At 37.3% G+C, this 143,737-nt stretch overlaps 10 protein-coding genes, 1 long non-coding RNA gene and 1 pseudogene across 13 annotated transcripts; 5 read left to right on the top strand and 7 right to left on the bottom strand.

The window, feature by feature from the left end:
* The first annotated feature begins 805 nt into the window (after nt 1-805).
* Nucleotides 806-2,023, top strand: LOC145908640 (E3 ubiquitin-protein ligase RNF181-like). The gene has a single exon (XM_082995957.1). It carries the CDS (start codon nt 824-826, stop codon nt 1,274-1,276), a length of 453 nt encoding a protein of 150 aa, XP_082852083.1. The 5' UTR covers nt 806-823; the 3' UTR covers nt 1,277-2,023.
* A 252-nt stretch (nt 2,024-2,275) lies between these two features.
* Nucleotides 2,276-11,495, bottom strand: LOC145907909 (growth factor receptor-bound protein 14-like). Of its 3 annotated transcripts, none has more exons than XM_082995017.1 (18): nt 11,364-11,495; nt 10,876-10,972; nt 10,107-10,205; nt 8,688-8,814; nt 8,067-8,178; nt 7,774-7,821; nt 6,863-7,028; nt 6,308-6,429; nt 6,061-6,150; nt 5,506-5,640; nt 5,269-5,382; nt 4,975-5,070; nt 4,386-4,475; nt 3,859-4,006; nt 3,565-3,630; nt 3,211-3,298; nt 2,916-3,009; nt 2,276-2,690 (listed from the first exon to the last, which is right to left on the bottom strand). In XM_082995017.1, the coding sequence occupies exons 2-18, from the start codon at nt 10,928-10,930 to the stop codon at nt 2,544-2,546; spliced, it is 1,797 nt and encodes a 598-aa protein (XP_082851143.1). In that variant the 5' UTR covers nt 10,931-10,972; nt 11,364-11,495; the 3' UTR covers nt 2,276-2,543. The 3 variants fall into 3 exon arrangements, with proteins under 3 accessions (XP_082851143.1, XP_082851144.1, XP_082851145.1); XM_082995018.1 differs by having other exon boundaries at nt 10,107-10,202; XM_082995019.1 differs by lacking the exons at nt 10,107-10,205; nt 10,876-10,972; nt 11,364-11,495 and adding an exon at nt 8,982-10,060.
* Nucleotides 11,496-27,054: 15,559 nt separating this feature from the next.
* On the bottom strand, nt 27,055-67,727 carry LOC145909719 (uncharacterized). Its single transcript, XM_082997073.1, has 25 exons — nt 67,612-67,727; nt 54,003-54,075; nt 51,740-53,071; nt 51,578-51,670; nt 50,820-50,888; nt 50,127-50,362; nt 37,650-37,811; nt 37,047-37,208; nt 36,719-36,892; nt 36,478-36,633; nt 32,328-32,438; nt 32,032-32,129; nt 31,749-31,943; nt 31,493-31,686; nt 30,978-31,186; nt 30,241-30,402; nt 29,519-29,680; nt 29,012-29,185; nt 28,597-28,752; nt 28,422-28,532; nt 28,190-28,284; nt 27,953-28,132; nt 27,632-27,887; nt 27,532-27,572; nt 27,055-27,275 (listed from the first exon to the last, which is right to left on the bottom strand). The coding sequence occupies exons 1-24, from the start codon at nt 67,660-67,662 to the stop codon at nt 27,543-27,545; spliced, it is 4,641 nt and encodes a 1,546-aa protein (XP_082853199.1). The 5' UTR covers nt 67,663-67,727; the 3' UTR covers nt 27,055-27,275; nt 27,532-27,542.
* Nucleotides 43,549-44,200, top strand: LOC145908627 (uncharacterized; annotated as a pseudogene).
* Nucleotides 67,728-74,547: 6,820 nt separating the features above from the next.
* On the top strand, nt 74,548-76,601 carry LOC145908271 (folylpolyglutamate synthase, mitochondrial-like). Its single transcript, XM_082995515.1, has one exon. The coding sequence runs from the start codon at nt 74,631-74,633 to the stop codon at nt 76,131-76,133; it is 1,503 nt and encodes a 500-aa protein (XP_082851641.1). The 5' UTR covers nt 74,548-74,630; the 3' UTR covers nt 76,134-76,601.
* A 1,135-nt stretch (nt 76,602-77,736) lies between these two features.
* LOC145909217 (uncharacterized) lies at nt 77,737-78,300 on the bottom strand. Its single transcript, XR_014403121.1, has 3 exons — nt 78,213-78,300; nt 77,984-78,035; nt 77,737-77,886 (listed from the first exon to the last, which is right to left on the bottom strand). It is a non-coding gene; the product is annotated as an uncharacterized LOC145909217 (long non-coding RNA).
* An 860-nt stretch (nt 78,301-79,160) lies between these two features.
* Nucleotides 79,161-82,062, bottom strand: LOC145909718 (ryncolin-4-like). The gene is made up of 7 exons (XM_082997072.1): nt 81,840-82,062; nt 81,652-81,696; nt 81,089-81,219; nt 80,075-80,171; nt 79,833-79,932; nt 79,405-79,527; nt 79,161-79,344 (listed from the first exon to the last, which is right to left on the bottom strand). Exons 1-7 carry the CDS (start codon nt 82,060-82,062, stop codon nt 79,161-79,163), a joined length of 903 nt encoding a protein of 300 aa, XP_082853198.1.
* A 734-nt stretch (nt 82,063-82,796) lies between these two features.
* LOC145909024 (serine/threonine-protein kinase DCLK3-like) lies at nt 82,797-109,020 on the bottom strand. Its single transcript, XM_082996345.1, has 21 exons — nt 108,835-109,020; nt 108,154-108,207; nt 107,585-107,709; nt 106,392-106,508; nt 92,849-92,991; nt 92,193-92,348; nt 91,655-91,734; nt 91,020-91,128; nt 90,099-90,265; nt 89,309-89,473; nt 89,063-89,251; nt 88,665-88,691; nt 87,805-88,018; nt 87,364-87,504; nt 86,798-86,917; nt 86,410-86,587; nt 85,866-85,972; nt 85,382-85,528; nt 84,689-84,821; nt 84,071-84,238; nt 82,797-83,913 (listed from the first exon to the last, which is right to left on the bottom strand). The coding sequence occupies exons 1-21, from the start codon at nt 108,924-108,926 to the stop codon at nt 83,708-83,710; spliced, it is 2,838 nt and encodes a 945-aa protein (XP_082852471.1). The 5' UTR covers nt 108,927-109,020; the 3' UTR covers nt 82,797-83,707.
* Nucleotides 109,021-115,011: 5,991 nt separating this feature from the next.
* On the top strand, nt 115,012-117,853 carry LOC145909025 (transforming protein RhoA). The gene is made up of 4 exons (XM_082996346.1): nt 115,012-115,242; nt 115,619-115,768; nt 116,158-116,315; nt 117,116-117,853. Exons 1-4 carry the CDS (start codon nt 115,087-115,089, stop codon nt 117,231-117,233), a joined length of 582 nt encoding a protein of 193 aa, XP_082852472.1. The 5' UTR covers nt 115,012-115,086; the 3' UTR covers nt 117,234-117,853.
* A 484-nt stretch (nt 117,854-118,337) lies between these two features.
* Nucleotides 118,338-119,570, bottom strand: LOC145908559 (large ribosomal subunit protein uL4m-like). Its single transcript, XM_082995859.1, has one exon. It carries the CDS (start codon nt 119,513-119,515, stop codon nt 118,484-118,486), a length of 1,032 nt encoding a protein of 343 aa, XP_082851985.1. The 5' UTR covers nt 119,516-119,570; the 3' UTR covers nt 118,338-118,483.
* Nucleotides 119,571-120,606: 1,036 nt separating this feature from the next.
* LOC145908372 (uncharacterized) lies at nt 120,607-126,318 on the top strand. The gene is made up of 11 exons (XM_082995635.1): nt 120,607-120,724; nt 120,853-120,916; nt 121,060-121,228; nt 121,738-121,852; nt 122,198-122,382; nt 122,919-123,074; nt 123,456-123,533; nt 123,826-123,963; nt 124,478-124,582; nt 124,763-124,930; nt 125,434-126,318. Exons 1-11 carry the CDS (start codon nt 120,718-120,720, stop codon nt 125,596-125,598), a joined length of 1,350 nt encoding a protein of 449 aa, XP_082851761.1. The 5' UTR covers nt 120,607-120,717; the 3' UTR covers nt 125,599-126,318.
* Nucleotides 126,319-126,772: 454 nt separating this feature from the next.
* LOC145909052 (unconventional myosin-Id-like) lies at nt 126,773-142,856 on the bottom strand. Its single transcript, XM_082996374.1, has 24 exons — nt 142,673-142,856; nt 142,252-142,358; nt 141,987-142,088; nt 140,313-140,398; nt 138,895-139,068; nt 138,279-138,408; nt 137,690-137,826; nt 136,974-137,061; nt 136,758-136,873; nt 136,514-136,590; nt 136,133-136,271; nt 135,108-135,320; nt 134,652-134,797; nt 134,191-134,323; nt 132,986-133,152; nt 132,555-132,641; nt 131,236-131,356; nt 130,831-130,943; nt 130,405-130,515; nt 129,535-129,679; nt 129,074-129,178; nt 128,880-128,996; nt 128,638-128,792; nt 126,773-128,088 (listed from the first exon to the last, which is right to left on the bottom strand). The coding sequence occupies exons 1-24, from the start codon at nt 142,768-142,770 to the stop codon at nt 127,929-127,931; spliced, it is 3,027 nt and encodes a 1,008-aa protein (XP_082852500.1). The 5' UTR covers nt 142,771-142,856; the 3' UTR covers nt 126,773-127,928.
* Between the last annotated feature and the right edge of the window lie 881 nt (nt 142,857-143,737).

Genomic DNA, 143,737 nt, shown 5'->3' with positions numbered 1-143,737 from the left:
AAGAGAATATGAAACCATAGAATACTAAAAGTTTAGCATTCTTTCATTAAACCAGAGACTGAATGTTTAAAAGTTACTGAGGCGTAAAATCAGGTGCTTTCCCGCAACAGATTTTGTCAAATCATGTTTTGTTGGAAGTTAAAGCGACGAAATATCTGGAAAAATACACCAGAATCTTTGAATGGAAAAGCCAAAGCTAGTGTGTTGTACATTATCTAGCAGACGTTTCGAACGCGGCTGTGGCCAACATTAGTGTTGTAACAGTGTAACTAAGTGATTAAATTGGCTGCGTGCACAACAGCAGGACAGGTGTAATGACCATTGAAACAACTTGAAAACATTTACAGCTTTCATGCGTAAAAAATATTGCAGACTTCGTTGCAAAGCAAAGTGATTGACATCATCATTATTTGAATAATATAAAGCAGAAAACCAGGCTACTCTGACTAAAAATCTGCTCAAAATAAACTAAACAACTAAAATTTGAACAAAATACTAACATCAGAAAAGAAGCCTTACCAACACTGTGAAGTGTTTTATATTTTCTATCAATTCCACTGCACCCGGCTTTGTTTGTTATTATTACGTTTTAGTTGTGTTCCACATAAGATCAGAATTCAGAATAATGACTTTATGCGATAATTCAATTCATGCAAAAACTTAACTGGAAAGCACCACATATCTGTGCAATCAACAAAATGATTTTGATTTACATCAGGGTTTTTGTAATGTATATTTGTATCTACATTATTTACAAGTTTACTGGATAATTTTGGACAAACTGTGCGTTTTTGTGTCAGGTCTATAATATCCTACCTAGATAATGAGTTCCTACTTTGACGAACATGATTGCTTGCCGACAGAATCCACACCTTCTACTCAAGGACAAGATTTAATGGAGTTGCTAAGGAACCTGCTTAGCAACAATCCTTTCAATGATTTTATTCCCATGAGCGAAAAACTCGCCCCTCCAGCTTCCAAACAAGTTGTTCATGATTTGCCAAGAAAAAAAGCAGATGAATTAGAAAATACAGAACAAAACAAATGCCCTGTCTGTCTTCTACCATATGATGATGTCATAATTGAAATGCCATGCTCCCATTGTTTCCACAAAGACTGCTTACTTCCATGGTTGGAGAAAACTAACTCATGTCCATTATGTCGCCATGAACTTTTGACAGACGACCCGGAGTACGAAGAATACAAAAAACAACAAGAAGAAGAAAAGGAACGACAATATCGTGTTGATCAACTCCATGATTCAATGTTTGGATGATTTTTTTTGATTATTTTACGAAGTGGAAGAATTTTAAATTATATTATTTGAGAATATTATTGTTCCATAACCTTTTTCCTGTTTCTTACAATCACATTATCTGTATTTTAAACCCAAAATGAAAAATGCATTCCTCTGCGACTTTTACTTTATTCAATAATTGCTAAACAGCATAAATACCCTTGTGCAAGTCTTGGCTTGAATTTTCCTTCCTGGTAAATGTTGGGCTGGTTTGCTTTCTGCACACCTTATTGTCCCACAATCACATGTAGGTTTTATCAAACCACATGAGGTTTTGGTTTCTGTGTCAATTTTGGCCTAAGGAGCTGCTTTAGATCAAAGGCAGTTTAACGATAAACAGCTTGAACTAAAGTTTAAGACGGCATATCAGTATTCTTATTAAATAAGTTTCGCCCATCTTGTTCCTCTGTCACAGAGAAACTGAGTTACTTCGCAGGGCAACCGGTGATGCATTGGGGTTAAATTTATGGTTGAAAGAGCAGGGAGTCACATGCTGTTGCCAGAGCGATTTTCAGCGTGTTTGGTGCATTTTTGTTGCATTTTGCCCTTCTTATTCAGCTGGTCATTTGGTGCTGGGAAAAATTTAGTTGAAAAAGCATCAAAATGTTCAAGTGTTGATAGCTCAAAATTGAATCACAAAAGTATACCTAAATTTGTGATTTTATGTTAGGCCCCCCTCTTGTCTTCGCATTCAGGTCATTAGTTGCAGGATAGTTGCTTAAAGCTCCCCCCAGGCCTGGTCGGACAATATTTTTGCTGAATAGGCTGCAAAATTTTAAGTTGGTTTTGTGGAAACCTGAATCACAAAAAATCCAATTTGCGATTTAATGTTGGCCCCCAGTAGATCTTCATGGGTCACCGACCACAGAAATTGTTGATTTAGTATAGGTGTTAATGCAAACTTGATTTTGTAGATTGAATACTAAAATGGGTCCTAAAGTGTTGAGCCAGCTCTTGGACAAGACACAGAAATTGTTTTGTGAAAACGTTTATTTGGGCAATTGCTGTTTGCCTGCCACGGCCGCGAAGAGAAATAAAACAATGGATGGGGATCGTCTACATTTTTACACTGCGACCTCAAATATAAAAACACAAAGAGCCTCTTTTTCACTTTGCCGGCAAGAGACAGTGAACGTTACAAGACGAAAGATGGGCACCTTTGATTTGGGGGGAGGGCACTACAGTGGGCCGGAAAAAAGGTTGGGAAATAAATATCGCTCGCGGGTCGGATGAGCGGACGGTCAGGTTACGAATAACTCCTTGAGCAATCGTGGATGAGTTGACAGGGGAGCGAGCCGCGATTCAATCGATAGAAATCAACAAACTGGATGAGATCTATGAAGCGGGTGTCGCCGTTGTCGATTGTGTAGAAACAACTTCCGTTCTTTTCAACCTGGGACAGTAGTAGGTTTATTGTTTCAACCCAGAAGTTTAACGAACAACAACATAAATCTTAAAAACGTGAAGTTTGAATCAAGAAAACCATTGTTTTCACTCCAACCATCACAAACTTGTTAAATCGAAGACTCTGGGTCACAGTTATTCAAACTTCTCTGGTTGGGTCAACTTAATAATCTTTTATCAATTCTGCACCGTTTGATTTCATGTATTTTCTCACCCTAGTGATGGGGATATGACGTGGCTTCTGGTTGTGACATAGGGTAACCACCGTTCCTCCTGGTATCGAGTGACTTTCGCGGATCAGGAAAGTTCTGCACGAACAAAATAAAAACTACATTCTTGAAACGCTTGAATGATCTGCGTTTCCCATACGTTTTAAATGTTTGGAAACAATCCCATTTTCACATGAAAAAGTGGACAGATGAATTGTGACTGACGTCACAACTTCACAATAACATGACGTCATGCAATAACAAGCATGGAATTATTTCAAGTGACGTCACAGTACGAACCCGTCAATGTTTCCGTTCCGTTGGATTTCTTCGTTCGCTTCTTCCCGTGATATCTTGCCATAATACCAGGGTTGGGTTTGATGGATTGCTGCACAAATATCCATTATATTCACATGACCCCGGTCAAAATTTACGTTATGGGACAAACATGACAACGTGTGCATCAAACCGTATCCCTTTTTTCGAAAAATCCAGTACTGGTGGAATTTATGCACAAAATGTTTTTTGAGATTATTAACACCGGAAATTGTGCCGGCATTAACATAAGATTTGTAACGAAATAAACTGAAAATTTGTTAACTTTGCTGCTCAACAATAAAAGATCACATTATCCCAGATATGCTCTCTACTGACCTCTAGTAAACCAAGCCGCTTCCCGGGGAGGGGCAGAATTCCCAACGTAACCGGTACGGTCCATTCCTGTCAAACAAACGGTTACGTTAAATTCTGTTTACGATTTATAAATTTCAACTGGTTAAGAATGTTAGGATAAACCAAATGTTAGTAAACACTTTATTGCGCGACTTGGAAGGAAGTTATTTCTTCCACGAACATTCGCCGCAATATTTCGTATTACGTCACATCTCACAAACAAGTTCTCAAATCAAAGACGTGTCAATACTAAGAAAGGAATTAAACGTAACCAACCGGAGCACGCTAAAGTGCGGTTAATCAGTTTCCTCCTCCACGAAGTTTGTTGTTCCAACTCGACCATAGCGACCTCCCGCGGATCTTTTATAACGCGTCCGGTCGCACCGCGGAAATCCATGGGAACGAGATAACCCCCGTCCTGTCTCTGTGGAACGTCAACGCAGACACATAAACTCAAAGCAGACTTAGTTCAATTGTTTGTTCAATTGTTAAATCGTTTTCAGGCCGTTTGAGGAAAGATTTTTTAGATTGCCAACTTCTTTCAAATAGGAAAAGTGTAGTCAAGTATCGGTAAATTCCAGGGAAACGCTTTATTCGTTTTGTGGGAAGAATGCCCAGTGATTGTTTCGTGAAATTTGGAAAAAAAAACGTTTTACTCAACCGTGAAAACGATATTTTTTTTAAATGACAAAAATGCATCATCACATGCAACTCGGCAACGAACAACAATAACTTTCGAAAATATGCAAGAAAAAGTCTCCACTAATAAGTTGATAAGTTGGAGTTATGGAATTATATCTTACACTGATTGTGCGATCACTTGAAGACCTCACGAGGTTGGATGGAATCTGGCGTCTCGCGCTTACGTAAGACTCGTAGAATCGACTCCCATTCTAAATAATACGAAGGTGTTTAATTGCTTGCTTTACGATCACGAGGTGTGTTTTTGCTTGGATACAGATTTTGTTACAACTCGCAAACATTTGTGAATGCAATGGAAAGGTAGAAGTTTGTGAACTAATGAGTTTCGCCACCTCGTGCAACCCCGCTCGCCTCATGGCGTGAGTAGAAAGTTTGGGTGGACTTGATGTTTTAATGACGTAGTTAAACCACATCGTCATGTTTAGGTTGAAGGAAGTGACGTGCCACAAATTGATACGCGGTTGCCCTGATCTTCTGTTGGTTACAACATTATATCCAATGAGATGAACGACAATTTTACACAAAAGCAAAAAGTGGATTTAAAACCCTCAAAAGAACACCTAAGGTTGAATGAACTTAACCACGTTCTTATATATCGGGATGTTGTGGATTTGAACCTTGCGGCAAAACTTGGATTCAACAAAAATCCTGCTCCATACATTTCTGATATACTTGATAGCAAGCGGTTACCATGGTGAGGCGTAAACCGGCGATCCATGCTGCCCTCAAGTGGCTCGTGTCGGCGCAGAACCATCGGATGAGCGCACCGCTCGTCAACGACCGTGGCTGTAGGAATATAAAAAAGCTGAAAATATCGTCGGGTTATTTTATCTTGAAAACTAAAAGTGGGAACATGAGCGTTTTTTTGATATTTTTTGTTTGCTGCCAACCTCCCCTAAGCAGTATGTAGATATATTTTGTAGCCATTTGGTAGATGAGCGTATATACGGTTCATTTAAAAAGTTTATGACGTTGTTGGTTTACTTTGAGGCAGAATGCGAAGTTGGTCGGGGAGTTGCTGCACATTTTCTTGTTGCCGATCGGAAACCAAACATGAGCCGAATGTACTTCCGCGAGACAAACCAGGTTGTGCGGTTCCTGGTGAACAAACCAAAGTTGAAGAAAAAAACTTTGGAAATTAATCCAAACAAATTGCGTTTCCCTCATGGGATGAATCTTTCAATAAAACAAACGCAGTTGAAAGCGTGCTTCTATCGTCACCTTATTTGTGTCTTTGTTGCTGTGGTAAAGTCCTGAGTTACGTAGAACGCAATACACCTTCTTCCATTTGCTTTTACCAACATCTCGAACGTGAAGCCAACCACACATTTCCGGGGCTGTCTTCGTCAGAATATGCTGCGGAAAAACTTTCAATTCACGCAAACTGTCTGGGGTTTGACTTAAACATTTTCTTAAAAGCGGAAACCGAATTTAAGAATATATCGGAAGCTGATCAGGCCGATATATTGCGTAACTAAACAAGTTACAAAAAATAATGACGTTGCGATGACGTTATCAATGACGAACATTTAACAAGTTACAAAAAACAACGACGTTGAAGTGACGTCATCAGTGACCGACATATTACGAAACCAAACTAATTACAAAAAAATAATGACGTTTACGTTGAACAATTATGTCCAAGTGGCGACCCCTCCCCTTGAAGAAATAACACACAATTGACCTTGTGGTTAGTTGCTAGTGTTTGTGGTGCAGTAAGGAGCTGTTTTGTTTAAAAAACATTTAACTTTACTGTTGATATGACGTCATCAGTACCTGCATCTGTAGTCTCCGAACACTGTCTGCAGTCTCATGGGCAGGGCAAGAATTGGCGGGAAATGTTAACATATCAGCGGGTAAGCACAGCTGTAATACAAACATCATCATTCAGTGTAAGTTGTGAAAGGAAGGAACACAACCCCATCCCCAATAAATACGTAGGCGATTACAAAGTTATTTATAAGCAGAACTTGATTATCCACAACATCCGATGTAACTTGCTGATAAGGAAATTGAAACCAACCTCGGGGTTTTGAAGAATGCTATATTTTGATGGGGTTTTGTTCAGACACAATCGACATATTGTATCTTCCTCCTGGTTGATCGATATATCGTCCATTATTTCATAATCCTCGATAAATCGTTCTAAACCAAAGCGAAATTACATCAAATGTAAAGCAAGCAAGTTGGTATATGGGATTAGACGTAAGGTTGGTAGATCATGGATGTGATTAATGAAGGCTCGCACCAAACCCACAACCAATAACACTGATATTTACAATCCACCAATTTACAAATGTTAGTATTATCCATATATATACACAGATCATACACTGGGGAATGGTGGTTTACAAGTTTGGAGGAGAATTACAATTGGATTTTAACCTTTACAAGAGTTCTCCAAATCTAGTCAGGGCACAGAAAGACACTCCTTAAAAAGTTAGAAACCACCCTGGCAATTAACATGTTAGTACGTCCAGAAAATAAAACTATGCTTTCTTAATTTAACCAAATTTGACAAAATGTTCGTCAAGAAATGTGTAATTGTGAAATAAAACAGGGAAAAGTCTGAGGTTACCGAGCATTGCGTCTGTGTTTTGTTCGATGACCGACCACGTCGTTGTGTCAGGTGATCTTTCCAGTTTGCGCAAAATGCTGAACAACAACAGGGCACACGTAGACGAATGAGGAAGCTCTAATTCCTTCCAAATTCCCAAGTCGGTGATCCAGATATTCCAGAACACCTAACGATGATGAAAGGAAGTTGTTGAATTCTTGTTCAGGTCACAGTGTCCGATTGTCAGGTCATTGTTACATCACAAATTATTCAATCAAATTTATGTCAGGATGAGTCACTTTCTCCATACTTTACTCATATTCTTTCTACAGCTTGGACTGATTTTCATAAACCTTTTTTTTAAAAACTTTTAAAGCTCAAGTTAAATAAATGTTTTATAAGGACAAGCAAGGACATTTTGTACCAAACTTTAATTAAAACAAATGAAAGTTTAAGCTCCACGGCCAAAAACATTGACAGAAATATTTAATAAGAACATGATGAGGGCTCACTCCACCTCCATCTTGTGATTTTGTATTAACTTGGGAACTTCATAACGGTGATTCTGGGCAACATTTCAGTTATTATCCAACAATATTAACGGTTTCTAAGTCTAAAGATATTCTGAACTCCTTATGATCTTTCAAATAATCTCAAAACGAATAAAATATCTTCATAACCTCTTTGTGTTCTTGTTGCTGAGTACTTTTTTCTGCCAGAGTAAAATTTTTCGGTTACAGATGGTCATTGTGTAGCTACACTGTTACTTAACTCTGATTCTGAGAATCTGAAACGTTTTTCGCTCAACAGTTTTTAACCGCCACAAACTTACTCCTCTCTGCTAGAAATATTTCCCACTCCTTACTAACATTTTACAACCAGACAAGAACATCATTCTGACCGAATTAAAACAAATCACATATTCTTCCTACCAGTTTGGTTCCATTTCGTTGCATTTTGCACGACAAAGTTCGCTCATTCTGTAACACATATAAAATGGTGGGATTTTAGCTTGAATTCAACACAAATTTAACCCCGAAATAACCAATAACTATACTGAACAATTGCTATGGAAATCTTTGTAATTTTGCAATTAGTACAACAAATTATTTTATATTTTACTGCAAAAACTGCAAAGCTTACATTCTATTCTATGCAAGCCCGGGCAAATGCAACAAAGTATACAAAGTTTTAAATAAAAATCTACACTAACAATAAGTACTACCTTTCTCTTGGATAAGGCAGGGTCGTTTGGATGGGCGGTGGAAGGCATAGATAACGGTGATGAGGCTTGGGGGGCGGATGACGCAAGATCAGAGTGGGAACCAAAAAGTTTTCTGCAAATAATAATCAACTATTATCATCACTCGATGATCATTTTGGTTTTATCAGTGCCCATGCCATTTTACTTTTTGTTCATTCGTGAAGTTGTTAATTGTCAAAATATAAATTGTTTGGCTTGATTCTTAACCTGGACACCTGTGGGTATTTGCACACACAAATTTGAGCAATAAAATAACAATGGTCTTTATATCTGTTGTTTCTCAACAAAGCTGCATGTAATATAATTATTATGCACCCTTTACACAAACACACAACTTATATATTATACTATCAAAGGTTATTTGAAACCACTCTCTCTGCTAATACCACACTCCATAAACACAAAATGGGAGTTTAATAAAAAACTTTCCAGATAAGATCCAACATGGCCAGACATATTTTTACAACACACAAGAACCAAACCATAAGAAATGTGGAGTGTCAGGGTACGTTTTAATAACATGTCACAGCAACAATTCACAAAAAAGGTTTTGTTGAATCTAATAAATCTGTCAACACTCACCGCTTTGTGAGGATCGCAACTGGGAGGGATTTCAGAAAATGTTTCTCAAAGAAATTTGCTTTACTCGACGTGTGGGTCTCCTCTTCGCTGGTGATGGATTCGTTACTCGTGTGGAAAATGTTGGTTTCTGAACAAACAAACCTCTGCTACATTTGTTGCTGATCATATAACAACAAAATACAACTGAATTGTAATAATTATAACCGTGCATACGTTGTTTTGTAGCAAAGTTAAGACAAAACACTCCTTTTTACTGCAAACAAGTGTTAGTAGATTGTAACAAATTAAACTTACACAACTTGTGCTTTAAAGTAACACAACAATTAACAACTTCCAAAGTTCACATTTATTCCACATTTAAATTCAAATAATAAAAAACAAAGGAAGCTTTGCAAAAAAAATTAATTCATTGTTAAATCAGGAGACATCATAATATTTACAGACAAATAATTACTCAAGCAAAGAGAGATCGGGTAAGTTTAACGAACAAACAAAGATACAAATATATGGCTTTCATTTAATAAAACCAAGCTCCTCATTTAATAATTTCATTACCCAACGCCCAATTTAAGCGTAATATAAAAAATTTAATAACACCGTTGATTAAGGATTACTGAGAAGTGCTTTAAAACCACCATGAAAGTCTTAAACTCGCACATGGACAAAAGCACGCACACAACACAAACCATTAAACCACCAGCAAACAAGCAGACCTGAGTTTTTGTCAATTAAGTGAATGATTCAGTGATGAGTCAGAAAGGAGAAAATCTCAGCAGCGTCAATCACAACATTAAAGATTAGGAAGTATTTTGATACTTCCTTACTACCTGTGTGGTATTCACCAACTACTTGTGCGGTTATGTTTCAACATTTCAAATGTTTTTTGATGTTCTTATGTTAATTTTATACACAGGTTTAAAAGGTTCATCAAAGTTGATGCAACACTTTGATAAAGTGTCAGAATCACCAATAATTTTATGGGCAATAAAGACTAATTGTCTGGTGTTTTAAGGTAGAATGTCATTTTATCAAACGCAACCAAACCTGAAAAACTAGCAGAAGAGTTTTTAAACTTGGCAAAAGGGTGCAAAAGACTTCAGATTTACACGTCTAGCGACGAATCAGTGACCTATCCAAGTTCAGTATTTGTGTGTAAAAAAATCTTTGTCATATATTGGTTCAATGCGACTATGAGAGCATTTATTAAATTTAGCTACAATGGCAATTGTGAACAAATAATGGTCATTATGTTAACAAAAGTAATCTTGGCATACTGAATAATGTCAGAGGGAAGTGACCAAAAAAGAACCACTGACCTAACCAAAAAAAGTCAGAATGAAGAGTTGTGAGGAGCAAATAAATAGAATTTAAATGGAATTAGAACCCCTGGCATTCTGGCAAATAACACTGGTCACCAACCTCCTCCCCCAGATGAGCTGCTAACGTCTGTTGTCGAAGACTCGTCATTTCCACTGTCTATTTGTTGTATTAACGACTCCAAATCAACATCATCATCTGCTGTGAATAAAAATAAACACATAAAAATTGAGATGCAGTAAAGATTTTCTGTGATATGAAATATATAATTTTATAAATATAATACAGTCTTAGATTTAATTAAAATCCCAAAGAATAATAGAGTGGTCAAAAAATTAGGAGTATACATGACCAGTTGATTTCATTGTTTACAGTAATTTGCACAACTGTTACAAATTATATTGAAAAAAAATTAAAGTTTCATGGCGTTTTACATTTAAAAGTCTCTGTAAAAAAGAGACATGTCCAAATTCTTTGACATTAACAAAAAGTAAACACGAATCTAGATATATTGGTTGTTAACAAGGTTGGAACGATTACACATGAAGTTGTAAAACGTGTTCACTTTGTTAGCTAAAAGGCAGCAGACCAGTTATTAGGTGAAAGGTCAAAAACCACGCACACAACTTCAGACACGGATGGCTTTCATGGTAAGTGATTGTTTACGTAAGAAGTGATGCTTGAACGACCACTGCAAAAACCCTAATCCTGTTCCACGCACAATCACACAGATTGGTGCAGCAACGAACAGAGTTGGGAGTGAATAGTTGTGAGAATAAGTGTGACTTTTGTTTAGCATACACAGTGTTGAGTAACTCGAGTGCTGTCGTGGCAAGTGTTTTACGTCAATGGAGACAAGAAGTTTCCAAACCTTTTGTGCCTAAACCATTGATGTCGTCTTTTCGAACAACAAGGCAAGGTTCCATTTTCTGGGAAGTGATTCTAGCAGCGGTTGTGTTTCACTTGACCTACACGACAAAGTGGCTGCGTTTAATAGTCAGCCGGCAACGACAAGCGTAATTATGGACGCTTTGGTTTCAAAACGTGACGGTATCTGATAAAGCCGGTGCTTTTCAACTGGCAGTAGTGCATGGATGGATTATATATATTTGAACCTAAATTTTTTGCAAAAACACATTCATGGTTGCGTGCTTATTATGACACAAAATAATTTGGGTCAAAAAGTTTTATTGTAAAATATTTTTAAGAAAAGATATATACTTTCAATGACAATTGAAAGCACTGTTTTAGAATTCTCTCAATAAAATAGAAAAAAGGATTTTAATTGTAATTCATTTACCACCCTTGAATAAACTTCCTATTTCATAGAGTTAAAAACAAGGAGTGAAATTTACCTACCTCACGACAATAGGAAGTTTGTTGAATTGCAGGACTTGAAAGAGGTGACTGCCCACGCACTGCTCCAAACCTTTAATTAAATCCTCAACGAAGCAAGCCTCAGGGCTTGTCACATGTATTTTGCCTACCTCTGCACACAGCAAAATAAAATCAATTAAAAAGATGCATGGTAGAAAAAACCCAGCAATGAAGTTTGCTGCAAATGTCAGTTCGGCAATCCACGAGTTGACAGATATTGGAGTGGAGCCGATAAGCAGACAGTCAAAACAAACAAAACTGGTGACATGCCTTTTTCTTCCCCACAGAGATGTGTAGTCTCACAACCCTGAAGTGATAACGGTCTGTGTTCCATTCATGACTTTGTTTACACAGATTAACACCAACCAGTCATCTTGAGAAAGTCAATATAACCTGACACAACCAATCTCTATTCAGCCAATTATGAAAACTTCAAGCAATTTACTTCACAGATAACCAACCAACATTTAACTCAAATGCACAAAATTGCCTCAAATTACAGAATGTATGAATGCTAACTGTGGTTTTATAATATCCACAGTTTCACCATAATGTACACAAGACTTAATTTCATTGCCCAAATATTTTTAAGTTAGATGAAAAGGGTAAATTGATTTGTTACTTATAGAAACAAACAAAAGTAAATTAACCTAGCCCAAACAGGGTAGGTTAATTACATGATTTAATATGGAATAATATGATCCAAAATAAACAACTGAATACTTATTGCCTGACAATACCAGACTGATGGAAGGCAACCGCCGCAAGGTTTTACAAAAATTTCCAGGGCAAGCAAACACTTGTATCAATTTCAAATATACTTAAAGCAACTTTAAGTGGAATTATTAAACACCCGTCAATCACAACTGCACCGAAGAGCCATATATAGCTCAACACACAAGAATCTGTGGGACATATTAACCAGTTTGCGAGGGCTGCACATAAGGAGCCATTGTATAATGTTGACTTAGTACACAGCTGAATGTGGCAACGCGTGTGGTTTTTCAGTGTTTACATTCATGTTAAAGCTCAGCCACACTCAAATCTTTGTTCTCCCATGCAGCAATGAGGGAGGTTTCACAAACTTCACTCAGAGAATAATTTCGCGGAATCGCCAATTTCTATTCTTTGCAAACACTTAGCAGCAATTCCACTGCATGGAAGCAACAACACGGGCACTTTTAGCATCTAAATGGAAACAGACTCTGTCACCACTAACATATTTAATTGGTATTAGCAACACTGTAAAAATCTTTAGACATTTCTTGAACATTGTTACAAATATTTATTCATGTTTCTAGTGGTTTATTAAATCTGAAATTTATTTTGCTCCCACTTATTTGTTTACAATATAAACTTTTGAGTCTAATTTTGATCGACTAAGAACTTGGTAAATGCATAACTATACCCTTGATTGTTGAACGTGCAAATGGGATACTGTATATTAATTAGTCCATAAATAATCAATGCAGATTAACTGAATTCAGTAAACGAGAGAGAAAAAACACCACAACAGTTCCTTGAAATACTTTTAAGAGTTTTTTGAAAACATTTCTGACAACTTTGAGACGAACCATTCTGGCAGAATTCTGCCGCAAACTTCTGATTTTACAAGAACAAACACACTAAGAGCCAACAAACATACGGTGTTCATTAAGTACATGTGCTCAACATATTGCAACATTCACTGTCTTTCACTAAGCAACGTTTGGACTCAAACAACTTACAGACCCACATGCTACTGACAAACACACGAAAAGTAAACACCTTTTACATCGCGCTACAATTATGAAATCATTACATCATCAATTAAACATTACGCAACTAATCCGTACCACTGTGATATCGGTCTTGAGGAACGTAGGTCTACGTCATACTCATAAACCTTGCGCAACTCGCATTGGACAAGTGTGTAAATAACTGTGCGAATTTTAAGGTTTGCTTTGCGTTATGACGTACACGTAACACCACAAATTCCGGAAGATACTTTTACACCGGGTCACAAAGTTTTCACCAAACTTGATCCATGTTTAAGCCCATGTAACATAGAAATAAGTACGAATATTGACGATAAGATTTCGTGTAGTAATTCAACTCAAATGTATAAAAAATATAATTATAATATACCAGGCGGTTGCCCTGTTCACACCTAATCATTAAAATTCGCCCAGATTTCCATTATGCACAGACTTATGTTTGGATCAAGTTTAGCGAAAACTTTGTGACTCGGTGTAGTAGTATTTTCCACAAATTCCGGAATTATTCGTTTACAACACCAAATATATGCAGACTACCAAATTACTATATCTCGACAATGAAATTGTGCACCAACGTACAAACTTTTTACCAGACTAATACTATAAAATATTTGTTACCAAACCATAACAGTTTATTGATTTACTGAATGTTTTCAAGCACACCGGAAAATGACGGTCTAACATGTGACGTAGATCAACGTACTCTGCACCAGGTTGTTTCGTTGACCGGAAAAGTGCGAAAGGCAACACCTGTTCTGTTCGATCACTTTACACAATAAGAACAAAGAACGCGTCAGACAATCCATAAAGCGTCGTCCAATTGTTACGTCGACAATCGTGTCGTTTATAGTGGTTTGTTGTTTTATATTGTCCCCGAAATAAACGTTCGTTTCGGCGCACTTTGATTGGTGTGGCGTCATCATCAGGCTTGCAATCCATAGCAAATTGTTGAATCGTAAATTATTACTACACGAAATCGTCGGATTGATGTTTTTTTCTGACCGAAATCATTTTGACATTCTCGCATGTAGTCATAAAATACTACCGATAAAGTGTATCAAGCACAACTTCGTGTTGTTGTGCAACCTAAAAAAAAATTAACGTCATAATTATTAGAACAGCCACCGAGAAATTTCGGGGCGGTTTAAGGTGGGTTTGAATACCCCGGAAATTTGTTACAACAGTGGTAAAACAAACGATTTTCACCACAATGCGTGTCTTATGACGCATGAATCTCCACTCTTATTGCGACAGAAATCCTCATCATTACGTCACAATGAAATTTTTCCCACAGGTTTTTCAATTGTAACAATGATGTAAAATCAGCAGTGGGTGTTAAAAAAAAAGATGGAATTTAAAAAATTCTATGAAAAAAACGAGGAGCAATGTTCGCTTGAGCATGTCAAGACAGTACACTGCCAGGCTGGAGGCGTGAACTTGAAATGAACGGAAAGAGAGAGGCTGTCTCTGCGTGGCTTTGTTATCTTTTGTTAATTTTAACTCCCGTCAAACGATATCACAGAGGATTTGTCATTCTTTTTCAAAACATATAACCGACACCTGTTAGCTCGCCATACAACACATGCAGTACATGCTTTAACAGGATAGATTGCAAAGAGGATGAAAAAAATACAATTTTAGCAACAAGGGTAGGGAGTGTTTGGACACTTAACCATTCAAGCTTACATGGAATGTGAGCCCCGAAAACCAACGCTGGAATCGCCACAATCTTAAAGCGCCCAAACCTGGTCAGTTTCTTATCGTGGACCCCCAAATCACAATGGCAACATGGAAGTTTGAAACACATGCAGTAATGACCTGTCTTCCACAACCATCACCTCCCGCGGTCAAAATGTTTGAATTCCTAACAAGCTGAAAGGATCGAAGTCGTTTCGCCTGCATGTTTACAAGTAAAAAAAAGAAAGTTTTGATATTTGAACAACTTGCTTTATGGCATTTGCTGGCAATGATGGAAATGGAATTTCGCAACTTAATGTAACTCAGTGGTTCTCAAAGTGAACAATATCGCCTCCTTGAGGGCGAAAGAGAAACATTTGGAGACGAAAACCTTGGCGGGGGCGACAAGGGGGGGGGGGGGGGCGATGACGAAGTTACAATCATCGCGAAACTTGTTTTGTTGCTCTGCTAATACAAAGCCTATGTTCATGGTTCAATTGTGACGTAATAGGAACGAATGTTTTCGAACAACTTACTGGAATCCTCTGCGTCATTGCAAGAAAATGCAACTATACCAACTTGAATATTTTGCCTGGCGATTTTTTAACGCAAAAACTTGCAAGTAACAACTTTCGGCAACATAAATGGTATCCGACCACGCAGAAGTTATATCATGCTTTCGCATAGCAAGACAGGATCGCCCCACTGCGCAGGCCCTTTATATTTGGCGATCACAGCTCTAATATTCTGGTCATAAGGTTCTCCGACTTCTCGGGAAAAGCGGCTGATCCAGCTTGGCTGCGAAGCCTGTGAACCTTAAGGTATCCGACCATATTTGTTTTGCATTTTTATGCAAAAAATGCGTTTTTTTTTAAGGGGCAGCTGTTATTCGAAACCTTCATCTAGTTGGCTCCCGGGACTTTTGTTTTGAGACCTGCCTTGCACTGGGACTTTCAAAAGTCCCGATAAAAGTCTCGGTACCTTGACTCAATTTCCGTCCTTTCCTGTCTGGAGTCCCGTTTGCTGAAAGTCTCGATGTTGTCGATGCAGTACACTTAGTGTAGCGATTGTAGCGGTTATTCTGTAAATATTCATATACATACGAAACAAAGAAACTTGTGACGTCACAACATAACAGTATTCAAGAGGTTCACGCTTTCGATTAAAAACCAGGACTTTTCCAGCCCGCAGCTATCGTGGTTCAACAACCAACATTTCCAAGACAAATGCAATGTTGTGATCGTCTTGCTTACTCCCTTGTTCAAATAAAATACATAGAAAGGTTGACCAGTTAATACACAGAGCTGCAGTTTAACAATATTAATATCACCTCACAAAATATGTTGTCCTGAAGGAAAGCACTTGCGCGGATGAATATTCGAAACATTTACGTTAACCTACCCCACCATGTATGATTTTAAGTTTATCAATAACCTCCGCATGTAGGCTATGCTTGCTAATTCTACCTCGTATAAGAATTCAATCACACTTTTACCCTCTCAACACAATGTTTGTTGACAACCACAAAAATTGGAACAAAACCAACCAATTGATAGGAGTTCGCAATGTAAGTTTACAATTTGTTTTACATTTTCTGCAGGGACAAAATATATATCTGTGTTTACGTTAAACTGTGATAATTAGCAACGTAGGTTACACTCAGAAATAAACATCTTATCTATTTCATCAGTGAATTAAAGTTTAACTGTTATTGTTTTATGTAAAGAAAGCATGAAAAGGTCAAGTTGTTCGCCATTTCACTGAAAACATGACAATACAGACAGATTTATAACCAAACACAAGTTGTCATTACAATACATTTGTAATTTCTTATTTATAATATAACATGCAATACTGGTTGAAACAAAACTAAATTTTCCAGCAACCAACACTTGTGGAAGTATTAACAACAGGGGTATTATCAAAACATATTAATCATTAAACAGCAGAGTTGTGACATTGAAAGGCGTTTGTAACACGTGTGTACGATAAAGCACAAAAACGCAGGGTGACTGTTATGTACAAGGCGTGTGAGAGGGGGTTTTGAGGGGGTGTTTTTAAATTTTTTTGGGGTGCATAAGAGACAGGATAATATTTTCCTCTTTCAATAGTTTGTATTCCATGAGTTGGTTACATGGAATGTTTCCAACATCATAACATCGTATTTACAAGTAAACGATCATCCAGCGATACGATAAGTTTATTTTCGTCATTAAAATGCGCTAAACTGATCAGCATTATGTTCCAACTTCATCATATTTTATCTCATACGATGCCTGGTTCATTTGAAGATGCATCTCAAAATGTTTGCTCCGTAACAAAGTTCAACAGAAACCAAAATAATGTGGGAAGATGAATGGAAGGATATCAGCGTAAAAACTCAGCATTATCACGAACAGCTAAAATATCATGCGAATTTAAAATTGGAGTGAGATGGCGCTATTGCAGCATAGAAGTAATATTGGGTTATAAAGTCAGGGTGTGCAACCAGAGGTACCTGAGGCGTCGTGTAATTGAAAAAATCTGTGGGAAGAAAAAGTGAAGATTTTTATATTTTTTTCTATAGGGCGGCGAATTCCAGCGGAGAAAAAACATGGATTCAATTTAAATAGATTCACATGTAGCAAGTTAGTCCATTCCTGCGTAATAATGACCATTATTTTCATTGTCCTCGCAGTGGAAACCACTGATTTCAAATCTACATTTCACAGTTGAAATTACTCAGAGTAAAGTTCACATACCAATGGAAACATATTTTTACCATATGTTATGAAAAGTTGGAAAATTGCTCGTGGTCTATGCAAGTTGTGTGTATTTGGCATGCTGTGGTAAAGGTTGCCCACGCCTCAGTCAGGCAACTAAAAGTTGCCTAAATGTAAATGAACAGACAATTTTTCTTTATAAAGATTAGAGTTTATGTTTCCCGTTTTGGCGCTTCAAAGATAGCGGTGATCCCAATGTATAAAATAAATGTAATGTTTCTTTACAGAACGGTTTCTGCTTCATCTACGCGTAATTTTTTTGGTTGGCGACCACAACCACATTTTCCTGTTGCTCTTCCTGTGGTTAACGTCTGAAAACGGCACGTAGGCCATCCTGGACTCTATCATAAAGCAGTTTCGGTGCGTTGAAGTAGATGAGGGGATTTAGAGAGCTGTTGATGGGGAGTAGGATGATTGCTGACACAGCGTACATCACTGGAGGCATAGGGAATCCACCGAAGTTCACAAATGCCATGATGGAAATTGGAACCCAGCAGAGAAAATCGGTAATTATCAGTCGGAGGATTTTCTTTTGCATTTCTGCCAAAACAATCACCATTACAAAATCTTACTAGAGAAGTCGACTGCAACATTGTCAAAAAACGGATTCTCATTCATCCAAGCTTTGGTTTCGAACAAATGTTGAAGTTGAGTTGTGAGTGGAATAAAAGCAATTGTAAACGAGAATGCCCAGGAGAGGATAATGGATAGGGTGACTGTTGTTAATTTCGGTTTCAAAGATGCATCAAAAGGCTGAAACATAGAACACATTAACATTTCTATCCACAAATGCAATAAGTTTGTACATTTGTTGGCCAGGGAAAGTTCAGTCACGTGTTTGATCGGATATAATGGATATTTTCTCTTTACACACACAATACAAATTCACTTACGTTTTTCACAGCATACAGTCGGAATATGGTCAATAGAACCATTGTAAACACCGATGTTTCGCTTGAAAGCAAAACCAGAACACCCATTGTGGTGCAACTTCCGCTTGATCTCCAAATAAGGTCATTGGCACAATAATTTCCGGAGTATCTGACACCAGCGGCGCCCAGCATGATCAGATAAACTCCCATGAGTAGATCGGAAACGGATAGATTCAAAACGAGCAGATGGTTTGTACGAAATGCAGCAGATTTTGATTCTGTCGTCACCAACGTTTTGCCTTCAATCACCATGACAACCTGAAAATAAAGGTCTTTAGAATATTCCGTAATGTTGAAATACCTTGAACTGATTTAATTTAACCAAATTCCCGAGTATGGCAAGTGTACCCATTATCCACACAATGATTCGTAGAAATGGGTTTGCAATCAACTCGTATCGTGATGAAAATATGTTTTCGTCGGACGGTTTTGTTTTTGTAGGGCACTCGTCTGACCAATCAGAGCAGTCGCCAATTCCGTTGAATTTCTATGTAGAGTAAATGTACTTAGTGCTTTAATTTAACAAGTTTGCAAGAAATTGTTAGATATTTTAGCTTGGGTTGGGCCAGTAAGTTCAAAATATGTTGTAACCAGGTTGTAAACTTGTTTGCCACAGGTCACAAAACTACATATTATCTGAGTTTACCTTTTCCTCCTTAACGAACAATGGATGTTTGTTTTCGCAATAAAACCTGTGCAGTTTATTTCGTCACTTTGATAATTGCAGTTGATTGTGAGGTCACAAACATCCGATTTCTTGATCGAAATCTGATAATAATGAAACATTTTTCATCATTTCAAATTATTTTTTTGCACGTATTTGCCAAAAACACACAAAAAATATGGTTTAATAGCGTTTGTTGCTAAAACAGTTCTTAAAAAGTAAACTGCCAATTTTTTTTACTTTTCCATTTAACGTTGGACAGTAGAATCTTCCTTCCTTTGTGCACAATTGTTCTGGATATTCGTCACTTTCATCCTTGCAATCGATGATACCGTCACAAACTTTTGATAGGGGGATGTTGACAAGAAGTCCATCTTTTGTGTGGCAGTGTTTCCGATGTTGGCAAAGTTCACGAGATTCATCATGGGCAAATTCTTGACGTGTGGCAAAATTGCGGAACTTATTTTCGCAATCATGTTTCCCATCGCACAATTGTTTGTTGTCGAACGTCAACCACGACCACAACCACCCTCCCAGCCAACCCTGGGTAAAAAAACATCACGTAGTTTGTTTGCTTATGTTGGAAAAATATTTTATTCTTGTCAAGTGAAACCGTGTCGTATTTACAGTAACCGAACACTCAGTTCCTTGTATTTAATCAGAGGATTGAATCAGAATCACAATCATTTTATACTATTATATACGCTAATTCGATGTGTGCGATTTTAGCTGTCAAAACATTTGTTATTGAGCAAGCAAGTGAGTACAATGGGGAAAGTTTACTAATAAGGTGCTCTTATTTGTGGTAAGTTGGCTTTTGATAAAGTAATAATATAAACATGTTTACTTACGTAACACTCCCAGGCCCCCTGTATGTAGTAGGTTATTGTTGTTGTTGTTTTTGAGCATTTGTTTTTTACATTCTCGTCAACACTAAAAATATTTGAAGTCTTATGCGAATGAATGTGGTTTGTAAACATGATCTGTTACTTCTTTGTGACATTACGTGAAAGAGTGTTTTTGTCCAATTGCATGATTTTATTTTTGACAAAATAAATAATTTTGTGACAAAATAAATGCAATTTAGTTTAGTTGTCAAGGAAACTGTTTAGAGGCGGGGATAAAGTTTCTGTGGCAGGTGTCATTTGTTAAATTATCTTTGAAATGAATCTTATGTCATCATTGTTCCAATAAGTGCCTGTTTTGCGATGTTTTTCCAATAAATTTCGGGTTTTGATTTTTCCAGGGAATTTGCACATTTTTTATTTGCAAGCAAGCAAGCCCGACTCCAACCAAACACTCTAATCTAGGCAAATGACACAATTCACGATAAGTCACTAATAGCGAAGTGTCTTCCGCAAGTCGCACACGTTATCATTGTTCCTGGATGTGTTACTAGAGAAGCCACATTGGTGGGTGTCTTTACGAAGCAAAATTATATTTTTAGAAACAAATCTAAATAAACCGCATTCTGATTGTGAGCATTGACTAGACGTGTTTTCAATCGAGTGGAATCCACATTATTTTTGGTCGCTTATTGTTGCAAGAAAAACGAAATATATTATGGCTAACAAGCCAAAGATGCTGGGAGTCGCTTTTTTACGTGGATCCTAACCCCAGTATGAGGCCGATCAAGCTTGACTGCAATTTAATTCATATTTCAATATATTGGTGTCGCTGGAACAAGACAATGCCCAATCGAAGGCTAGATTCTGCTGAAACTAAGCTGAAAAACTAAACAACCAGATTTTGTCAAAAGTTTTTTTGAATTAAATATCTCGAGTAATAGCTATGTTTATTTTTTGGTGCGCCGAAAACTTATTGTTTAAAGAAAAGGAATAAGTAAACATGCCTTGTTTGAGGTGATTTAAGGGGACCTAAGTGTCAAAAGTGCCTAAATTTTCCAACAAAATCCATGCATTCGCATACTTAGACGGTTGTGATGCCGAGCTTGGTGACTAAAACAGGATGAGCAGTGGACCTATATAAGTCATTAGGACGGGTTGTCACGCAAATTCATTTTAATTTTGACATGATTGATTTGCAAACTGTCACGCGGCGTCGACTTCTTGAAACAAGAAGGACGAAATGGCCAATGTCGTCTGGCCAGCATAATTTATGTTAAATCAGGATTAGGATCCGTTGAAATACGACAAGTACATCACAAACTTTCACCGGGACATTGGTTTGAGATTGCGCAACATTGTTGCTGCCAATGAAATGGTTTTGTTGTTATTAAAACACTCCGTTATCACTTACGGATAAAACTTGCCGCAATCTTCGGTTTGCTTAGATTGACAAAAACATTCGTCACTTTTATCAGGGCAGTCAATGATGTCATCACACACACTTGATCTTGAGATGATCATGGGGTCATTTATACATTGGAAGCATAACCGATTATTAAATGTGTGAGAATTTTGCACTTCTCTGTAACAAAAAAAAGCAGAAAACGATGTAGTTTTCTCAAAATTTATGATGTGCTGTTTTATCCGATCAACAAATCGGAAAAACATTTTTGTTGCTGACATTACCTGACATCTCCATTCTCCGGGGTGTAACACAAATCAGATTTATCATCACAATCGGCAATGCCGTCCCATAGAAACATTTGCGGAAGATTGCAATTCCTGCCATTTCGAACACATTTGAACCCATGTCCATTATTCCAGTGTTGGAAAGCTGGGCAGTCATTGCAAGGATCGCCATCACAAACAGTCGAACGTTTCCAACAAGCTGAATTCGGACACTGGAAGTGGGAGGGGCACAGGTAGTCACATGGGGAATTCCCCAGACAATGAGCAAGCTTGTCGCAGATTTCATTTTTTGAGTTCTCCATTTATTGACTCCATTATTGTCGAAACAATTACAACGTTGCTTTGAACTAAACACAATTAATAAGTAATTTGCTCAAAAAAACAGAATTAAAAAGTTCCCCGATATACGTTTTTTGGTAATTATAACATTGCTGAGAGGCTTTCCCATTACAACTGCACTCATCACTCATATCAGGGCAATCTATGACGTCATCGCATACACTTGTCCTTGAAATGATCATGGGGTCATTTGTGCATCGGAAGCACAATGTCTCGTTTAAGGATGAAGAAGTAGAAATGTTTCTGTAAGAATCATCAACGTTGTCAAACATTGGATTATGGTTTGGTTTAAATATTTGCAACGAACTACTAATGCCATTCTGTTTGGAGAAAATTTTAAGCAGTTCACCAAAGCTTTTTCATCAAAATTTTGGGTTGCAATAATACTTGACGTCTCCATTATCCGAGGTGTAACACAAATCAGATTTATCATCGCAATCTGCAATGCCGTCCCATAGAAACAACTGCGGAAGATTGCAATTCCTGCCATTCCGAACACATTTGAATCCATGTCCATTATTCCAGTGTTGGAAAGCTGGGCAGTCATTGCAAGTATCGCCATCACAAACAGTCGAACGTTTTGCCAACACATTGGATTATTCCTTTGCAAAACTCATCCCGTCTTAGAGCACATTCTTTCTTTGACCGTTGTAGGTCATACTTGTTGTCGCAACTGCATTCAAAGTAAGAATGTAATACATTAAATAATGATTGATCGGTGTCGGTTTGTGAGTAAATAATTTCTTGTGAGACAGAGGTTTGAAACGAAGTGCAGTTGTCGGTGAACTGTGCGGTTATATTCTCAGACTTAATTATGTGTGAAGTGTTTCATGTTTAAATTGTAGAACTAAGGGATAAATATTTTTAACAGGCAAGAGCGAGTCGAGTGATTCGCTTTGCCAAGTCACGAAGATCCCAAACCTCATCATCACTTGCTCATACATTGTATAACCAGTTGATTTGGATCATTTCTGCTGTAAATATGTAGGTGGTATACATAAAAGGTTTATGTGTGATCACTACTCTTGAGTGTGAGATAGTGATCAGTATCGAGATATGTATATATATCCACCCTTGACGCAACGCAATCCGCACTACACCGCATGACATCCACATTAAATTCATTAAGTTGTTAAATACATAATTTCACCCTTCCTGTATAACTGGTGCATTCGTTATGGAGAATATCCCGTGGTACTCAAGTACGCAGAAGTAATTTCCATACACAAAAATGGTTCTGTGAGTGAGTGCACTAATTACAGGCCAATATTAATATTGTCCCCTTTTGCAAAAATTTTTGAAAAAAATATTTAGTTTCACAGCATCAATACGGATTTAGAAGTAAATATTCCACGTCACTCGCCATTTACGAGAAGCTGTTAGAATCTTTTGACAATAAACAGTTTACATGCGCCAATTTCTTAGATCCAATACTGGAAACACAAAGTAAAACCGAGTGCAAAAAATAAACTTACAGAAGTCCTGAAATATGGGAGGAATCCTTTCATGAGGTTTGCCTCGACCCCTCAATTAAGACAATTCCGCCTAAATCTCTTGTCACAGTGCGCACAGTGCTAACACCTTTTACCCTATTATTCTCCGTGGTAGGTCCGTATTTTTCGTTTTCTTGTTGCTTTCGCGTGCTTTGTTGTTGTTGTTTTTGCCGGATGGCCACCCTCGTCACATGCAGCTTGTCGCAACCCATCACCTCCCAGTGCAACTGGCTGCGATCCTACGACAGACTGTGATTCTCCGTGAGGAAATCACTTTAAACATGGGCGCCTGACTCGATAACCTTCATGGTTTTATCGGTATTTATGCTATTTTATTTTGCTTATTTACTGTTGATTTGCGTAGTGATTTTCGCGTGCAAAATAAAATCGATTTAATTATGATTTGAGATTTAAAGATTGGAACTCAGAAACTACTTTAAATTTACAACTGCTCTAGTTAATCATTGTGTCCATTATAGAATACTTACTATCCCAGATAGAATATTCTGCTGAAATTTGTGTGATGAAGGAAAGCAGGATTCCAGCAACAACCACCTTCACCCCATACCTGATAGCAATACAATGAGTTTGCATCTTATATTATTATGTTTTAAATTATGATTTACCTGTCGGACTCGCCTTCCAGAATGATCGTTCGTGTGAAGTCCACCGCATGTCCTGATTCGGCCGCATGTTGAGAAAGAGCCGTTTTATCCTCATGGTTGTTCACTTTCCGTTGGTGTTCTTTCAACGTCGTTCTCAGCGCACAATATGCCTGGCAGAGTCAGTAGCATTCTATTATTTTACGCATGACTAACCACCACTTAAAGTAAGTTTTAAATCAAAACAAATTGTCAACATTTTAAAAGCGAATTTTACTTCTTTATATAAACGTACTGCAGATTTGTGTGAGTAATCTCAAAAAGTATTGCGGTGGTAAGTTATCCGTCCGGTTGTGCTGTGATGTTTACGTTAAGAAATGAAAACAAAACAGTTGGTCGTGGAAAATTGTTATAATCCACTACCTGATGTTTTTATTGCATTGGTGGAAAAGTATTTTCGCCTGTTTTCCGTTGATTGACTCCAGTGTGTGTTTGCATGCGTTTGTGGAATACACAGACGGTGACTAAGGCTGATTTTAAAAGCGTGATGATTATAAAAAAAACGTTAGTCCCGCTAAAATCTGCAAACACTGTTTGATGGATTTTATCCAGTTGCGGAAATCCAGCAGTTGCGGATTTTTGTGCATCTCACGACGAAAGGAACTTAAACCAAGGGCGATGATTGCATACAAAATAACAGCAACGTTGGGAAGCTTACACCACAATTACCGGGAGATTGCTCATGACTGTTATAATGCTTTTATGACTGGACGATCACTGCCGTGCGGGCGTTGCTGTCTATGCGCCAATAGAGACGGCATTAAATGTATTATGAAGGAAACCTCGAACTTGACCACATTAAACGTAGACCACCAACTTTTCAAGTGCCTAAGTTGCCACATGTACACTGTGTGGTGAAAGTTACTCCAAACACGACAATATTCTTATTTCTTAACATCGGTTTGCTACCAAAGACCATAACCTGACGAAGAGATTCAAAACATCGGGCAACTTGGAGGGGGAGTGGTATAAGAGGATTCACAGATGATAAAAGAAAATATTGAGCGGCTTTTTTTGTTATTTTTCCGGTGTAGGAAAAATTATTTTAATTTCCCAATGAAGATTGGAGAACAGTGAGTGAGTGAGGGCCCACTTTCTCGGTAAAACGAAGTCGGAATTAAGCAAAAAAATAAAAAAAAATTCCCGCAAAGGGATGCAGAGGCACCCGACGTCGTTGTATGGAGACGACCTTCCAGATTTCACGCAACAGTTTTTAAGGTGAAAATAAATTTAAATTTAAAAATAAATAAAACAAAACGAACAAACGACCCTCTTGCAACCATATTTCCTTTACCTCAGTGAAGTTATGGCTGCACTGGATTCAGCTTCCGGAGAATTCGAAATGTCCCTCCAACTTTACGACAACGAAGCCTTCTCTTCTGCTCTGGCAGCAGACGCTTCCATCACCGTTCCCGACTTCTTGTATGGAAAGGTTGCTCTTGATCAAGTTACTGACGGGAAATTTATTGTTGAGGTAATCTTGAACCAACTCCACCCAATACGTGCTGTGTAATGCCTTCTTTGATTTAAGCTTGAAACGAGTTGGGCGACGCAGACCTCGGACCCGAACACAGAACCTTCTTACCCCATCATATCTGGACAGTACGTTTACCATTATATTATATTATTTGTTTTGTAGTTTTAAGGCAGCAGTTTCAGGAAAATAAATCATTTTCGAAACGGTCAATTGCAAACAAGCACACAAAGGATAAACGAAATTATATTGCTCCCATGTTGAAACGAGATACCAACTGATTCTATGTAAATGTTCTAGAGCGTAGGAACGTAACAATTTAAACAAAATAATTTTTATTTGAAAACATGACATGAAAACTTTAATCGTCCTGATAAATAATTGGTGAGTTGAAATGCGGGTGGATTTTCTGTTGATCGATTTTACGCAGGTGTGCATGGCATTTGGAACAATTTAGGAAAAAACATATTCAGATGTCTGTGATGGCGACTATGATGTGATTACTGTGATTTTCTGTAATTACTGTGATTTTTCTGATTTTGTGCACAAGTATGTGGCTTATATACAAAACGCATACAGAGTTAATTGAGTTCCGATCACTCCGTGACTTACTTGAAAAGGCGGCTTACACAACATCGTTAAACTTTTCTGCATGGTCCAAGTGCCTAATACCATTTTACCACACGAATGTAGTTGCATTTGGTGTTGTTTTCTTTCAATAGTTGATCAGAGTAATGTAGCATTGTATGTGTGAATAGGAAATCGCTTGTGATGTCAACGGACTTTTATCCCACGGTATCGAAACACATGTCAGTATTATTTTACTCAGTGCAGTCCTGCCACGTATGTCACACGATATATTTGTTTAAACCTCAGTATACAACATTGCTTAGTTATCCAACAAATTTCGACGTTCTACTTGATGCCGTTAATTATTTGCTGGCGACCTGATAAACGCCTTGTGGCGATACCAGTCAACTGGTTTGTAACCTTGGGAATTTATTCCATGGATGTGAATTAATAAACGGTTCATATACAACAAATATCCCACAGCATTCCAACACGTGTGCTACGACCGCCCTCAATTCTATGCGACTCCTTGCATATTGGAGGTTTCCAATTTATTTTCTACATTCAGAAACGTTGAGAACCTCAGAATTAGACTCAAAACTAAGATTTCGGTCATTTATTGCTTGGGAAACCAAGCCAACACAACCACAAACAATGCATAGAGATGTAAAAGGAATGCAATAATTTCACAAAAACTTAAAGCGATAAAATGGAAAAAGGTTTCCAATAAAGTGCAATGCATGCATAGAATCATCTTGTATAAAACTCAGAATTACATTCGCTAATGTGCAGAAAGTTTAACAAACAAGTCATTATGTTGCTCCACAACACGAATTACAAACCTTGCACATTACTTACATCTCCTTTGCTAAACTTTTAGAGAAGAAATAAATATTGTCACTTTCCACAGGAAAATTGTCATTTAACTTAACTGAATAGTGGTAGTGTTTAGTGAAAGTTACATTTTCAGCACCAACCACACTATAAGATATCTGAGATGAGTCAGCTGATGTGGAGTGTGATGAACCTTAGAAGAAAATATTTGCAAATTTAACAGTAGTATTAATTATACACGCAAAAAAGACATAATAATCATTAAGAGCTGCAGACAGGTGTACACACTGTTTCGAACTGCGAGGTCTGTGCCACAGTCACCAGCTGCACTGGTGAGACCTCACAGCTAGAAACAGTGTGAACACCTGTCTGCAAACACTGCAAAGATTTGAAAAAAATTTTACAGACAAAAATAATTACATTTGCAAAAATATCACAACATTTCTTACTTTTTTTGTGTTTATTCTATGGAATTGCAAGTGGAACTTTTCTACTGAAAAAACATGATTGATATTAAATTAAACATAAATATCAACTATTTTTTCCTACCGTTGCAAGAAACAGATCCGCACAGATTTTTCCTTGATGTCCATCACCATAAAACTTTCTACCACCAAGGGTTACAGAAATTTTGCACTTTTCATCAAAATCTGATATACTTGTATTGCTTAAAGTTAATGTGATCTGTCTTCTCGTTATGCCTGAATCATAAAAACCATGCAATTCACATCTGCTGGGAAGACATTTAATTCCATCTGGGGTTTCAATTTCCAAGAAAGGATTTGTTTTGATACGAGGAAATGGTCTAAAATCAAAAAAGAAATTACTGCACTTTATTTGCACACAACAACATTGTATTCTGACTTTTACCTTATTAAAAAATCTTCTGGTGGCAAAACTACTTTTCCTTCTTCAACAACAGCAGGGTTTTCGGAGTGGTCATATATTGCAATATGCAAAACACCTTGGGAATTTCCTCCAACCCACTCCCCTCTGATTTTCTTTATTTTATCTTTTATTGTCCCAGTAGGTTGTTGTTTAACTACCCACCTACAGTAGACAATATGGTATCGACAACAACTACAGTAGTTTTTACCAATCACCTACCATGAGAAATGAGTCGCATGGAACTGATGACATTCATTTTGATAAAATCTAGTATCAAATTCACTCCAATTCATTCCATCCACACTTTTTTTCATCTTTGATATTGATTGGTTTTTGTCGATAAAATTAAATAAAAGTGGTTCATATTTATGAAAATTATTAGTATTGCAAACAAGGTTTTATGTCAAAAATAACAAATAAAGTAAAAAAGGTTTACAAATTTGAAACTTACCACAATCCACACCTTTTCAGACAAATGGGTGGAATTTGGTAAAGTGATGGTAATTTCTTTTTGAAATTTTTGATTGTTCGGTTCACATTTAAGCATTGGAGTAATTCGATGCTGCAAAAAGTATTTCCAATAAAAAAAAACTAATCTTTGCATATTTCATGTGTTTCGTAAGTACAGTTTGAGTTTTCTTTCCATGATATGAGGTCAGCTTTATAAGTACTGGTTGATCCAAAGCATCTTCAGGTATTTCCACAATACAACCACCAACTTCTAATCTACCTCCTTCTTTCCCAACAAGTGATGAAGTTGAATCCATGAGCTCATAGTTGTCCTATTCATATGTATGTGTTGAATAGAAATCAAACCATTACATTTTACTTTAGCTTAGCCTTAAATTTTCATGTTTGGGTTAAATTATAGAAAAACAATCACTCACAACACAAGTTCATAGTTGTCCTATTTACATAAAAATGTAAAACCTAATGTACAGATAAAAAACTAGCCATTATGTGTGGGATGTTTCAAAATTAATAGGTAGTTTTTATCTTGTTATCAAAATGTTATAAAAAAATTGGAAAATTTTTTCTTACACGATCCTTTAACTTCTTGAGTTTTGATTCAACCGGTTCCCCTTCATCAGTAGATAATGAATGTAACAAATCCTCAGCAGTTTGTTGATAGTTAACAATGTTGTGCAAGCAATTTGCAATGTGTTTTGCACCAACTTTACCAACTGTATTCTCTTTCAAGTTAAGAGCTTGCATCTATAAAAATAAAAAAATGATTTTTTGTTAAGTGCAAAAAACTAAAAGGTTAAATTTAAACAAAAACTTGACACAGAGCCATTTTCTATTGTAATTTTATTCCCATACTAAGCAGTATTCCTTTTTATTCCTGTTGGAACATTTAAGTTAGACAAAATGCATAGGAATTATAGCCAGTACAGAACCCACAGAAACCATCATCAATACCCAAAGTGTAACCATTGCATTAAAAGGACTTGCAGAAACCTGGCGCATGGCGCACATCGATATGTAAGGCACGGCAAAACGTATGGTAACCCAAAGACAGATACATTACAAGGCCACAATAAATACCATGTATGGCAGTTTGTTGATTGCTTCAGACAATTTCATTGCTCCAATACCAGTAACTCCACATCCATCCACATCAAGGTTTAGAACTTTATCCAAACAAGTTGCCAAAATCTTGACTCCTTCATCTCCAAGCGGATTGTTGCTGACTTTTAAAAATTGCATCTGTGATCAATATTAAAATTATCCTTAATAAATATTTTTTTGAAATAAAATTGTTATTTAATCTATACATATTGAGTAATAATAAAAAATTATTAATTCAAATAAGGGTATCTTGAACCTTTCAAATTATTAATGGCATCATAATGTGCACATTGGTCTTTGAAGGTCAAAAGACGTGGTTTATATTTTTTGGTTGTAGAAACATAATTCAAATTCTAAGTTACTCAGCTTAAAATCACAGAAAATTGTTTATGCAGTAAGCCATGTAGACAGGCAGGTCAAAGAGCAGAGGGATTGCAAATGGGACCACTTAGAAAATTTTATTTGCAATGAAGTTAAGTAAATATACGCCGCTGATTTTGGTCAATGGTCACATGCGGTATTACCAACATAATACCAAAAAGCATTAGATGATAAACGAGGCAATTGACTTTGACATCATGTACGGGTAGCAACAGTGTCAATTCAGAGAAAAATTTTTTTGGTGAAAATGAGTCGTTATTATTAGAGTTTTCCATTCAGCAATCGCATGTCTGGTTAATTCCAATGTCCTAAATTACCGGGTTTGGCATTCCGTTGATAATTGAGGATATTTGTTTGATGCCATCTTTTGTAACTCCACATCCATCCACATCAACGGTTTGGACTTTATGTAAACAAGTTGCCAAAATCTTGGCTCCTTCATCTCCAAGTGGATTGTTGCTGACTTTGAAAGTTTTCATCTGTGACAACAAATGTCATGTTTCTACGGATATTGTTAATGCAAAAGTTTTTGGTTACAATCATAACAAAAACTAGCAAATAGGGGGATTTCCAAGAAGCAAATAAGAAAGTTTTTGTTTCACTCGCTTTTTGTATGTTTTTAACTTTCCTCTGATCTTATTTTCATTTTCATTAAATTTAGGGTGCAAAATACCAGTTTGCTAATTAATTATAGCTGCTTACAAATATATGTTCGTTTACAACAGTTTTGTTTCATGTTTTTTATTCAAACTATGTGAATCAAAACAATAATAAAACTACTGAGCATATTCTTAAAAAATTAGCTGTTATGTCGGGTTTTTGAACACTGCTAATTTAATTGAAAAGAGGAATAATTTTTTTTCGGTTGTTGGTTCAAGGGGCCTACATAACATTTGAATTGCAAACAGTAATTCAAAGTATGAATAAACAACATATTGTTTCAACTAAATTGTGCTTTTTTATCATATTTTACAAAAACCAAAATAATTATTTTCAAAAGTAAACAGTAAGCAAGAAACAATTACACAAAAAATGTATTTCATCTTATCTTTACCTGATGCTTCATTTTTTTAATCCCCTCACAAAAAAATTCAAGTGTTTTCAGTTTCAAATTACTGCTACTTATGTCAAGTAATGCAACATCATGATTAAATATATCCACATGATGACAAAAAGCATGAGCTTGTGCAAGTCCAATTTCAATGTTGGAACAATGCAATTCCATTGGAGGATTTTCTCCACATTCAACATAGTTGGGAGATTCTGCAAACAGGAAAGTGCCAATAAAATTAGGGTTTTTAACAACTAGAATTCAAAACAAATCGGTGTTCAAAAAAAAAATTAATCCAACCTGCAGCAATGGTCCAATTTGTGATAATTTTATTTTATTTGGTTTTAATATTGCAAAAATGTGGAGTGATCATTTGCCAAATGAAATGGGAAGATGGCATACAACAAACCAAAAAAATCAACCCATTAAATAAAGAGTTTGTTCGGCAAAAAGCTGCTAGGCAACATTTTATATGTGAGAAAATGTTGCAGAAAAAGAACTGGTTAAATCTTAGTTACCGTAAAGTTTTTCATCATTAAAGAAAACAGAAATCTTGCAGTTTCCATCATACTCAGTTGAACCAACTTTGTTCACAACAATCTGCTTTCTAATATTAGGACGTTTGTATAAATCATCACAGTTGATCAAAACATATTTAGTCACTGTTGAGCTTTTAATCTCCAAGAAAGCAAAGTCACTTTCCAATGGTTTGCTAAAATTGCAGGAAAACACTTAACAACAACAAAATTGCTCTGCTTTTTCTAACTTTCTTACCAGATTTTAAAAGTTTGTGGAAACAAAACTAACTTCCTCAGTCCTTCTTCAGCATTATCATATTTTTGACAAATATGGTCATACATAGAAATATGCAAAACTCCTTGTTGTGATCCTTCTTCCCATTCACCTTTGATCTTTTTTGTTTTCTTTTCATTTGGCCAAAAAGAATCACAGATTTTTTTTATCAACCACCTGAGAAGAACATTAAGACATCGACAATTCGATCCACAAAATTAAATGATAAACACAAAATTAAATGTTATTAATTCGATTTTCCTACCATGAAAAATGATTTGTATGGAAATGATGTCTGCAATTATTCTGATAAAAACAAGGTTCATTGTCATTCCATTTTAATCCATCCATGCTTTCTGCGACCTATAATATTATTAATTTGTTATTAACAAAGATAAATATTAACATAAATTCTTGAATATATAAAATTGTTGATTTGAATTGATTTACTGAACAGCAGAACAGCCTTAAAGTTTGTTTCAATTAAGTTAAAATGTATTAGTCAGACTTAGTAAAAAAAAAAAATTGCATGTAACATGAAAATTACAAAAAACAACTTACTACAATAAACTGTTGACTTTCAGAAATAAATGAAGTTGGTAAAGTGATGGAAATGTCCTTTTCAAACTTCATATTGTTTGGTTCACATTTAAGCATTGGAGTAATTTGATTCTGCAAAATGGTTTTAAATAAAGTATTTTCATTTCTATATTTTTTACATCATTTCATGTAATTACCGTTTCACTTCGCTTTCCATAATATGAGGTCAGTTTTATGTCCACTTGTTGATCCAAAGCATCTTCAGGGATTTCCACAATACAACCACCAAGTTCTAATCTACCTCCTTCTTTCCCAACAAGTGATGAAGTGGAATCAACAAGCTCATAGTTGTCCTATTTATATGTTTGTGTTGAATAGAAATCCAAATTAAAATAATAAAAACCTTTTATTTAGCTTTAGCTTTTAAGTAACATTATTTTCTTACACGATCTTGTAACTCCGCAACTTTTAATCCAATCAACTTCCTTCCTTCAGGAGATAAAGTTTGTGACAAATCTTCAGCAGTTTGTTGATAGTTAACAATGTTGTGTAAACAATTAGCAATGTGTTCTGCACCAACGTCATCAATTCTATTCCTATTCAAGTTTATGGATTGCATCTGCCAATTGAAAAAAAAAAATTATTTAGAATTATGAAATACAATGATTCAACTAATAACATATAATAGCCTGTAGCATAAACAATTCATTGAGTGACTCTCTACACATTAACCTGTAATATTTCATACAATAATTACCATGTAAGGCATTTTGTTGACTGCTGCAGACAACTCGATTACTCCAACACTTGTAACTCCACATCCTTCAACATCAAGGTTTTCAACTTTATCCAAACAAGTTGCCAAAATCTTGGCTCCATCATCTCTGAGTGGATTGTTGCTGACTTTTAATGATTTCATCTGTCATGATTTTAACATGACCAATACTTGGGTTAAAAGTATATTTTAATATTTACAACTTAATTGTATTTAATCATATGAACAATTCGGCATAATGATACAAAACATAAAGGTATAAATTGATGATTTTCTGAATTATTGCAAATGCTAACTAGATGTTTATAATAGGTTGTAACTTTTATGATTTTGAATGAGAATTGGCTGAATAATGCATCTCATCAGTGCAATAGATATTGACTAATGACGAAATAGGAAAGAATTTTCCTAAGCTGCTTGGAAGACGTGGTGGTCATTAGTCATTGTTTTAAGCTATTTCGTTGAAACAGTGTGCTATATGAGACACTTTTGTATCAGCTATGTTGCTTGACACAGTATATTTTTGTCTAGACACAAGAAAACAAAACTTTAACTGCAAGCCATGATTACAATACAATATGTTAGGTAAATATTTTTGTGTTTTGTTTTAATTGTCCTACATGGTAAAAGCAATTAAAAAAAAATAATATGACTTCACAAACACTTGGTCTGTAATTTTACCTCATGCTTCATATCTTTAATCCCCTCACAAAAGAATTTCAGTGTTTCCAGTTTCAAGCTACATTTACTTATGTCAAGTAATGTAACATCAAGATTAAATATATCTAGATGATCATCAAAGGCTTGAGCTTGAGCAAGTCCAATTTTACTATTGCAACAATGCAATTCCATTGAAGGATTTTCTTCAAATTGATACCCAATATTCTCAGATGGTTCTGCAAAAGGTTGTTATATAAATATGAAACAATGTGTCTGAAGGGAAAGCAGTATTAATGGTATTAAATCAAAGCAATACGATAGCTGACTAAAAGCAGACACTAAAGTTAACTGACTTAGTGATACGCCTGAAAAAAGCTGTTTAACCAAAAGTTTTTTAATCTATTCAGTACAAGTGTTGCCCCTTTCCTTACACAAAAATGATTTTGCATCAATGATTTTTTTACTTGATTGACTTGGATAACTAACCAACAAAGGTTGGAAATTGTTTTCAGTCAAATGGTGGTAAAAACAATATCTGATTAATGAAGTTTATGGACACGCAGTGGTGGACACAGTCTGTAAATAAGCGGTAAATGCCAAAAAAGCAGTATGGTTTAAAACAGTGTTTCCCAACCGGTGGTGTGCATACCTTTCCAGGGTGGTACGCGATCACATTTCCGTTATTTGCAGATATAGTTTGAATTTTAGAAATTGTAAGTGATCTCAAAATGTTTGTTACTTCATTCCTTAGGTTACTTTGTAACACTCAACTAGGTGGTATGCATCGAAATGGTGTTACCTCCAAGTGGTACGCAACCACAAGTCCTCATGTCAAAGTAACATAATTAACAATGTTGCCAAAAGTTATAATGTGTAAAAGAAAAAGGTATGTCATGTAAGACACAAACTAATCTTGAATTAATTTGATACAAAATGTGACTGGCTTACTACAGTAGCCTGGACTGTGAGTGCAAAGAATGCACATATTAACAATAACGGATTTAGCCCATCACAGCTTGTTCTTGGTCAAAATATATCCTTGCCATCAATTATTCAAGACAAAAATCCATGTAAGCAACTGAACGTCATGACGTGGGAATGCATTTGAGTGCGTTGCATGCAGCTAGAAGGGCTTTCACTGCAGGTGCGAACTCTGAGAAAATAAGACGAGTCCTTCGCAAACAGAGAAGAAACACAAGAACCCGCTATAACATAAATGAACTTGTCTTTTATAAAAGGGATGGCTCTAGATTATGGAATGGACCAGCAAAAGTTTTGGGACAAGATGGTCCCATTGTGTTTTTGAGACATGGAGGCCAGTTTGTGCGTGTACATGTGTGTAGAGGTTCAGACTGTCAATGAAAAAAATGTGATCAAGAGATAACATTTTTATACAACCTTATGCAGATCAAACCCATAATGATTTTTAATAATCTTGTTCTGCACCACTTATAGAAGAAACGTAATGATATCATAGAAGAACTACATTGATTGATGATTTTATCGAGTGCGATCGTGCAAAACTTGCAATGGTGAAAAAATATAAACAGGAAAGTTGCTTTGGCAGATGATAATATTTATTACTATTTGGGGATTTTTATACTGACAACACACTTAAACATGATTTAATGTAACAAACAACTTTAAATTCCTTCTGCTTCAGAAAACAATATTCTATGAAAACCTGGATTTCAGTGAGCCAATAACATGTTGAAACATAGATATGCAAATCATTTACCATAAATTGTTTTTCCATTGTAGACAATAGAAATCATGCAGTTTCCATCATACTTATTTGAACCAACATTTTCACAACAATCTGCTTTGTAATATTAGGACCTTTGTATAAATCATCACAGTTGATCAAAACATATTTAGTCACTGTTGAGCTTTTAATCTCCAAGAAAGCAAAGTCATTTTCTGATGGTTTGCTAAAATTGCAGGAAAACACCAAGGAAAAAAATTAACAACAAGAAAATTGCTCAGCTTTTTTTAACTTTCTTACCTGATTTTAAAAGTTTGTGGGTCCAAATCTAACTTCCTCAGTCCTTCTTCAGCATTATCATATTTTTGACAAATATGGTCATACATAGAAATATGCAACACTCCTTGTTGAGATTCTTCTTCCCATTCTCCTTTGATTTTTTTTTTCTTCCGGTGATATCGCCAATCGTTTAACTTTTCCACCACTTTCCTAGAAAAGACAATAAATCACCAAAAATAAGAAAAACAACCATACATGTTACAAAAACTTATATACAGACCATGAAAAGTGAGTAGTAAAGAACCGATGCTGGAAATCATTATTAAAAAAATTGGTTTCAATTTCACACCATTTTAATCCATCCACACTTTCTTTTACCTTAAAAAACGCTATTGATTTCATAAAGGTGATAGATTAATTGTAAAAATGACTAGCATTGATTTAAATTCAAAACAAAGAGTTTCAAATTTAGGAATATTGTACAGATCTGGAAGCTTATTTTCTAAGTTAATGAAAATTTAAGCCACAAACCTCAAAACAAACAAGAAAATGAGAATTAAAGATATTCTTATGTAAGAAACCACTTACTACAATAAACTGTCGAGTTTCTGAAATATAGGAAGTTGGTAAAGTAATGGAAATGTCCTTTTTGAACTTTAGATGGTTTGGTTCACATTTAAGCATTGGGGTAATTTGATTCTGCAAAATGGTTTTATATAAGGCATTTTTTGCAAGTTATTTCAATTAATTACCGTTTCACTTCGCTTTCCATAATATGAGGTCAGTTTTATGAGTACTTGTTGATCCAAAGCATCTCCAGGGATTTCCACAATACAACCACCAACTTCTAATCTACCTCCTTTTTTCCCAACAGGAGATGAATTCGAATCCACAAGCTCATAGTTGTCCTGTTTAAAAGTATTTGTCAAATAAAACTTTAAAAACAAAAAACGTTTATACTAGCTAATGATTTCAACAAGACCATTTTCTTACACGATCTTGTAAGTCATCCACTTTTGATCCAGTAAATTTCCTTCCTTCAGGAGATAAAATTTGCAACAAATCTTCAGCAGTTTGTTGATAGTTAACGATGTTGTGCAAACAATGAGCAATGTGTTCTGCACCATCGTCATCAATCATATTCCTGTTCAAGTTTATGGCTTGCATCTGTAAAATGATAAAAAGTTTTAATCAGAATCACAAAATATGTGTCCAATAACAAATTACAGAAAAAAACAGCAAGTATTCGCTAAATAAAACCTAAACTTCCATTAACCAACAAAATATTAACAATATGTTAAGTACATGTTTGCACATTTACCATGTATGGCATTTTGTTGACTGCTGCAGACAACCCGATTACTCCAATATTTGTAACTGCACATCCATCCACATCCAGATTTTGCACTTTATCCAAACAAGTTGCCAAAATCTTGGCTCCTTCATCTCCAAGGGGATTGTTGCTGAGTTTTAATGATTTTGTCTGAGATGATCAATATAAAATGTTTATTAGTTAGCGAATTTTCTATTATTTCTAAAAAAAAAATTTACACATGTTGTTTGCAGTATTTTTGCCACAAGGTGTCGCCCTGGATAAGGCACTATAAAGTGACGAAGAAAACTTGTCTGGAAATTGGTAGGATTGTTTGCATTAAAAAACACTTTTAGGTAAGTGAAATAAGCAAAATGATAATGTTTATGTTTCTTTGAGATATAAAGTAAGTTATTATGCACCTACTGAACAAATTTTTTGACAGAGAATAGCAAGAAGGAGGTTTATTTTTAAACAGGTGAGCATCTCCTACAGCTTTCTAATATATCTATTAATACTTACTCTACAAATACCACTACCATTACCACAAATAATCAAGTTTTCGAATTGTCACTAACTTTACATTACTATGATATTCAGTGGAAAAAATACCGGGTCTGGATTTCTATTGACTGCTGCAGACAACTCGATTGCCCCAACACTTGTAACTCCACATCCGTCTGCATCAAGTTTTTGTACTTTATGTAAACAAGTTGACAAAATCTTAACTCCTTTATCTCCAAGTGAATTGTTGCTCACTTTTAAAGTTTGCATCTGTAACAACCCATATCATAATTCATTCTTTGAAATAATCTTCAGTTATATAGATATGTATAAAGGTTTAATAGCAGACTCTGGGAGCAATCGTTTTCCCTATCAATGCTCATAAAAATAAGCCTAAATACATGAATATGACAAAAAAAAATAGAATAGGAGAATCATTGACCGTTACTGAATTTATTGTACAATAGAAAAATACAAGGTGTATTATTTAGTTATCAATGAATGAATGTCAAAATAAACTGCAATTCTTGTACTTCTTTGTCACAAAGAAAGTTTTAATAGTATAACCAGTCATGCATCACGGTCATATAAAGTTTTGGATTAGCAGGGACGCATGTGCCAATGCCATGGATTTTTTTAGTGTTTTGTGCAGTTTTAGTGCAGTTTATTTAACTTTCCGGCAGCTAGTCATTTGGTGCAGGGTGTTGTTAGATGAAAAGGCATCAAAATATTCAAGGTGACGCAGCTAAAAATGAAATTTTAGAAGTATACATTCTTCCTTGAAAATACAAATTAAGGTTATTAATACCTATCTACCTCCAAAAAATACCCATTGCCACTGCATAGGACAATAAATGCTGATAACCTTCAAAACCTAATTTTCAGGATTTGATATTGATATTAGTGTATTTCAAAAACTTGGTTTTCAAGGATACAAAAAGTACAAAACAGTAAGTAGATGATGGTCATCACAAGGTACGTATCTTTACCTCATGCTTCATTTGTTTAATTCCCTCACAAAAGAATTTCAGTGTTTCCAGTTTCAAGTTACAGTTACTTATATCAAGTAATGTAACATAATGGTTAAATACATTCAGACGCTGTCCAATGGTTTGAGCATCAACAAGTTCAATTCCGATGTTGGAAAAATATAATTCGATTGGAAGTATTTCTTCATGTTCATATTCATCATTGTCAGTGGGTTCTGTGATGAGTAATGATAATGTTACCAGAAATTAGAGATTAAATCTAGTAAACTATCTTAAAACACAAATCACCCAAATTACGACAACAGAGAATAAAAACTAAAACCTATTGTTAATTTACATCTTGAAACATTTAAAATATTAAAAAAAAACTTCTTGTGTTTGACAGTAATGTGGTAAAGTTTGCTACAGATTTTATGTGTTAATTTCAGAAGTAACTTTTCTGTTTTTAAATCTTATTGTGAAGTGTTATAAGTTAAAGGTAGGTTGTAATGCTAATAAAACATTGAAAAACCAACTGAATAAATGCATCCACTAAGGAAATTGTTTTCTAGTACAAATATTATTGTAAAGAGTTGTTATTTCAGGTAATTGTTAAAATGTTTACAGTAAGTTTTGTTTTTATTAATTTTTTTCAAGCAATCTACCTACAAACATCAAGATGTGGTTTAAACAAGGATGGTGCTTTTGTGTTAACAATTTAATGAAAGCTGGAAAGACAAATGGCAGCTCTTACAAAGAACACCACTATAGCTACTTGCGTATACAACAACAAATAGTAACAAAAATACTATGTTTCAGAAAGGAAAACAAGTTCATTGTTATCCAATTCTATGCTATCATAATTCAAATTATGTATGTAAAGTTCACGTTGGTTGGTAGTCATGTGCATACGGTTATGTTCACAGGAATTAGGTAAAAATGAAACTTGATTTACTAAAAGTTTGACACAAATTCCACACAGAATGCTTGTAAGTTTTTAATATCTTCCAGTTACCATAAAGTTTTTCTCCATTGTAAATGATGGAAATCTTGCACTTTTCATCGTACTCAGTTGAACCAAGTTTGCTCTCAATAATCTCCTTTGTGTTATTTGACTGTTTGTACAAATCATCACATTTGATTGAAACACATTTGATCACTTTTGAGCTTTCAATCAAAACAAATGCAACATCACTTGGCTGAGGTTTGCTAAATTTGCAGGAAATACAAAAAGTCACTGAAAAATATTTCTAATTTTTGCTTAAATCTTTATTCAGACCTTTTAATCTTAATACAAAAGTCAAAAAGTTTAACGATTAGCCAGCTGGAAATGGTAACAAGTTGGCGACAGTCTAGTGTTAAGAAAAGGGTGGAACAATAATCAATGTTACGAAATAAACATAGTTTGCCATGTGCAAACCAACCATGGCAAAGAATTTACATATTTCCTATTTTAATATTTTGAATAAATATTTTGAAATAATATTTTGAACAAACAAAAACATATAACTAACCCCATGCAAACAAATAAATACGAAACTTAAACATGTGAGAAACTGAATAGGATAAGTAACAACTGATGTATGCTGCCAATGCCATATACACAATATCAGTTCAGAAATAAACTCAAACAAAATGAATGAAAACAGAAAATTGTTAAATCCCATTTAAAAACCCATAGCCGGTATAGTTAACTATTACTAAATATATTCAAGTATTTATTTTCTACCGTATTTTGAAGACCTTTGGCAGTAAACTCAACTTGCATCCTTCTTCAGTGATATCATATTTTTCATAAATATGGTCGTACAAAACCCCTCCATATTTCTCATCTCGCCACTCTCTGATTTTTTTCAATTTTCTTTCATTTGTCCAGTTAAATTTTGCAATGCACCACCTGTAAGGTAAAAACATGTCATCACTTTTTGCAATAACGACTCATCCAATAATCTTACCAAGCAGTATTATTTGTACAGAAATGATGCTGGAAGTCATTTTGATATAAGCTTGTTTCAAATTCATCCCAGTTCAATCCATCGGCACTTTTGTTAATCTTCAAAATTTGAGATTAAAAAAAACATGAAATCACTTTAAAAAATGAGAAAAGTGACTAGTAATCGATAACTGCTCTCAAAGCATTTCTTGCAACAGGTGAAAACATTATTTAATGTACTTCGTTCGATCATAATCATTCCAGTGACACACTGACATACATTACTAAACACACATGACTAAACACATAATGACGCACAAAATAAACAACGAAAAACAGTAAAGAAGTAATTGGGATTTGTTTTACGAAAAAAATACTTCGCAAAATCTATGTTGTTTGCGTCCTTTGTTATGGATGATTTAGTGCAGTGATTCCCAACCAAAACAATCTCAACGCGTACCTTCCAGTTGAGTGTTACAAAGTAACCTAGGGGATGAAGTAACGAATATTTTTGATCGCTTACGTTTTTTCAATTCAAACTATATCCACAAATTACGAAAACATGCTCGCGTATCACCTGGAATGCCGTTACCAATTTGGGAAACACTGATTTAGTATGAATGCTAAATGTGCACAAATAAAAATGTGCACAAATAAAAAAAAACACTAACCACAATCACTTGCTCAGTTTCAGAAACAAATGAAGTTGGTAAAGTGATGGAAATGTCCTTTTCAAACTTTAGATGGTTTGGTTCACATTTAAGCATTGGAGTAATTTGATTCTGTAGAAATGTTTTAATTAAAGTATTTTCTTCAAATTATTTCTAGCCATTACCGTTTCACTTCGCTTTCCATAATATGAGGTCAGTTTTATGAGCACTCGTTGATCCAAAGCATCTTCAGGGATTTCCACAATACATCCACCAACCTCTAATCTACCTCCTTCTTTCCCAACAAGTGATGAAGTGGAATCCACAAGCTCATAGTTGTCCTGTTCATATGTTTGTGTTGAATAGAAATGTAAAACCAAACAAAACTTATATAATAAGCAATGTGGAGCCAGGTCGAAACAGTGGTCATCTGTCTGCAGCTTATACACAAAACTTATATACTTAGTTATAGATATATTTTACAGATTTAAATCAACATTATTTTCTTACACGGTCTTGTAACTCCTTCACTTTGCATTCCATTAACTTTCTTCCTTCAGGAGATAAAGTCTGTAACAAATCTTCAGCAGTTTGTTGATAGTTAACGATGTTGTGCAAGCAACTAGCAATGTATTCTGCACCAACTTCATCAATTCTATTCCTGTTCAAGTTTATGGATTGCATCTGTAAAATAATAATTTTTTTGAAAAGAATAACGAAATACGATGTGTCAACTAATAATTTGGACCAACTCAGATTCCTTAAAGGTAGTTGACAACCAATAATTCACAAAAAACAAATAAGCATTGCTTGAAAGAAAACCTAAACTTGTTGCAACCATCTAAAGATTTAACAATATATGAGTAAATGCATGCAAATTTAACAGTAATTTTTCATACAATAATTACCATGTAAGGCATTTTGTTGACTGCTGCAGACAACGCGATTACTCCAACATTTGTAACTCCACATCCGTCCACATCAAGGTTTTGTACTTTATGTAAAAAAGTTGCCAAAATCTTGATTCCTTCATCTCCAAATGGATTGTTGCTGAGTTTCAAAAATTGCACCTAGAACATAATTAACATAATAATAAGAATATAAATCACAACTTTTAAAGTTGGCAACTGTAACAATTGAATAGTATAATATCTTATGCTTGTTTTAAATAAAGGCACTTCAGGTCTTATTGGAAAATGCTTTTGGTGCATTCTGTGAATTCTGTAAACAAGAAGGTTTAATAACAGCATATATGTGAACACTCAATATTTTTTTCATAGGCATCTGAACTTTGTGCGTTCATGCTACATGTGGTTGTTATGTAAACACCTAACTGCCACTGAAGTCGCAATGCCTCTCAAATCAATGTAGTCTACAGGGATGACAGAGGTACAGGACACAATGCTTTCTATTTCAGCTTTATTATATTTGTTTATTTTAGTTGTGTGAAAATTGACATTTGTCAAAGAAGTGAAAAAAAAATCAAAAATTTTAATTCAATTGCAAGTAACCACTTTCATAAGTCCTTGTTAACGTATTTACTCGATTGTAAGCCGCCCTTGAATGTAAGCCGCATGCGACGGTGTTCAAAAATTAATATAAGCCGCCCTCGAATGTAAGCCGCACAAACGGTAGGTTAAAAAACTTTATGGCTTACAATCGAGTAAATACGGTATGTGGTTTTATGTTTATATAGAAATGAAAACTAGTAAAGTTAGCCTCTATTCATCGGTTGACATTGCCTCCATTAACAATCTAATTCAGTAATGTGAGTGTGAGAATGAATATAAATAAATAATACATAAATCACAACAGCCTTGGTTTTACCTCGTGCTTCATTTCCTTAATTCCATCACAAAAGAATTTGAGTTCTTCCACTTTCAAGTTACAGTTACTTATATCGATTAACCACACAGATCGTTTGTACAGAACCAGACTCTGACCGATAAGACGAGCACGATCAAGTCCCATTGGTTGGTTGGAAAACTGTAATTCCATTGAAGGTCCTTCTGGTTGCTGACGTTTTTTTTTTACAGAAGGTTCTACAAAAAGGTCAAAAGAGTGGTTAACTTTTTAAATTTCCCTCTCTGAGAAAAAAAATTAAACCTAAAACGAGTGTGTGTTGAAAAATAAAAAACAAGCAGTAAGAAACTCAAACTTTATTACCTGTTGCATTCTTGTAACAGCAAACAACATTTGCAGTTACTAAACAACAAATGCATCTGAACTGATGTCAAACACAATATTTAGTGAAGCAAAAGGTGCAGTAGTGGCGACCGGACTGTAGTGTTCGCCTGGCATTGAAGCGTGCTATTGCCTTTTTCTCGTGTAGCGTTTGCCACCTTATATACTCGTGTTTTTTGTGTTGCTCGCCCTTCTGACTCTGCTTGATTCTCGCAATAAAGCATCGCGCTTTACTGGTGACCCCGAGGCTCCAAAAACGTTATTTGGAGGTCATGGAGACTGAACACGCTGTCGTACTTAAGCTGCCCACGTTCTGGCCAACCCAGCCACGTGTTTGGTTGCAACAAGCTGAGGCGCAGTTTGCGCTAAAGAAGATCACAGCAGATGAAACAAAGTACTTTCACCTGGTTTCGGCCTTGGACCAGGCCACAGCAGCGCGACTTATTGACTTGCTTAAACGACCGCCTGCCGAAAACAAGTTTGAAGCCATTTGAAGGCGCTTGCTGCAATCATTTGCCCTGTCCCCACAAGAACGTGCAGCCCGTCTCCTGAACATGCCACCGTTAGGTCAAGAAACCGTCAGTTTTCATGGACGAAATAAGTGCCTTGCTAGGTGACAACCACGCTTGTTTTCTTTTTCATCACTTATTTCTGCAGCACATGCCTGAGGATATCAGGGTGGTTTTGGCCCGTGAAGATACTGCAGACCCGCGGCAGCCTGCCCAACGGGCGGATTTATTATGGCTTTCTCGTAATAACAGCGCGGAATTTGCTGTCAGTCAGGAGCAACGCGCTCGGTCAGCTCCACGCCGCACTGCGAAGCCCTCCAGCATGTGCTTTCATCACAGGCGCTTTGGAGCAGACGCGCACCAATGCTGCCCTCCGTGCGCTCATCAGGGAAACAACAACGCCGGTTGCCTGTAATGGCTGGGGCAACCGGCGTCTCTTTAAGCCTGTTCTTTCTTTGGGACAAAATTTCCGGCCGCAACTTTTTGGTTGACACTAGTGCTGAAGTCAGCGCACTTCCCCCCACTGGCTTCGAACGTCGCACCATACCTAAGGGTTCCGTTCTCAAGGCCGCTAATGGGAGCTCCATAGCCACTTACGGCTACAAAGTTGTTCAACTGCACATCCCCTCTGGTGTTTATACATGGAAGTTCGTGTTGGCCGATGTCTCACGCCCTCTGCTCGGTGCTGACTTTCTCCGCGCTAATCGCCTGCTTGTCGACGTTGACAGGAAACGTCTTGTTCACGCAGAGGTGTTCGCGAGCTACCCCTTGAAAACGTCTCTACACCAACCGCCACAACTTCGCACTCTCAATTCCGTGCTTTGCCCCTGCGAGAAGTTGCTGGAGCAGTTTCCAAAGGTAGACACACTTAGATTTTGTGATTCCTTGCCTAAGCACGGTGTTCAGCACCACATTGTAACTGATGGCCGACCTGTGCATTGCCGAGTCAGGCGCCTCTCGCCTGAAAAGTTAGTGTTGGCTAAAGCCGAATTTCAAAAGATGCTAGATTTGGGCATAGTGCGCCGATCAGCCAGCCCGTGGGCATTCCCTCTCCACATGGTGGAAAAGCCTTCCGGCGGTTGGCGCCCTTGTGGCGATTATCGTCGTCTTAACGACGCTGTAGTGTTTGTGTTTCAATGATATCTCATGTGTAAACGTTTAGCCCATGAGTGCCACCATGCGACTGTGTTGGTAACTGTTTGTTTTCTATTCATTGTATTACACGATCTGGAGTCTGACGTGTGCCGGTGTTTCAGGCAGCTTAGTTAAATCTGGAGCCGAAACGCTACATTGGCGACGAGGATTGAAATGGATAACGTGCAGATGTTCGATTTGCGACCATTTGATTGTATCAGTTCGGGTGCAGGTTCAAGATGGACCAAGTGGCGACGCAGTTTTGAGCTTTACGCTGAAGGGAGAGCAATAAATAACGTAAAGCAAAAAAAAAAGTCTCATGCTTCATTGTGCAGGACAAGATGTCCAGGATATATATTTCACCTTGGAGAATATACGACGTACGCAGATACAGCTGATGCATTAACAGAATATTTTTTGCCATTGCAAAACGTCGCATTTGAACGCCATGAATTTCGCAAAATGGAACAAGGTTCGGAAGAAACTGTCGATCAGTTCATCACAAGGCTTAAACATAAATCAACCACTTGTGGTTTGGATGATGTGAGCGAACATATTCGTGATCAAGTTATTGAAAAATGCAAGTCACGATCGCTTCGTAAAAAGCTTTTGGAAAGGGGACATACATGAAATTGCGAGAACTGATGAAGCATCTGAAATTCAATCCACACAAATGGGGACTAGTGTTGCGAACATTCAGGAGGTTAAACTCCCAAAGCAGTACAAAAAGCCTAACTTTGTACAAAGATGCAAACGCTACAGGTGTGGTCGTGAAGGTCATAAAGGCGGCGACAGTGCGTGCCCTGCTAGAGGCAAAACGTGCCTGAAATGCAAACACCTTGGTCATTTTGCCGCGTGTTGCAAAACGAAGGCCCAAAGCACACATAGAAAATTAAGCTCTCAAGCCCGTCAATCCATACAAAATCCATACACGTAAATGAAGATGGATTTGTATTTAATACTGATGATTCTGGTTTGCAAGAATGTGGCACAGTAACGATTTGTGTTGGTGGTATACCAATAAAAATGATTATTGACTCAGGTTCAACCTGCAATGTGGTAGATCATATTCTGTGGGATAAACTTAAACAGCAAAAGATTATTTGCAAAACAGTTTTATCATCCAAGAAATTTTTTGCTTATGGTGCGACAGAACCTTTAAGTGTAAAAGGAATATTTACTGCAACGGTATCACACAAAAGTGGAATGTGTTTGGAAAATGTTGAATTTGTGGTAATCAAATCGGAAGAGAATCCACTTCTCGGAAAAGATACAGCGATGAAACTTGGTGTTTTGCAGTTTCCGACGCAAATTAATTCTGTTGATAAATTTCCTTCTCTGTTGTCTGAATATGAAAGCTGTTTCACGGGATTCGGAAAAATCAAGGATTTTCAGCTGAAGATACCCATTAATGATACAGTTAAACCTTTTGCACAACCAGTGAGGAGAGTACCCTACAATTTGCGGGAAAGGGTGACGCAAAAATTGCGTGAACTTGAAAAACAGGACATCATTGAAAGAGTGAAAGGTCCAACTCCTTGGGTGTCTCCGGTAATTGTCGTACCGAAACGTGACAACGACATTCGATTATGTGTTGATATGAGGAGGGCAAACACTGCTTTTGTAAGAGAATGTTACCCTATACCAACAATTGATGAAATTCTCAAAGATTTGAATAAAAGCCAAGTTTTTAGTAAGCTTGATGTAAAATGGGCATATCATCAGGTTGAATTGACCCCAGAGTTACGTGACATTACAACGTTTGTTACGCACGAAGGTCTTTTTCGATATAAAAGACTGATTATTGGAATTTCTTGTGCACCGGAAATGTACCAAAGAGTCATCCGACAAATGCTACAAGGTTGCAAGGGTGTTCATAATATACAAGATGACATTATTGTGTACGGTGTGTCCAACCAAGATCATGATGAGAACCTTAAGTCATGTCTGGACAGGATAAAGTCATGTGGATTAACCCTGAATAGGGCCAAGTGTCAATTTGGGATGGATAGATTATTCTTTATGGCCCATGTTCTAAGTGCTCGTGATGTAGGTCCATCGGATGTGAAGATTAAAGCGGTAGTTAACGCTAAGGAACCTACAACTTCACAGAGGTAAAAAGTTTTCTTGGTTTGGTCAAATATTGTGGTCGGTTTATTTCCAATTTGGCAACTATTTCTGAGCCATTAAGAGAACTAACACGTTTGGGGAGAACGGCAACAGGACTCATTTACTGCTCTTAAACATGCTCTTGCAGATGCAAAGGTGCTTGCCTACCATGATAAAAAGCAAAAACCCAGGTGGTAGCCGATGCAAGCCCTGTCGGGTTTAGTGCCATTCTCATTCAAGAGCAAAGAGGAGAAAAGCTTGTGATTAGTTTTGCCAGTAGAACATTGACAAGCGTGGAACGTCGCTATTCACAAACAGAGAAAGAAGCTCTTGCTCTCGTGTGGGCGTGTTAACGTTTTCACATGTATTTGTACGGCGCTGAATTTCAGTTATTGACTGATCACAAGCCCTTGGAATTTATTTTCTCCCCGCGATCGAAACCAAGCGCGCGTATTGAACCTTGGGTGCTGCGTTTGCAACCCTATACATACACGGTTAAACACATATCCGGTTCATCCAACATTGCTGACTGCTTATCAAGACTTCTGGACAAAAATGATGTAGAGGACGAAAGTAAAGCCGAAGAATATATTAACTTTGTAATTCGCCACTGTGTGCCTGCTGCTCTATCGCTGGATTTTATTCGTGTCCATTTGTCAAGGTTTGTCAAGGTTTGGATTTTCTTTATGTCTATCTGGACGACATTCTTGTCGCAAGTCCAACACATTCAGCCCACATGGAACATCTCGAGCAGCTTTTCCAACGGCTGTCGGACCACGATCTCGTCGTCAACTTACAAAAGTGCGAGTTTGGCAAAAGCAGCATCGAGTTTCTTGGGCATTTCGTCGACCATTGCGGCATCAAACCACTGTCCAGCAAAGTTGGCGCTGTAAGGAACTTCCCTGTGCCGCCAACCATCAAAGGTTTACAGGGGTCTTCAGGAATGGTCAATTTCTACCACAGGTTCGTGCCCAATATTGCCAATATTATGAAACCGCTCCATGGCGATTTAGCGGGCAAACGTAAACAACTGGTGTGGTCGGTTGACTTGCAGAAGGCTTTCGATAGGACTAAAGACGCTCTCGCCAATGCTACGCTTTTGCATCATCCACAGTGGCAGGCCTGCATCGTACTCACGACAGATGCCTCTGCGACCGCTGTGGGTGCGGTCCTTGAACAATTTTCCTACGATCATTGGGCCCCTCTTGCTTTCTTCAGCCGTCAGTTGAGAAAGCCGGAAACGAAGTACAGCGCCTTTAACCGCGAGCTTCTTGCGCTGCACCTGGCCATTAGGCACTTCCGCTATTTTCTTGAAGGGCGCAAGTTTACTGCGTACACCGACCACAAACCCCTTACTTTCGCATTCAAGAAGGCTGCCGACCCTTAGTCTGCTCGCCAGCAACGTCAACTCTCTTCTATTTCCGAGTTCACTACCGATGTCCGGCACATTAGTGCCAAGTCGCATGCTGTCGCGGACGTACTTTCCAGGTCTTTCTTAAGTGCCCTACGTGTGCCTCTATTCGACCTTGATTTCGAGGCTCTGGCACGCGCGCAACAAACCGATGAAGTACAGTCTTATCACACAGCAATCACCGGGTTGCATCTGCAAGATGTCCCGGTTGGCAATTCAGGAGCGCGTTAATGGCGCGTCTAACTGACTCCGATTGGTTAGATGAGTTACCGTGGGTGCTACTTGGTGTTCGGACCGCACTTAAAGATGACCTGCAAGCCTCTTCAGCCGAGCTTGGTACCACTTTGACAGTTCCTGGTGATTTTATTGCCCCTGCTGGCGACTCCACTGTCAAGTTTTTGCCGTCATTGCGGGACAACTTACAACGAATTTTGCCGCAGCCGATGTCACGTCACGCGAACCTTCGGGCGTCCGTCCCTTCCTCATTGAGGACCAGCCCATATGTATTTGTTCGTCGCGATGTTCATAGACCTCCGCTGACCAGACCATACGATGGCCCGTACAAGGTCTTGCTAGCGTCGGACAAAACATTTACTTTGGACATTGGAGGTCGCTCACAAACGATTTCAATCGACCGCCTTAAGCCGGCTCACGTCGATCTCACGATACCAGTTCCGGTACCGCCAGCGAGAGGCAGACCACGGAGCAATGTACGACCACCGCAACGCTATTCAGCGTGACACTTGCCCGCTTCTGGAGGGGGGTCCTGTGGCGACCGAACTGTAGTGTTCGCCTGTGCATTGAAGCGTGCTATTGCCTTTTTCTCGTGTAGCGTTTGCCACCTTATATACTTGTGTTTTTTGTGTTGCTCGCTCTTCTTACTCTGCGCGATGCTCGCAATAAAGCATCACCCGCTTTACAGTAAAAGAAAGAATTCACTTGTTGTTTGGTGGGGGTAAATTCATTTACATGGAAAGTTTAATGCAAAGGGTTTATGAACTAAAGCACAATTCACAGCTTGTTATTAACTAGCTTCCTACGATGAGTAAAATCAGTTCAGACAAAGAATATTTTTTACCTTGTTTTTCTGCATCGCTTTCAGAAAAAATGCTTCTTCGATCACTAATGTAACCAGAATCTGCTGTGGATCTTTGATCAAACTCCTTTAAATCTGAGATTGATATTCCATCTGTAATGCAAGTGATATACACAACAAAGATTCTTCACGAAAAGGTCATAGTTTGGGTTTTAATTTTAAATTGCAATATGCCAGGAATTTCATATTAGTTTTAATTGTTTGGCATACCAGATAGTTTTAATTCATCCATATGAATTTTCTGCAATACAAAAGAGTGAAATGATTAACATGGTTAAATTTTGAAGAACACAGTAATAGGCAACTTCAGCATATATTTTTCCACTTTACACAACCTAGAAGAGAAACAAAACTTCTTACTGGGCCACCCTGGCTTTGGAAATCTTCCAAAATTTTGACAGATTGAAAATCCAACCCACAACCAACCAACCATATTTCCTTGACATCTCCTAAATTCTCACATATGACATTGACTTCATCGACCCCAAGTGAGTTGAAATTCCAGGCAACAACTTTTAACTTTAAGTATTAAAAAATTGTCAGTAATATCATCACAACTACTATCATTGTTAATGCCATAACTGAAAAAACCTTGTATCTCATTTTTCCAATTGCTCCACAAATCAGCTTCAATGTTTTGGAGTTCAGGTTGCAATAGCTCAGATCTAGGACAAGATCAGAGCGTTTTGTTCTTGGTAGAAAATCTGCCAAAGCATGACACGAAGAAAACGATAATGTGGTCCCAGAAAACTCCAACTTTTGGGGACAAAACAAAGCAAGTTTGTTTCTCCAGTATTCCAAGCATTCTTGCAAATCGAGGAGTAGATCTAAAAATGTAACACACACTGAAGTTTCAGTATTGGAGTGGGCTCAAGTGACTAAACAACCCTGTAAACATAAGCAGGTTCATGAAAGTTACAACCTATTATAGTTTACACCATTATTTGCAACTGCCCTGCTTATCAATCCTTTGTGCCCACCATCAACAAAAGTTTTCTCTATGACAATAAAACTAAATATTTCTGGTCTAAATGACTGATTCAAAATCGAAAACAGCACAACGGTAGTAGATTTGGTATGACTGGCATGGAAACTTGGTCAAAGTGCAAGACCAATGGAGCAAGAACACAAAAGACAAATGCAAAGGACAAATGCTATTTGAAAGTTATTCGATCAAAAGCGGAACAAGATAAGAGACAAGAGCTCTTTTATACCTTATGATTGTACTAAACTCTTTACAAAAATCATGTGAATAGCAAGACATACGATAATGTTTCTAAATACCTTGTAAAATGTAGTGGGATGAGGTTTGGAGGTGATGTGAAAGCTTTTCAAAGAGTTTCTGATGTCTGTCTGCGAGTAAACACAAATGTGCAAATCTGTAAAACTTTTGTAACTTTCCTAATTAGATATGTGGCATAATAAGGCTATACTGATATATCACTTTTTTGTTTTTTGTACCCACAAACCATTGACTATTTACAGTATTAAAAGGACCCTACACTATGAATATATTCTTAACACTCAAGTGCCAATATTACCAAAACTTTAACAGCCAAGCCTGGTAAAGCTTCTTTTCCAGACAGCTCAAGATATTAAAAAGCACTGGAGTTTGAACTCATAACCCTGGTCATTAGGAACCATCGTTCAACCAACTAAGGCATGGGAATTCCAAAAATGGAAACACCCAGTTTGGATGCGATGACACTGCCGAGAGCAGGGAATTTGAAAATTTAACCTTTTCCTGCATTTTTTTATGTTTTTTTAGTCAAGCATATTCATTCTGTAACACATAATACACTGTCAGTTGTCAAATCGTATGCAGCGCAGTTTAAAAAATAAAGGATTGTTGTTATGCTATGTTTTCTGCTTTGTAAATATTTATAACCATTTTCCGGCGACTGTTTTGAATGTTGGGCCTTGGAAGTTGTTGCAACACCTAATGTTTTGGATGAAGTAATTTGGCAAAGTTTTGTCAGCAAAAAAACAAAAAAAAAAACACATTTTTAATACACAAATACCAAATATAGTATAGTACTAACGGATTTCATGGATCTTGGAAATTGTCATACCGCTGACAGCACTATTGACCGGATCAGATTCCGAACTGGTTTCACTACGTCCACTTCCAGAAGCTTTGATTGAAAATTATAAAAAAAAATAATGGTCATTAAAGCACAAACTTTGCAATGCGCTGCACATACCTGGTTTGTGTCCGAGCAAAAGGCCACACACAAAACGACGAACCATTGCCCAGTGGGGTTCATTAATCAAATCGTCCACGATTTGATCAAATTCTTCATCTGACATGAACATAGAAATGTAGTATGCACCAAACATTTCCTGCAGAACTTGATGAAGGTAGTAGAAGAGAACATTTCTCCCATCAAAGACTTTACGACTGGGAAGCCATGAGAACTTTGCCATTTTGAACACTACATCCTGTACTTTTACATCTTCTAAACCTACTTTTTGAAGGTCGTCATGTGTGAACACAACGGTTTTACGAACCATGCCTTCATATGCCATTTGGCCAAGTGGCAATTTGAGGTTTTCTAAATTCTCTCCTTTTAAATGCTGAGAGTGACCAAGTTGTTGCAAAACTTCATCAAATACATTAGTTATGGTGGAAACACTGTGTACCTCACCAAATAACCCAGCATAAACAATAAATTGTAAAAGCATTGGATTGCGACATAAATCAAGCAACTGTGGAGATTTAGTTTCAAGTTTGTTCCACAGTTCATTTGCTTTATCACCTGAGTAGCTATCAAACAGTATCTTTGCATCCTCAGGAGAAAGATCACTGACATAAATTGTTGGCTTAGGTCGGAGTCCTAATGGTATTAATAGTAATGAGTGAGGTCGAGAGGTAAATATCAATGTAGATTGTGGAAAAAATTGCCTGCTGCAAAGGTTAGCAACCAGTTGTGGTACTGACAAGGGAGTGCCATACTTCACATTTACAGGTGCCATGTTTTCTAGTGTCCAGGTTGCCTGATCTAATCCATCAAAAAAAAAAACACACTTTTCTGGGTTCATTATCATCCACTGGAAGACCAAACTGAGTGTTTCCCGTGAAGCATGGTGGAACTGGCTATCCAGCAGAAGCTCCTGCAAAGTAAGCTTTCTGTAGCCATAGTTTAGATACATGAACTGAAGATGAAGCACTAAATGATCTTCTGTTCCTAGTTTCCTGCACAATCTCTTTGAAAGAGTGGTTTTGCCGCATCCAGCCGGTCCAAGAAAAGCTAGAAATATGCCTTGGTTTTTGTGTTCTTTAAAGCTTGAAACTAGTTGCTGAAATTTGATGTGTTTACCATCAAATCGATCATTGTCCCCCTTGCGTGTTGATGGCTGAAATTCATTCTCCTTTTTAGGATCAATTCCTTTGTAAATATCAGTATCTATTAGTGTTGGTTGAACCTCTGGTATTTTAACCTTTTGCAACTCTTCACTGTAAGGGACAACATCTGGATCAAGATTTTCAAGCTGATATTTTTGGATTTTATCAACTGCCTGGTGCAACTTTTCTTCTGCAAATTTTAAACAGGTTTTTCAGATAATAAATCTATGTTACTGTGGTTTCCTGAGAAACAGTGAGCTCTAGCATCTATGTTTGCCTGGTTTATTTTTAGTGCAGCATGCTGCATACTGTTGGTGTGGCTTACATATTTTTCATTGGTAGCTAGATTGCTGACAACCATTACCAATAATGTTGAATGCATTCAGTAAAACATTATCTGCAGTGACAATTTTAATGTGATGTTTTCCACGTCATTTAATCAGTCTAATGGTGTAAGTCACATAATATGTTTAATTAGATTCTATTGAGAAAGCTATTATTAATAAATGGCATTAAGCTTTTCGTCAGAACTTAATTCTAAAAAGCCAGCTGATAATAAAGTATTTGCATTATTTGTCACATTGTCAGTGTTACCTGCGCAGTGTCAGATGGAAGAAATATTCAGACTCATGATGCCTACGGCATTATAGCCATGGCTAGTAAGTAAATGATTGATTTAATTCAATGTAGGTTTACGGTTTGGCCCCTCTTAAAATTGTATTTATGATTTTTGTCCAATAGCTTATTTGTTATGTTTTAGTTTGGAATAACACTCGTTTTTCCTTTTTGTATGCTAAAGGTTATCAATCTCATGTAATCAAACGCTATTTCGTTTCATATTTTAATAGAAACTGTTCTAGCCGTGCTTTGCCAACAGCGGCTTGTAATTGCGGTTTTTATCAAATTGATGAGTTTCTTAACAACAACCATTAATAGCTTTTTTCCTAAAATCAACTTGTCTCCAACAACACTTGTTTGACGCGGGTGGAAACTTTCCATTTAAAATTACAATTTAAAAAACCTCATGTCAAATCACAAAGAGAAACATGTTTAGCTTTGGGCTCGACTTGAACACAAGTAAGCTATTTGTATTGTAAACTTCCCTTGTAAAGCTACCATACCTTGTTTATCTTCCGATTTCTGCAATGGTTGAGTCTGATAGTGATGTACGTCACCAGTATGTAGGTGTAGGTTCTGTAATGGAACCAGCAAAAGTTACCAAACACACTAATATTAATCGTACAAAAAGAATGTAGAATTCGGGTTGTTTTGTTTGTTGATTACGTGTTCAGCTGCAATTGAAATGTTTCCTGACTCCTGACTCCAGACTCCAGATAAACCAAACTTGGGTTAGTTTGTTTTATTCAGAATACACCAAGACACAACACAGATATGTGGGAATCAGACGCACAAGCACGCCAAAATGTAGAACAGAATGGTGAAACTACACTAGGTTAAAGCCCAGTGCAGAATGAATTCGTGCCACAGAAACCACAGATTTAAAGACAATCAAAACAGGGTAAGAATGCCGTCGCGTGAGCTACGATACTGTCATTATGTGATTACAGTCAATTCTCCCTGGGCAGTTCCAAGAACTGTGGTATTTATCTGGGCGGTACAAAACTGCAAGTCATTCTCATTACGTCACATCATAAACGTTAGACTAGTCTCACCCCAAAAAGTGTTTTCCATAACAGGCAAAAGAACGATATGGAAGAGAAAAAGAGAATAAGAAGAAAAGTGATATTTTAGCTTTGCCAAAGTACATGTCACAAAATAATGGCCAAATAACAAACCAAGTAAAATATGTGAATCAGCAGTTACGTGCTTCATCAAAACAAAACTAGAGCAAGGATTTTTCCTATTGGGGCTTCAGACATAAGAGTGAGTGAGGAGGCATATATTCGGCGACCTTGCTTAATTTCGCGCCATGTACTATAAAGGCGTCATGCCCCGTGCTGACATTTGTAATGCAGACACGTTAAGGGTTGAATCCACATTTCACATTTAACAGACGTCAATTACGCAAGGAATAATATTAACTAACGTTTCGGTGACAATATGACTTAACAAAGTTTAAAAACCCTTTTACAGAAAGTGAACATAAGGGGGTTAGTATTACATAACCACTAAGGGCTAGGCGTTTGCTTAAAAAAGTAGAAACAAAAACAACATGCGCATTACCAGGTAATTTTCGATAATGTTCCGACGTTTGTTGCCAAGATTTCTTGAAGTATCCTTGATGTTTGCAATGGCAGGTAAAAATTCAGTTCATTGCCTTTAACAATCCATGACCGTTGACAGCGAAATTGTATAGTCCAACAGCATTCCATAGGTTTGACTGTGAAGGTCTTGAAATAAAATCCACCTTCCCTCGCGCAACAGACTTTGTCGGGTTACATTCTTGCCTGTTGGCATCGGTCCAACACAGTGTGATGGTCCGCCGAAATTGACTGTGTGATTTCCCGCAGCGACACGCCAACGCCCGCCGGCCGACCTGGCCAAACCAACGAGACGGAATGAATCTCCAATAAGCTCGATTAAAGCGCAGGGCTGGAGTTGACGAATCCTCAGGAAAACACTCGTGGATGAAAATTGGGAAGAACGGTTGATGAATCCAAGAGAGATGGTAGTAGCAACGGTCCAACAATGGAAAGCGAGGAACCTTGAAAATCTCAGCAAGATTTGAGAGATTTGCGCGTTAATTTGCAACTGTGCGCAATCCAAGAGACAGCGAAATGAACGCCGAGATTATGGCTCGAATATAGCTTGATAAATATTCAACCAGATGGCGATTTTGATGAAAGATTATAAAAGAATCCTCGTGGCAGTTAGATGTTGAAAGAATTACGACCAAAAGTACAACTGGTTTGGTACTCTCGGTCAAGTTTGTCGTTCGTCTTGGAAGAATTAGTTTCAATCTTCTTTCTTCGAATTTTGCAGGAACTTTTGCAGTTACGGGGTCGCCCACCCACCAGGGTTGCCAGGGTGGCGATATTCCCGCCCGATTGGGCTGGTTTTCAACATCGAGTTGCGGGTTATTTTTACGAGTTGCGCGTTGCGGTTTATTGGGCGGGTTCGCCAATGACATTTTCAACCCCTATAATCACGCATTCTGGCACTGATGTCTTATACCAAGAGTAAACCAATGCGTTCATTTCCCGACAAACGAAACAATCGTACGGCGCAGAGAGTACTAATGCGTTTAGAGAAACACGCAGTGGGTGGGTGGGTGTTCGGGTGGGTGCGACATAAACTTGAACCATGCAACTGGAGTCGTTTTTGCAAAGCAGCAATGGTGCGGAGGAAATGTTATTTTTGCAAACAAATTAAAAAAATATAGTAACCAATGAACTATAGATTGCTTGAGGAAACAATGCAGTCAAGAGGTCTTTCGTAGTGTGTAAATTTTTTTGCCATAATGCTTACAGCTTCCACGTTTGATCGCTTTACGCAAGTTGTTGGTTTCAGTTATATTATGACCCAAATTCATCGAATATTGCAACGTTTTTGCTATGTATTAATGCTTCTTGCAATTAAAAAAAACGTAATAGGTAGCGCCATGGTCAGAACCAAATGTGAAAAAAACGTAACCGCGGTAGGTTAAAGCTAGCGAGTGCGACAATTCACTAACAGTTGTCGATTTCAAGCTAAATCAGAGTAAAATTGGGCTGGTTTTGGGCTTGTTTCAGAAATTTCTTGTTTAGGCGGTTTTTGGGCTAGTTTTGACAAGGCGTTGGGCGGTTTTAGAAAATTTTACCTGGCAACACTGCCACCCACCCACTGCGTGTTTCTCTGAACGCATTATTACTCTCTGCGCCGTACGATTGTTTCGTTTGTCGGGAAATGAACGCATTGGTTTATACTTGGTGTAGGATACAGATCCTTAATTGCCGTGTACTTTTTTATATGCGTGCAATTCTCAACCTTTTATTCCAATTTGCAGTTTCACAGCAAACAGATAAATAAAACTAGAATAAACACGATTTAAAACTAAATGCCTACACGGCTCCACCTTATTCAAATAGAATGCAACTTATCACAGCCAAGAAGGCATTAAAATAACGTACAAATAACTAGATTGCAATGGATACACTAACTCAACATTACAAGCACGCGCACAACCCAAACACAAAATAAGTTTCCGCGCATGAGTGCACCCACAGAAATCATACTCAGTTCTGTCCGTTACATTCCGACCCCTAAATAATGACCACATAATTATTTATCAATATAACGGCAGAACAAACACTAAACAACACCACACACAAGTCATGCTGCCTCCAGGAGACAAATCTTACGTACATCGCGTTTGAATACAGCACGCGCAGTACGAACACACACTCTGCGAACAGATCCTTCCTTGTCGGGGAAGACCTCTTCAATCATTCCTTTTGGCCAATCACCGCGTGGTATCTGGTTATCAGCAATTAAAACTAAATCTCCAACAGCAAGGTTTCGCGAAGGATGCATCCACTTCTGACGCACCTGGAGCAAAGGCATATATTCGCGCATCCAGCGCTCCCAAAACCAATCAGCCAACATCTGCGCCATGCGCCAGGATCGACGATAACCATCTGCCTTGCAAAAAACTCCAGGAGAGAGGGAAGGATGAAGCGAATTGATCAACAACCCATTTGGTGTGAGAGCCTTCAAATCCTTGGCATCGTCACTAACTGATGTTAGCGGACGATTGTTCAGTATACGTTCTACCTCACTTATTAAGGTCGTTAAGGTATCATCGGTCAAAGAAGTGCTCCCAAGCAAAGCGCACAGAATCCGTCGAACTGACCGGATGATTCTCTCCCATATTCCTCCCTGATGACTGGCCGCTGGTGGGTTAAAATGCCGATTCGTCCCAACTTCCAGCAAACTTGAATGGACATGATGTTGATTCCATTGACTGATTCTTTCCCGAAGCTCCTGCTCTGCGCCGACAAAATTTGTTCCATTGTCGCTAAACATATCAGTCGGGACACCACGGCGACAAGTGAAACGACGATATGCGTTAATAAACGCCGAGGTATCCAGTAACGGAGACACTTCCAAATGCACTGCCCTTGTGCATAAACACGTAAAAACACAAACGTAGCGTTTAACTTGACTTCTTCCAAGCTTCACAAAGAAAGGCCCCATATAATCTACACCAGTACTTGAAAACGGAGGTTTTCCAATTGTAACTCGCTCCAGAGGCACCTGCTCCAATATCTGCGTCCCGGGTTTGGCGCTCCTTAATTTGCACAAAAGGCATTTCCGCAAAACACTTCTCACCGCGGAATGTCCTTTAATTATCCAGTACTTGAGTCTTAGAGAAGCAAGAACATGTAGCACCCCACAATGTCCTTATCTCTAATGTGGCAGTCCATGACTAGCAATTCGGTGACATGGTGCCGATACGGCATGATGATTTGATGCATACGTTCTTGGTCCAAATTCGCTCGTTGCAGTCGTCCTCCAACATACAGTACATCCTTAACGCGACACGGGTTGAGAGGACACAAATTAGATTTGTAATTGGGTGTAGTAGTAGTATGGTGCAAAGCTTCTGCAAAACTCTCATAGTTCAACAAACATCTTACATCCTCCGGAAATGACTTTCGTTGCACAAGTCGAACAATGCTCAGTGTCGCATTTGTTATCTCGTGGGTTGTAAGTCCCTCAACTTCAAATGTTGGTCTTCTATCCTCTCGGCGAGAGAATTTCCAAATTATCCACCGTTTAAAACGCAGCAACCACGCGACCGCCCTCTGTAGCCTTTTGAAACACGAATAGCGAAGCAGCAAAAGATGCAGCACATCTGGAGACGCAATCGTGACATACACACGCCGCTGTCTCTTTATCTCCAAATCGTCCTGGAATAAACCAATTTCCAAATTCGGCCGGCTTGGCCAAAATTTCGCCTCCTTCTGCAAGAACTCCGGTCCTTCAAACCACGTCCGTACATTACTGTATTCCTTCGGCATTACACCACGCGAAGCAATATCCGCCGGGTTATCCTTGGTACCAACGTGATGCCACTGTGAAGGCTTCGACAAGTCATGAATCACAGCAAGACGGTTGGCGACAAATGTCTGAAATCTTGTTGAAGTGTTGTGGATATAGTGCAACACGGTCAACGAATCGGTCCAAAACATCACGTTGTCGATGACGTAATCCAACTCGCGCACCACCATAGCACCGAGCTTCGCTGTAATAACAGCAGCTACCAACTCCAGCCGCGGAACGGTAACGGGCTTTAAGGGAGTGACTCGGCTTTTGCCGCAAACTAATGAAATACTGACATGACCAACCGAGTCAACAAATCGAAGGTAGCACACTGCACCATATCCTAAATTACTAGCATCCCCAAAGCAATGTAATTGTACAGAAGTAAACCCTAAAGGTGGCCTTAAACAACGAGGAATGTGCAGGTGCTCCAACAGAGGCAATTGTCTAAGCCACTCTTCCCAGTGCACTAATGCATCTGAAGGAAGGGGGTCATCCCATCCTAAACTTAAGTTACAAAGACCCTGCAGAAGGCACCGCATGGGCAGAAGAAAAGGCTGAATGAAACCTAAGGGGTCATACACTTGACTCATCATTGACAAAACCCCTCTACGGGTATAGGGCTTGGGTGATATGTTTACTCTAAACCCAAAAGAATCCTTAACTATGTCCCATCGGACACCCAGTGTACGACCAACTAACTGGTGTTCAAAGTCTAAATCAAGGAAGGAAATATTGTGGTTTGAGCCAGGAAGTGACTCAAGAACCTCTGAAGAATTGCTTACAAATTTAGTCAAATGAAAGCCCCCCATATCCAATATTGTGGTAACGTCCCTTACCAAGGTAATTGCTTGCTTCGTAGAAGTGACTGACACCAGCCAATCATCCACATAAAAATTGTTTGAAACACTCTTTGCAGCATCTTCACCAACAAGATGGCTGTTATCCGACACGGTCTTTTTCAATGCAAAACTTGCACAGCTGGGAGAACTTGTTGCTCCAAACAGGTGGACCATCATTTGATAATCAACTGGTGGCTTTGTGAAATCACCTGCAGGCCACCAAAGAAACCGCAAAGAGTCACAATCCACAGGCAGGACTCTAACCTGATGAAACATGGCTTTAATATCCGCTATAATTGCCACAGGGTCTTGGCGAAAGCGTAAAAGCACACCAACAAGAGAGTTGGTCAAATCAGGGCCGTGAAACAGATTGTCATTAAGAAATGTTCCTTTGAACGTTGCTGCACAGTCAAATACAATGCGAAACTTCTTCCCAGTGGCATGATGAGGAATATACCACGTTTTATCAGTACGCTTCAGACATTCATCCGGAATCCGACGAGCAAATCCGTTTTCAATGTAATTGGCAATCTTCTTCTTATATTGCTTACAAAGCTTCTCGTCATTCTGTAAGCGACGCATAAGGTTCTTTAGTCTCCTCTCTGCCATATTTCTATTGTACGGCAGCTTTACGTTATCAGACTTCCAGGGCAGGCTCATTTGGTAATGTCCATCCACCAAAGTGGCCGTGCTTTCCATCACAGCAAGAGCCCGCTTGTCCTCCAATGAGTATGTGGGCTTATGACCTCCCTGATCCATGAAGTCTCGTCCAAATATTTCATCAAGTTGACCACACTGATCACAGCTAGTCTGTACAAAATTTACTGATGCTTGAGGCTCTCCCCTGTAGCGTTCTGTACCAAACAGACACCATCCAAGCGGTGTATGTAATGCATCAGGTTCTCCATGACCTCCACGGATAATCTCTGTATATTCATGAACTTCAGGCAGATCAGCTGCCAGCAATAAATCAACCACACCATCTCGAACCACGGGTAAGTCTAAATGGCTAATATGTGGGTATCTTAAACTGTCTTCGCCAACAGGAATGCTCCCAGCCAAGCTGGGTAATTTCGGAACAACCCTAACATCAGTTAGGTCATAGGCGATATCAGCATGTTGTCCCACACCATGAACAGAAAGAGTCACACAACAACTATCAATCTTATGCGTCCCTGCTATAGTTTCTATAGACAAAGGATTCAACCTGCCACTAAGCCCAAGCTTATCCATTAGGCGAGAAGAGCACAGGGTCGTATTCGCACCATTATCCAAAAATGCATATGTAAGTACACATTTATCCGATGTAACAGTACGTACCTTGACGGGCACAACTTTCAATCGCACATTAAATGATCGAGCAGTAGACGTTGAAGCAACAACACCGACCCCATTTACCGTATCTGGGTCAATGGAGCTTCGCCCCTTCTGTGACTGTCCCAATGCATTGTTAATCTTGCTCCAATGTAGCAGTGTATGATGCGACTTGCTACAACCTTTTACTTGGCATGTCTCTTCAGATGGACATGCATCAATGTAGTGTCCAGCCCCAAGGCACTTAAAGCACAGTCTGCAACGACGGGCCAACTGGTATTTCTCCTTGAGGGACCGTCCTATAAATGACTTGCAATCCTTTAAGCTATGTCGTCCACCGCAATCTCGACATTCCACCAACCCTTTACAATGATGTCCATCAGACTCCGTGTTCGCTACAACCGTATTAAACACACTTCGAGATTGTTTACCAAACTGGTTCCTAACCTTTGTCTTTTGAGTGTCCCGCACAAGGTATTTCATCATCGGCGACAGAATGTCTTCACACTTAACTTCCAAGAAATTAAGCAAAGTCTGGAACGTTGGAGATATTCCTTTGAGTCTAAGTTTCGAACACTTTGTAATGAACTGTGCAATATAATCCGGTGGCATTCTCTGAGCCACAGCCTCCAAATTCTGTGGCAAGTCCAGCGTGTAGCGACAACTCCATCTTCCAAACAATTTGTAACTTTCGGCTGCCTGCGCACGAAACATTTGCAAACCTCGAAAGTCATTTTCTCGCAGCTGGTTCCTTCCAATCAGTTTGACCATATGTGCACGAACCACCAATTCAATTCGTCCATGACGATGGTGTAGTATTTTCAATGCTTCAGAATAGCCCATATCAGATGGCAAACTTTTGCATTCCACAATGTTAGACCTTGCACGTTCAGTGCAAAATTCACAAAGGTAACTAAGTTTTTCAGAGTTACTAAGGTTTGTTTGATTGATCTGACGATCAAAGTCATTCAGGAATTTGTGATAGTTGTACGGGTCACCATCAAACTTCTCTATGGTCAAGCGTGGCAAATTAAAACTTTGTTTGATCATTTCAGCAAAAAACACCATATCTGAAGTCGGTCTAGTACCTGATACTGCAGGTCCAAGAGGTTGGTTCATAGGGCTTTGATCAAGAGTCCCATATTCCACGTCAGCGTTTCTCCCTTTGCCTGGAATATCAGTATCGGTTGCAGGCAAAATACCAGTTTCCCTCCGAGACGGCGGCAAATCTTTATGCGCCCCGTCCAATTCTAACAGTGGACCTAACGAGTTTGATGCAACAAGTGGTGATTCGTGATCAGCACGAACATTTACAGATGCAGCATTAACATGTGGTCTTCCTAGTAGAAAAGGTGATGTTGGCGAAACATCATGAACCGAAACTTTTCCGCCACGCCGCTCATCGAAAGCCTTAGTCAAGCACGTCAAACGTTTCATTGGCAACCTTTTTGCTGGTGTACCATCTAACGCAATATCAGACAAAGATTCTGATGAAGAGCAACTTTCACTGACATGTTCAGCAGCCAGTGTGGCCTGTGCCACCTCTTCCATGGCTTTAGCCATTTGCTTTTTCAATTCAAAGCTCTTTATTTTACCTTCAAGTTCTATACGTCGACGCTCAGATTCCATAGTTAAACGACGTTGTTCATCTTCCAACGTTAAACGACGTTGTTCATCATCCAACGTTAAACGACGTTGTTCAGCTTCAACAAGCAGTTTTTCTTCCTCAATGGCAACTTGTTCCTGAGCATACTTTAGTGCCAGTGATTTTTCATCAACAAGTCTACGTGCACGCGAGCTGTTGGAACGCAAACTTTTTCCAAAGGAACCACAGTTTGTTGAAGCGTTTGATTTCCCTACAGAACCATTTCCCGAGCGCACAACGTCCAGTATTTTAAACAGTTCCTTAGAAACATTGGGCTCCTCGCCTGATTCATCCATTCCAATCAACTATGCACGTTGCGTATTACGTCACAATGTGAACAGATCACAGACGTAACTCAAAACAATGCAGTTTTGACTTTAGTTTTAAATTCAATGTAGGATACAGATCCTTAATTGCCGTGTACTTTTTTATATGCGTGCAATTCTCAACCTTTTATTCCAATTTGCAGTTTCACAGCAAACAGATAAATAAAACTAGAATAAACACGATTTAAAACTAAATGCCTACACGGCTCCACCTTATTCAAATAGAATGCAACTTATCACAGCCAAGAAGGCATTAAAATAACATAGAAATAACTAGATTGCAATGGATACACTAACTCAACATTACAAGCACGCGCACAACCCAAACACAAAATAAGTTTCCGCGCATGAGTGCACCCACAGAAATCATACTCAGTTCTGTCCGTCACACTTGGTATGAGACATTAGTGCCAGAATGCGTGATTATAGGGGTTGAAAATGTCATTGGCGAAACCGCCCAACAAACCGCAACCCGCAACTCGTAAAAATAACCCGCAAATCGATGTTGAGAACCAGCCCAATCGGGCGGGAATATCGCCACCCTGGCAACCCTGTCTGCGCCGTACGATTGTTTCGTTTGTCGGGAAATGAACGCATTGGTTTACTCTTGTTATGAGACATTAGAGCCAGAATGCGTGATTATAGGGGTTGAAAATGTCATTGGCGAAACCGCCCAATAAACCGCAACCCGCAACTCGATGTTGAAAAACAGCCCAATTGGGCGGGAATATCGCCACCCTGGCAACCCTGATTGTCATTCTGGCAGATTCCAAAATTTAGTTTCTGTAAAATTTGTTCCGCATCATTGAGCAGCATTTCACAGCAAAGTTCAGACTATACAATTAAGTTTATTTTGGGTTTATGTCATATCAGGTTACATAATTGTACAAAATATTTGATTTGACAACCCCTTCGCATTCATACCACCACAGAATTCCCACGTATTCCATCAGAATGACCTGAAACACGGGTGTTTTTGCGCTTTTTTGCATTGCCGGTAACGTCACTTTCAATCAAGTGCCAAACCACTTTCCGCTTCATAGGATATTTTTTAAATCTCAGTATTTGTCAAGGATAGAGTGCCGAATAGCGTGAATGTAATAAAAATCAGTAGAGATCCCACGTATTCCATCAGAATGACCTGAAACACGGGTGTTTTTGCATTTTTTTGCATTGCCGGTGGCGTTACTTTCAATCAAGTGCCAAACCACTTTTCGCTTCATAGGATTTTGTTAAGCTCTGTATCTGTCAAGGATAAAGTGCAGAATAGCGCGAAAGTAATAAAAATCGGAAGAGATCCCACGTATTCCATCAGAATGATCTCTGTATTTGTCCAGAATTTATGTCGTCGCAAAATCTAATGAAGTGACCCTCCCGTTATTTTCACACAATCTCATACATTTTCCCTTCTAATCACAATGTGTCACACTTATGAACTTGCAAAGAACGTTTTATTGTGCAATATGCGTCCAATTGTTTTTCCTTCTTTTTGTAGTAAACATAAATGACCGTGAAGGTAATGCTTGTCAAAATACTAGTAAATAGTTGGATTTAACATGTAAGCGCAAGTTCATTATTAAGGCACACGCGCGTTATCTAAGGTACGCGTACAATATGACTAATTATGACACCGATGTCCCAAACAACATAACGAACGTGCTCGTTATTTGAAGCCTGGCCAACAGTATGTCCAAAACAACATAATATACGTTTAGGGTTTGAATGTGAAGTTGCAATATGTCACGATGATAATACTGGCTAATTGCCTTTAAATTGTCCGTTCACCAGTGCACTTGGCTAAGATGCAGGCAGTTGGGTATAATTGTTTATTGATGAAATGTAACTACATAGCATAAAATAAAATGGAATATATTTAGAATCAAACAGAACGGTCAGAAAGGGCGAAAAGCGTTACCGTATAAACATGTAGTCTCGTGATATGCGATATTGTAAGAGAAAGACAGTGGGCTCGTAAATAAAATTTGGGTAAGAAAGCCCCAGCCCATTACGTAGAACTCCCCTAACGATGGAATGCGATGACAAATTTTCATCAATGCAGCCCCCAGCTTTGACATTGTCCCACATGCGGCTTGGTGAGCGTCAATGCAAGTTCTTATCAACGCGATTGCGGGTACATTTTCACCAATCTGTCAAAGGCGGTTTGCATCACACGACCGCAAATTAAATCGAATAACGCTACAAAGTACTTAACCCTGATATTGGGATGTACTTCAATATGTGAAAAGAAGGTCTGAGAAATAATGTTCACAGTATGTTTTACACGCAAAAATGACGATAAAGGTGTGCGCAATGCTAATAATAAGCCTAATGGCGACCATGCACATTCGCAATACAAAAAGGAAAACAAACGAGAGAAAAAATCATTTGTTCAAACCTTACTGGATGATGGAACCAAGCTACCCTGGCAGGCTGTCGATCGATTACCGTATCTATAGTGCTGAGTAAAAGGTTTGATACTTGCTGGACCTATGTTTTCAATGTTTATTACATTGCTTATATGTGTTTTGCATTCCATGGAAACTGATGACGCCCTTTACAAGGCGGAATATAAATCTAAGCAACCTTCGTATTAAAAGGAAGTCAACACAAATGGTTTCATGTACATATTCGCAAGGCTTAGGCGTGTTTACGAAAAGACTAACAAACGAGTTTGGTATGTGTATCAACATACTTTATACAGTGACGTAAATCGAAATTAAACATGCACAATATCGAATCAAGTCAACCAGCATGGGCAATTGACATATTTAATCAAGAAGTGTTGCAAACGATGTTAATGTCGGTATGGAAATAAGGTTAGAATCCGACGATTTCGCCACTACCATTCGTCAATACAAACTCCCAACCGGATAATATTAGGTACCACAAAGGCTATATCGATGGTTGATGAACATGGGAAACTCACCTTGCTGATAATATGATAAGAATCGCAGAAACGTTTCATGATATCGCGTGACAAGACAGGATCATCACAATGCGGAAACCCTCATTTGGCAGCTATGGTATTCGTAGCATGCAATATAAACATTTCCGGTTGTTTGCTTATAATGGTGGATATCGTAAATGCAAATTTTGCCAGGCAATTTGTGCACGAAACAGTGCATCCAGGCCAAAATCTGACTTCTCTAATCGTTGCGATCCTGTACAGCTAATCTGGTGGAACGTTGGGCCTCATTAAAAATCGCAAAAAAAGTGAAAAAGCCTTGGTTTGAAGTCATTCTGATGGAAAACGTGGGATCTTTTTTACTTTCACGCTATTCTTCACTCTATCCTTGACAGATACTGAGATTTAAAAAAATCCTATGAAGCGGAAAGTGGTTTGGCACTTGATTGAAAGTGACGTGACCGGCAATGCAAAAAGGCGCAAAAAGATCCGTATTTCAGGTTATTTTGAATATAAACTTTGGACTTCTACAGAGGTATTGGTACGAAATGATTAAGAAGTGAAATATTTTGAAAAATAGTGCTTACTGGTATGATATATACCCACAATAAACTCCTTTGTATAAGTTAAACCTTCTTGTGCAATGCTGCTCATTGATGCGGAACGCATTTCGTATGCAATAATTTTGGCGTCTGCCAGAATGACAGTAGTCTGATTTAACATAGCAGATTTTTGCATTCACAAGTGCAGATGATCTTGATGCTTGCTGGTTAATCGAATGAGCTCCCACACACTCTGTATGGACAAGACTTTTTTCGTCTTTTCGAAGGGCAGCTTTACCCTTACAGAAATTGTCCAACCCATCTATCCTATCCATACTTTTTGCTGTCCTGTAGTCAGCGCATCTTTTGAAGATGAACAACGGCCCATTAGCAAACACGACAGTGAGCAAAGCCGTTGATTTCTTCGTATACCAGCTAAGCAAACTCTGTTTCCCAGGAAGCTTGATAACGCCTCCCTTTTTGGCCGGCCTATTTGTGACAGCGTCACTCGAACTTGAAGCGTTGTTATGTGTTGTGAGTGCTGTACTAGGTGCGCAGGGGATGTCGACATTGGCTAAAGATGGTGTTGCAAAGTGTCCTATGCTGTAACCTGCATCTTTAGACGACGCCTTCTTACCTTGCACAGACTCCTGACTTGTCTTGCTAATAAGAGATGTAAAAAAACTCTTCAAAGTTGCTGTGACATTCTGACTGACACGTATACTCGTTTATAAAAGCATACGTGTGTGTGACGAATTATGCGGAAAAATTTGTATTTTTTGCGTAACAATTAGCTCTGTGATACATTTGGCCTCATTGTTCAAGAACTTGACCGAAAGGTACCACAAAGTGGAAATATGTGTGCCTGCTAGTGTAAAAGCTAGCACAGTGCCACTCAACAGCTGCACTGATCACACCTTACAGGTCGAAACAGTGCGTACACCCTGTCTGCAGCTTTCTTTGATAATTATGGCTCTCTTGCGCATATAATCGTACTGTAAATAATAAATGATTGCATTAACGTCGTGGTCGTACGAGGTTTACTAGTAGTTTTTTTTATCAATTCGCGACGGATTTTGATGCCAAAGATGGCACCCCGCCCCGGACTTGGCGCCTATGTGACAAATGCATGGCAACATATCAATGAAAATCCTAATATACACAAACTTACCTCGGCAACAATGTTTTGTGAGGTTTCTCCTTCTGTTTGTTGTTCGGCCATTCTTGGATTAGCAGGTGTAGCTTTGTATTGCAAGTACAGTATTAAAATATATCACACATATATACAAGCTGAGTAAACAGAAAAACATGGAACATTTTAGTCTAGATAGAAACATTTTTTAAACCTTGTTCACTTTTTCATTCCGGAAGCAAGCATTGGTTTACAGTGTATGCCATCGTACTTTTAACAGCAAGGACACGCAAGCAGACTTTAGCTTCAGCCATAGCAGCGACTGGGAATTCAATTTGTAAGCCGCACCACTGTTTCGACCGACAACATCTCATTAATGCAGCTGGTGCACCAGACTGCAGCTCTACATGTTTATTGATTAAACTTTGGAAAAAATACGATAGATTGCAATCTTACAAGAAACAAGATACAAGAAAAAAAGCCTTACAAGTTACTAAATATGCTGCCAATCGTCATGTCGGGGACACAATAAGCACTTGTTGCTCATAGATTACAGTAGGTCTGCATGAATACACACTGCCGACAACTCATGACGTCAACGTTGATATTTTCTTAAAATATCATAACGCTTAAACACATTGTTGTATTCTTGAGTCACAAACAATTCAACAAAACGCCAGGCGCAAGTCACAAGACACGTTAATTACACTGCGAACATAAAACACCCTTTCTTGGGTTAACTGTGGGACAGAAAACGACACAATTACACAACGAACTCATGAAGTTGCAATTTAAACATAACTTATATGGAATAATTATTGACCAGTTACAAAAGATTAGCGTCTTGCTGTAGAACTGATTAAATTTCCTACCTGTGGTCTTCGATCAATCTCTACGCACAACCACTTTTTTTTTAATTTTACTTGTTATAAATCTTCCACATCTTGCTTGGTTTAAATTCGAGGACAACTAACATTCGAATGCTGCAACCTATTACGTGAACAAACACGTTGTTCCATGGCAGGTCTGACCTTTGTCGATCCAGGTCACGCGCATTGTTTGCTCACAACAGAGTTGTCTGACAAATGTTGATTGTGAATATAAGGCCCATCTTGGTTTTGGGGGAAGCCTTTATAGAATCGACCAAATCACGCTAAAACAATCTTTTCCTTGATCTTCTACTTGACAAAAGACTGACTTTTATCAATTTTGTTGGCAGTGATAATGTTTGAAACCTTCTGCTTAACATCGTAGCGAATTAAAATTTAATTAAATACTAATATGGACTTAAACGACACAGTGTTAATGGAGAAAACGATGTCGAACTTCGAACCCCTGAAACTGTGCAGGAACGATTCTCTAAGATTTGGTTTCCAATTTTCTAAACAGCACAACCGAGAATCTAGTTCCAGGAATTCGCCTTTGTAAATTTTTCTGTGTTGGTTCGGAAGATGAACTTACTTCCATTACTCACCAATAGAACAAAGTTCATATCAGTTGACGAAAAGCATTTAAGTTTCTTACAAGCAACTCTTTATTATTTCCTAATTTGCATAACGCATTGCTTTAACATAACACGGCGTTTAGCACGCAATCCAATGGTGCACAATGTACGACAAAACAAAGGTTTCTGGTAATTTATGGTGACGTTGCTACAACCTTTAAAACGATGTGTGCCAGTGAAGTTGTTTTTATCAGTATGTTGTGTTTTATTTCCTTGCTCTAGAAATGCGTGTAATTGGGTTGATTAATTGTTTTCTACTTCGAGATTTATCCAAATTCAATTTTTTTTATGATTTTTACCATATTTGTTGCCATAACATTGGTAGTGTTCATTAACACGTGACATTGCTTGGACATTTGGTTAAATTCGTGCTTTAGTCGAGAGACCGACTTTCTTCTCGCCATTGTTAGCATAAAGTCGTCCACGGATGACGAGTTACAGGAATGAAAACTTTGCTCGGCAATTTTTATCACTTCTGGGTTCTCAAACACTTAGGAGCTTTTAGTTTGCTGACAAAGCATACGAAACTTAACACACCGAGTCACCACACACGCCAACACAAAAGGTTCTGTGTTCTGAAAGGACCCGCTATGTGCTTAGTTCATGTTGGTCTGATCCCTGTCAGGCCCTGGTAAATAATTAATTCAGTTAATAATATTATGAAGCTGGTATGACGGCCAAGCAATCAGCTGCACTGATGAGACCTTATAGGTCGAAACAGTCGCCATCTGTATGCAGCTTACACAATTCATATTATTGGCTCCACTTTGCTTATCATATTGTTATGTTTGTCATAAACTAAGTGCTGCAGAGTTCATGTGCACAAAAATTATAATTACAATAGATGTTTTGTTCTGATTACATCACTGACACTTACCCTATGAAAAAGTTAAGATCAACAAGTTTGTGGCCAAAATGGCATTTGGAAATTTAACAGAAAATTATGCCACACTTACTCTGCTTTCCAACTATAATCTACACTTCCACAACCGAACATCAATGTGCACACGTCACCGATTTTGTTCTTCAACATTAGACTTTATGTAACTACTCCTATCTGAGAAGTGCAGTTGTTCCTACAAAGCAACAAGAACCTCAACAATACCGCTGCTGAAAGTCTCTTGTCTAAAGTCGTTTCAAGCTACAGCAAACAGATGTCCTCATGTAACGAGGTCGTTAAAGTTGCCAATGAAAGAAATTTATGCTGTGTTCCAGACTTAGCAAAGTGAAAGTGAAATTTTGCTACAAAATTGTGGCGATCAAACTACAACCGAACTAGATTTCATATTGCACACAATCTCAGCACCTATTTGATGCGTCAACATTTCCTAACAATTGAAACTCGATTGTAAAGTTTTGTGTCATATCTCGTTAGTGGCAGGTTATAATGGTAAGTCGGTCGGTAAGTTCTATCTTCCTGATAATTTACAATGGAGAAAACAAGCGAAAAACCACTTGCCATTGTGACATGTCTAAACTTTTTTCTCTTATTTGTTGGTGGCAACGCTCAATGCTAGAAAACTTGCAAAGATGGCAGGTTTGATACGAACGTGTTTTGCTTTTTATATTTAGTCTGAACGTTAATTTAATCTCATTTTTATCTGGAATTTCAACGATTTTTAGCCATATAGAAAACAATTGATCTGAAGGAATAACTTTTACTCGCGAAAGTTTTGCTGTAGTTTTGAAATAATGGAATAATGACATGTTTGTTACGTCACATCATCTGGTAGTAGTTAAATATAAAACCGACCATTTTATTGACGTAATACATACGTTAATTACATTGGCGTCAAAATGTTTGTCAACGATAGAAGGAATTGAGTTTGGATCTGAAACTAATTTGCATACAATATTTCTCCAATCGATACTCGAACCAAGCGGATTAAAACGTTTATGTAGCGCCATCTAGCGGTACGGCGTGCTCACCGAAACCCGTCTACATATTTTTGTTAAAAAAGTCATAAAATGTTGCAAACAACATAAGCATGAAGCGTCAAATCTTATCGACGCCCGAACCACACAAGAAAACAACTCACGTTACAGTAAGTCAACATCAAGGTATTTTGTTGCCAGCTTTTGTCAATCGATGACATAGTGACGTCACTTTTACCGGAACGATAAACCATTCGCTTTTTTGGTCTCCCAGTATTGTCGAACGTAAATCAGTCGTATGAAACCGCGCTGTGTTTTTAACGTTTGACAACTTTAGGTTTAACAACATTTAATATTTTTGTTCCGAAATCGACCTTTTCTAACGCCACTTGTTGTGCGTGACTCAGGTGGAAACTTCACATTTGCAGAATTACAATATAAAATAACCTTGTGCCAAACGCATTTTATGTTAAGAATACATGTTTCGCTCAAAATAAGCATCTTCAGTTCTAAAATAAAACGGAAAACAAAAATAAAATGCTGAAAGATAAATGCTAAAAACTGGCCTAACAAAAGGGCTGCTTGTGGTAACCTCCAAGACACTCTGAGTAGCAATGTCTGTTGACCTACTTGCGTGGTGGAGCGCCAAAGCCGCAAGCATGTGTTGCATGTAGATAAAAACGTTGGGCATATCACGTTATCGCAGGTACTACCATTTTTTGCCACAGAGTAGCATGTAGCCAAATCAGGTCTTTTGTCGAACGTCGCTGGGTGATGTACCTGGAAATGGCGGAGTCGCGCACTTTTGTCTCCCGCTTTATCGGTGTTGAATGTTCTCCACATTTGTTCCACCTGGTGGAGAACTTATTCTTTGTTTGTCCAACGTATTTTTCACGACAAACCCTACAAATCGCCGTATATATTCTATAGCTTGCACAATCCATTTGGTCGTGAAGCTTGATTGTACCAGACGGTGTTTCAATCGACCATGCTGTCAAAGTCTTTAAATGATCCACATAGGCCCACATTTTCACCCTGGCCCTGTGTGGGTTTATTTTAGAACTGAAGATGCTTGTTTTGAGCGAAACATGTATTCTTAACAATAAATGCGTTTGACACAAGGTTATTTTATATTGTAATTCTGCAAACTTTAGGTTTAATTACGAGTTATACTTTTTGTTCAGGACAAACTTGCTGCATTTCGTTCCTTGCTGGTAACTTCTATTCTTCCTTGGTTCGATTTCGCATTTCAACGTACTTTCAATTTGCAATGAAAGAAACCGGTTTGTGACCTTGACAAGGTCGCTTGACTTTGTTCAAATGGATTCGAACTTCGCAACCTCGTTTTTGTGATTTGTTTAAATGAATGGAAATCATATGCGGAGTAAAAACTGAGATGACGTCACGACCGAAAAACAAGTGATCCGTCCTGTCGCAAATTGTTGTTTATACACGTGCCGAATCGTTAATAGCTGATGACGCTGCACGAGAACAAGAGGTGGGTTATGCTGATGAAGCGCTTCTCGCTAACGGTTATCCCCGTTCCTTCTTTGGGCTTAATCGAATCACATCCGAAAGACCGATAGAGGGGTGTGGTGTACAGCATTCCCTGCGGTTGGTGTAGCGGTGTGAACATTGGAAAACTGGCCGTGAGCTGAAAACAAGGTTGAAAGAACACCAAAGGGAAGTAAAAACCATGAGGAGAAAACAGCTCTTTCTCATCATGCGGCCGAAACATGTGCTCTTTTTACCCTGCTGCTTTATTATATTTCATATGTTAGGAGGCAGTTAACTATTAAACATAATGCCCATTGAACTGCATGCTTACTTCATATCTCACCCGAAAGACCGCATGCATGATAAGCTCGATACGAGGGGTGTAGTGTACAGCATTCCCTGCGGTGGGTGCAGTGGCTTGTGTACATTGAGGAAACTGGCCGTGGGTTGAGAACAAGGTTGAAAGAACGTCAACGGGACGTGAACAAACATGAGGAGAAAACGGTTCTCTCTCATCAAGCAAAACACAAGTTTGCACATAAATCAGAATACAATGACTACCTAAAAACATCAAATATAACTGTAGCACCCTGATATTACCAATTCTGACGTTTTTTGTACAAGGTATGTATCGAGATGGCAAAACTTGTAAATTTGAACGAAAGCATACACAAAGCAGCTAGTGTTGAAGTGGCTTCATATATAGGCGAACATTTGAAATCTATCCAACTCCAACTTAGTATGTAGAGTCCAAGTTTTTAATGCACTGCACTGTATACAGTCTTCAGCCTTCTGTTTTCCTGTAAGCCTTGTGCAAAATCTTACCGTGTGCTAACTTAATGCAGCTGCAATCAAACATTTCAGACAGTACACGAAAAGTGTTTCTGCTATTGCTATATTTAGTTCAGAGCTACACATATTGTTCCCAAAGTTAATAAATTTAGAAAAGGTCGAGTTCCTTCAGCTCGTAAACAACTAACATCAAAGGTAATTAAACTATAAAATGATCACAACTTTCAACGTTTATACTTTTAACGTTTAAATACCACATACCCGTATTTTTATTAAAAAAAGTTTTGCGTGAAGGGAATTCCCAACTTCTCTGTTATAAAGAAAGTCGGCACGTCAAAAAAGCAACTGGATATACTTTGGGGTCAAATTTAGGGTTAAAAAAGCAGTGAGTCGCATGCTGTTGTCATTGCGATTTTCAGCGTGCTGGTTGCGGTTTTAATGCATTTTAGACGCTTTACACAGGGACGACTTATTTTTATCTGACGTGCATCAGTGATTCTGAACCTTCTTGCACCGGTATTCATTTTTCCTATAAGATACAACCTTAAAATGGCGCTGATATAATTGGTTGAAGTTTCCAATCCAGGCAAAAAAATCTTCGTTTAAAACACTCAAGTAAAATGGAAGCAGTGATCGTAACAACGAATAGACGGATTGTCAACTTCGAACTACATAAAAAGTTCTCTTCTTTGGGCCACAAATGTAGTTGCCTTCATAATTTCGTGAAGCGTATTGTAGCACCACGCATAGTTCCCTGACCTAACGCTGACCACACGAATGTTTCCCAACCTAATTCTTCACACATTTGGAACACAGACGGACCGAAGGCTGCAGACGGTGTTAGGCTTTCCGGCAGAAATCGCACAACCTTCTGGCATACTCCCGTCGACTAACCTTTTTTTCACTGTAACTTATTAAATACCCGTTCGCACTTTACTCCGTCAATTCTTTGTCATTTACTCTGCCACCCAACTATAGTCTCGGTCACTTAACAACTGGTACGCAGTAGAAGTTACTCGCTTAGTCAATAACGCGCTTTTAACAATTTAGTTACGCCGGTCTGATTTTGCAAACGTGTGTTTCTATTATTAAATAAATCTGCTCTTGGTACGCTGCAGTACACCTATTACAAGGCTGTTTTCATTTCTCTTCTTTTGTGACACAGATTAGTTTTGGCTTTTAGTTTGCCGCAAATTTCACCGCGTCATTTGATTTGCAGACCTTAGCGCGACACGCGACGTACGAAACGCGACATTTTGTTATTTGCCGGGCGGTGATTCCCCAAAACATTTAAGAAAAGCAAACAATGTTGTTTGTGTTGCGTCATAAATTAACGCCTGCAATTGTAGCGAGGTGCAGTAAATTTACACCGAAAAGAGGTTTGCACAAGATGGCGGAACAGGACGATCAATACGAGGAAGCGGTTAGAACTCTCAATCAACTGCAAGTGCAACATATGATGACTGTCAGCAAAAAATATGAAGGGTTAGGTCTGATTGCCATGAGGAGCTTTTTAAACCGCATCAACGTCACAGAACGTGACCTAAATGAGTTGAATGTGATTCATGTGGCTGGAACCAAAGGCAAGGGATCAACATGTGCATTTGTGGAGAGCATTTTGAGACACCACGGTGTCAAAACTGGATTTTTCAGTTCGCCACATTTAATTGAAGTTCGAGAAAGATTTCGAATTAGCGGAAAACCGATTTCGAGAGAACTGTTCACAAGTTATTTTTGGAAGGTTTACAACCTTCTAGAAGTTGATAAAGAAAAGTACGGCGTCACATTTCCTTCTTACTTTTACTTCCTCACTGTCATGGGATTTTATGTTTTCAAACATGAAAATGTACAAGCTACTGTTGTTGAAGTTGGCATTGGGGGGACGTACGACTGCACAAATGTCCTTCCCAGTCCAACAGTTTGCGGAGTTTCATCACTGGGCATCGATCACTGTGACTTGCTTGGAAACACAATCCACTCCATAGCTGGGCATAAAGGTGGAATATTTAAACCTGGCGTTCCAGCTTTTACTGTTCTCCAGCCAGAAGATGGGTTGGAAGTTTTGGAACAACAAGCTGAACACAAAAATACATCTTTAACAATAGCACCTCCATTTGAATCGTACAACTTGAAAAAAGACTTTGACCTTGGACTTTCTGGAGAACACCAGAAGGTCAATGCATCTCTTGCTGTGCATTTAGCAAACTGTTGGATGGAAACACATTTAAATTCCAGTACTTTTTACAACAACACTTTAAACCAAAATACAATCAGGGGTCTTCAAAACTGCAGGTGGAACGGCAGAGCACAAATAATTAAATTTGATTCAATTACATTTTACTTGGACGGAGCTCACACAATGAGAAGCATACGATGTGGGGCAAACTGGTACCAGCAGGAAACGACAGCTGAAGCTGAAAGGTTAAAAATGCCATGCACCAAAATTTTGCTGTTTAACGTAACAAAAAAACGTGATGCCTATACTTTCCTCTCCACATTACTTCAGTGTGGATTTTCAAGTGCTGTCTTTGCACCAAACATTGCAACCCTTTTGCCTTCACATGTAAACGACCAAACCAATCTTGCTTGTCCAGTTGAATCAGGAATTGCACAAGTTTTACAAAATCAGGATGAGTGGAAAACACTTTGTGACATGAACTGTGAGTCAATAGTTGCACAGCGATCTCCAGTGTTTCCATGTATTGCCGATGCAATTGCTTGGATGTCGAAAGGTCGCAACGAGAAAGTGAACAACCTGGCAAAGTCGCTGTGTGTAGAGGCAGCATGTCCTGATTACTCATGCGGAACACACCACCTGCAGGTTTTAGTTACCGGAAGTTTATATTTGGTTGGTGGTTGCTTGAGAGTTCTAAAGCCTAACTTAAATGATTAATTTTGTTGTTTGAAGGCAATTTGGTTATGCCCTGTCTAGAATGATTATTTTAACCATGTATGCAAGAGTCAAAGCTTTTTTTTATCAGCACTCATTCAGTTGTTCTTCAAACTGGCTCATTTTGTTATGTTTGTTCTTTCCCTTCATGCTTATTAGACAAAAATCACATAATGGCTTTAAATTGATAGAAAAAACATGATAATTTATGTGGGCTTGCTTGCAACAAATGCATTGTAGCAGTGGTGTTTAATCTGATAAACACTGTAAAGAGCTCAAATATTGTATTAGAAAAAATAACACTTGCTAATATTGTAACTACATAACAGCCTATTTTATTGTATTATTGTTAAATTATGTCCCATTGAACACAATATTTTTATACTCTTTCCGGTTTATTTATAAATATTGCAACAATATAAAACATTGTGTAAGCTGCATACAAATAACCACTGTTTCAACCTATAACGTCTCATCTGGATATGAAACATGTTTGGTTTCAGATTGGATTTTGACTCGTTTCGTAAATATTGATGGTTTTTAATTTGTGTTTTATTGTAATACAGCTTCATTTGTTATTAAAATAGTCATGCAAACAAGTTTGTTACTGGAAGTCTCAATAGCAAGTTCAGTAACCCAGGTAGTTTGGTGGCCGAAGAACTAATTCTGGGACGTATATTATAGCACATTTCTATGGTACAACAGAACTGCTTGTGCTCCAACACGAAAGTTAAGTAAAAAATCAGAGTAGATTACGGTATATGACGTTTTCTTATCATTCTGGTTTTTGGGGAGAATGCACTTCTGTCGATCCCGGATTTTGACGATTGATATTCGACTAAAGTTAATTGACTTCTTGTAGCTCAAACAACAATTTCTGATAAATAGAGTTATCAAAATAACGTTTACCCACTGCAGATTGTGAGGTTGATGGTTTCACATTTAACGTCAAGACATCAAATCCAATGTTAGCCTGGAGCAACACCAGGTGTTAAACTCAAAACTTAAACAACTGCGTTGGTGCAAAATTGATATTTTGTAACCGGGGTTGTAAGTTTTGAATGTTTTGCTCGATGCTATTATGACTGAAACTACGTCTGCTTGCACACTTTTATTTTGTTGATGTTTTATTTTGTTAGAAATACAACAAGAATCGCTGTCAGAAGAACCACCAAAATCACAGAACTAAGGAAATTGGGCTGTGTTGGTGTTTCGACATATCAGGTCTTATTAGTGCAGCTGGTGATTGTGGCACTGTGCTGGGTTTTACACTAGCAGGCACACAGATTTTCACTTGGTACCTTTCGGTCAACTTCGATCTGATGGCTACCAAGTCTTGGGACCAAAACAACAGAGACGAACCACCGTGGAGCGCACTATAAACAAACAACTCCTTGGTATCCGATAGTGATATCGACTCGGCTATTACCCAAATCATACTTGTACAATATAACATCACGGTGTTGTATATTGTGGTCAGTGAGTCATCGGGCTGACTTGTCGGGCGCACTTTAAACCAAGATATGCCTCAGGTAAGTTACAACGTCACTGTGTTGTCCTGGTTACTAAAACGTATTTTGTACAAATTTGACACACTTTTGTTTCTGTTTAAGTTTTATTTTCAAGTGGAATTGGCGTTTTCATCGAATTTGTTTCTCTCCTTATTTCTGCAGAGAGATGTCTTCCGGTCCCACCGCCAAAGGAACAAATCGTTGCATGCAAAAATGCATTTGACAGTAATTGCATAATAATTTTCCTGTAAATAACGGTTAGAATCAGATTTAACTGTGACCAGAGCAAGTCATTGAAAGTGTAATGTCGCGTCTATTAGGCCTAAACAACATTCAACTTACCAATGTTTTGGAAAACACCGCAATTCAGGTCGCAGAAGAAATTACAACATTCCTACAAAAGAAAAGATAAAGTTTTTTATGCAGACATTATTTTTTACCTGATCAAGAGCTAAAATCACATATAAAAGTTTATCCAGTGCGTTTACCAATATGTCTGCGTTATACCTGGAAACTTATTCCACTGATGCAATAAACTGATTAATTGCGAGATACAAATTAGTTTACCCACCGATGCTTGCGCTGCCAGAAGAACCACTAAAATCACTGAAGTAAGAAACTTGTTCATATTCTTCATCTCCCAGCAAACCTTGAAATAACTGTGGTCAGAATAATAGAAGTGTTTCTGTAAACTATATTATATATATTTGCCAATGCCTTTTTCTTGCGAAGCAAAGTTGGTCATATTGTGGTCAGTGAGTCATCGGGCTGACTTTTGGGCGCACTTTAAACCAGGATATGCCTTAGGTAAGTTTCGTTGTTAGTTTGTGTGTGGGAGATTCCTGTTAAATTATTTGCTGCAAAACTTTCCCAACCTGGGCTTGCGTCTTTCCCATTGTTTTGCAACAACATAATGACGTTTGTTCAAATGTGACGTAAGACAATGATATCAAAGCAGTAATGAACTGTTAGTGTGAAATAACAACTATTCGATTTTTAGCAAGTGGAATATTGTTAGAATGTTTGGAGGAACTGCTTTTACCGCTGTGACAAAACCCATTACCAATACTTTTTGCACAAGAGCAACTTGCCGTTGCAAATGTGGTGTTTTTGTTTGAAAATAAATTGTCATATTTTTCTCCGTGGTTTAAAGTTGGAAATTTTCAATCATTTCCGCTTTGTGGAAGCGACTTAAAATAGAAGAATTTGTGTGGTGCGAACTAAATGGCTGTTGTACCTGTGGTAATCTTTTTTTTGATTTCGTTCTCATGTGAAGACATAGGAACTGCAATTTGCCAGCGGCTGTCAGGTTGGACGATTTCAAATTTTTTTGCTTCTTTAGAATTAAAAGAAAACCGCATCTGATATGGGGGTTTGCAGACTTCTTCATGAAATGATCCAGTGACCACAAAATGTTTGGTAAGTGAGTGAGATTTATTAGCAAGTGTATCTTACATAAACCTTCTTTCAGTTTTGTGACAGTAGTAAACATAACGCAGTCATATTTATGGACAAATAATCACTGGCATTTAACTTTCATCATTGTTGCTTTAATTCCACCCCAACTGTTTTTCCAATCCCACCAACTGATGGTGTCTCCATCTGTTGTGGAAGTTGGCGTCCATCGACTGTTAAGTTGGGCATTAGCACAGAATCCGTACCACCACGGACCACCTCGACTTCGCACACAACCAGTGTAATCCCTGTAATTGTAGACAGCTTGTAACTCAGTTATGCAACTTCACGTGGTATTTAATCCTTACCTATCTCTGGTCACAAACTTCCTGTTGTTTAAGTTATATAAAGTCATGCTGTCGCTCGCGTTGCCAGAATAGCCAGAATATCGTATGCGGTATGAACTCGTTTCGGCACCAATGCGAAACTTGCTGCAAAACATAATACGAGATTGTATTGTTGTAATGACTCTTTATGTGTGTGTTCGCTTTTGAAGTGTGATCAACTACCGAACACACACATGGCGTTGAGGTTGTTTGCTTATTATGACGGGAGTTCCCCGAAAGAGACAGCCATTCGCATATTAGTAAAAGTGAAACTCAAAATACTACAACTCCCTGTAATGTTTGTTTAATTTTTTTGATATGCAACTGTTTTGCTACCAGTGAAAAGCTAGCAACACTGTCGAAAACCTATAGTATGGAATGATAGTTGATTTAAGATTACGAATACCCACATGTACTCAGCATACGCGTGGCTGTTCTCATAATCCCAAAGATCAACTCGGAGCCGACACCGTGTGGAGGAACTGATAAACTGATGTAACTTTTCCAATCCTGCAGCAAAACGGAATATTTCAACACAATACAAAAGTTGTAACTTCAAGGCAGTTGTATTTGTTAATTAATTTATTTGTTCAACTGCCATTGTTGTAACAATAATATAAAAGCGATACGAATATATTGTTGTGATACAAACCCATCCAAAATTCTGACGATAGATTTCCAAACCCGTTTCTGTAATCCACCCAAACTCTGTTGAAATCAACCGAGCCATCGAAGCGGTGTTGAAACATCTATTGGTAAACACAGCAGTAGAATAAACTGTTACTGACGCTGCCAGGCATATTTTATTGCTCAATACTTCTGGCAAACTTTATTTTATCGACGTTTCTTAACGTTTCGGCTGTTATGCAACAACCTTCATCAGGAGGTATTAAATGTAAATTAAGCAACGTGGACAAAGTTGAGGCACATAACCAAAGAAAAAACGCTGCAATAGAAAAGAAGAAGTGAAAAAAACGATAAGAGATGGGTGAACACCACTGCACTGTATACTTATCATTAACCACACGAGTTATCAAGGTTTTTGGAATGCGCGATGTCTATCGGAAGAATTACCTAGCAGGTGTCGGTACACCGGTGGAAACAGAGTTTGCTTTTTGTCATTGAGTGATGACGCATGCGTATTAATGTTCAATGACTCCAAAAACATCCTCTTGTGCCTGTCGGACTCGCGTTACCTCCTGATGAAGGCTGCTGCATAACAGCCAAAACGCCAAGTAACGTAGAGAAAATAAAGTTTGCCAGAAGAGCAATATTCAGCAACAGCAGTAGAATTCAACGAGAACTTGGTTTGTTTACATGTCAACATTACACTAGAACAATACAACCATGTAAAAAACTGAGCAACTTTGTAAGAAATGAAATCGTGGTAACTAATATACAATACAATTTTTTTGTGACATTGTTTTTTGTTGATGGTTGTTGTACCTTAAATTTGTTACACCTTAAATACGTACCGTAGTGGTACGGAGTGTGTTAATTTTGTGTCACTGTGGTTTAAGTTACTGTTATGCATTGAGAAGTGTTTTGCGTCAGGTGCATGTTAGACAAGGTTTTGCTTGATTGTTAACATTAATTTACTTGTTTTTTATTCTTTTTGCATAGGATTTTATTTGAATAAGAGAATATGATAAAAGATATATTTTACCCTCCAGCCATCATCGCAGTAAACTTCTTCACCAGATGTTAGAAACTGACGACCTAGAACTTTGGAAGTTTTGCAGGAAGTTGCAGTGGATGTTGTGGTGGGATGGAGTTCAAGGTCATCAGGTCCTGTCGCTGGAATGGCAAACTTACAAGCTGATTTGTTAATTAAAAGCGCAATACCATGTAAGCGAATGATACCGCATTAGACATATTTAGGATTATACTACAGTCTGAACATAGATTGATCATCTTAACTGTTTGAACTTTGATTGAGAAGGATTTCGGCTTGTTCCAACCTTTGAAGAAGCACTACAAACAAAACTTCAATTTATTTCTGCTATGCAAATGAACATTTGAGCGTTTCATGTATTCGAAAAATAACACAGAAGTTATCGTTCAAATGCATGATTTTAGATAATTTTTGTCTTTTGCGCTGTGCAACTAACAAAAATAAACAACATTTATTCCGAATACATTTAATTACAGACAGCTCGCTATGAAAGTTTCACACAATTTTTGTATTGAAATATTTAGGCAATATTTATCTTGTGATTCTTCTTTTACTTTGAAGTGTTTGGTTGAATGCAGCTGAATTTTCTCTCACCAACTCTGAGAAAATAACAGACGTGTTAAAAATAATTACTCTCCAAAAACATACTGTATCATGCAACACTTGGAGCATGAAGGCATGCCAAAATACATATTGCTCACGCTTTTGCTGTTGATTTACATGGAAACAATTTTTAACATACCTTGGATTAGAGTGACCAACTTGTCACGGTCAGCTAATGGTCCTTGGGTTCCTTTTTTTCCACGCGGGCCGCGGGGACCTCTTTTACCAGGTCGTCCAACATCACCTTTTGCCCCTTTTAAATTGTTTGGTCGTTCATCTGTTTCTTGCCCGTCACAAACAGATACCACCCTGCAAACTTGCTGTTGCTGTTGTGACAGCTCAAGTTGCAAAACCAACAACATTACAAAAAAACTCAAAACAACGACTCTAACCATAATTAATGTTGCAGTTTTCAATCCGTCTGCAAAATAAAGTGATTTAAAATCACGTAAAACCTCATCACACCACGTGTTCAAAGCCGATGTCAGTGACTTGGTATCGATAACGCTCGCCAAATAACCCGATGTTTGTAGCAAGTGAGAAACAACTCCTCATTCCCCACATGGTGCCTGCAAGCGCTCAATGCTTTTGCAGTCATGCCTTGACCTGGTAAACCTTTGCTCCTGTCGACTGTAATCCGGTGACCGTGTAAGGCAGAATGTTGTATCATGTTGTGTTTGAAACCGATGTCATGTTGCATTTGAAACCGATGTCAGTGACTTGGTATCGATAACGCTCGCCAAATAACCCGATGTTTGTTGACAAGTGAAAAACAACTTCTCATTTCCCACATGGTTCCTGCAAGCACAGGGGAAATATAACAATGTCAAACAAACTTCTCGTCATTACGAAACAGGGATTTCCAGCAATTTCGTGTTTTCATTGTTTTTTCATTCTGACTCTGAAGTCAAATCCCTTAAGATCAGTCAAATAGATTTGTGAGGTTTCGTGTGGGAGCCGAGAGCCGAGAAAGACGAGTGATGAACTTAAACAACAAATTCCAAAACTTTATGACAAGTTTGTGTTAATTATTGACACGTTTGAAATGCCTTCACCTGGTTGCAAGTAATCGCAAATAACTAATCACCTAGAGGCAAAGTTTACGTTTATTTTCTCGCACAGTAGCAGAGTTGGCGAACTACAAAAATAAAAACTACACAAACATAATATACATATTTCTGTACAGTAAATAAAACAAGAACAAAAACGCAAGCGATTGTCATGTAACAGAAACAACAACAACAATATTCGGATTTCGATTGAAGTATTTTAGGGGCTTTCCCAACAAAATGCGTGAGAAAATAATCACCGGAAATTCTTTCAATAAATATTGATGAAAAAATGCACAAGGGACGGATTTGTTTCAAGTTTTTAATTGTTTGTGGATTAATGCTGAAAGTTGGATGTTTTCTGCCAAATTTAAAGTCGCCAATACATAAAAAAGCAACTTTTATCAAAACAATTGCCCAATATATGTCAGGTATGGTCAGTTTGAGTTGCGCGCAAATAACTCGATTGTGGATGGAAAGGAAAATAAGCTTTGTGACGTCATAACGGGCAGCTCGAGTGACGGCGAATCAACTTGTTATGGAGTTGTACAAATATTCTTTTGAAAAGAAATAGAAAAAAAGGCGTGTGTAACAATCGGAGGGAACGACTTGGACATCTTTATGATGTCACAAAACTTTCGTGGCAGGGTCACAAAGAATTCAAGAACACGATTATCGTCAAAAAGTTCGCAGTTTGAAGATTTCAGGAGTGGATTGTCGAAATACACGATCTTATAAATATAAAAATACAACTCACTCTGCGCGTAATGAGGAAATACGAACAAGGGGATTTAAATCAAGTCTTGGTTTCTCTGCAAACGTTAAACAATCAAACTTCTTGTTCAAAATATATCTTTTTTAAATCGCAAATCAAAAATATCCTTAAAAGTTATTAAAAAAAGTCTGTAAGTTACAGGAAAGACATCGACGTGAAAATGGAGAGGGAGAGACATAGAAATCAGTGGACGGCCTGCTGCGATAGCGCCACCTTGCGGCGATTTCTGTCGCCGAAATTCTTCTCCAAGTTCATGGTAATTTCACGTTGAAGATTTGGTCCTTTGTACGAACCTTCCGACTGAATCCATGGGTGAGAGAGAACTTGCTCGGCTGTGTAGCGCCGTTTAGTGTCCACAACAAGCAGCCGTTGGATTAAATCTTTCGCCGCTAGAAGGAGCAAAGGACATGTTTTTAAACGGTTGGCAAATTTGCCTTGCAACATAAAAACCTCAAAATTAAATAAAAAATTGAAATAAACAATCAAGCATTCTGAAAGTGAGGAATTGAACACGATTTGTGAAATTCAATAAACCGCATTTCTCACCATCTGATATATTATCCCAGTACGGAGAGAGGAATTCGTATTCTCCAAGTTGGATGATCTCAAATAATTCCTCCTGATCCCGTTCTAAGCTCCGGAAGGGAGGAAATCCGCACAGGAGGATGTAGGTGATAACTCCGGTTGCCCACATGTCAACTTCCAATCCGTATCCTGTTGAAAATGTTTAAAAAATTAAGCATTTTGTTCTGAAACAAGAACTGTTGGTGCGCAAATTATTCATTTCTCGATAATCTACAAAACGTGTTTATTTAAGGTCAACGCAGAAGTAATACCACGCGGGAAATGTGGCTGATCCAGCTTGGCTGCAATGCCTTGGCTGCGAAGCCTGTGAACCTTATTTAAGGTTAAAGTTGGGTCGGAAATAACCAACATCTATTGTAGAAACGGGAAATTACACAACATAAAAGCTCATATTTTGTTTTGTAAGTTTTGTAACAACGATGATATTCACACATATTGCTGCCCGTAGAGACTTTTTCTGTTGATGCCCAGCAACATCAGTATCAAATTTTTACGTTGAAACATTTTCAACAACTGCAAGATGTCATTTAGTAAGTTGGGACAACAGTGACGTCAGTAGTGTGTGACGTAATAACCTACCGGTTTCGGCGAGGATTTCGGGGGCAACGTAGGTTGGTGTTCCACAGACCGTGTAAATCGGTTCTGTTACTTCCATCGCAAGTCCGAAGTCGGCAAGTTTCAAGGTCATGCTGCCGTCCTTGTTCCGGGAAACCTGCAATATTTGATTGGGGAAAATAACTCACGGTTTTATAAATCTTTAAAATAAACAGTTAAGCCCACGTAACTGCTTAGACTTTTTCATTTCGGCAACATTGCGATTGCATCTAACTTTTATTTATATTATTAATATTAATTAAGGTTCACTTGCATCGCAGTGACTTCAGGTTTAATACAATATAATAATTGTGGTGTTGGAGAAAACGTCAACATGACTACAGGAATCTGTTTGAATAAGACAGAAACTGTGGATATCACTTTTAGGTGCTTTCTGTTAACAAATAAAGATCATACACTGGCACTGATCGTCCTTTATTCCTTGTGGAGTTTCAGGATTATAAAAAATGATTTTGTTTTTTTGGTAAAATACTGCTTTGACACTAATCGTCTATCCAGCTCTAGTGAGTATTCGTTTTGTATCAACCGGAAAGATCAAAGATTTATTGGGGTCGAATGTGATGAAATTTAATTATTTACACAAAACAACTGAAACGTATTAATGACATCACAATACTTGTGATGCTGTTTTCACACCGTTTGGTGTATTGTACTGACCAGCAGGTTTTCTGGTTTAAGATCTCTATGGATAATATTCTTTGAATGGAGGAAAGCGAGTGCTTCTGAAAGGTCGGCGACCATGTTGGCTGCATCGCGTTCAGTGAACTTAACACTTTCGGTGATCGCATCGAACAAATCTCCACCCTGCGGATAAAAGTTGGGAAAATATTAAAATCCCGGTTGAGTTTCTTAAAACAATAGAAACAATATTGCAACCACTTAAAACAATAGAAACAATATTGCAACCAGTGGTGGAAAAAACGTTTCTTGCCTCAACGATTGAATTTAAATGAAAAAATATACCGTTGTGCTTTCGTATAAGTGGTATTTCTTGAATAACTGAATATACTTTACTAAATTTTAGTTTCTAATCAATATTTATGATTCTGCTACCACTGATTGTGGTTGTGAGAAAGCGTTAAGACAAACTAATATCCCGGGAAAGTTGTGTTTGGGTAAAAATCCACAAATAATCACCAACCTTGATGTATTCCAGGACGAGATAAATTTCGTCTTCAGTTTCGAATTCTTCGATGAGTCGAACGATATTTGGGTGATGACAATTCTTCATTATCGCGATTTCGTTTTCTGGATGGAAATAGAAATACTTTTTATGATGGAATTTCAGAAATGAGATTTATTGATGAAAAAACACATTTTCGAAATCCTGTTCATTTCCAAAGCTGTATTTCATTTATAAACAGGTAAATTTTAGTTACGGAAAGCAAATCTAATTCCTTCCTAAACATTAGGTTGGCTAGCGTCGCATCCAAGCAGGATAAGCTAATCTTTTAACGACAAGTCGGAGCAAGATTTGAAAAATCGAGCCTTGGCCAACCAGGCCCAACGCTCTAAAACTGGCCCAACGCTCTACAAAAAAGGCGGTTTCACGGGGTATATTGTGGCCAAGGTACACTGGTGAGCAAGCGCAGACACATAAAAGTAAATCATGCAGGACAAGGAAACATTATTTCTATGGAAATTTGAGCAAATTTACAACGAAATGAACTGAGTTTGATTCTCACCGATCATGTCCTCCTTTCCTTTCAACTTGGATTTGTCGATAATTTTCATCGCGTATTCCGATTCCGTGTTTCTTAACCTGCATTCCTTCACTACAGCGAAGTTACCGTCACCGATCGTTTTCCCGATTTCATATCGACTTTCGATGTCGGTTCGGTTTATGATGCGTCGCGACGGAGCCTGAATATAAAGAGAATGTGGTATCAGGATGGGGGTTCCTAAGCTCGTGACATAATGTGAGTGAACGCTTTTAAATGTAATATAAAGGCACGATTCCATTCTTATGTACCTGTTTTTTAACGATTTAAGGCATATTCTTTATATTGTATCAATGCAGAGTTTAATTTGTTTCCTGAAATGGAAATCCTAGTGTTTTGTTCATGGTTAAACCTTAAACTTTTGTATCCTTCTCAGCCTGTCTGTGTCGTCAGCTTTGTTGCCGTACGTCACGGGTGAGTGAACCTCTTTACGCTCCACTGCGTCTCTTCTGCGTCTTTCCTCCTCCATTTGCTGAAAAGTTTTCGAAAAATTTCAACCAAAATTTAAAAACAAGATTCGAAAAAATCCACCTTTCGTTGTCTCTAGGTTGAAAAAATCGAAAAAAAATCATTGTCGATCCATAAACCACACAAATCCAGCTTTAACATTATTAAGTCCGATTAGAGTAACATTAAAATGGCAGAAGCATTATCATAAATGTGTACCTTGTGTAGAGTACCCTGCCTACAAGAATCAAGGTAATGCCTGGCCATGAAGTTCATGTTCAATTGCGAAAATCATGAATTCAGTGCGCAAAGTTATAAATGACAAGGTTATTCACTAAAATTGAAACAAGAAGAACTCCTGGTCCTGGGGAAACACTTTACCAAGACATAAGACTATCACATAACAAGCAGGGAATGCGACATCTTGCCAACGTATTAAAAATCTTTTACAGCTGAGAGACATTTTTCTACCTCCATTTCCCGTTTTCTCCTCCGTTCCTCTTCATCTCGGTCTCGTTTCTCTCTTTCTATTATCTCTCTCCTCTCCTGCTCATCCCGGAGTCGATCCTCCCGTTTCTTTCTCCTCTCTTCCTCATCTCTCAATCGTTTTTTCTGGAAAACATGAAAGCAGTTGAATAATTTCATGAAATGTTCAGAATTCCAGGAAGCAAAAGGTTAAGAACCGTTGAATTAAACCCTTCGTCACAGTTGACCGATGTCCTAACGAATAATCGATAAAAGAAATCGCAAAATTTACTGCAGGCTGTGTTTTTATTTTTGACAATAATGTGATGATTTTGCAGTAAACACTAAACTAATTGTTTTTCCTGGAACGATTATGAATGAGGTTTTACCAAACTAGCATAACTTTGAATGTAAGGATTTAAATTTAAATAATTTTGTCATAAATACCTCGTCCTCAAGACGGCGTCGTTCTTGTTCCAACTTCTTTCTCTCGTTTTCGATTTCCCGCAACTTTCTTTCTTCGTCTTCGTCTCTCCTTCGCCTTTTTTCCTCTTCATCTCTCAATCGCCTTTTTCTCTCGGCCTCATCCTTCATCCTCTCTCGTTTTAATTCGTCTTCGAGGTGTTTTAACTTTTTCTGTTCCTCAGATTCCCGTTCTCGCCTGAAATGTGATTGTGGCGTAACAAGGGTTGTTTTGACGTTGCAAGCCATTTACAAAATTTATGTTTAAATATATTCTCATGAAGATTTATTTATGAAATTTGAGTAAACAAGAGATAATTGCTGCTGAAAGTTTTTGTCTGCATGAGATAGAATGGATATCAGATAATCCAAGATAGTGAAGAAAAAACAAAAGAATTTTAGTGTAAAAAACATAAAACTTGCAAGTTTGCGAAACGGAAATCGTGTGAAATTGAGGAAACAAAGTTTAAGAAAGAATTATTTTTCCTTAACTTAAATCTTGTACTTTTGATATTTCTTTGCAATCCTCTGATCATTAATGTTTCAAAATAATCAATTTGAAGAAATCATATCAAAGTTTTTTTATTCGACTGCTACTGTCAATAACCTATGTCACTGTACATACAGTTTGTATCATGCATTCTGCTGATTGACAGCTAAATTTTTACTGTCTTGACCTTTAAATAAAGTAAGACACAGAGACAGATAAGTTTGACACAAATAAGATTGAAAAAAGAAAAACATAAACCACGGTGGCGTGCCCGATTAAGTCATGCGTGAAGTCACGTGAAAAGTTTCAGCCAATCACAAGGTACGGGTGCTGTGGGATGAAATAGTAATCATACCTGTTGGCTTGTGTCAGTTTTCTTCGCCTACGTAATATTCACAAATTAATCCCCAGGTAAAATGACTACTAATTATATCGGCTTTATTATTTAGTTTATTAAGCGTTGCATTTGCGTAACAACCCTTGGTAAGTTGTAGGTTAAAGTTAACAACTAAATTTCAGGTTTAGTTTTAGAAACTTTGAGCAACTCCTGAAAATAATCCCAAGTCGTTTGTGACGTTTTTCCTGTATGTTAACTTCGCCTGTGCTTCCAGACATCAGCATTATCGATAAATTACAAACAACGCAGTTTAAAAACCAACATAAATACAGGAATGTAGAATTGTTTGCAGGAGTTGTCATAGAAACAATAAGATTAACTTTATTTCCTGACTTTTTATTAAGAGATGTTTTTACCTGAGTCGATCTCTCTCACGTTTCTCTTCATCCTCTCTTCTTCTTCTCTCCTCATCCTCCAACTGTCTCCTCCTCTGTCTCTCTCTCTCCTCCGACTCCCACTGCGCGCGCTCCTTCTTCCTCCTCTCGGTATCGCGCAGTGATTGGTTCAAGTCGTCGCTAGGAGACTCGCGGTTGCCGTGGCGACGCCTATACAACAAACATAATTAAGAGTTTTGTTCCTCAACCCACCACGCTCTATTCAACCTCAGTTCATCCTCCAACTCCTCCTGCTCCCTCTCCCAGCGTCCTCGCTCCCACTTCTGAGCTTTGATCCTCTCCTGATCCTGGAAGCGTCGCCGTTCCGTCACTAGTTGGCGTGCGCGGCCTTTTTCCATGCGCGGTGAACGATAATTCGGATCGTTGAATCGCCTGAATTAAAGATAAATTATGACCAAGTCCTGGTAAAAGAAGTAGTTTTCGGGTAAAATGTGTGAAAATGCGTGGGAAGTTTATTTGATGAAATTCAGTTCCGCGCTTTTTATTCGTTGAGACTCGAAATAAATAAATCAAGCAATAAAATATTTTTACCTCACGAAATCAAACTAACCAGGAACACTTCTTTTGCGTAACACAAGTGCAAAGCCAGTTTCAAAATATTATAAACTTTCATAAGCAAAGTGGAGCCAATAATATGAATTTGTGTATAAGCTGCAGACAGATGGCCACTGTTTCGACCTGAAAGGTCTCATCAGTGCAGCTGGTGTGACTTTCAGACGACTTTGCTGACCAAACGGTCAAGCACACCAGCTGCACTGATGAGATCTTTTAGGTGGAAACAGTGGCCATCTTTCTGCAGCTTATACACAATTATAAACTTTATTTCTGAATATACGTTTGGCTTTAATAAGCATATCTGCATTTGTAAAGCAAATCATTAATCAAGTTGACTTCTACTGTTATCTTGGACACAGATCTAAATGCTCGTTTCCAAGAACAATTTTGTGATTGAAAGATGCTATTTCTATACTTGGGGATTTCCCCGACGAAACCTGACCTTTCGCCTTCAGTTGAATCTCCGAGGCCAGAATCCGACTTCGACCCCTTGGTTTGATCTGGAACATTCCGTCGACTCTGCTTGTTTTGTTTGTAAGCTCTCTGCAGGTTCTGTCTGATCAAGCTCTCCGCGTACGGGGAATCAGGGTAAAGCTCCTGGAGAACCTCCTAAAAAAGTTGCTTGTAAACTTTCTGAAGTATTAATTTGACATTAGGTAAGTTGGAAAGATGCCAACCGTTGTCTACAGTGAATATTGTTTATATTACGCCGCCTATCCCTGCAACATCTCCTGATTATCCAAAGAATATGTGACCGATCAAAATAGATATAAAGTGACCAGTAAAGACACAAGCCATTGTCGGTGTTCAAATATTAGCAAAGTATCAACTTTATGATATCGCCAGGTACTAAAAGGGTGTTTATATGGCGCAGGATTGTTTTTTCAAAAAGACAAAATATATTCATGTCAGGCGCTGATTACCAGTGGGTGACTACCAAGTACATAGTTTCTTTGCAGACAACATATGCTTTCTTAGGACCAAATAGATAAACGTGGTTATTTAGCATTTTATTAAACATTGGGGCAAATAAAAACGATTTCTATGTTTTTTAACCGAGATAACCCCGTGTTTTAGGGACAGGAGGCCGTTTCAGTTGAACGCACCCCTGTTTTCACTACAACAAAAAATTGCATCATTATTTAGCTCTGGTCTCTTTAGGCATGGAAAGTAATTGATAAAGCGTGCAATCGATATTAAACGACTGATACATAGAAATCAGCACTGTACAATCCGATTGAGGTACGGGGCCACACAAAAACACTGCGAAAAAACAAAAAAATGACGAACGAAGGAGGTTGAAAGTCTGGAAAGGTTTGTGGTTCCGTGGTTTACAAACAACATCAAAGCAGTCCGCCCTTACCTGTACGTCCATCGTGGTGAGTTGCTCTCTTCCGACTGCAATGAAAACGTCATCTTCCCGGAAGAAATCTGACACAGAGCGAACTTCCCGACCCTTCAACGTGTACAACCTGCAAGATGAATTCCAAGGTCAATCAAGGTCATACTTTTCCACATTTTTATGATGAAACGGGTTTAGGCATTTGGAAGGGATTTGCCAGAAACGTCGACCAAGTAAATTATTTATTGCCAGAAGATCTTGTGAATTTATTAAACATTATGCCTGGCAGAGTCAGCAACAAATCGTATTCGTGGGGGATTTTTAATACTAAATTCCGACGCAATACGCAACCAGTGGAAAAGACAAACTAATAAATTCAACACTTCGCTTGAAAGTGGCGATTCCAACACAAGTTAATGAAGAAATGATCACTTTTTAATGTGTGTCCAAATACCAGCTTTGAAACTAAAAACTTCATTCCAAACCCTATGTTCATCTATGGGGGAAGCATCATGATAGAAACCAAAATCATTGAAAATTTAAAGCTGTAGTAAATTATTGTCCACCGTTGCCAGCACTGAATCGTGGAGATTAAATTGTGAAATTTTTGTTGTGTTACAGTGGTTAAAAATTAGAGACATCACAACTGGACCCACTTTCTGATGTGGTCGTTTTTCCACTTGGGTTGACCGAGAGCTTCCGAAATATCAGCCACGAGTTGTTCGTATGTTTGTACCTAAAGTTGTACAAAAACTTGCGTTATTCTACCAATGAAAACACGTATGTTCTGAACGCCTTTACATGGTTTTTAACTACCTTTGTAACAGTTTATATAATTGCTTCAGCTTGGTTACTTCGAAAAAAAAGACTAAGCTGAAGCAAATAAACAAATTACAATATGCATTGATTTTCAAATCAATTGTCTCACGTCTAGTTGTACTTGAAAAACGAAATTATCAGTTTTAAACGAACCAACTTTTGCCAAGTTTATTTGTTTGACATTTTTGGCTGCATAAGGACATCAATTATTTTAAGCAATGTGGAGCCAATAATATGAATTGTGTATAAGCTGCAGACAGATTTGTTGTTTTACAAAAATCAACTGAATCGAGTGACACACTTAACACTCACACTTAACACTCACAATTAACACTCACACAATATCTCATGTAATTGTAACAATCAACAACTCACCGCTCTCCTGTTCAACAGAATAGTGATCTTCTTATGGGGTCGAGTCGGCCCAGCTCTTACAACTGTGACCACCTTCGGTTTCATGGGTGAGTTGTCAGGGTGAGTAGTATGGGTATAATCACCCCTGGGGGCTGTCCCGAACGTCATAGGGCGGTGCTACAAACAAATGTTTGAAACTTTGCGTTGAATTTGGATTGTGAAAAAGCATGTGATCGGTTGTTTGACAACTTTTATCAGTGGTTGATTTAATGAACTTAATCAAGAAAATTTACTCGATTGTGAGCCACGGGTTATGATGTTTTACAACCTTCCGTCTGTACGGTTTACATTCCAGGGCCGGTTATATTTTTAATGTTGCGCCGGTATTTGTTCTGCGGTTCTGTGTCCTGTATTTCTACCAATACGTTTTGTCACACAAGGTTGTATCTTATAACTTTAAACAACAGGTTTGTTGACAAATATTGTTGTAAGGCACCTAACTTACCTGTAGCATTCACGTGCGCTTACATTCGAGTAAATACGGTAGGGCTAACATGCATTGCAACCATACGGCATATTGTAGGTCTCCAAAATTAAAATGTTTATTACAAAGTTTTTGAAAAATCACTTTTAAGACATCAGTCCCTTTTGTTAAAATAGAAGCAACTTTAACCAACCTTTCCGAAAGCATTTCTACCGCTAGGTGGGAATGTGGAGCGTAGACCGTTCCTTCCGGCTCCAGTGCTTGTGTGGGGAAACGAACTGTCGGGTTCGTTGTAACTCTGGTATTGACCGCTGTTGAAATTCGGCACGCGGTGTCCTATGGGAGAGAAATTGAAAGTTGGTGAGTGAAGCGTTGTAATTCCTACAGTGATGGTTACTAAACTGAAAGTAAGTACTTCACAATCAGCTAATATTGACAATTTGGGAATTTCGAAAGATTTTTCCAACTTTTTCCAGCTGATTCCAATCCGAAACATCTTGTTTCAAACAATTTAATTTATATTTCGATATATTGGTGTCGCTGGAACAAGACAATGCCCAATCGAAGGCTAGATTCTGCTAAAACTAAACAACCAGATTTTTTTTAACAATGTAATAATTGCAATAGTAATTGATTAGAAAGCAAAACATGGGCCTAGTGACACAAATTACTTGTAAAAAATACAAACTGTCTCCGACCCCAATATGAGACATGAAAAACAAAAAACTCTACAACATTTTCCCAAACCACACAAAAATCTTAAAAGAACGACAACCAACTGCTTCCGACGACCTGGATTAAAACAAACTTGACAAAAATATTGAGCTACCCGTAGAAATATATTCAACATCTTCTTCAACGTGTGACCTAGAGTAACCTCCACTGCTTTCGATGACGTCATGACGAACAGGACGCGCATGAGTGACTTTTGAGTTGAGTCCGCCGGAACGGACCTCGGAGTTCATGGCGGCACCGTGCGGGGGGGTGAAACCGGTGCTTTCCCCTTCGGGATATTCCCGAATTTGATGACGTTGAAGGAAGGAGGACTGAATTTTCTCCACGTAATTGTTTGTTCGATCGCTCGTGGGAACCTCCACGTCGTTAAGAAGAAGAAACGATTTCATCTGCATCTTCTTCGGGGTGGATGCAGTGCTCAAAGCGCGACGGCGCGGTTTTATTTTCGTCCCAGGTGTAATTTTCATGGGGTTGGAGACGGTGGGTAAACGGCGGTGATTTCCCCGGGTCTTCCTGATGTCAGTTGGGTCAGGGGGTTGTTTTGGGGGCGCACGCTTTCTTCCTGCATCCGAGGGGGCAAGTTTCTGTTGATAAGGACTCACTCCTTTCGATCCTAAAGATCCGGAGCTTGAAGATGTGGTGGATGAGGCGTGCGAATTTGTCCGTTTCTGCAACGAAACCCGCTTTTTCTCGTTCCTTTCTTTCCCCACCCGTGGTTTCAATTCCTCAAAATCCTCGGCAGTTCCACTCACGCTAAAACACGCCACCTTGCGGAAGCTGGAAAACTCGTCTTCGGATTTAACACCCGACCTTTCGACACATTGCGTTCGACTGTCAATCAAAGGGTCACTGCCTGCTTTGATTGGTTGAGCTACGGAAGGCGGAGCTTTGTTTACTTCAGTCGTTCGACTTGAGCTGCTGAACAGAAAGCGTCTCGTTGCCCTGGCAACAGAATTTGGGATCTGAGCAGGTTTTTCTGGGACGGATATTTTAGTCGGTTGGTTGAGGTTTATTTCCAGCTGTTTTTGTTTTCTAAAGAAAAATTCCTGCTCCAAGTCTGACGTCATTTCACCCGCCCTCACTTCGACTTTGTTCAATGGACGACCAACATTTTCCTCAGTTTGTCCCAACAACAAATCTTGTTTCAACGCACGGGGTTTGAGGCAAGATCCCTGGACGCCTTCGTCGTTACAAGGTTCAATTTCACTCAATTCACAGTCGTGGGGAAGTCCCACGGGGCAGTAGACATCGTTTTGGAAATGATTCGGACCAACCTTTGACAAATCCAAGGGGGGAACTACGTCACTAGGGCCTTTCAGGGTGAGTTTGACCCTTTGGCGAGACTTTAACGTGGATAAGGCAGGCGTGGGTGCCTTTCGCGGTGATGACGTCATCACCGGGTGCATGGCGTCATTGCTTAAATTAGCGTGATTAGCGCTGACAGTTCCTGGCATGCAAAGTTTATCAGAAACCATTGAATTTTAGAGAATTGTCGCTGGAAAACCAAAGAACCGAATAACAAACTTTCCAAATAAATAAATAAAAAACTACATCAGCCAAACACAACAAACAATGAAGTAATACCTCTGACTGAATATGACTAACAACAAAGCGCGGAATATTCTGTCACATCACTAGAAACAATAACTGCAACTTTACCGATAAACTATTACAATAAACTTTAATTTCGGTTCAACTTTCAGCACCTGTATCTCTGTACTCGCTCCGCCAACAACAACAATAAATAAGTTAACAATCCAACTTAATTTCAAACTCCCACCAACCGTGCGTTGCCACGACAACGCAAGGCGCGCGTTGCTATGGACAACAGTTAACTCTGTCGCCGAAGTTAAATGACGTCGGGCTGTAATTAAAATATGTCATAACTCATCTCATGGCTCAAAGGATCTCGCTCCGATCACTCGTTTTTCGGCACTGTGTAAAATCGATAATGTTTTGCGGCGGAGTAATATTACCCGTCGCTCTTTAGGTGTTGAGAGCACTCGAAGGTGCTCGGGTGCACGACTTGTGTTGGAACAAACCACCGGAGTTGCGTGATTAAGCGTGAATCGATGTTTTCAAGCGCTGGGGTCGAGATTTCTGGGTGCTGTTCTCATTTCAACGAGCCCCGGGTGACGCGAGAGGTTGCATTTATTTCGTGTTCGAGAGTTCGATTTCAAATTACGGCGAAGTCGGAACAACAACTGTGGTCAATTCATATTGGCAAAGAGTATGATTTCTATTGGATACGGGAAATTAGTTTTCATAAAAAAATGCCATGAAAACTTCAACCACGTGGTATTTTTATGGACAAATTTTTGTACAAAGTGTCATAAGAACGACACCAATCATTGTGAAAATTAGCCTGTAACACCAACGTTATCCAAAGTTTACTGCAGTTAAACTCAATTAAGTAATAAATGTATGGAGATTGAGGTAAAATTCCTGGGTAAACACTGGAACAAAGTAACAACAAATCCGTGAGTTAATCCGGGAGATTCCCGACGCCAATACTCACAAGAAAACGTTATTACACAGAACTGTCTCACCTTGCTCCCAACCACAATCCCCGTCTGGTCGTTGTGTTGTGAAATATGGGAAATTCCTCAGAGGCGACGGAGCGGAAAATCCGTTGTATGCATAAATGACATTGCTTACTTTTACACCACCGTGTAAGGGACGACACGTGGATAAATATTGAATCGGTGTGAGAAGTTGGAGGTCTGAGCGGGCGTAAATGCTGTTGTGCTTGCTCGGGTTTGTGACGGAGTCGGTTGCTTGGTTACAAGGCGTTAGTGGACGAAATATGGAGGCGGTTGCGGTTTTAAGTTCCTCGTTGTCAGGCTTTGATCGACGAAAGTTTTTGTTAAGTTTGAAGTCACAGTTTTGAGGTTTGTCTGAAATGATTGGATTTCTCGACTGTGGAGTTGATACTAAACCTTTCGAAACGCGATGCTTTTCAATTAAACACGGTTTAAGGTTTGAAATGCTGTTTTTCAACGCTTCCAAATCTTTTTCGGAAATTTTGTCGTTCGTCTTACTATCTTCTTTCAGGGAAGTCCCCGTGTTCACACCTGCCTTAGTTTTTTTGTCATTTCGAAAAACCGGGGAAGTTTTGGAGGCGCGCGGACCGTGCTTCAGTAAGTTTGCTCCGTCGCGACGTCTGGCGGATTTAACGCGCGTTTCACAATTACCGCTAGGTGTCGTTATCTTGATTGCTTTCAGTTGCTTTTTTTCAGCGTTGCAATAAACCGCCTTCGCCTTTGATTCCAGCGGGGATTTGACTTTTGGCGAATCAGACGATGACGTCATCAGTATCTCAAAGATTCCTTTTTTCCTCGGTTTCCTGTTGGAATTTTGAAGAAACTGACCGCATTTTTCTTGCTTTTGAGTGGATTTAGGGGAACGGTTGGAGGGTTTCGTTCTGACGACGTTGAATCTATTTAGAAAGTTCAACGAAGCGTGACCCTCTGTCTTGCCTTGCCTTCCTCTTTTTCTCCGGTCTTTGGTTTTCGTGTTTAAAGTTTGGTCGGACAAATTCTTTATCTTTTCAACATCGTTCTTCTCAACTTCCACTTCCACCGGTTTGTCCGAGTCAGCGACGGACTCTTTAGAATCCTCCAACCAGGTTTGCAACAAACCTTGATCTTTCGGCGAAGTGGATTTGTCATCGAACTTGTGGGGGGAAATATTTGTTCCCTGTTCTTTTCCCGCCTCGCACTGCATGGGTTTCTTATCCTCACACAAGTCTGTGCGTGACGTTAGGTTTCCAGGGGCCACACAAGGTTGTGCATGATGACGAAATCTACAATGAAGGTCTTTCCTCTTTTCAGATTCTTCTTTAATGCCGCAGAGTCTGGTCGTGACCTTGACTTCACCGCAGGGTAAACACCTTTCATTCCCTCCAGCTTTGTTAGCTGAAGTAACCACAGGTTTTGATACGAAGCAAGTTGCAAACCTGTATGGCTCGTCCAAAACCTTTAAACCACGGACGAAGCCCATCACGTCACCGCGCTGTTGCTGTGGTAACGACTTGTTGCACGGGTTTGTAGCTCGAGGATAAAATTCTGTTGTGTTTGAGAGAGGGTTGTTCACGTCACACTCGTGGGGGGATTCCCCTGGGCACGAGAAATCGCGCGTTCGTAAATTCACTGGAATGTTCGGTTTTCCCATAATTTCGTCACTTTCTGCTCGGGAAAGGCAACTGAGGTCGATTTTAAGGCTGGAATCGAACTCATTGCACTCGGAACTATTTGGAAAACTACGTGAATCATCGTAAAGCCTTGGACAGGTTCGTCGGATTTCGGAAACGCTCGGTTTCTTGTGTTTGATCACGTCGCATGCAGGGCATTTGTGTGAGTCTGGATAGAGTAGAGTCACACCTCGTTGACCCCTGGGAAGATATTGATTCCACAGGGGTTTGGTGTAAGTTGTGTAAGAAGCCAAACGAGGACAGGAACGCTTGAGTTCTTCCACTGAGTAAAGACCTCTGTGAGGCATAACCACATGCAGTTTCCGGTGAAAAATATCGGCTTTAAAACAATTAACGATCAACAATATTCAAGAAATTGATTGTTTTTGATCGTATTGATTGTTCCAACCCACACTAAACAGATCTGAATGCTCCGAAACAAAATCACCACTGCAGCAAAATTAACAAGGATTCCCACAATTTTCCAAATATAAGAGAAACAAATTGGGATGTTAACTTTTCTTCCAACTATTTAACGAAAACTGCAGCAAATCTTAAGCTTTGGGACAGTTCGTTTCAAAAAATCTTAGTATATTCCACATCAGCTGGTAAAAAGGTGCAGCACAATTTCGATGCAGTTGTCCATTGAACTAATGATCTCAAAGCTGTCATGTTAAGATGAACTCTGTTTATCTAACATAATTTGCGGCGAGTCAACGATGCTACAAAATAATAAGTCCAAGTTTTAACTTTCTGGGAACGACCTGAACGCAAGATCAACCACCAACTCTTCCCGAACATATGCAACAATCTCATCCGAAATCAGGTGATTTTATTGACCGTCGTCTGTTTCCATGGAAACACGAGAGGTAGAGACGTGCGCTGTCCTCTCATCCGAAGTGCAAACATCCCAATTAAGGCTTGAGTGGATGAGAGGGAAGAGATGTTGCAAACTCGATTAATCGGAGGAGGCGTGGGAAAATGATGCCGAACAACGATTCGTCATAATTGTTGTCATTGTGAGATCACAATGCTCGCGTATCTGCTTTGCAGGCTTTGTAATAGAAACAGATGGGTGATAATTATGGAGTTTTGGCACCTGTTGTATTTATACATGAGGTTGGCACCAAAGTGTTTTTTGTAGATGGAGCGACATTATACAGTGTCAAAACACGCCTGCTTGCCTGAATTATTCAAGTGATTAGTTTTGTCAACGATTGATAATTGATGTCATTTGTTCAAATGCAGGGATACTTCTCAGTGCTTTGTATGATATGTAATAAGTTGTAGTCGGTCAAAGTAAAAGCTAAACACTTTCCATATTCCTTCATAGTGTTTTATGCTAGTTTGCAGAACAATCAATTTACACAGAAAGCTAAAGTTTCATCCATAATTTGTCCGTTGTTTAAGTTGATCCAATCACGGCAAATTTGCAACTAAAAACCGAAGCAGTCAAACCAACATAAAACGATTGTTACATGAACTCAAATAACCCTGGCTTGGTTCGCCACGAAAATTCCAAACCAACTTATCTTGAACCAGCATATAACCACGAAAGATTACAAACAAAGCATTTCTACTTCATCGACACACAAATGCATACTCATATGTATAAGTTTCCGCATGAGTAGTCAACGCATTGAGCCGTGTCAATACGCAAGTTGTGTTTTCGTGAACACGTGTGTAAAGGTTTAAGACATAGGATTACCACCATACGATCTTAATGTTCGTGGATTACAGGAAGAAAATATTTTTGTTGTTGCACTCCTGGGTCGGTTGAAGTTCAAATACTTGGTTGTTGTTAACGCTAATGTGGGGTTTGTCAATTGTAGTCATGAAATTCTAATAAAAGAACCAGCAAACCACTGTTGTCCCAATTATTTTACCCAAGTTCGTTGGTGATATGAAACAAACATTCTGTAATTTTTCTGTGTATCAGATGAAATAACGCATTTGTTGGAATTAGCCTATCTGTCAGTCAATCGCAAACGTTTTGCCGATTTTAAGTTTTATTTGTAGTTAATTCAACGCCTCTTGCTGCAGGAAGTTCAATGCAAACAAGGAACAAATCAGGTTCGGTTACAAAAGTTCTTCACGACAGAATGAGAAAATCATTTATTTAAAATCAAAAAGGATTTTCACCGTAATTTACAAAGTCGATCTAACAACAAACAATGAGGTACTTACTTGGTAACCTCCCCCATATGTATTTCTTACAAAGCCACGGGCTGTCGGCCTCCCCGTCAACTGATTCCAGAAATACAGGCATTTCGTCACTACTGCTACGTCAACAATGACGTCATCGCAAAGTTAGCAACACTTAACCTCAACCAGACTATCGACTACGATTTAAATATAAGTTATGTATTAAAAAAACGGCAACTTATCAAAAAAATCACGCACGAAGCTCCTTCGCAATGTGATGACGATTTTGTGTAAATCGGCAAAACTTTTTTCGTATTCTTCACTATCTGGGGATCACCCCCGACTCTATGCATTATCAATACTGATGGTGATACGTCCAAAACCAACGTCTTTAACCTTAATGAGAAAAGAGCTATTTTTGCATTGCATCGATTTCACCTTCGGCCTTGTTTTGGCTTTTTTCATAAAAGGAAAATTTAGGATTGATTAAAAATTTCGCAAGACTTTTTTTTGCACGACTTTTCTTGACGTGGTAATCTGTCGGTCGACGATTCCGCCTCATTCCCCTCATTCCCCTCTTCTACACTTTCATCTTCCTGCTCGCTTGAAACTTTACGAAATTAAACCCAAGCTTGCTCGTATTAAACTGCAAGTGTGAGTGGTTGTAGGCGCACGCTACTGTATGAAGTACTACTTCACCCTACCCAGCTCTATTGTAAAAGTCCTACTTGACATGCTGTGATTTCAGATAGCGAAAGTTTTTGAAAGCGAACAATGCGGTAGTATTTTAACCTGGGCGCCGACGGATAAAGCGCATACGACACAATGACAGCTTTGTGATGCAACAATGTGCGAAACTGTGACGCAGGCGTTTGTTGTTTTTAGGGGAGAACGACTTTGAGTTCAAATCGCAAAAGATTTCTCACAAAATTTCGATAAAGCCTTTTTTAAATCGATCTTTATAATAGCTGCTGTGAAGAACTGTAATGTATGGTGCGGCCAAATCACACAGTGCAACTTAACAAACTTACCTCCTCTCCTCTCATAACCACATGCACAAGTTACACGTCACAATAAGTTTTATGCGAGTAGATAAAAAACATATCTAAACTTGGCACTCACAGCAGAGAGTTACTTCAAAGTTTTAGGTGGGGACAATAATGTACTACAGTGCTGAAATCCCCAACCAGACCACGGAACGACATTGGTTAGTGGGGCAATTGTTACCGGTCTTTTACACCTTAAAGGTACGCCTGCAGTCAAAAAGGTTGGGGACCAAATTACAGTTGGTTGAAATAAGCGAGTGTGATCGGTAAAAATGTGGGGAACACTTTTTCTGTGATCGGGTTCAAAAATGCAGCGATTACTTCTGCTTTGGCACCCGACGCAATTGAATGTACAAGATGTTACGATAACGCAGGTTTGTTGGCCAAATGTAAGTGCACTGAACGCCACCACATTAGCAAATAAAAGTTCACAAATTTCCATGTTCCTTTACCACATATATTTCCATATGTCATATTCCTTTACATATCCAAAGTGAAACCCCAACAAAACCAACGTTGGAAATTTTGGCGATTCTGTGATGATTAAATCTATCTAGGAATATTTTCCACCTTAAACATTCATCAAACAAACAAGAGTTTGGTTCATGTGCGATTCAGTGATACTTTTAAGAACTTTAGGCCCAGGTAACACACTCCTTGTGACGTCACAATAAGCTATTGTGAAACACACATACACACATAACTGTCTGATCACACATTGGCTCCGCAGCAACACCTAGCGGACGGTAAAACCTTCTGAAAGGAACAAAAATGCCACAATTTCAAAAACAAGTTCATCTGTAAAGATCGCGCCGTTTTAAGTTCCGGGTGTATGACGTCACAAATGGACCTGTGACGCACAACACTAAGTGTTAATGCGTAGTTTATGTACACAAGGGGTGGAACACAATACACATGCTTGTAACGTAGTCCGGCGCGGCGATTAACGAGACAGAAGTCTCGTGTCTATGGAGATAGCGGCTTAGCGGGATTTTAACTCGGGTTGAAATAAGACTTTAAGGTTGTGAGGCTTATATACACAAAGCTTAGAGGGGATACAGATCTGTGGGAAAAATGAAAGGATCACTTTTGGCGAAGTGCTTTTAAGATACGGATCCGGGTGGTGTTATTTATTGAGGATGTCACTGTGATCATATCTGATTCCGCGAATCTCAACTGCTCTGCAGAAGAAGCCAACGTCTTCTGAGCGAACATGGATTTCGCAACAAATCAAAAAATATATTTCTGACACAGAAAGTTGGTACACAACCATTTTGATAATATCATCGTAATCCAAAATACCTCCTGCATTTGTGACAGAGACGAACTTTATTTTTCGAGTTCCAAACCCGAAAAAGGCCAACTCTGAACTTCCCCAACCTTCGCCTCACATTCACAGTTTGATTATTTACAATGGCAATGAAAGGTCATTCGAACAGAAAGTTGCTGCAAGATCCAGCACACTCGACACAAGGGCCTTTAATTCGTGAGAAATGCGTGAACACGTGTCACGACATCTACAAGTTTTCAGTCAATACATTCTAGTATCCAGAACTTCAACAAATAAAATAATGCAGCCAACAACAACAAAGTTTACACACCGGAAAGCAAGAAAGTGTTTCGACAGATAAATAATGAACAATAAAGCCATCACTAGAGATCTTGTAAAGCCAAAAAAACTCAAGATTGTTTCTTACTAGAAGTTCCTTCTCATAAATTGGAGAAGAAATATTACAATATCAAGTAGTTGGATTTATTTTCCACCCTGTCACATATAGAACTTACCTTTTACAATCCCAATGCTTGGTTTATTTTTTACACCTTGGTTCCCTTTAGCTTGGCGACTTCTGGCAATGGCAGCTTTTTGTCTGATTGTTCCCAAATGTTGAGCTTTCGGTAAATCAGCAGGATTAACAAACAAACTAGCAGCAAGTTCGGTCATTTTAACCAATGTTTGTTTGTTCCAAGTGCAAAAGACAGACGCGGTACATGCATAAAAGTTGTCACATGGCTACAGTTTCCAAAGCAGCTGACAAACACAAAAAACAGGGTACATGGAGAAGTTCTTTGATACATCCTTAAACAACAGCCTACACACATGCAAGGTGTGTTTTCTTGATTTAACAACAAACACCTGTTTACATTCGATAAAATCAACAACCTAAGCACTCTTTTCACTTCTGCCGTGTATTCTTTACATTGCTTGGTATATACAACATACAACTACACACAGATACCGGCGCTTATTGAACAATACAGCAGAAGCTAAAGATATTAACAGAGAACTTTGGCTTACAAACCTTCCACAGGAGCCACAAACACACAAAGGTGGTGAATTGTGAACAAGTATTTGGAGCGCAGTGTGTAAGTTATTCCCTATCATTATAGTGTGAATATTTAATGGCAAGTTGTCTGCTTACGACTGGATGGCGACACCATTCCCTCTTAATCCATAATTACCACAGGTAAGATCCGTGACGGGGTCACCAATAGAGAGGGATTTCGAAAATATTTTTGCTACCATGACACTGTCGCCAAATACAGCGGTTTACTAACAGGTTGTGGTTGCGATGATTACAAGAATTCATTTTACCTTTAAAGTCCGACAACTTGCATTTAAGTAGGACAACTCCATCTTTTGTAAAATACCTGAAAAATCTTAATCCACTTTTTTGCTCATACAGAAGCTGGAACCGAAACATATCAAAATAGCATGGCGTATCAATAATATCACTTTGTCACTCTCACTGTATAATCGTAACAAGACATGATTAGACTGAACTGTGTTGCACTGCTAATAACAAGCTCCTAAGAAACCTTTCCATACAACAGTCGGTCGGTATCCAAGACAATATTGGACTTGTTGTACACACCACATTACGCACGGGTCGAAGCTTGGGTTCATCTATTTACACAAAGAAGTTCACGCGCACCAGTGTTACAAACAATGGGAGATCATGCAAGATAAAACATCAAACGGCGTGAAAACAAGTGGGCGGTTAATGATTGATTCCGGCGTCTCAAGCCAACGCTGAAGAAAGGGATGGAAAACAAGATATTTTATTAGTTTGCTTTAATGTCACTGGACGAGTTAATTACAGGCGGGAAATACGTTTCCACGGTGATAACTTGACGTTAAATTGAACACGCGAGCCTTAAAAAACCTTGACTACCCGAACTTTAGTTCAAATGATATCGGCTGTAAAGTTGTTCAAACCCATGGTAACCCTCACTATTGAAACCTGGCCATTTTCACATTCTCATCCCTGGTCCAATACGTGATGTAACTCCCAAGCGACCAAAAAACATCACCAGAAGCTCGATATGTGCTTCGCCACTAGCTGGCGTGATGAGATATGACTGTGAGTTTAATTTACCGATTAAAGCAAACAGATTTGCTTTCAGTTGTGAATGAAATATGACGTAGTTTCATATTGAAGTTTATCGCAAACGAACGAGTGAAGAAATTTAAGTGTTTCGCTCGACAACCCTTACGGTTTTATCGGTTGCGACGCCTTTTTATACATCACGGATATTGTTCATGTGCGTGGTAACTCGACGTTTTTTCGAAGTAACCTTGGGTCCATAGGCGTAGAGTTTTGTACATCAACGGGGGTGCGGCAAAAAAATACAAACGTCAGAAGGTCGTTTGCACGCCAAATATAAAGTTATAGCGTCGTCCATACAACTTTATTGGCCGAAAATTGTGGCGAGGTAGACCTACAAGTGGGCACTCCATATTATCAAGAGTTGGCCTCCCAACAGCAATCGTTACAAGCCGAAAGGACGCGGGGAGATTATCGATGAAATCACCGGAAAATCCGAGGCTTCAAGTCGCACTAATACATCGGGGCTTTGTGAATATAGAAGCTGCACAAATAAATGCTGATACTTTTGCTACAAACAGTTGGATTTGTATATAAAGCGAAAGTTAAATTATTTCAATCAAATTTCAAACAAAATTCAAATTCGATTTTGATTCCCAGACATTGAAACCAGACAAAAACCTTCAATCAACAACACGAAGAGTTAAATTACAATCTGCAACACCATTGGAACAGAAACCTTGATACGCAAAGAGAATTCGCTTGGTTGAAAGCGAACATGAACTGCTAACGATTCTATCAAAGCCATGGCTGCAAACCCCAAGAAACGGGAAAAAAATAATGGATTTTGATCATTCATAATAACTGGACACGCTGTTTTTGACGAAAATGTCCCCAAAAAACGTCAAAGATCTTGTGAACAGAATGCGCAACAGAACAAAACCATTATCACAACGGGCAACCCAAGTTTATCACAAAAGTGTGTCCAAATCGCGACCTTGGGTTGACCTTCACCAACACGATGGTGAAAATGTATAGGTGAGTCGGAAAACAAGCCAGGGGGACGGTTGCCATGGAAATGGGCGTCGGACAAAAACAACAAAATGTCTTGAGTCGACGGAACAGTGAGTACAACCCTCACTATCATGTTATCAGTTTGCTAAGCTAACAAATTCCCAGGCCCTTTACACTATTGCAAGGTTTCTCTTAATCTGATTTAAATTGAGTTTAATTTTATCTGAGCAATATTTGTTGGACTTCATTTGTATTGTGTGGATATTGATCTGAAAACTTGAATTTTCTTATGATATTTTTTGCATACAAGACATACAATGTTAAGATTATTGGTCTGGGAGGCTAAAAATCAAGCTTATGCATTACAAACACACTTAATAACCATTTTCTAGTAAAACATTTTCAAGCTTTGTTTAAATAGTAAAATGTTAAAATCAAGGTAGGGTGGAAACGTAGACCACAGATATATGTTAATAGGATGATAAGATGTGGCCAGAGTTAAGGAGCAACACACAATGAACAGTGACCATCAACATATGGGAGATGGTATGTGAAGTGATCCTTCAACTACAGTCTCCATATCAAGAGAGAACACCAAGCGTGTTGTCTATATGTTGTCTTTTGACCGATGTTATTGACAGAAATTTGTGTCTGTGTGGATGAAAACACGTTTACAAAAAGAACCCCAAAACAACCTAAAGTTGAAATACATTTAAAAAATTGCATGATATTCCAGACAATGCAGTGGTGGCCCAGCACAAATCCAAGTAGAAGTTGTGATATTCATAATGTTTGTGTATAATAAATCAAAACTCAAACTCCATGCATTGTTTCATTCAAACCAAATCAAACGTTTCCTTAATAGAACAAAAACTTGCATCATTCCCAAAATGAATGGAGAATTTTGCTCCGGAAAGAGAAGAAAGAAAAATAATTTCCAAACAAAAGCAGACAGAGGGAACAAAAATAAATTTTCATAAAATGAAAAAAATTAAGAGGAAGCAGGTAGGGGAAAACAAACTTCTCACAAACAATAAAATAAATAATAAAAAATGCAACAAATTGGACAAAACAAATACATTTCAAAAAAATCCTAAAACTTTCAAAATGCCAATGCAATTACTTACTTTCAAATGTCTCAACTTAGCTTTCCAAAAAACAACTCACTCCTTTCAAATGAATATTTTTATCTATTTAAAGATGTGAGAGTTATGTGTTAAATTTCTCGTTTTTAAAATCAGATAATTTGTTTTGTTAACAATAGATAAATAAACTTACTGAGATGTGATTGGTCGTTGTAAACACCATATTTGATTCGTTGAAACTTTTCGAATGAGGCACAAACGTAGGCTTCACCATCCTTTAACTCCTCAATATCTTCAATCAAACGACCACCTGGTAATATTTTAACACATTATTACCAAAACAGCTGACATTTTTTAATATATTTGAATTAAGTTAACATTTAAAATTATAGTTAATGGCATTTTATTAACAAAATAACAAAAGTCAACAACAAAGTATTCATCACAAATTACAAAAATAAGGAACAAAGAAATTGTACATTTTGCACAAAAATTCCTGTTTCTTTGCAAACAAAAAATCACCAAATCACGCCAAGACAAAGAAACCAAACCAATTATTGAATATGTATAATGCACAAAATCTCTGCGTTGTTTGCATATTTACCCTAAATAATTAAATCATAAGCGATTTAAAGCACAAAGAATCTCAACCTTTATTTGTTTTTTGCAAACAAACGACGACCCACTATTTTATTACCTTGGCTACAAATTAGATATTTTAATTTTTTTTCAAAATGTTTTTATGTGCTGTATTTCTGTGGCCTGCAGGTTGAAAAAAACTGCCTCTAGATATTGTACAAACATCACAGAAACCTGGAGTCAAACCATGACCAGATTATTACGAAACAATATTCACGTGCTGACATGCATAATTTCAGTGATATGCAAACATCTGTGTGGATTGATGTCTACAAGCAGACAAGTGGTGCATGCAAGTCTTGTATTGGAAAACTCCACACAACACTAAAATTATTCAAATGTGAACCAAGATCGAAAAACAGAAAACACATCCACGGTGATTGCACAGCATAGCAGTGTGCCACAAACCTCATTAAAAATGCTTCCAGCAAATCCACGATGCTTCATAAATTAAAATAAAAAAACATTATTTCCTTTGTCGTGGCATCCCTACTATTGATATTAAAACATAAAAATACCCAAAACAAGTGAATATGTGAATCTCCATGTTAAGGGTTATTATAATAGTTGTTGCATAATTGTGGGAATGTGCACCATCTTTAGTTTGAAGAAAGAAACAGATAATATATTACTTAAGCCAGTGGGATCTTTTGGCACTGTAACATATTTAGTTTTGTTTAAAAAAATGCTTGATATGATGAATATGAGGTGCATATTCAGTCAAAATATTGGTGTAAATTAACAAACCTATGGGAGTATATATTCTTCTCACTCCATAGGGAAGTGACATGGACTTGGACAAATCTGAGAGGAGTTCATCATAGTGAAGATATCGGTGTGGAGTGATGTGCAAAGTCTTCCCTTTAAAATATCTGAGAATAAAACAAGATTTAGTTGTCATGACAACCATAGTTCTATGCCCGAAAGGTAACTTAAGTCAACTTTTGAGCATTTTTTTGTCAAAAAAGAAACTTGACTCTTTTAATGATTCATTGATTTATTTTAACAATAGATTAGAAATTGAGACATTAATATCAATTGTATTCACATGAAAGGTCCATTAGTGTTTTATGAATACAATTATTATTGTGTTGAGTTCACATGGGAGACAATCAGATTGGCATTAAGCTTTGTCTGACACTTGAGCAAATGATCTAAAATTTCAATGACACTCAACCACTTATTGAACACATATGTCTAATACACTCTGTTAGTTATACATAACAGATTTGTTATACAGATTGTATGCGTAACAATACACTTTTCTTTAAAGTAAGGAAATCCTTTTTGACCTTCACAAAAAAAGTTTCCATTACCTGTCGCCATTTTTATAAAACATAACAATCCTGGGTCTGCGAAGATCTCTGTACCTGAATACAACAAAATCTACATGTTTTATATTGCAAGGTGAATTTTAAGCATAATTCCCCCAAAAACAATTAAAAGTCATATATACATATATATATGTGCAGAAACTTAACTGTTGCAATTTGATTCATTTATTGGAACCCTGTTTAAATAACACAAATTAAGCATGGTTGCCAACAAAATAAAAATGAAACACATTTAAAAAAAAAACATTTGCCACAAATTTTAAAACGTTTTCAAAACTGCATGGTATGAAGCTGAATTTGGATTCTTTTAATCCAGTGGTTACCAACCATTAAATAGTCATGAACTCCTTATAAATATCACCAATGCCGCGGAGCTTTAAAAATTACTTGTGGTGCTTGTAGAACTAATTTATATAAATGAAGAAATTTGTGTAAAATAACACGTTGGAGGGTCCAGCAACCAATATTACTTACAAATAAACAACTAAACAACAAAACTAAAGTTACAAAGGAAAATATGTGTGTACATTTTTATTATGAAGGTTTAATATACATTCACAGACCCACTGAAACCATTCTTTGGACCCCTTGGGAACCACTGTTTTAAGCAGAGTTGCATCAGTAAGACTTTTCCCCACAGCAACAGTGTAAGAATGTGTTTACCTGTCATCAGTGAGGTCTTGAAGCTCTTGAGAAATTGCAGTTTTCTGAAAAGGTTTTCGAGCCATACTTTGAACAACAAGACATTCCTTCATTTCAATCTCCACAACACATCAATGTTGACAGAATATTTATTATTGCAAATTAGTTGTCACTTGTCACTGATAATTGATTACATTGTTTCTCTAATAAACTCACAATATGTAATGGTTTATTCATTTACTTGCTTTATTTATTGGGTTCATCCAAAATTAACCAATTTAGGTTTTAAATGCGAAAAAGCTTATATACTTATAAGAGCAACAAAGCTTAAAGAACACAAAAAACATTTTCTTTCTCAAAAAAATACAAAACAATATGCTTTATTAAACATTATAAGACTCTATGCTACTTTGTCAGCTTTTTCAAAAAACAGTAATTTTTGCGGCAATTTTAAGCCAAGGATTTCCATAGTGTCATAAAAAATTAACTGAAACCAACAACAAATAAAAATGCCCTAATTTTTTGTAAAATATTAAAAACCGAGTCATTTGAGCTTTATCAATAATTCTAATTTACTAAAGCCAAGTAAACGCAACGATTAGTTGTCAAGAATTTCGCTATTTCATTTTCATTTTTCATCAAAACGGCAACAAAACGTAATCGCAAATCGGTTTCACGCAAGTTTGTCACAAACTTCGTCGCAAAAAATCGTCAAATAAATATTATTGTACTGTTTATGCTTCACTGATTCTCGTTTAAAACTGTGTTTTTTTGCCAATTCAAAAATAATTTTATTTTGTTCCAGCAAGTACTCACATCAACATAGATTACAAAATCAAATCCTTAATATTTTGCCCAAGAAAATAATACACAGGTTAGTGCAAAGGTATAGCTATTGATTAAAGTTTAAACTTTCTGTGCCAGAATTCATGTTACGTCACAGTTGCCAGGGCAACCGCTGTGTTGTGTAATTTGTGAGTTAATCAAATCCTGACCTACGTGGGCCAAAGGCAATCGTTGCTTGTGGTGCTTTGGTTTAATAATCATTAAACGCACTAATGTTTCATGCAATAGCATCATTGACAGAATCGTCCCTCTGTGCACTTGGCGATCACAGCTATCGTATCAAGATCATCAGTTTTACAGGCTTCGCAGCCAAGCTGGATCAGCCACTTTTCCCCGACAAGTCGGAGCAAGATTTGAAACATCAAGCTCCCGGTGAGATTTGAACTCACGACCCTGGGCTAACCAGGCCCAATTAAACGCTCTTTGAGATTTCTTGTGCAAAATAAAAATGATTTGGAAATGCCAGTGGCGGGAAAATATATTATGCATGTATATGATAAACGGCAGTTTTTTTTACTTATATGTTCGCAAATTGCGATGGAAAGGAAGATTTATGAGGTGATATTTCACAAATATTGTTTTTCTCAATCCTTAAGTGTGCTTATAGACCATTAAAAGCAAAAACACTCAGCTTGAACCGATTTGAAAAAAGTCTTGATCTAAATGTAAATTGCACCCAGGAAAGTTGGCGCAAAAAGTAAGTCATCAAATAATGGCCCACGAGTCGTCTTGTGGGTCACAACAACTATGTAGGGCAGTGTTTCCCAACCGATAGTACGCGTACCACTATTCGCGACGGCATTCCAGATGATACGCGAGCACCTTTCCGTAATTTACGTATATTTCAAATTTAAAAAAACTTTAAGTGATCTCAAAATGTTTGTTACTTCATCCCCTAGGTTACTTTGTGACACTCAACTATAGGTGGTACGGGTCGAAATTGTTTTACCTCCTTGGTAATCACTGGTGTAATGCCTGTAGCCGACGGATAAACGAACGATGTTTCTGGAATTTCTAGAATTAAGAATTATGTGTGGTTTTCTCGACCAGACTGTATAAATATTCTTGTCGATTTGCAAAAAGTCGCCAAGAGATTAAAGTTGGTCTTGTACTTATATTGTCTTGTTGCTAAATTGTCGAGTAATTTCGGGGAAATATCCACCATAACTTTTGACGAACAAACTAAAGGTCTATAAAAGGCCGAAATTGAAAGGTGGAATTTTGATGAGAGATACTGGCATCACAGCCTAGGCTGTTGCATGGATTACCCACTTTATTCCCAGTGAGTCGGAGCGAAATTTGAAGCGAAAATTCCGGTGAGGTTTGAACTTTTAACCCCCATCAATACCTGCACCCAAAATCCGACCGAATCCGAATATTTTATGACGTCATAAATTTACACATTGATCGTTAAAATCACGCGCGTCGTATAAATTTCCAGTGCAGCAACATAATTTTATTCAGATGTTATTTAAGCTTTTGCCAGTGCTTGCTTTGCATAATTTTATTTTCGTGTACCAATTCCAACGACCATCTGCGATTCTACAGTAATTATTACTGCAAAAATTTGTGTTCAACACAATAAATGTGAGATTCGGTGTTAATATTTGGCACATTCCTAACCACAAAAATAAAAAGATTATTCACTGGCACTGATCGTCCTTCACCCCTTTTGTTGTTCCAGGAGTATAATATATTGATTCGTAAAGACAATTCTGCCGGTCACCGACTTGCACAGGTTGATTCCTGTGGTCATTTTTTACATTTCCTCTAGTATAAAAAAACTTGTGCCAAAACGCAGTTTATTCTGTGAATAAATGTTTCGCTCGTGACAAAATCACCCACAATCCACAATCATTTTATTTTCGTTATCGTCGGCAAAAAGTCAATACAAGTTTTCAAGAAAAACCATTTCCATTGTTTGCTGATTATTAATTTTGCATTCTTTAAATTAAGAAATTTTGTTGGATGTTCTTGAGTAATTCGGCCTCCCATGTTTGTCACGGATCAATGCTGACATTTGCTTTTTCTTGGGCAGTTTACCACACGAAGAAAAACCTCTTTACCAAAAAAGCATTTGCCGGGTTCTCGGTTAAAACCAACACAAATTATCACTAACAATTCTATGGCATGGGCGGCAATTTGTTTTTGACCAAAATGAAGTCACAATAGCTCATTTCGGAAAACCTCTAAACAAATTTATAGCTTTTATTTGAATGGCTTTGGTGTTCTTGCGAAAGTTTATGGTACAGCTTTGTAAACCATAATTTTCATTGTTTTTATTTGGAAATAGAATTGAGCTGTATTTTGTTTTGAAAGCTGGCACAAAAGTTTGTGATGTTTAAAAAAACGCTCGCAAGCTGGAAATTTGGCTCTGGCGTCTCGACCGCCACCAACTTACCTTTGAACTTCCTTAACAAACCAACTTGTGTAAAAAGTTTCGTCAACTAACTATTGGCACTGCTAGTCTCTTAGTCAATCTTCTCAAATATGAAATAACGGTTGTAATTTTCATGCGTTTTACCACTGCCTGGTTCTAATGGTAAGTATTAAATACATATGAGGTAATGTAGAAAGGAACACCCACAAATGAAGTTATTAAAATTGTAAGAACGGCTTTCTTGGATCATGGTTCCTCTCCATCGACAAGATATGGTCATATATTTAAAAAAAAAATACTCCTTTCTCTTTATTATCATTCTAAATTTTCGTCAGCGTTTTCATGTTGGAACTTTTTATCATTCGAACAATAATACGTGAACATTTCGCTTCATTAAATTACTGATTTAACGAAAAGAGACTTTTAGGAGGCGCTATGGAGCGTTGATTTGGAATATTTTATTTTACAAACAGAAAAATATATAGGTTTTAACTAAAATCAACAGCAACATTTTGTAAAAGACAGCAAACAAGACAAATTCTAAAACACTGATAGCTAAACAGCATTCTTTTCATTTTTAACTTTTCGCACAGTAAAGTTTGTTGTCATTCCTTGGTAGCAATAATTTACAAGGATTAATTTTTCCTCGAAAAATCACATTAATTTTCGTACATTATTCCAGAAAGAATTATTATTTCTATTCTGCAGGATAACTTGAAATTTTTTTTTGATTGGATTTTCCTTGCAACTTCAAAAAATTAACAAAAAATCAGTTTTAATGCAATAAATTTGTGTAAATATTGCAATATTCAAGTTATATACGAATTTAGCAAAACATGTCATCGGTTTCGATGAAAAACCTCGATCTATTTTTAACCGAAACGCCAGTCACTAATAAACCAACGAAGCGTAAAATACGTCACGTCCGCTGTGGCGTTACTTCCGTTTTATCGAGTTGTTGAAGGTAAGGTGTGGTTCGAACATTCGAAATTAGTTTCTTTTTAATTTCTTAGTTCATTTTTGGAAGTTTTGCGGAATTCAACCAGTTAAACTTATTTGCACAAAGTTTTGAAACAATATTAGAGGAAATGGGCGTTGCTGCGCTGTTGGTGTCTGTCGAGAAATGCGTTTTATTGGCTTTAAACGGTTTTCTGTAACAAAGAAATTTTTGTTGTAGTTTAGTTGATGTTTATTACTAAATCTTTTGGTACAGAAATATATCTTACTGAATTTGCATTGCAGTAGTTGCTAAAGACAGATAATATTTCAAAAAAATCCAGATTGTGTGCAAAGATGGTTAATTATTGCAAATTGCCAATTTATTTGAAATGTTATGCAGTTATTATTTTAAATTGTTGAGTAATGTTTCACACATCAAATTAAAACAATATTTGCGAACTAATTTATTAATTTCATTATAAAAATCATGTTTTAGTTTTGCAGTTTAATATAATAAACCTTGAAGTTTAAAACAGAAAAATCCTATTAACTGCATAACAGGGCTTTAGTTAATCCAATTTTATTGCCTCACTAACTTTTAAATTAAAGCATGTGCTACGTTTGCTTTAAATCGGTTTTTGAAAAAATTTGAGACTGGCAACCGAACTTTCAAATGTACAATAATTTTTCAAGATTATGATTTTCAAACTAAAATTCCTTATAACCATCAAACCCAGGTTAATATTGCAATATTGTAATTACTAATATTGTAATTACTAATGTTGTAATTACTAGCTTTATTTGTGACTGCTTTTGGATAGATATTCCATATTAGTTTGTTATTTGCGCAGACAATCACAATGTTTTTATGCATACATAATAAAAATATGGTGAGTTTGGTACCAATTGCTTGCACATGTTTTCATGTTGCTTAACCATCAACGCTGGAAAGCTTTTGATTTGTGTGGAGGATTTTTTTCAGCAAACACTGATTGCGCAGACAAACTGACATATTTTGTATGTTCGTGCATTAGCTTATCGTTTTGGCAGGGATTGACTATAAAATTGCGAACAATTGCACACAGTATTTATCCACCTTATTATTCGTTTCTATCTGGAATGTCGATAATGTTGCTAGTAATGACCAGAAAGATTTTGCACTAAACTTCACAGATTGAAAGAAAGATAAATAAAAATCTGTGCAAGTGTGATAAAAGATGGCTGGTTTTTAGCTCAAACCTGTAAGTGTACTTAGTTTATTTATTATATATTATATTATGGAAAAAGAACAAAAGTTTAATTACCGTGTTATAACACAAATTTTTTCACAAAATATTCTTTGTATTAATTTGTTGTGTACCTCTACTTAAGCAGTATGTACATATAACAGTCGGGGGGTATTAAAGCACTTTGCTAAGTGATCACTGAATTTGTTTAGTTTAGAATACAAGTGTGAATCTAGGAAGCAAGCAAGATTTTTTTAGTATTGTCCCAAAACTTTGCTTTGCCGAATTTATTCTGTTGAATCATTGATTTTGACAAAGGTTGGGTTGCGGCCGATTGATTTGTTCTGATGGGCAAAAAACGAACTTCTGCGCTCAAGAAAAACATTCTGGAATACCAACAATAGCATGTGGACCATTTTAATACTTTGCATATAATTGTGTATCACACAATCTTACCAACTACACTAAACTAAGACAGACATAACAGTAAAACTGTTACGGAGACTGCAGTATATATTCTGTTTCGGTCTGAAACAAGTTTAGAACATTCGGTACATCACTAATTTTTTTTACCAAGTACACAAATTATTCAGTATATTTTTACTGTTGGTTTACATAATATTATGATCTGATACTTCGGTTTGAAAACAGAGCTTGTAACTTAGTTGTAACAAGAACACAGGCTTAAATAAGGAAACTTTTTTGACTTGTTCGTTGACAACACCTTTATTTGTAAAGCCAGAAAACCACACTGCGCGTTAAGGTATTTACTTAACAGAGTTACCATCATTTTAATAACTCAAGTTGTTTTACAGTTTTTAGTTAGGTGGCAGATTTTTAAAGAAACTGCAATAAATCAAAAGTAAGGAAAACTATTCAGTGATGGCTTCCATTCGTAAGAAGTTGGTTATTGTTGGTGATGGCGCTTGTGGAAAAACCTGTCTGCTCATTGTCTTCAGCAAAGATCAGTTCCCTGAGGTGTACGTGCCAACTGTTTTCGAGAACTATGTTGCTGATATCGAAGTTGATGCAAAACAGGTGACACCAAATATCTATTGGGAATACCATGCTTACACATGGATGTGATCTGTGGCAGCAAACCTTTGTAGTTGTTTTGGTGCAAATGTTTTTAAAGAAACCAACTGATATGTATTATGTTGAAATTACTTTTATAATTTCAGAAAAGAGAATAATTTAATGTTCTGCTTCGAGCTCACTCGGAAACAAATCCCCATATAACCAGAATTTTAACTTTACATGTTGCCCTGATAGAACAAAAAGTTTTTGTTGAATGTTAGTAGTGTTGTTGTTCTGTTAGAATTGATCATACTTTCAAGTCATATAGAATGTTAGCGCACACGTTTCAATTGGATTTTTTGGTGACAAAAATATAAACAAACTTGCTGTTGTGCAGGTTGAACTTGCATTGTGGGATACGGCTGGACAAGAAGACTACGATCGTCTCCGTCCACTTTCCTACCCAGACACTGACGTAATCCTCATGTGTTTTTCTATCGACAGCCCAGATTCATTGGAAAACATTCCAGAAAAATGGACCCCAGAGGTAAATTTGTCGTAGCTTGTCACCATGTTCTGTATGTACTGATGGAAAAGTAGATGTTTGTTATTACTGTGAAGGTTGTTGGGAGGTTGTCTAGATTTCTTTGTGGTAATGCCCACCCCCCCCTAATTTGATTATAATTGACAAGAATACAAAGGGTGTGTGCAAAATAAGCACCCAGTCACATGCTTAGATCTTACCAATGCAAAAACGCTTGTTGTGTTTGTTCAGAAAACTTACCTGGTGTAAATGGTGTTTATTGTAACACTTCATATGCATTTAAATCTGTTTTTAACTTCTCCAAATAAATACTGGACATTACATCAATTTAAGTACATTCACTTTTAGGATTTTTTCGTTTTTAAAATAACTACATGCTTTTATTCGACCAGGTGCGACATTTTTGCCCAAATGTGCCAATAATCCTGGTTGGCAACAAGAAAGATCTACGTAATGACTCCGGAACGATTCGTGAACTTGGAAAAATGAAACAATCACCAGTAACAGCTGAGGAAGGTCAAGCCATGGCTGAAAAAATCGGGGCATATGGGTAAGCTAGCTTCACACAAGCATTTTCATGTCTATTTGAATAGGAACTGATAATGCCGTTTTCAGCGAAACATGTTCTCATAAAATAATCTGCATTGTGACACAAGATCTTACTATAATTGTAATTTTAAATGTGGAGTTTCCACCTGTGTCACGCACAACAATTGGCGTTAAGGTTGATCTTAGGGAGAAAAACCTCCAGGGTTGAATGAAGTTGTGCAAGTTAAGGTTACACAACTTTTATATTCCACTTTATTGTGGGCATAATGGGAGTAGAAAGCTGTAGGTTTTATATTATCTTGGGAAAGCGTAGCCAAGATAAACACTTAACTACTTCTAATGTCAATATAAGGTAGATTTTACATTCCTAGTACACTTTGTTGGTGGCGGACCTAGAAAAAATATGAGAGGGGTGTTTGGTCGTATTGTTCGTTCCCGTAGCAGGAAATTAACCGCACTTTCACACCCCTCAAAACAATATGCTAAAATGCTGAGGGGGGTGTTCTGACCCCCCAATGATAAATTAACTAAGCAGCTCGATGTTTCAGTCATTATCCACCAATCCTGCATAATAATACACTGGTGCAATAAGTGGTCAATATATTTTTACATTGATTTGTAACAGGACAGATCGGTCAATACTGACCTGCTCAGTCTGACTCCTGTTGTTGTTCTTGATATTTTTTTGGTATAATAAGGAAATGATTGGTAGTAGTTTGGTCAACTGAAAAAAGGTTGTTAGAGCTGCGACATATATATCTAGTGGCATCACAACTAATCAGTGTCATATATTTTGGTCAGATACGTGGAATGTTCAGCACGAACAAAGGAAGGTGTTCGTGGAGTATTCGAGGTCGCCACCAAAGCAGCATTGCAAACCAAAAAAGCCAAGAAAAAGTCTGGCTGCGAGCTCCTATAGTGACATCACAATAGCAATTGAGATGACTTTTATTCATAGCTCATTAATCGTTTTGGCAGCAGTTAAGTGCTTTTCAACGGAGACAGTCTTTTTGCCTATTGTTTTTCCCTCTAAAGCCACGCTGTATTTTTGTTGTGCGACCAACTTTTAGAAAACTCCCGGTTCAGTCACCGTAGCAACCAACGGGTTCATTTTAGCCAACCAATTAAAACGCAGCCAGTAAGGTGGCTGATAAACATGTAATTATAGTTAGAGGGCCCTTGACTAGGGAAGGGCTGTTATCGTGTCATTTTTTGTGTCTTATGCCTTACTAGGTCTGTTTCGTTCTATCGTACGTGAAATACTACTAACCAACCACCTTCCTATCGAACTAAATTCCAACTTTCTGCCATAATTAAGTGTGCATGCTTGTGGAATGTTTTAAGCTAAATTAATCTGTTGTCGTCGAGCATTCCCAAATACCTGCAATAACAGTTGTTCTGGCAGATTTCGGCTCCAAAACCAATATTGGCTTGTATTCTTGTGTGTTATGGTAGAATTATTATGTGTGAACGATTTTCCCTCTACACTTAATCCTACATGATTTGAAAATAAAAGATCCTATCATAAAAGCTCATTTATTTTATTTTGTATTCTTACAAAAAAGTTTAAATGTGCGGCAGACCACAACAAACTTCTTACAGAGCCATTTCATAAAACCTTGTCAGTGAAGAATTGTATCCTGTATTGTCACGCAGCAGCATATTATTGTTTTGGTGTGTTATACCAGTCTGTACAGACAGCTTGGAGGGCAAAGTGGTTTGATCAACAATAATTTGTTGACATTGTTTACTGTTGAAAATTGTTTTAGTCTAAACATCAAATTAAAAAAGAAAAAAACTTAAACATGCTGAGAAAAGGGAAGTTTTTGTAACATTGAAAACAGCTTAAAATGGGGGAGTTTTAAGCTTGTTGGTATGACTTTTTTTTTCGCATTTCTTTGCAGTGAACTAAGATTATTCCAAATTGATCATTTAACTGTAAGTTTTAAAACAAAATCAGGTAGTATATCTCAATGGTAAACTTCTGTGGAAACTTCACACAAACATTAAAACAATGGTTTTATTTTTTGATCGTTGCAACTAATTTATTTCAGCATGAACAATTTGTCCAGAAGAAATATTTTCGACAAGCAGTTAGTGAAATATTGTAGAAAAATTATGACAACCATCTTGTTATGTGGATAATTAATCTTTCCTGGAATTTTTTTATCACTTTGCTTCTTCCATAAACCGGTTCAAGTTGTCACGGTTGATTGGCATGTCGGTATAAAAGTTGTGTGGGAATTCCAACCAGGGGTACTTTTTCATGTTCCAAATAACCTTTTTCTCCAGTTCATCTAAAACATCCAAATGCATCACTAGTTTATCATGTTTCAGAATACTCAATACATTAAGTCCTACTAGAGGCATCACGTTCCAACCACGAGCTTTTTCAACGGCCATACTGAGGTTTTCAGGAACTTTGGTGTCGTACACAAACAACACAGAGTTTCTGTCCATGCAACGCTTTCCCAGAATTTCAGTCAACTTTTTTTTGTGCATTCTCGACACTGTTTTATTTTGTTCATTGTCAGAATCTGGATTAGCAACCTCCGAATCATCAACTGCAGGAAGTTTAAGGTCTTCCACTATGATGAGATCATTTTGTATTCTTTTTACTGTCAAAGCAATAGTTAGTCCTTTTATCAGGGTATCAGGATTCATGTCGTAATATAAAGATTTAGGGCCTCTCGGTCCATGGGCAATTCCACCATTCTTCCAAAATGGTGGAGTAGTGCTGCCCTGTCTCACCCTTCCAGTCCCTTTTTGTGGCCATGGCTTTTTGCGACCACGCCCCAGTTCGGCACGAGTCCTTGCCCATTTATAATCAACTTCACGATATACCTTCTGCCAAGTTACCACCTCATGCAGCAAGTCTATCCTTGGATGGACAGAATAGATTTCAGGGTTCAACTCGGCTGCTTTATCGTACACAACATCATCGTTAGCAAAGGAATCCACCCAAACTTTAACGGCACGCTTGTTTACCGGGAACTTTTCCACGCATTTGCGAACAACTGGAACGTCATCACCAGGAGGTTGAATTTCTACATCTTTCTCTTCAGGTACAAATCTTTCTTTTGCTTTCCCAAACAGAATAAGATTGCTTGGTAATGATGACTGTGCACTTGTCACGCTGTGCTGGAACCTTGCTGATTGGCGGAGTAGTTTAAAATGAAGCAGCACACGACCTTGAAACATGATGCGAATTCCTGATACAATCACATGTTTTGTTCTGAAAAAAACAATGCTTGTTGGTGTTTACATGAAAAATCCAAAATACTGGTAGATTATGTCGCAATAAGTTTCCAATAAAAATTGGCTACAAAGAAAACAAATCATGAAAAAAACTACATGTATATTGTTCAGTAACCATTGTTTCAATTAAGTTTTTGAATTTTGTCTTATAAAAATTAATATAGGATTGTTATTTGGTATGGCAACACTGTAAATAGAAATGTTATTTGAAAATTTACACGGAATGCAAATGCAGACGAAAGGCTATTTTCGATGCCATTTACATCAACAGACCATAAACTCATAAAAAGGGAGATGCCACCTACAACTACAGCTGTCATTGCAGTTATTTTCAGGCACAGTGATCATTTCCATAAACTTACAAATATGACATCGCAAAAATATTCATTGAATTGTTGTTGCATCAAAAACTATATATTTTTTTGTCATTTGTCATGTATGTTGTGATGACAACATGTAGTTTTTGAAAACAACCTTCCTTCCTTCCTATTCAATGTACAACACAACATATATATGTCAAATATTACGCATAACATTAGTATTTTAGTATATGGCAGCATCGTGAGTCGTGACAGAATTGTTCGCCAAGAACACCCAACCAGCAGCAAAAACGTGTTGAGTTGCGCTACTAGTGACCAAATATTATTCACAATACAAACACTAGATGTCAGTATTTCTAAAAGAGTATTTGATGTTGTTTGCACTCTTTGTGTGAAATATCTTTTGCTGTTGCAGATATTTGTAGTGATAAAAGTAAAACAATGTTATCCATTGAAAAAATTAAACATTGTGTTTTCGTATAGGTAAGATTTCTTGAATAGGTCACTAAATTTATTTTTATTTTATTAGCTTTGGCCTTCTTTTTATAACTAATTTTAAGTTTTTTATAACTATTTGGGGCACACCTGCTGTTGAATTCTACCGGTTCTCTCCGTGTTTCTTTGACCACTGGCTATTTATTATCACAACCCGAGCTTTCCGCAAATTGCCGTCTACAGAAATCATTAGCAATTGTCTAGGCAACCATGTGTATTGGAGCGTGAAGAAAATAAACAATTTATGTTGATGATTTGTTTTCCAACTTGTTTTGTTTCGGGAATTTCAAGTATAGTTTGATATTCCGTTGTGATTGCGCTGACAACAAAATGAGCGGTGAGTCTAACTTAAAAGTTTTTGCATTTCGTAACTTCGTTAAACTGTATAGAAAGTTTGAAAATTTATTGATTATGTTTGGAACACGGAAATGTCTAAATTTTGTATTTTATTTTTTATTTTTTTAGCTTTAAAGTCTCCCAAATCCAAGAAAGGCAAAACTGTGACATTGTCTCCGGCTTTCTCACAAGGGTGAGCAAACATTATTCTTGTATTTTTATCGTTTTGTGTATGAATCGAAACGGGCCTAATTTAAATAAATGCTTTTTAGCTTAATAAACTTTTTTGTACTTGTACGAGTCAATAAAACAAACCATTGCGTTTTGGGTGCACAGAAAAAGCAGCACACTAAAAGATGTTGAGTCTGAATACATCAAAAATCTACAGCAACAAATATATTTCCTTGAGTTGGAAGCAGAATATCTTCGAGGACAAGCCAAGAAAGCGACTGACATTCAACCACGCATGACCAAAGAAGCAGATCAGATGATGTATAAGCTTAAGGTGTGTACCTATGGTTGATCCCTATTTCACAAAACAAGAATATACGTATCTGCAAAATGTTAGCCTGTGGTTGCTCATCATTACCACAGGCAAAGTAATATATATGAAGTAGATATCCATGGATTCTAACTGTATATATAAACATGTTGATCATGTTTAAAAATATCAATCAAAGTATGTGGAAAGGCCCCATTAAGGATAATTTAAAGAAATGTTAAAGCTATACAGAAGTGTGTTATACTGGCACATAACAAGGAAGATTGCCCCACTGCACAGGTCCTTACTTCGTGATCATAGCTCTTGCATTTAGATCCTTAGCTAACCAAGCTATTCACCTTTTGGTCCATAGAATTTTTTTGACAAAAATTTGTACTTTTGGTAAGACAAAACTATTTCCAGGCATTTAAACATATTGTTCTGATACCATATTGAGCGTTTGTACCCAAGAAACAGTTATACATACAATCAAGTTCAAGTTGTAAAACATACATTTGTTTGCACTGTATCAGGATTTGCAATCTGACATGGATGGAATGCAGTTGGAAGTAACACGGAAAGATGCAAATATATCGATGCTTAGCAACGAGAAGATAAGACTTTCTGGTGAATTGACGGCAACTGAAGGTGAAACGTCTGACCTTTCTTATAAAAAGCTTTGACATTTATAGCTTAGTCTCATAGTTTAGCAAGTAATACATCAAGCGTTAATGGAGCATTTCATCTCAAGTACAATAAAATCTTCTCTAAGCAGGCGCAGGTGGCTTCATATATTTCAGTGGTCACCAGCTGTTTAAACACAGTGTTCCAGTTTACATATATTGTAGCATTATTGTGCCTTACTCTGCTTCAAGTCTAGTTAGCTGTTTGAAGTTACAAACTGAGTTTTTAAGTTTTTTTAATCAAGCTTTAAACTGCTGCAAACTATCGATAATATTTCAAGGTAAAATCATCAGTGAAATTAATTTTTAGACAATTATCGTCGAGAGAAGTCGCTCCTAATGGAAGAAGTGATTCAATTAAAGAAGATGAGAGAGGTCGCGGATCGTGATCTTTCCCTCAAGGATTCTGAAATCATTTCACTCCGACAAGAGCTGGAGAGAACGGCAGCAGAATGGAGGCACGAGAAACATTCACTGAATCTGCTCGAAGCCAAGGTTTCTTCAATTTTTTTGTTTGGAAAAATTTAAGAACTGTGTGAAAAACATTGGAGAAATTTTTGGGATTCGAGTCTAATATGAGACTGATTAAGTCCATGCAAGGGAAATATATTTTTTCCAGTACTTTTATTATGTAAAAGTTGACTCTGGGTTATTAATGGATAGGTTTTACATGAGTTTTTGCAGCAATCCAATCAGACCATGTTTTGAAAAGTGTATTACACAGATAAGTTAAAGTCTATTAGCCCAAATGTACAAACTATCCATTTATGTAGAAGCAGCAGAATCAAAATCAAAGACTAATTAAACATCAATGATATGCAAACTGTTTTCGTCATCTAATAAGATTAAAATAGTGGTCAGTAAAGTTTGCAACCCCCATATCAGATCTTGCCGACAACAAAAATCATTTCAGTGGATAACAAGTAGCATTTTTGTATGTTCTGTAGCAAATCTACATATGAAATTAACTAAACAACACAACTAATAATCTCCAGAGGAATTAACAACAAAACAATTGTTACTTGTCACAGTTCAACCAGCAGGTGGCGCAACACAATCAAACCCATTCTCTTCTTGAAGAAAAGCGCGGGGAGTGTTTAAGAAAACAATCGGAAATGCATTTGCTTGAAGAGAAGTTCAATTCCAGTACGATGGCCATCCATGACAAGATAACACGTGAACTTGGAGTAAGTCAATAAGGATAAAATAAACATATTTGTTGAAAGGGTCTCTCACAATTTAAACCACATAAGTTCTAAACTTTACCAAAAAAATATTTTGCGATAATTTTGTATTACCAACTAATACTGTGGAAAATAATTGCATAACATCTTGTGCTTTCAAATAATACAAATTCTGCAGTACAACGAAACAGTTTTAAGTTTTCTAGTTTCTGATGATCTTTTTATGACAGATGGATTGCTTGAAAACCACTCCAATGACATCATCATGTGGTATAGAATATAATTTAAAAGACATCACAAACCCCTTCAATGCATTTAACACAAAACATTCACTTTCTCACAAACAATCTGAGTATTATTTATCATAAGATTTCTATATCCTAGGATGAAATCCGTTCCCTCCGACAAGAACTCCGAGCTACTGAGTTGTCAGCGAACCAGGAAAGAATAATGAAGGACAAGGTAAAGGTCATGTGTTTCTTGTCTAATGCACAGGAAAAAATGCTGTTGCATTTAAAAGCCAAGTTACAAAACATTGACTATTTGTCAAATTCTTTGCAACTATCCCAATTAAATGTTCATGTATTTTTATATGCTTGCAAATAATTTCTTGGAAAAAAATTCTGTTGAAAAAAAAAACATTTCTTTGGGAATTACCTGAAAAGTGTAACAAAACTTGTGCATAAATTTTAGCAAAGGCAATTATTTACATGTGTTTGGTGAATTCCGAAATTAATCCAAATACATATTTTAGCTTTCCACTGATGTCTCCAAACTCAGTCTTGAAAATGCGTCACTTCAAACTCGGGTTCTTGATTTAACGAAACAACTCGACCGTGAACATCTGATGCGAGATGAAAAGGATTCTCGAGCTTTCACTCATTCATCAAAGGTATGTCCATAAGTCTTTTACATTAAAAAAAAAATATGCTGATATGAATTTGAGACAATATTACAGCTGTTTAATGCCTGTGGAAATTACTTTTTGCAACAAATTGAAATTCTTGACTTTATTAAGTCTTTGCTGAAAACCTTTTTCCAGAAGTTTTTTTGGGTTAGAGTTTGTCAAGGGTCATTTTACATTGTTGGATTTATGTAAAATTTATATTCTTTTAATTAAATTTACTCTATTCTGCTTTTGTGTAAAAGACAAGGCTTCACAGTATGCAATGACACTTTCTTAAATAACTGAACGTTTGTCAAAAAAAAATCCATCAAACTAGAAATAAAATAGTATTAATTATTGGAGTTTCACAAATACAAAAATGTATAGTTGATCAACTGCGGGTCCTCAATTGAGGTCAAATCTAACCCACAATCAGACTTTGTCCAAAGACAACTCGACTTCAATCTGATCCCAACAATTTAATTATGTTGATAAACATTTCAAATCTTTAAACCAACAGATTTCTGAACTGAAGGGATCGGAACAAGTCCTGATGCTTGAAGTTAGAAAGTTAAATGAATTGCTTGAAAATGAACGGAAGAAATTCCATAACCTTGAGGCATTGGTAAGAAAGTTTTAATTTACTTTCTTACAAATCCTGTCTTGAAAAAGCCATGAAGAAGCATTAGCTTTTGTTGTGTTGTTTTTTTTTTAATATGTTTGTACTAATTAAAATATTGGTGCAGCAAATACAACTGATTGGATTTGTAAAAATCAGCAAGCAATAGTGCTACCGTGTGTTCAGATGTTGAAAGCACAGGATGGGATGTCGAGTTCTCAATTCCACAATCGCACTTTGCAAAGTAAACTGGATGAGGTCAATGCCAGATTTGTTCGAAACAATGACGACAATGCTCAGCTTCGCAAGGATAAGCAAATCTTGGTGGAACACACTTCCCAACTTCAGAAAAAGGTGATCAGCAATTGTTCAAACATCATTACTTAACCATGCTTAAGATAAACTCACATGCAAACAACTGGTTTGTTCTGTTGCCATTTTCACGTTTAAATTCATAGTTGGTGATGCAACCATCTCTTTGTCTAATCTAGTGTTACTCTGGCACTCACATAAGATCATGAAGGTTATTCTTGAGTCCGGGAGCAAATGTTTTAAACTAAATCTAGTAATGTTTAATTAACCAACACTTTTACTCCACCGACACCATTTAAAAAGCTGCACTCGCTGTGCGTTGCCAACATTGTTCATAACTTCGATACACATAGATTTGTTTAAACTGTTTGTTGTATAGAATAATAATAATAAATCTACAGTCAGTTTAACTGTTTAGTCTTTCGTGTTTTAGATATTGTCTGTTATTTCTAACAGTTTATAATTAGATGTCCTGGATTAAAAATTGGCCAAGGCCCGAAAAGTTCAAGAAAAAACTGGTATAAACTTGGGAAACTTTATTGCAGCTCGACCAGAAGGAAGCTGAAATATTGCGTTTGGAATCCCACATGCATACACTGCAGCTTGACGTCACAGGTTTGAAGAAGGAAATCGACACGTCCAAGTCTTTGCAGTCTCAACATTGGGCCAATATATCGCGGGCTGCAGACAGCCTCAGACTGAGCAACTAACATTCATGATGGTTGTTTAGGTTTAAAAGTCACCCGTTTTAAAAATTTTTCACGAAAAGTTTTTAATCCTAACAAAACACCATTTTGTGAAAAAATTTAAACATTTTATTTAAACTTGTTGCAAAATCATGTTCTTTTGCATAAACATTAATGTAAAAAAGTAACAAAAATCAACGTTTTAAGTTTGGCAAATTATTTACATCACAAAAAATAGTTCATATGGAATATATACCTTTTTTTTTATCTCAGTCACATATTGAAGAGAAGTAACAATTTATAATTTTAGCCTCGTACTTTTGTCACATAAAATAGATCTCTTGAGTCATAAATGAAACATATCGTTTTGTTTTTACTTTACACAAGTTTTTCTTACTAGTTTATATTTTAGATCATTTAATTTTCACTGTAGTTGTGTTAGTTTACTGTGTTATGCCTGAAAAAGTAACTTTTGTGGTCAAATAAAATGTGACTCATTTTAAAATAAATATTTTTGGGGCAGTTCCATCAAATTTTATTTGTTGTAATTTATTATTTTGCAAAACTAACGTAAATTAATAGACTTGTTGGTTTGTGTGCCTTATTCCATGGTTTTGCTTTTGGTAATTTCTTGCCATTCATTTTGCCAAAATATTTTCTGTTGAACTCCATCGTGTGATTTTCAACACCGTTATTTCTACCCGTTTTCCAAACACAAGTTTTTGCACAACTTTCAATAAAACACCGACTACTTACTAGAATTTGTTTCCAAACCTAAATTTTTGCAAAGAATGCTGAACTGCAGTTTGAGAAAACTGTATGGGGCAGGGGTTCCCAAACTATTTTACTACGCGTCTATGATGTAGGAATTCACGCTTATTGCCGGTGACAAACTCTAATAAGGTTAAGGTCATATTTTCTGTTTCGTGGAGTGAAGTTACAGGTGATTGTGTGATTACAACAAACTATATAGAGTGTCAAGTCCAGAGTATGCTCGGACTGAAGAGTTTGTCTGGCGCAATATTCGTAAATCAACATCATTTGTTACTGTTGATATTGTTTTGTAATATTTTTCCACTGATTACAAGGGAAAAATAATCTGACGTAGGATTAGGGGTCCGAGAAAAAACATGTTGATGAAATGGGGTCCGCGGCCAAAAAGTTTGGGAAACCCTGGTATAGGGCATAAGACTTGTCGGTAAAATCATCTGTTTATTTGATTAGCAACAACCAAAACACACTCGCAAACTAGTGCTGATCAGTACATAGAAAAGCAAGAACACAACAAACAATTATTTCAATACATTCTCTACTAATTGTAAGTGCAGCTGCAGAGCATTGTCCGGCGATTATTGCGCAACAATTAGAGCAATTACAACACAACAAAGTCGAATTAATTTGTCTGCAAGTTTTATGTACAGCGTGTAACAATTCCAGTGCATCGTTTAACGGGCATTTTACAGAAATATTTTACCCGTAAATTTTCAGGGCGTGGCATCTCATGTACCTGTCCACCCGTCACTAGAGGGAGACATCACGTGAGTTTATAATAAATACATTCCATCGACGACTGCATAAGATATCAATGTTAAAAACTTACTTCACTAAAAACAATTGGATCGAAGTATTTTGTCACAATTTCTCAAACATGCATGGGATTGGTGGTGGGGGGAGGGGGGTACAGTGAATAATGACAAGGCAGCTTCTGGAATGCAGACGATTGTTATTTCACAAAACGCAAATTGCATACGTTTAAATTTGGTCATCCGCTCAATAAAGTACAACACATAACGAGAACTACTAATTGCTGATGACGTCATCAAACGCGCCACTTGATTTCGAGTAAAAAAACACAAGGTTTTGAAACGAGATTGGCTTCACTTGAAAGTAAAAGAGTTAAGTGCCAAATAACCTAGAAAAGTTTTAAGAAAAACAGCTAGAAAAAACACCGAAGTTTTCAGCAGTGCTTGGGTGGACGTGGTCTCAGCAACGACTTAACAATAATTCTAGGTCTCTGCAAATTATTAAAGATTGACCACAAACGAGGCAAATGCAGTTATACCCTTCAATGCACGTTTTTTTGTTAATAATGTAGTGGTCTTAGATGCTTCCAGTATAGGCCTTTGCCAAAACCATATATGATACAGGAGAGAACTATGGGATTTCGAACAATTCTGTCCCACAAAATATGCAACCGGTCGATGGATATGCTTTAATGAACACTTAGGAACAATGCATGGTGGGGGAAAATATGTGGAACCTTAAGTAACCCCCGAACACTGTTGACATTAAGTAACATTTTGTACAAGGTATTCCGTGTGACCTGGAGTAACCTCCGCGAGCCGTTTTTAACCTCAGGTCGAGGTGGTGGTCAGAGTGAGCATGTTGTTGGTGACCTTGCGGAAATTGGAGGTCATTCCATTTTGTGCGTCGATGGAAATGGTTTTTGGTTTTCCGCCGAGTTTGCACTGAATTTGTTGGGCTACATTCACCCTCAGCTCGACTCCACATTCCCTGGAGAAAAACATACGCATTATTGTGGATACTGCGACCACTCAAGCGTGGAAACTGGTTCCACTTTAATAATTAACAATCGCTGAAGTGAGTGGGGGGCGATCGACTTTACCAACATTTTATTGAGCAGCAAAAATATCTGTGGAATAAACACGTAATAAATGTGTTGCCTATCGACCATTACTGGTATGATCCAAAGTTAATCGGGAACCCCCACCTACGTCACACAACTCGAACGTACGTCATACCACTACGTCATTTTTTCGGGAAAAGCTTGTTTTGCGTTTTGGGGGAAAATATTATTTCATTTGACTGCTTTCGGGTAAAGATTCACGTTAATTTTTTTCCCATCTACGGGATTCGTCGTCACCAAATGTAAATTTTAATGTCAAGGAACAATCACCTTTAACGATGGGACGTCTACGTGTTATATATTAATATTAACGTTGAGATTGTTCCTATCAAGGTACGCAAACTAAATGCTCTGATTAATATCCATAATATCTTCATCAACTGGGATGATCCGCAAAATTTCCATTAAAATCTTACTTCTTGATGGCTGAAACGAGATGAGCGACAGCTTCTGGCACTCTGTCGTCTTGACTAGGGTTGGTTTGATGGATGCAACCGACGATGTCATCAGCACCATCCACGTGGATCACCAACAGCTGATCTGTCCCACTTGACACGCTCACACCCGACACCTAGCGGCGAGAAACATACGGCGTGTTTAAAAAACGGGACTTTGACGGTGAATTTGAAGGAGCACTTGCAGGACAAGCACTTTTTACCTTTCGAAGCGAGACGCCTGACGTCATAGCTTTGTATTTTTTCGCAGGGTCAAGTTTGAAGATGAGTTTATCGGTGACGAGCAACGCTCTGTTTTCGCACTTGTTGTGTTTGTTCACCTGCGAAAAATTAAATTTGAAATTCTCTGGAATCTGGGTTTTTTCGCCACACAGAGAGGTTTGACGTAACAAGCTACCTTCCGAATGTGAGCGGAGAACATGACTTGGTTGAAATGATATTTAGAACGGAGTGAGTTTGAAGCTGACAGAAATGTTGAAGCTTGGGCCGCGTTGTCTGACATCTGCACCAAAAGAAAGAAATAACTGAAGGAAATTTGTTTCTAGACGAGTTCGAATTCTTTTTGCAATTGTCTGTTTATCTTAGTTTCTTTTCCGACCCGGAAATTTGGTAAAATTTAATCTAATATATAACGAAATTAACTTACTATTAAAAAACAAAAAACTCCATTGTAAAATTATGTACTTGGCACCAAAAGAAAGCCAGTCAATGTGTAAATGATTTATATCGGAAACTGGCGGAAAATTTACCAATTTGTCTTCGATTAACTATTGTTACAGCCGCCAAAAAACACAATCAGTTGATCAACCTCCAATATCATCTTGTTTTAAGGAATTTCTCCTAAATGACGTCACTCACTGAAGCAAGGTAATTCCCCTCCCATTTTCTCGGACGCATCCAAGCTTGACGTTTGCCGTGCATGATGTCATAGATGGAGCAGCGAAGCTTGACGAGTGGCCACTGATCCTGGGGTATTGACCGAAGGAGGTAAAATGCCCTCCACCTAAGAATAAATATCTTGTTGAAAATTTCGAAAATTCTTCATCTAAAACTTGTTGAAAATGCGATCGTTCGAAAACATTCAATATTTTAATATTTTCTTCTGGCACATTAAAAACGTAACTTTATTAACGACGTTTCGCCTGTTATCCAACAAGGCTTCCTCAGGGTAATGGTACTGGCACAGCACACAACCAATATCAAGAAAACGTACCAACACGAAACAATAACCCTAACACAGCTTCTTAAATCACGTGATAAAATTAAAAGGCGGGAAGAAAAGTTTAAACAAGTTGTTGTAAAACACCGGAAATATATTCACTGTTCCCTGTCATTAACAATCAATATTTTAATGGGAATTTCTCTTCTGGCACTTAAATTTCGAAAGTGTTTATTGAAACTGACGTATAACCCGGAAGTGACGTATAACGATACGTCGGTTTCAATAAATACTTTTAAAACTTAAGTGCCAGAAGAGCAATTCCCGTTAATTACTATGCATGGCCGCAAAAAAAATAATATTTTTTACCTTGCTACTTTGGTGTCAATTTAACGAAAGCTAGAGTTCCAAAAAATATTTAAATTATTTTTTTCAAACCGCGCTAAACCAGGACTGTGCAGTCCAGTATCACACGACTGATATAAGGTTTATAACATTGTTTAATGTATTGTAAAGTTCAATTCCACAGAACATGAAACACAGCAAAATATGAGGTAGAAAGTGATTACCTCGCGTGTATGTTCTTCATCTGTTCGACCAAATACACCAGCACTTTCGGTGGAGATGCCCACACTATAGACTTCCCAAGATCTTTTGTCCGTTGAACGTTTTTGAAACGTCTGTGCGAAGAAAAAAGATTATTTGGTTTAACTTTACAGGAAACACGAAGAATTAACAAAAATATAACCCATTGGTTCTTTCCCGATGGGGAATTCCCAATGGCGATCGACACCGAAATATACAGAAGTAGTTGGAAAAGAAATATTACGTTTTGTATTTACTTTGTGTCGTACATGTATTGGGAATTGGTCATGAAATGTGGTCCAAAATGTTACAAAAGTGCAGCAGATATAGCGGAAATGCAATAATTAATTTCTTAGTCAAAAAACGTAAATACCAGTGGGAAATAATGATTCCGTTTACAACAAATTTACCTGCTCATCTCAACCAGATACGACCTCATTTTGTACATTCTGTATCTATTGATTATCTTGTACATGGCCACGGTTCTTCTGTATCTCCTTCTGGCGTTCGCCCCTCTCCACATCTAAACACAACAACTTGCATCACGCTGAGGACAGGCGTTAGTTGAACACTTAAGCAGCACCCTAGCTGTTTTCCTGTTAGTTTTGGGCATTCAAAAAAACGTAACTTTATAAAACCAAGGTTTAACAAGGGTTTGAACATCGATAGACAATACATCGGTACCTCGCGTTATAAATATTTACTAAACAAACAACTTTTTTTACCAACTCCCTTCAGACATTGAATGTAAACCAGTGCCAGATTACAAATAACAATTTATCGATGCCACGAGATTCCGGAGAAGAAAACCTTACTTTCTGTAGTAGGACGATGATATGAGGAATTAACTGTGCACGGTTTTCTTCCAAGGTAACGAGAGTGTTCGGAGTTCTTATGAATATCTTCGTGTTGCCATAAGCAACGTCATGCCCGAATCTGATTGGAGGAAAATGTCAGTACAAGAAAACTGGCATAAGCATGTGATTGCAGGACTAAGGGACATGACCAAATGTGTTTTGAAGCATGTGATCGTAGGACTAAGGGACATGACCAAATGTAATTTGAAACATGATTTTTTTACCCAAACTTAAATTGATCTTCAAAATTCTGTTGGTATATTTTATACAGATGTGAGGCTAAAAAAATTTGTGGACATGTTAAAGCCTATGACAGCCAGTATTTCCTGGCGGAACAAAAAAGGTACAAATTTAAAAAGCAAAAAGTAGAAATGTGAAAGTGACATTGAAACCAAACTATACATGAACTTCTTCCCAGGCAAATCAGAGCGAGATATGGATAATCGTTATCATAATCATGTACGTTGCCAAAACCACTTTGCACATTACTATAAATTGTAACAAAAGCAAAAATTATCAAAGATCTGTTAGTAGAAGTTATTATCTATTGACAATCCAAGTAGCCGTTACATCAGCATGAGTGAAAGTAACCATTGTATGCTAATGAGATTCACACTTGGTTTTCATTGAGGCGATTATTTCTGTACAACATGTTCGACCTCAAATCTATTAACAAACATGTTTAGAGTTCACCAAAACATTTTTTCACAAAACTTTTAACTGTGTTTGGCTTCAAGCCACTATAGCAACAGAGTGAATAATAATTGTTGTGGTGTTTTGTAGCAATGGGAAACTATCTATTGGCTGATGGACACAAACACTTTTTATTAGTTTTCAGATGCTAAAAAATGACGTTATTCCAATTTTAAGAAACCCGGTTAGTTTTCATGCAAAAAATCTGGTTGACAATTCTAATTCTGGTTTTATAAACAAGGCATTAATCGTTTAAATTCTATTAATTCATTGTTTGTGAAACAATGTTTAAGGTTCAAAGGTTAGTTTTCATGCATTTAAGGATTGAGCAAAAATCACAACAAAATCATTTCATGCAAGATCTTACCGTGGGCTGGAATGAACACATGAAAAGAAAAAGTAATTTCATCAGATTGGTGGAATTGAAAAAATTAATTTTGGCTGGAGTCATTTTTTTCAAAAGCAAAATAGAATGTTGCAAAATGTCTTTGAATCAATTCAAGGAAAGGGCAGATACCTTATTTGATTGCTGGTAAAATTAAAGGACTGGATTTGAAAAACTTAATTAACGAAAAACTAATTACTCAATATCTTTGATCAAGGCCTGAACCGCTTCCTTGTCTGAGCGACACTGGTGGTTTGGCCAGGTATAGGAAGAAAGCATCTTGTATCTGCAAACAATTTTATGTGGGATTTTAGTGAACAGTATTATCAGCAAGAAAAAAATGAGTTAGGTTTGGAATGGAATGTCACATAGAACATTTTTATTTCATTTAAAACATCTGTATTTAAATGTTTAAGTACACTGAAATTTTTTTTTGTGTTAATTTAATATTTTTTTACATTATACTAGAAAATTAGATCCTAAAAGTGCAAAACATTATTGTTTAAATATTAAAACAAATATGACACTATGTTTTTTTTTTCGGGAAGGTCAAATAGTTACTTAATTGACATAATTTTCAACATCAGTTAATTAGTCGATAACTTCCTAATGTGTTCATCACAAATTCACCTCTGGAGGAATCGGGAGTAAGGCTGACGATTTGCGAAACCAGCTCGACGAACTCGGACGTTCTCCAACAATCCCAAGTACGCCACCTGGTGTTGACATCTTTCTTCGTTAAACTGGACCGGCGATTTCATCTCGTTTGGTTTGATACATCGGACATAGTAAGGTTCCTACACAAAATAAAAATTTTATTTCTTTAATAAATGCAGGAGCCTTTTCTCCAACTTCGATACTACTGGAAACTATATTGAAAATTTATGTTTCAAAAAATTGTAAAAGGTGTAAATTATGGCAAAACAGTTCTATTTCTAAATAGCACATGTTTAAATTTGCACCAGCCAAGCATTAATGCTGGCTCCTCCTGAATGTTTCCAAAAGTTTTGTTTCATTGAAACACTTGCAATTGAATAAAAACAACTTTATGTAAATTTTAATGGATGTTACTCAGTCCCAGGAAATTTCTAAACAAAATATATTTTTGCAATATCCATATATGAGCCATTCTTTTCATTCTCAAATTTGTTAAATCCACTTAACAGTGTTCCTGTATTTCATTTGCAAAATGAGTGTGGTGGCGCAAAGTGGTAAATTTTCTTGAGACTTTAATCTCGAAAACCTGTACGCATCGCTGAACACAAGCGATCGGCAAAATCGGAAGTGTGCAAACACGTGCTCGACAACCCGACTCACAAGGTTAAGTTTAGTGAGCCACAAATCCTTGCGTTGGCGAGAGACAGGTATTGTCTCCTGCTGATGGAGTCGCTGTCCATACAACAGCAACAACCACAACTCAACGTGGACGGCACTTCTGCACCACTATTTTTATTTAATGTGTGATGTGTTTGTTGCGTTTTATGCCGTTTATTGTGTACTTTGCGTTTTCGTCGCTTGCTGCGCATTTTCCGCCTCTAGTGGTGTGTTGCCGATAACAACATGACGTCACCACCCGCGCGAGCCTTATCTGTGACGTTGGTCAGGTCAGCTCCGTATAATGATGGAGCTACACCAACCGCGTTGTTCAAACTGATGATGGCATAAGTTCTTTCCGAAACGTTTTTTAAACATGACAATGTTAACAACGGTTTTGGATATTCTCAGAATTATGAGTAAATCCGTTATTAGTGTTCCTGTATTTTATTTGCAAAATGAGTGTGGTGGCGCAGAGTGGTAAAATTACCAAAAGCATTTTTACAACTTTTTACTCAAACCTTGGATGCAAGCTTCTCCACAAGTTGTATCATAGATGTTTTAAAAAGTGTTCCCGCGGTTAGAGGTCGTTTGGTGACCTCTGTAACTCTCTGGGCCCCCTCAGGCCACATGTCAGAAATCCCTTTGTTTGAACTTTATTAAAATATGAAGAAATTTATTTCAGTTAATTACTTTAAACGATCATAAGGTTCATGACATTACTTCTTACTTTCAACGAAATTTTTAAAGTGATTATTTACATTAACATTTGAACTTTTAAATTTTAAAATTTTTTCATTTATTTACATTGAAATTTGAGAATAATTTACAGTTAAAGTTCTTTTGTAGTAATTTACACTCTTGATTTTAACTTTTAAATACAACTGAGCCCAAAACTAACAAATTTCCCAACAATTCACATCCACACAGCAAATCCACAGTAATTTCCATCTTAACGTATCCAACATTTACATGGTTTCACCTTTTGTAAAGTAATCTCTTGAAATCCTGGAAAAGTTGGTCTTTGTTTTTTTCCATGAATCCCACCACAGAGTAGGTGACATTACCCGCGTAATGTATAACACGGAAATCACGATCGTGCTGCAATGCCTTGTCTTTGGGATTTAGCTGAAAAGAGTCATAATTAATTCAAACCTTTTTTGTTTAATTGAAAAGTAGATAATTGGTTTCAAATTGCAATTTTGCAAAATCAAATTTTATTTGATCAAGTGAAAAATGCAAGAGACATTTTTTCCAGTAGATCATTAGATTTATGGAAACAATAACAGACATTCATCAAAACAATTATTTGTACAATTTAAACTACCTTTAAAATAACACCTTATAATTTGAATTAGAATTCAAATGCCAGTGGATGGAGAACAAACAAGTAAGATTCAGTAACGAGGGTAGTTTTATCACACGGATATTTTCTTACCCTTCTGCTTGTGTAATGGTCGTGACCTTTCAACTTTTTATCCATCGCTTCAAGAAACATCTGATCTGTTACCGTGCCGACGTTAAGACACGCCTCATCGAGTATAGCAATGATGCCCTTGTGTGGTTGTTCGACAAGGTCACATATGATTCGATTGTTGAAATAATCAATGTTCTGCCATGTGATGCCTTCCCTCAAATACTCCTCTTGTTCCTAAAAAAATCCTTTTTTTACTAAAAATATTCCCAAATTTTTTTTGTTGGGGTAAAGTTTGGTAACCTACAAATTTTTATTAATAATTAATTTAAATTTTGCTCCAATTAGTCTGTGACCTTGGTGGAAACTCAAGGACATGCTACATGTTGAGTGTTTGTACAAACACAAGGTGTTTGAGAGAGTCGGTTGCTTAAACAATGATAGGAGAACATTAAACCGAAAGTTACCAAATTATTCGATGACAGATGGAAATCAGATTAAGAGGTTTTAGGGTTCAACAACCAATTAACGTTTAAGCAGAAATAACACAAGATCGATTTGATTATTTCAACGAATTCTTTTTCAATAAAAGGCGTTCGTAAATTTGCACAATGAAAATGCCTGCCATCCTTGTTTGGAGCCAATTCCTTAATTTTATTACCTCTACTGAACAACAAATTGACCCAATGTGTTTTAATCAAAACAAATTAAAAGGTTCCCCAACATATAAACATTATATTTCTTACTGTCATTCTTTTCTTCACAATATAAATTATTTTTTTACAAATAACCAAGCATTATAATAAATGTTCTTGACATATTCAAATGTTTAGGTGTTTCATGGTTGATTTTGGTATAGAATAGCCTCAACAGGGTTATTTGTTAATACACTACTAGATTGCAGATATTTACATGAAATAACAGCATATTACAGCAAAATAAAGTCATAAATTATTAGGTCATTAAAATTTCTTTGATAAAATTTCTTTCTTCAAGAATAAAAATTCTTTCTGTTAATAATCAGAAGCACTGGGATATTACACAATCACCTGTTTCAGGACAAGTTCGATGAACAATTGTTGGAGTTTCTCGTTACAGTAATTGATGCAGAACTGCTCAAAGCTGTTGTTATCGAAGATTTCAAATCCATAAATATCAAGGACCCCGATCACGGTGCTTTTTCCGTATCTGAAAAAAACTAATTTGTTACAAAGAAAACACAAATCAAGATGGCATCCAACAGAATGCAGGAAATACTTTTGTTACTTCTGTTGTTTAACATTCAACTATAAAAATAAATTTATTTATTATTTAATGTTAATCCAGCAGAATGTTTTAGTATGCGGAATTTCACAAAAAAATATTTTTATAGGAGTTTATTTATTTGGAAATAAAAAAAATTGCAAATAACTTTTTAAAATGTTTTCAACCTCGTAACGTCGAGTTTCACTTCAATAATTCCGTTGATTCGTTCCACGATCCACGAAAAAAGTCGCTCATAAATTGCCTGAAAACATACAAAAAAATTCACCAGCTTTTAACATTTACAAGCAATTAAATGGAAAGCAACATAATTTTTTTAATTGCTTCAACCTTAACAAAATTTATTTGAGGCTTTGTAAAAAACGGTACAACAGTTTGGTAAAGTAACAATAAAAAAAAACTTCTTTTAACCTTTGCAAATGCATCCCTAGCAAAGCCGGTAACCTCATGTGTGTGGAGTGTAGAGATGACCTCCCCACGTGCCGCAACCACTCGAGTGAGGAGGACGGTTTTAACGTCTTCAACACCTGGATAAAAAAATTAATAAAAATATAAAAATGAAAAAAAATATACAATCAAATAAAATGAATATTTCTGAAATGATCTAAATATTGGGTTTTTAGTCACTTGTTTCAAGAAGTTGAGCAATGTGACTGACGACATCAAGGTTTTCGATCCCTACTGTGTCGGCATCTTCATAAAACTTCAAGTTACCCTGCAACAAGTTTTTGAAGAATGAATGAAGGTTTTGGATCTCCAGTAATATGTTGCATCTGTTATTATTCTAGTGTTAAATGTGCTGCAGTGAACTTTGTCACTATTTTGTGGTCTTCACTTATACTACTTAATATTGGAACAAAAAAAAATTCGTTTTTATTGTCACGCGTTTTAAAGCTGCCTCATGAAGTCCATCTAAAATTGTCCAGGAAAGTTTTCGTTTACAGGATGCAATTGCACTTAGCACCTCCTTACAGAACACTGACTCTTATATGTAACCAGTGCATAAACACAGGTGAACATGAACTTTTAAATCCTGTTTTGTAATCTTCTTTAGGTGTAAATTTAATAACATTACTTTGTCTGTTGTTGTTTATGCGTCGTTTTAGTTTTGTTTCAGTTAGGATAACAACCAAAATTCCAGAGGAACAATGATAAGGTATTTTTTACCAAGGCTTAATACCATTGATTAGTCAAGTACAGACACAAATAAACTGCATATGGTGGATTTGTCTTGGACACAAACAATGAACAAGACCCTGTCATGCATGTCCGTCGTCAATCATTTTGAATACAATGAAGACAGAATGACTAAAGCTGACGTCATGCTATTCCCAGCGACTCACCAAATGTAAAATAACTGCCAGAAGGTTTAGGAGACTCTGTTGCTCCTCGAGACTGAAACCGACAGCTTTTAGGGCTCCCGTCATTTCCTTAAAAGTCCGTTTATCATCGTTGGAACGATGGTTAGCTTGTCCCTGGTCTGAACAATACAGGGAAATTGCTCAACAAGATATTTACATAGTGGGTACACGTTGGCAAACAATTGCTTACAATTACGCAATTAAATATAGAGAAAAAAATATGTTTGCTTGTAATCCTGGTTACTTATTTTGTTTCAGATGACAATTTTTTGAATGAAATAAAAAGAATGACAAATTTATTCTTGAATGAAATAAAAAAGCAATAACATGAGAGTTTTTTTTCAAACTTGAAACAAACACTTTCATCATCATCATATATACTTTGTATCATAGAAAATCAAAATATGTATTTTGCGATATATGTTTTAAAACAGATTGCTGTATGGGGTTACAATGGATGCGAAATTATTTCTACCTTATATTTATATGTGTATATTGGTTTTATTTTATTGAGAAAAAGATCTGTATTAAGCTATAATAGTTTGAAGTAAATAAATAAACAGTGTCTTACTGATGTATGTGTATGTGGCGACATCTCGTTTTAAGTGGAGGGATCCGAGAGTTTGGTCGGTTGCACCGAGCATGAGTTGATAAAATGAGTGGAAATTCCTCTCTCCATTTTGCTGGAAAACCACTCGCGACTGCAAACAACCACAAACAGCTAAAATTTATGTGCCATAGTTGTGTGTTATGTTTACTTTCAATGTAAAGCTTACTTTAGTTTAAAACCCAAAACAGAAAATGTTATGGACTTTCAAACAAATATTTCCTTTTGGCCACATTTAACACTCAAAATATAAATTATCCTTGCAGTTAGAATGGAAAGAAGAAGAATTTTAAAAAGAGTGTTTTGATAAGAATGGGACAAAGGTAAACAAACAACTATTGTTTGTGTAGGAGTCAGTTATCAAAACAGGACAGTCCAATATATTTTGAGTAAGTTAAATACGTGGATTTAAGTCAGGCCATTACCTTCTTTTAATTTAATCTTTTAGATGTAACACATTTTTATGGAACAAAGTTTACAAAGTGGAAAAAAGGATGCACAAAAAATATCTCGTTGTTCGACAAAAATGGTAAATACAATATCTAAACAACTTTACTCAATTAAATATGGTAATATTCACTTTTTCGAGCAGATAATTATTGATGTGCCCTCCGATGGGGTCACCCTTGAAGTCGAAGTTGATGTCCATGTATTTCCCAAACCTCGATGAGTTGTCGTTACGATTCGTCTTCGCATTTCCGAAAGATTCAAGAATGACGTTGCTTTTAAGCAAAATCCCAGTAACTCTTTCAATCTGTAAATATTTGTAGCAAATTATCAACAATTATTATGGGTCAGTTTGTTTTAAATTTAACATTGCTTATATATGTCTTAGATTGTTGAATTTAATATTGCTGATATGTTTTGTTTAGCTTGATGATAGAAAAATAAGTGGCTTCTCCGTGCAATAGCTTGACCCAATGTTAAATGATATGGTTGAGAAGCATAAGCTTTATGATGATTAACATGAGTCATTATTACATAATAACCCCAATTACCTTCAACAAGTATTTATTATTTATGAGCAAAATGTGCCTTTTTAAAAGGTAATAACAATCAACTGAGAACAACTGAACTTTCTTTAATGTTATTACGACATGCCCCAATTACACCCAAATTGTTATTGTTGTCATGGCAATAAGTGGGAATTGTGGATTTAATATCAAAATACTTCACTGACATTGTGAAAGTTGTACATCACACATTTTATTTGTCAAAAAATCCAAATAATAGTCTCAAATAAATAATTATACATGTATGTAGTTTTTCAAAAATTTTTACCTAAAACCAGAAGATTGTAATGTTCTGGTGTTTGTGTATTTATGTAATTTCATTAAATTAAATAGATAAGTTGACTATTAACAGAACCAAAGCACCACATATTTTATTTTTGCTGGGAAGTAGCATTCCAACCGGACAAACCTACCCAAGTTCGATATAACAGGAAAAAACTGTTTGACAAAAAAAACTTTTTTAAGTTCAAAAGCTTTTTTGGGAAAAATCAAACTTGTCCTCCAAAATACGATCTTAAAATAAACTTTAACAGTTAGTGCGTTTTGTAATCTAGGATGGCATGAAGTTATTTGGCCGATATTTCTTGGGGCGACCTGCCCCAAAAATGAAAATGCTTTCAATCACTTATTCAAGTAAGATTGATTGAGTGATTGTGAGGTTAAGAGGAGACAATGGTAAAGGGATTTTCCAGCCTTGTGATGCCTCATTCCCAGCAGGAAATATGATGTGGGAGTTACTCCTAAACTTGGAACAAATTCGTGCAAATAATTTTGCTGAAACAACCAAAGTCTCCACAAAAACTTTGACAAAAACCACTTGACAAAATGATTTTACATTTTCTAGTCATATTTTCTAGCAAGAAACACTAGTTCAGTCTATGATTATAATGAGGACAAATATGTTTAGTGAATGTAACAGAATCAGATTGTAACTGAATAAAGTAAACATGTAATTTTTACCAAAATAATCACAACATTTACTAACCTCTGACCGATGACTGACGTTTGTAATAGAAGCAATATAATTCATGATAATTTTTGAGGCCTCCGTTTTTCCAGCACCAGATTCACCTTAAAATAAAAAACTCAATTAGAGGTTTTCTTTTAGTGAGGGAACAACTGAAGTGCCACAGTATGGTCACGGCTATGGAAGTTGGAAGCAACAAAATTGAGCGAAACAGCAACACCAGCATGTGTTTACAAAGTTTTATGTCAACGTCGAAACTACGCAAATAGCTTTCTTTTGCCTAATCTTATTTTTGGACATCCCTGTATCTCGTGTGGGATTTCAAAATATTGATGTGAAGATATTGAGTTTTTTCGCAATTATTAACATGGAACAGAGCAGAAGAAAATGTAAGGCAAGATTCACAAGCAGTTATTATTAATGTACATGTTCACAACCGTGCAGGCAAAGTCAGCCAGCCCTGTGTTGACAGGAACCTGTTACCTCATACAGGATATTTATGATGTCATAATGCATCCGGTATTCATAACAAATGACTGGGGTGGGTAAAATACTACACCAACATTGCTAAAAAAATTCGAGAACAAGAAATGTATTTTTATGTTGTTTTACAACACAAGTGATTCAATAAAAATTTACAGTAACAGAGTTAACAATATTGAAAATGACTAGTGTAGGTGGCGCGCAAATGATTATGAAATAAAATTACACACATGCAGTGTAACACATGTTGGATCAAGTAATCAGTCAACTCTCAAATTATATTTACTCTTGTATGCTGTAATGGCTAAATATATCCGCCTATGTGATTATGATGTCACAACAGCTTATTTGGGTACCTAACTCATGGTATCCAACAAGTTGACACGACGTATTCAAGACAACAGTTTTACTTTGGATGTTAGTCCAAGGGATACACTAGCTTTTATAGCTATCTTCTTTGCCTAATTTAATTAAATTTCAGTCTTGTTTGGAACAAGTAGAAGATACATTTTCAATGAAAAACTTATGGATTTTAAGAAAACAACTTAAACCCTTTTTTTAGACCTACTGCAATTTTTAGGATGGGCAAAACATGATGTACCAATGGTTACAAACAAACCATGATAAACTTGCACTATATGGCAGGAAAAAAATTTTGCATTAACAGAAAGAAAAGTATGTACCCAAATATCATATATGTACAACTTTGACAAAACCATTGTAAAGTTTGAAAACCACATATAAAAGCAAAGAAACCTACAGCATAACAGCATGATAAATATCTCTTATAATGTTAAGGCAAATAACACAGAACAAAAGATACAGGGAACTTTTGAATGGGTCAAAAAATTCTGTTGATAGAATGCAGTAAATTTATGGTTTGAGTAAACACAGTATGTCGTTGAATTGAATCGTTGAATAAAGGTTTTGTTTGCATGGCATTTGCGCTGGAGTAAAGTATTTTTTGCATCATACACACAGTATCGTGGGCATATCCAGGAAACCAGTGAACGCCCATTATTATTGCGCAATGATAAAAATTGAAAATGTGTGATACAGAAAGTCATTTAAAGGAGTTTTTGATAATTTACCATATAATTTCAAATTCAATGTGAAAGTGGTTTAACAACAAAAAATTTTACCTTGAAAAGGAAAAAAATATTTTGGAAGTTGAAGAATTTAACTTTGTGTGCAGGGGTTGCTACTAACCTGAAATAACAATGCAAGTGTCCTTCAAATACCTCTTCATGGACTTGTACGCTGCATCTGCCAGTGCATATATATGTGGTGGGCGCTCCCAAAATTCCCGTCCTAAACATTTGTTATGATTAAATAGATATGTTTTAAAATTTACCTACCCTGGTTTATTTGCACAGAGAAGAAACAAACTGCACTTTAGAGTTTAAAATTATTTGTTTAAAAAAATATGATTTAACTTTAAGATAATGTTTTACACAAACGTTGCTCAGACAACCTTTGTAGTCTTTGATACATTCCGGAGTGTAGATGTTCATTGACTTGTATGGATTGACAGAAACAACAACCTCCCCTATGTATGTGTATATTCTCCCCTTCTGGAATCTGTCACACAAAATGGTAGCGTAAGATATGTGGAGTTGAAACAGACTGATTTTATGATCAAAATATGTCATATAAGCTGAAACTTGAGATCTGTACCAAAGTATGTTATATTGAGCTCCACCAAGTTGCTCAGTCTTAATTGTGATTTAATAAATGAATACAAAAACATCATTAGAAATCTTCGACATGCACCAGAAGGAGTATTATGACTAAATAAAACAGTAAACAGGCAAAATGATTGATGAAGTACAAAATTATAATGTTTGTTATTTTCCTGGCCAAAATCTTTTTAAAAACCAACAAACATAACAAACCTTAATCTCAAATTATCCATGAATTCTTCCTGGGTTAGGTTGTCCAGAAGAACAAAATCCCCTTTTCCAAATTCCGCACCTTCCATAACCCCGGCCATCTTATTTATTGATTTGAACTTCTTGAAAGTTTAATTTTATAGTTTAAAGAAACAAAACAAATAACCTAAAAGTTAATGGAATTTGCAAAACTGTAATGAATCATGGTAATTAATCTAACATAGACTGTCTAAGAAAGAATCTATTTTGTCCAATGATAAAGTTAATTTAAACAGTTATAAAGAGAAACACTATCAAAACAAAGCATTATGAAGCTTTATATATGCCGTGCTTGTTTTGGCAATTTAAGGCACTTCTGACATCTAAACAATTCTTTACAACTGCTAATACTACTGATAAGATGTTTTTGCCTGAGTCTGTAGCAGCAAAGTTAATTTTGAAGAAAATTATAACACTAATTCACACAACGTTAGTTGCCAAAACCAGTTTCAAATTGTAAATAAATATGAAACCTCGCCTTCCCTCGCCGGTATTAATGAGCGCCTCTGATTGGTGGAGAATATATAAGCTCCGCCTTTAATTGCACGCTTTGCCAACTCGTCATGCTTTACTGAACTTGTTATTTCCTGTTTAGAAACGTGTGTTTATGTAAAATCCGTTCTATAAATTACCACAAGCATTGCAACCATACCGTGCTTATTGCCAAGATTTGTGTTTATTTTTGTAAGCACTGTTTGAAAAATGCAAACGTGCTAATTCTAAAAAAACGTGCATACTTTTAACGTTCGTACTTAATTTTCGCTTCCAAGTGTGAGTATTTGTTCGTAAAATAGAAATTATTTGTAAAATGGCGCTACGATGTTGAAAGTTTCCACATTACTAGTGATGTTCCCAGTTCCAAATTATGCGGCCCGGCCGGATCCGGATAGTTATCAATCAAATCCGGCCGGATAATTTGGATCCGGCAGTTTGTTAACACCGATTCGTGTATTATGGCAAAAATGTTTGATTGCCAAACAGAATGCTATGGTAAGGCTAGCCTGTCATGAGTGGAACAAATAAACGTGG

This window comes from Ascidia mentula, chromosome 7 (genome assembly GCF_947561715.1).
Source record: "Ascidia mentula chromosome 7, kaAscMent1.1, whole genome shotgun sequence".
NCBI lineage: Eukaryota > Metazoa > Chordata > Ascidiacea > Phlebobranchia > Ascidiidae > Ascidia > Ascidia mentula.
Note: the sequence above shows the minus strand (reverse complement) of the source record. Positions and strands in the feature narration are given on the sequence as shown.

Bases quoted from the DNA above. Each gene is read 5' to 3' on its own strand.
- LOC145908640 (XM_082995957.1), top strand. From the start codon at position 824: ATGAGTTCCTACTTTGACGAACATGATTGCTTGCCGACAGAATCCACA.
- LOC145907909 (XM_082995017.1), bottom strand. From the start codon at position 10,930: ATGGAACCTTGCCTTGTTGTTCGAAAAGACGACATCAATGGTTTAGGC. The intron at 5,071-5,268 runs GTAAACCAACAA...ATATTCCTACAG, and splicing joins ACTTCGCATTCTGCCTCAAA to CCACGGTCGTTGACGAGCGG. The intron at 2,691-2,915 runs GTGAGAAAATAC...CTACTGTCCCAG, and splicing joins GTCATATCCCCATCACTAGG to GTTGAAAAGAACGGAAGTTG.
- LOC145909719 (XM_082997073.1), bottom strand. From the start codon at position 67,662: ATGGCCGAACAACAAACAGAAGGAGAAACCTCACAAAACATTGTTGCC. The intron at 30,403-30,977 runs GTAAAGATAAGA...TTGTTGTCACAG, and splicing joins TTAAAAAAATGAAGCATCAG to ATGAAAACTTTCAAAGTCAG. The intron at 29,681-30,240 runs GTAATTTAGGAC...TATTGATCACAG, and splicing joins TCAACGGAATGCCAAACCCG to ATGCAATTTTTAAAAGTCAG.
- LOC145908271 (XM_082995515.1), top strand. From the start codon at position 74,631: ATGGCGGAACAGGACGATCAATACGAGGAAGCGGTTAGAACTCTCAAT.
- LOC145909718 (XM_082997072.1), bottom strand. From the start codon at position 82,062: ATGTTGTTGGTTTTGCAACTTGAGCTGTCACAACAGCAACAGCAAGTT. The intron at 81,697-81,839 runs GTATGTTAAAAA...TTATTTTCTCAG, and splicing joins GTTGGTCACTCTAATCCAAG to AGTTGGTGAGAGAAAATTCA. The intron at 79,933-80,074 runs GTTTGTATCACA...GTTTTGCTGCAG, and splicing joins ATCGTCAGAATTTTGGATGG to GATTGGAAAAGTTACATCAG.
- LOC145909024 (XM_082996345.1), bottom strand. From the start codon at position 108,926: ATGAAGGAATGTCTTGTTGTTCAAAGTATGGCTCGAAAACCTTTTCAG. The intron at 106,509-107,584 runs GTTTGTTAATTT...AAATATTACCAG, and splicing joins AAGAATATATACTCCCATAG to GTGGTCGTTTGATTGAAGAT. The intron at 86,918-87,363 runs GTAGAAAAATGT...AAAACTTTTCAG, and splicing joins GGAGAAAACGGGAAATGGAG to CAAATGGAGGAGGAAAGACG.
- LOC145909025 (XM_082996346.1), top strand. From the start codon at position 115,087: ATGGCTTCCATTCGTAAGAAGTTGGTTATTGTTGGTGATGGCGCTTGT. The intron at 115,769-116,157 runs GTAAATTTGTCG...TTATTCGACCAG, and splicing joins CAGAAAAATGGACCCCAGAG to GTGCGACATTTTTGCCCAAA. The intron at 116,316-117,115 runs GTAAGCTAGCTT...TATTTTGGTCAG, and splicing joins GAAAAAATCGGGGCATATGG to ATACGTGGAATGTTCAGCAC.
- LOC145908559 (XM_082995859.1), bottom strand. From the start codon at position 119,515: ATGTTTCAAGGTCGTGTGCTGCTTCATTTTAAACTACTCCGCCAATCA.
- LOC145908372 (XM_082995635.1), top strand. The intron at 123,534-123,825 runs GTAAAGGTCATG...TACATATTTTAG, and splicing joins AAAGAATAATGAAGGACAAG to CTTTCCACTGATGTCTCCAA. The intron at 124,583-124,762 runs GTAAGAAAGTTT...CCGTGTGTTCAG, and splicing joins TCCATAACCTTGAGGCATTG to ATGTTGAAAGCACAGGATGG.
- LOC145909052 (XM_082996374.1), bottom strand. From the start codon at position 142,770: ATGGCCGGGGTTATGGAAGGTGCGGAATTTGGAAAAGGGGATTTTGTT. The intron at 142,089-142,251 runs GTTGTCTGAGCA...ACAAATGTTTAG, and splicing joins ATGTATCAAAGACTACAAAG to GACGGGAATTTTGGGAGCGC. The intron at 133,153-134,190 runs GTTTGAGTAAAA...TATTTTGTGTAG, and splicing joins TGGAGAAGCTTGCATCCAAG to GAACCTTACTATGTCCGATG.